The following is a 144179-nucleotide window of genomic DNA, read 5'->3' on the forward strand; positions in this document are numbered from 1 at the left end:
TGGTTCCTTCCTTCCTTCCTTCACTCATTTCTCTCTTGTGCAATTGACTTCATCAAAGTATAGGCAGAGCTTTATGGGGAGATGAAAAAACAATTACAATTTCGTAGAACAAACACTATGAAAATCATTATCCCGTGGGCCAGGGGAGATCCAGAGGAAAGCCTGACGTCCAAGTCTGCATGAAAGAAACAAGGCAGATTGCTCCCAGGACACCGCATGAGTCTCCAGGGCAAATAGGAGCTCTTGGATTTGTTGATGGGGATGGTGAGCTGGACTGGGTGAGGGGAGAGTTCTGTGTTTACTATGAAACTGAGAGTCATAGAATTTGAAGCCATAACAGATTATAAAGACGATTTGATGAGTACAATGAAATAATATTTACCTTCACTACATGTGATGCACTTTGATGTTTTCTAGTCTTTCAATACTCTTTTCTTTACTTAGGAAAAAAAATACTGGTCATGCCTAACTGAACTGGTTTCCTGCACCGCTAATGGGTCACAACTTGCAGTTTGGAAGACCTGACTTAATCCCTTTCATTTTTCCTTGAGGAAACAATAACCCAGAATATCGAAATAACTTAGCCTGGAAGAGGGAGGAAAAATATGTTCAAATTCCAGTAGGAAGGATTGGTGTCAGAAACAAAGAAAGCCTTCTGTATGGTTTTGGTTGCTGGATATTTCAGAAGGACTTGCCTTCCCTGGAAGTCCTACCCATTTTCTGGGAGGCTAAGTCACAGCCCTGTAAAGAAGGCAAGATGGTGAATTAAGAAATGAGATGTCCAGGTTCTTTCTAGCCCCACTCAAATATCCTATTATATTAATACTACTGAGCAGGAATTCTCAGTTTAGCTGGGTTTGGGAAGGGGTCATTGCCACCTGGGAGTGGGGAGAGGGCCTTATTAGAATCACCCAGGGCCTTTGTCTAATGTACATGACTCCCGGCTATTCTGATATGCACCCTGACCCTTTAAGGCCGAAATTCCAGCTGACAATATGATGCTGTATCGAGGCTCTGGTTGATGGAAGTGTATCATACTACTCCAGTGTGTTGGGAAAGGTAGGGAAAACAAAGGTGATAACCACTGATCTTCTCAGCAATGGTTCCCCACCTTTTAGGTTTCACGGGCCAATAAAAATTCAAAATGAGCCTGGGAATCAATATCAGGGTGCCAATGTTTCATTGTGTCAAATAAGGAAGTAAAAGAATCACAAATAAACAAAAAAGCAAATCCCCCAATCCCTCTACAACTATCATAAGATTAGAAAGGACATAATCTTAAACAAAAGGAAAGTTTTGTGAAATGAATATATTTAGCTTTAAGAAATTTTAAAGAAATTTTAAATTTGGTAACAGATAATTTATCATCTTAACCATTTTTAGGTGTACTGTTTGGTAGTGTTAATTATGTTCCATTGTTGTGCAACCAATCTCCAGAACTTTTCGTCCTGCAAAACTGAAACTCTGTACCCCTTAACAATTCACAATTTCCCCCTCCCCCAGCCCCTGACAACCACACTTCTACTTTCTGTCTCTATGGATTTGACCACTCTATGCACCTCATATAAGTGGAGTCAGACAGTATTTGTTTTTGCGTTTATTTTTTATTTTTTGGTGACTGACTTCTTTCACTTAGCATAATGTCCTCAAGTTTTATTCATGTTGTACCATGTGTCACAATTTCCTTCCTTTTTGCTCTCTCTCTGCTCTCTACCATGTGAGAATACAAAAAGAAGATAGTCCTTTGCAAACCAGGAGGCTCTCACCTGATATCAGATCTACTGGCACCTTGATTTTGGACTTCCCAGCTCCAGAACTGTGAGAAATTAATGTCTATTGTTTAAGTAAAAAAAAATAGTATCTGGGGCTTCCCTGGTGGCGCAGCAGTTGAGAGTCTGCCTGCCGATGCAGGGGACACGGGTTCGTGTCCCGGTCCGGGAAGATCCTACATGCCGCGGAGCGGCTGGGCCCGTGAGCCATGGCCGCTGGGCATGCGCGTCCGGAGCCTGTGCTCCACAACAGGAGAGGCCACAACAGTGAGAGGCCCGCGTACCGCATAAACAAAACAAAACAAAACAAAACAAAAATAATATCTGAATAATATTTTATTGTATGTATATACCACATTCTTTTAATCCATTCATCCACGGATAGATATAGGTTGCTTCCACCTTTTGGCTATTTCGAATAATGCTGCTATGAACAGGGTGAACAAATCTGTTTGATTCACTGCTTTCAATTCTTTGGGGTATATACCCAGAGGTGGGATTGCTGGATCATATGGTAATTGAATGCTTAATGTTTGGAGGTACCACCATACTGTTTGAAGACAGTTAGCTTTTTTTAGATAAGGAAGCAACTACTGCGTTGTCCTAATTTTTCTTAGTTCACTGGGAAAACTTCATCACAGACCTGCATTGGTCTGTAGATCAGTGCCTAGAATTACTGCTCCAACAGATATAAACCTCTTCCTGAATCTATTTACCCTTCAGATGAGGAAATCTGGATTCTTTATATTTTGCCTGACAAGAAAGATAATTATTTTTTCATCATAAAATATCCAGTAAGGGGCTTCCCTGGTGGTGCAGTAGTTGAGAGTCCGCCTGCCGATGCAGGGGACACAGGTTCGTGCCCCGGTCTGGGAAGATCCCACATGCTGCGGAGCGGCTGGGCCCGTGAGCCATGGCCGCTGAGCCTGCACGTCCGGAGCCTGTGCTCTGCAACGGGAGAGGCCACAACAGTGAGAGGCCCGCGTAGCGCAAAAAAAAAAAAAAAAAAAAAATATATATATATATATATCCAGTAAGTAGTTTGGAAAAGTATACAAAAACCATTAGTTTGATTACACTAAATTATGAAAAACAAGACCGTTTCTATTATTCACTTTATCAAGCCATCGCCATTTCAAATTTGACTATAGGCCATTATCATTCTAATATTTACACTGAAGATAACAGACACTTGTTTTCCCCTGCATAATGACTGAGTTTACAAACATCCTAGAGATGATCTTCCTTTCCAAAACTCTTGCTTCTCTGAAGTTCATATGTATCAAGTTAAGTAAATTTCCTGCATGGTGGGGCTTTAAAAAAATTTTTTTAATTGTACATATTCAATTCTTTGTGAGTTCCAGAAGAAACTCTTCTGCTACTAAAAGTATTAGTTATTATCAAATAACTATAATTCAGTAGAAAAAAATCCTGCTGTTTTAAAATGAAATCTTAATTGTAGCTACCATTCTCCTCATTAATATTGGCCTTGACAGTATTTTTCATGTCACCCAATCATTGGAGGGGGGCAGGCATGAAGAAACAGAGCAAAATTTATAAGTAGCATGACATTTGTGAAAAGACATACTAGAGAAATCGGATAGATGTACGGCTGAACGTTTAATTGAAATGTTGCGTTTTACTGAAGAAATTCCAGATCTCTCCTAATTCCTCCCTGGAATTTCAATGAATCACAATTTCAATGTATTACAAATTCTAAAAAGTAACAAATTGTCATTTCCAAACGTATGAATCTGCTGTTTGCAAAAGTCATGTCTGAAGTTCCTTCCTATTCAAATATCTTTTCCTTTTTTTGCTTGCCTCACCAAAGGAGCTCAATTATGGAAATGTTTTTACCTCTCTCTTACTTCTGACACTCAACACTGGATCAGAGATGCCTCATGGAGTGTTCCGTGTGTGTGTGTTTTCTTTTTGCCCTTTCTCTGCTAAATCTGTGTGCTTTTAGTGAAGCACATTTCCCATCTGCATGATTTGCTTGAAGCTTGGTATTTATATGTCATAAAAGAAAATGTTCTAAATGTATGAAGAGAAATACATTTCGTTGTAAAATCTGATTAAGTTATTCCATACTGTTTAAGTCTGTTTGTTTCAATGAGACAGTTGTAAGAGCGTGTTGGCATTAATCTTTTAGAGTTTAATATTGGTTCACAATTTGCCCATGCTATGAAAATGAATCTGCATCCAATCATTTCGTTAGACCTGTAGACTCTTTTTCCATTCCCACTGTTACTGATGTGGGTCAGCCTCTCATTTTTTTTTTTTTTTCTGGTGGTAAAATATACATAACATTAAATTTACCATTTAAAGCATTTAAAATTTTTTATTTTATTGAAGCATAGTTGATTTACAATGTTGTGTGAATTTCTGCTGTACAGCAAAGTGATTCAGTTATACATACATATATTCTCTTTCATATTCTTTTCCATTATGATTTATTACAGGATATTGAATATAGTTCCCTGTGCTATACAGTAGGACCTTGCTGTTTGTCCAAAGCATTTTTAAGTGTACAGTTCAGTGGCGTTAAGTACATTCACATGGTTGTGCAACCCCATCATCGTTTTGTACCTGTACAGCCTTCAGAATCCAGTCTTGCTTCTAATTTTGCCCCCTTTAAGGAAAGAAATAGAAATTGAATATCTGTGTTGACTTATTTTCACCATGCATCAGAGAAAAATGGAAGAAATGGAAGGGGCTTTCTTTGCCATTTCTTCTGTGCTTTAGGCTACACAGCTGATGAACATCAAATGCAGATAAAGTTCCAGGGGCAAAGAAGGGCATGTATCTGCTGCACTTGCGCATCCCTGAGGCAGATTATTTCTTGCTCTGGACATCACAGTCTAAGGGATTGTTTTGTGAACCTGGAAAACATAAATGCTCTTAAACTCATTTGGCACTAAAGTGTCTGGCCACCAGAAGCACAAAAAGGCTTTTAGAAGTATAATCTGTAGCTTTATAATGTGCAGAAATGATAATTTCTAAAAAGTAAGATGCAAAACTCTTAGATGGCTGACTTTGTACCGGTGAACACAGCATAAAGGAGTCTGACCAGTCTCGGCTCTGCCCACGGCCGCTGACGTCACCTGGTCCGTCTTCGGGTCTGCGCTGCTTCTTGAACCCTCTTGGGGGGTAAGTGCATAGAAAATGAGGAGCCCGTTGACACAAATGGTTTCAGGTTTGGAGCCTTTGGCAGTGCAGTTTTGTTATCACTAGATGTCAGTGTGGACTTTTCTGACCGCCACCCTCTCTCTGCAGGAGATGTACCAGACAGCACCCTGAGTCCTTCCCCAAGTCCTGGCAAACACAGGGCTATTTTCAGAACTGTAATTTCACCAAATATATTATATACTTACACATTTTAACTTTTCAGAGTTCTTTTAAAACACAGAAACCCTGAACCAAAGGCTGTACTGTTTTAATGCTGTAATCTTCTAATCTCTGTGCTTGCATTTGGAAGGCAGCCTACCAGGCTGTTCTGAGGCTGGTAATGGGAAGTCCCAGCTATGTTCCACTTAGTGTCTTTTTTTTTTTTTTGCGGTACGCGGGCCTCTCACTGTTGTGGCCTCTCCCGTTGTGGAGCACAGGCTCCGGACGCGCAGGCTCAGCGGCCATGACTCACAGGCCCAGCCGCTCCGCGGCATGTGGGATCTTCCCAGACCAGGGCACGAACCCGTGTCCCCTGCATCGGCAGGCGGACTCTCAACCACTGCGCCACCAGGGAAGCCCTACTTAGGGTCTTTTAAAAGCACATGCGACCTCAGATACCTGTAGTGCCCAGCTTCAGGAAACCAAACATCTTATGCTACCATGGCTCAAGAGTAGGGCAGGAAGCCAAGAAAAAATATTTATGATTAGCTGCATAAGGATTTTATTGACCACGTTTACTGGAATATTTATTTATTTATTTATTTGAGGCAGCTTGTAATCAGGGAGCTTCTGAAGTCTTAAAGAACAGTCATTATATTAGTTTCCTATGGCTGCTGTAAAAAATGACCACAAACTTGGTTGCTTAAAATGACACAAATTTATTACCTTGCAGTTTTAGAGGTCAGAAATCCTAAATGGGTCACACTGGGTTAAAATCAAGATGTTGGCCAGGCAGTGTTCCTCTTGGAGGATCTGGGGAGGATCCATTTCCTTGCCTTTTCCAGCTTCTAGAAGCTATCAACATTCCTTGGCTCGTTGTCTTCAAAGCCAACAATGGCACATTGAGTCCTTCTTGCACTGCATCACTCTGCCTCTGCCTCTCCTCCTCCCTCTTTCATTTATAAGGAACCTTATCATTAAATTGGGCCCACTCAGATAATACAATCTCCCTATCTTAAGACCCTTCATTTATTTACACCTGCAAAGTCCATATTCACAGGTTCCATGCATAAAGGCATAGACATCTTTAGTGGGCATTTTTCTGCCTATCACAGTCATCATTTTAAATAAAAATACTATAAGATGCAATTTTTGAGGTGATAAACTTTTTAATAGCCTAATTCCATGTGATAGAAAACTGCTGTTTGTAGTAAACTGTGTGGGAAAATAATAAGCCTAAATTTCCTTCAGTCATGGAATGTTAACAAGGAAGAGAAATAAATTTGCCACACCCAGCATTATTGGTGGCCCTCCAACCTGACTGTGCACAGCACTACCTCTGCTACCCCCTGTGACTCCCCATTTTCAGGATGTCGATCCTAGGAATAGCCCTGAGTTGGTTCAGGGTGAAGACACAGGGAGAGCAGGAGACATGGTTCCTGCACTGAGAAACATTGTGCAAAATGAAATCCAGGGCTCTGAGAAAGCTGTTTATAGCCCCGTGCAAATTCAGTGTAGGATTGGATGCCTAAAGCCAACAGAACTTAACCCCATGCCTTGCTACAACCTAAAGGCTGGTTTTGTTCTGCCTTGTAAAGCTGAATTCATCTCTCACTTCTCAAATTGATCTTTCCTACCTAGTGCTCCCAGGGACCCAAAAGCTTACCTGTCATCCTTGAGTGTCCCTTCTCAGTCATGCACAGCATCCAGTTGGTCTCCAAGACCTATGGTGGCTATTCTCTTAATACCTTTTGAATCTGCCCTACATCAGTCTCCTAACTAGTCTTCCACTTCACTGTGCTTTCCTCCATCCTATCAAGAAATTCTCCAGAATACTGCTTGAGTTACCCTTCTAAACTGTATATACACTCATGCTACTTCCCTGTTTATGAAAGGGGTTCCTTTTTGTCTCCTGGATTGATTCTGACCTCTTAACCCAGCACACCAAGCCAGTTAGACTCTGCCTCAACCTGCTTTTCCAGCCTATTCGCGCACCTCATCGCCTCCCTACTCTTCGTTCCAGCTGTAATGAACTGCATGCCGTTCTTCAGATGCTCAGAGCTCTCACTTGCTTCATGCTCCCTCCCTTCATGCTCCCTCAGGCTGGAATGCCTGTGGCTGCTTAAGCCAGCTCTCTCTCTCTCAAGATTCAGCTCAGTATCACTTCTGGGAATTCATCTTTGTCCTTCACCCAATCCCCATCCCTGCACTCTGCCCCAGCATGTATTTACCACACTGTACTCTAATCATCTCGTTATTTATATCTATGTCCTCTGACTCTATGCTGTAAGGTTTTTGAAGGCAGGGACCCTGTCTGGCTTAGCTTTGCATTCCCAGTGATAAGCACAGGGCCTGGCAATGACAAATGCGCAGTCGCTTTAGGGATGAAGACATCTCCAGTGCAGGTCCCAAGGTATTCTGCTGTTTCCATGCACCAGGGATGACCTGGTTCAGGGCTATGTTCCAAAACCTACACGGTTTAGACCTGTATCCCTAGAGTGCAGCCAGAGCCCAGCTAGTTTCTGGGAAATAGAGGGTGGGGCAAGTTGAACAGTAGCTCTTTTTTTTTTTTTTTTTTTTTTTGCGGTACGCGGGCCTCTGTGTACCTCTCTGTAGCTGCTGTGGCCTCTCCCATTGCGGAGCACAGGCTCCGGACGCGCAGGCTCAGCGGCCATGGCTCACGGGCCCAGCCGCTCCGCGGCATGTGGGATCCTCCCAGACCGGGGCACGAACCCGTGTCCCCTGCATCGGCAGGCGGACTGTCAACCACTGCGCCACCAGGGAAGCCCTGAACAGTAGCTCTTATTGCTCTGTTTTCTTTCTGGTTGCCAGGGAAAGATCATCCTGAAGTTATGAGTTTACCACTTCCAACCTGGCCAAACCTGGGGGCATACGTCAATCAATAGCAACTCAAAGGGAATTGGCCACCTAAGGTATGGACTGCCCTGGATGAAAAGTGTAGAAGATGGCAAATGGGACACATGCAAACTTAATGCGGTAATGACAGCCTGCTAAGTCAGTAGTGATTCAGGACAGGTATTGTCACTGCTGTCTCTCATGATCCACAGCAGTTACTGATGTCTCCTGTGTGCAGACTGTCTCAGAAGCAGGCACTGTAGGGAGTTAAAAATAAAACAGAAACAGAGTTCTGTATTTGGGAGGCTTATGCAATCTAGGTCTAAAATAAGGGGCTTGCTTTTATTGGGGCTTTTGGCTACCTTTCCGGGTAAGGGAGGAAGTGGTAAGGGAAAATGTCTTATAATACTATTTAATCATTCATGTATAACCATAGTGATTTCCGCAAGTGACAGGAAGCAGGGAGGTGGTGCATATGCACTGGAGGAGGCACCACATGCATTATGTAGCAGAGAGCTATTTTTTCTCCAAGCTGTTCTTCATTTCTGTAGGCAGGGAAATGCCCCTCGGTACTGACCTCATGACACACCAGTCCACTAAATGTTGTGTTTTTACAACAGTATGCCCCTCATAAAGAGCAGGGATTCCTTTTAAAACATTCTGTATGGAATCTGAGAGTTTTCTTCATAATGGAGGAAAATCATCATGGGTTGTGGTCGTTTTGTATTAAGGGTTTTAAAACAAGGGCTTTTAAAGATTTTTTTAAAAATGCTTTTTGCAATCCAAAGTGGATTAATTGAGAAGAGAGCATAATATAAATATTTAAGCTCTTATTAATACTCCATATCATTTTGATAAGCAAGAATTAAGTTATTTTTATTAGTAGTTGCTTACATTGTATCTCGCGCTATTTTTGGAGAGGAAGATGATCCCAGAATCCATGTTTGACATAGCTTAGGGATCTGGCCACTGATTAATTAACATGAAATGCTTTCACAACACAATTAGTCCTGTTCAGGACTCCGAATACTCCTTAGTGAAAGTGTAATTTAATTATCCTATAGAATCAAGAGGTTTTTGTTTGTTTGTTTTCGAGGTATGCGGGCCTCTCACTGTTGTGGCCTCTCCCGTTGCGGTGCACAGGCTCCGGACGCGCAGGCTCAGCGGCCATGGCTCACGGGCCCAGCCGCTCCGCGGCATGTGGGATCTTCCCGGACTGGGGCACGAACCCGTGGTCCCCTGTATCGGCAGGCGGACTCTCAACCACTGCACCACCAGGGAAGCCCAAGAGGTTTTTTTTTTAAAGCTTTAGATATATTTCAAATAGCTAGTCCCTGGTCTCTTAATGACAATTTCTTTTCACATTTCATACATATATGTGCATGCATACACATTCATCCATCCAATGATAGAAAGATGTAGGTTTGTCATCATGACATGTCATATTGTCATCAAAATTAGAGTAGTGATATACACTTATTAGTAAATTACTACTAAACAATTATTACCAATAAATTCTCAAGTGCCAATATATATTAAAATTATAGGGGACTTCCCTCAGGGGGCAGTGGTAAGGAATCCGCCTGCCAATGCAGGGGACATGGGTTCGAGCCCTGATCTGGGAAGATCCCACATGCCGTGGAGCAGCTAAGCCCATGTGCCACAACTACTGAGCCTGCGCTCTAGAGCTCAGGAGCCACAGCTCCTGAAGCCCGCACGACTAGAGCCCACGCTCCGCAACAAGAGAAAAGCCACCGCAATGAGAAGCCCGCGCACCGCAACAGAGTAGACTCTGCTCGCCACAACTAGAGAAAGCCTGCGCGCAGCAATGAATACCCAGTGCAGCCAAAAATAAATAAATTAATTAATTTAAAAAAATTATACAAATTGGTAAAATCAGTCCCAGTCAGTGTCAGTATATATTAAACTGCACAATATCACAACCTGCTAGAGGTAGTATGTAAATTATTACAACCTGCTAGGGATAATAACATTGAGATTAAAATGTGTGTATCTATTAACAAATTCCAAAGTAAAGAGAGACTGAATCTTTTGAGACTCACAACTACTCTGTGAGACTGGTATTATGATTATCTGCATTTTACAGAGAAAACAGGTTTAACCAGTTTAAGTGGCTTGTCCTAAACCCCACAGCAGTGCTAGGCAGAGCCAGGGGCGAACGCTGGCCTGAGCTTACCTACTTCATGGTGTGTGCTTATAATCCTGTCATGATGGCTCCATCCTTTGGAAGACAGGTATGATGGATTAAAGAATCAATGAGAGTAAAGGGAAGGATGTATTTGGCTTACTCATGACAGAAAAATAAAAGTGTGTTAAAGATATTATCCAAATTTTTGATGTTCTTTGGAAAATTACCCAACAGTGCGATTCCTAAATATTCCTCTAAACTGACTTCAGTTTTATTAAGATCTAAATTTCTAATCACCACTAAAATCTTTTGTAGGGTGGATTAAGATAAATTTTAATGTTTAGATGCCTCATTTATTTCTTTAAAAATGAAATATAAGAATAGGAAAAAAGCCTACTTAAAGATAGGTAATTATACATACAGTCCTATAGTTTGGTAAGGAGACTAGGTAGTACATAATACCCCTCCCCCCCCAAAAAAGAAGGCAAAACCACGGCCATCTTTTAAATACTATAATGAGAGGAAAGTGGGATGGCAGAGACTTTAGCAGACAGTGTAGGGCTGGTGCTGACTGCATGACAGCATGGTTGGGAGGCTATGGGCCTAACTGAGCAGATTAAGGGGTGTGACAGGTCTTCTGCCCGGTGCAGATCTGCTGTCCTACATGTCAAAGGCCTGATCCATCACAGCTTTAAAAGAGTGGGCAACAGAGGAAAGATAAGCACAAAAAAGAGTAAGTGCCAAAGGGAAGAGACTCACTCCAATTGCAATTCAACTAGATAACAGTGAAATGACTGGTCAGGTATTTTTATTGAGGATCCCACAACTAGCTTATCTGTTCCAGTGTGGGTTTCAGGTCACCAAATTTGTCAACATGAAGTGCTTTAACAATACAAACTAATTGTGAACCCCAAAAGTCTGTGGTCAAATATCATCATTTAACCCTGTCAGGAGGAAGAAAAACAAAGCATAAAAAAGCTTCAAATACTAGAAATTTTAAAGAGCTGGGGCTCTGGTCTCTGAGACATTAAAACAACAGTTCTGATTATGTACAGGAGAGTGTCATTTAGACCAGTACTTCTCCAAAGACGGTCAGACGTCTTGTGGCATCAGCATCACTGGGCTGCTTGTTAGAATGCACGTTCTCAAGGTCCAATCCTGACCTAAGGAAGGAGGATCATTGAGGGTAGGGCCCAGCAGTCTGTTTTAACAAGGTCTCCAGTCGATTCTTTCATGCACTAAAGTTTGCAAAGCACTGATTTAGACCATCGTCTGTCAAACTGCAGATTACAACCCATTAGTGGCTTATGAAGTCAGTTCAGCAGGCAGTAACCAGCATTTTACAAAAGTGAACTGGAATAGACTAGAAACTGGAGTGCATCCCACATAGCATGCGTATGACCTCATACAACTTTCTTCAGTTCTATACATGTATACTGATTTGGATGAAGCAGCACTTTTAATTTTTGAAGAACTGGTAGAGTAGAATAAAGAAGTTACAAATTTTAAATGAAGTCAGAACTGTTTGGCTGACAAGAAAACACAGTGACAGTTTAATGTGGATTCCTGTTTGGAGAGAGACAGAGGAGAGAGGAAAGAGGGCCAAGGAGAGAACATAGCAGGCCAGTTTCATAACTCCAGAATCCTTGAGGTGAAAGAAACAAAAAGTCCCACCCAGAGAGGAAACAGAAGGGGCATCTGCCACACGGGAAATGTCAAGGAAGATTAGGTCATGTGCAACCTTCAGGAAACAATCACTGAAGCTGGAATATTCATTCACTCCTTTATTCATTCATTCATTCATTCACAGATCACTTATTGTACCATCATAGGTCCCAGGCACTGTGTTAGATGCTGGGGGTACAGATGTGAGGCCTATCATGGACAGTGTTGTTTAATGACAGCCAGAAGATCAATAATAATAATACAATCGTGCTGTGAAGATCAGTGCCGTGAAGGGATTATGAACACAGCACTGAGTGGGAATACAGAAGTTAGCCTGTGACGATGGCGTTAAGAGTGGGGTGACAGGGGAGATCCATATGGAGAGGGAATTTAATCAAGATGATGACCACTTTTTTTTTAATCTTTCTGAATTAGTGTTTTTATTTTCTTTGGATAACCACATTTTAACATGATGTTCTGTTTTGAAACTAATCAGTTGTGCTAGATGGTGTTTCTAGATACACAGTTTAAAGCAGAAGGACACAGACACAAAAAATTTTTCTTTATGACATTTTGATGGCTTAATAACAGGAACTGACACTTGAATTTTTTCATGTAACTTTGTTTATTGTAAAATGTTTTACTAAGATTTCATATTTAGCTTAGATATTTGATAGCCAGACAATTGTTCGTGTGTGTGGCAAAGACATGCTTGCCAAAATTTTTTCCTTCTCTTCCTGGACACAGACACAAAACCACATTTTCTGACCCCTTTGCAGGTAGGTTTGCCTATGTGACCGATTTCTGCCAACATGGATAGTGGGCAGAGGGATGCAAACCCTTCCAGGCTTGGCCAAAACTTCTTCCAGTATCTGCCCCTTTTCTTTGGCCAGCCAGGTGCACAGGATCTAGTGACGGACTCTGTAAGGGGCCCAGGGGCCTGCTTAGCACTACATAAGAGCCTGGGTCCCTGAGTCACCGCTTGGAGAAGAGACACCCAGGATTGCCACTTAAGTGGGGAACTGTTCGGAGGGAGATGAGAGGGTGTACCAAGTGAACTTGTAACGTGCTTTCATTCCATCAAGACCCTGAGGCTGAGGGGCTTGTTTCCACTGCGTGGCTTAGCCTGCCTTGACTAAGATGCCGTCCCCGGCACTGAGGAACACAAAGCACATATCTATGAGCTGAATGAATGATCATTACAACTCCAATTTTTATCCTCTGTATCCAATGTTCAGCCTGTAAATGGCCTTCTCACTACTCATTTATTCAACAAATACTTACCTAGAGGTTACTGCGTGCCAAGCACTGCAACGGTGAGCCAAAAAACCACACTTTCCATGCCCTCATGGAACTTACAGTCTTGTGAGGAGCGGATATCAATAATCAAACAAATGTAAAATTCCAACTGTTGTGAGTGGTGTGAATGCTGGAAACCTGGCACTATAAGGGGATTTTTTTCCTAGGTAGGAATAAATGAATAAATGTTGAGTGTTTTTCAGGTGTAATTAATGTCTGGGTAAAAATCACTTAAAAATATAGGTTTGGATGTGATGAAGCAAAGTATAACTAAATCTGGATATGAGTAAGAGTCACAGAGTTAAATCTTTCCATTGAATAGTTTTAACTAATAAATGGGGTTTATTCCATATTATAGTTATCTAAACTTTTAAAATGCATAATGTATAAATGATGTATAAAATTTTATACATGATAGAGTATATAATGATGAGTATGAAACTCTTTATCAGTTGTTAGCTCCTCAGAGACTTGCAAAAGTCTTTTACTCCTTTTTAAAAAATCATAGTTTATTACTTTTCTCTGTTAACAGTAAGTTCTTGCCATACTGGTGACAAATTCCTGCTGAACGACAGTTCTGCACCCAAGGCCTCATTCAATAAAAGTTAAATCGGATCAAATCACTAGATGCCTTCTTAAACGAGAGCTTGTCATTCTAGTAACACTTTGGCGTTTCAAACTTTTCTTTGCTTACCAAGTAAACGTTGGTTTCAGTAAGCTCATACCCAAGATGAAAGAATGTTAGATTTGAATTGAGTAGCTTTGTGTGTGTGTGTGTATACATATACACACACACACACAATACATCAATATCTATACATATATCCTTCACTTCTGTTTATAAAAACTTGATTCTCATACCTCAAAGTGATAAAAATCATTACAAAGCTTGATACAAATGATTACATAAATGACTCATTACAAATATGGAAAAACGACAAAGTATTTACATCTGCATTTTGTACAAAAAACACCCGTTGCAATTATTTTCATATAGAGGACACTTTTAGGCATTTTAAAAACGGGAGGGTCAGAGCAGGCTGTCCACTGGGTATCCAGACCATGCTTTGCTACCAAGACACCACATTACAGTTACGAATGGAGTGAGAATTTTATTAATTGCCATTTTAGAGAAATTACCGGATTTTAAAACAGCAGGTACCCTCGAGATTTGATACCAAGATCCCAGGTAAGGAAACTAAAGTTCAAAAAGGTAAAATAATTTGCTTATTACACGTAACTTAGTTTTGGTCCCAGACCTAGACCCCAGGTCTCCTGAATCGGGTGCTTTCTCTGCGCCACAGTTTTTGCCCTACAACTGAAGATCAGGCTGGATTATCCTTAGTTCTATCAACTCCGTGCTTTCTCCACACTCAGAGTGTTTAAATGGGATAGATCTAATTCAGATCAAGTTGGCTTATGCCTCCTCGGTTCTTTCTTTTGTTTTCAGTCTTTTGTCATCAGCATTGGTAAGCTTCTGTTTTATTTAAACGACACACTCGGAGTAACACCAAGGAGGAAGTTGACACGCACCCAAACTAAATGACTCGGGACACAAGACCGCGCCATTCCCAGCCCCGGCTGGAAAAAGCTGAAGTAGACCCACGGTCAGGTCCGGCGTCCGAGGGCCACGTGCGGCAGGAGGGGCCGCCTTCTGGTTGGCGCTCCGAGGGGCTCGGTCCCTCCAATCGGCGTAGGCCCTGCGCTGGAGCGGGGGCGCGCGCCCTGCATGAGAGGGCGGGGCCAGCGACCTGTCCATCACCGATTCCGCGGGTGGCAGCACCTACCACACCAAGGCACCTAGGCGAGACAAGGCCGAAGCGGGAAGGCCGCGGCTGGGGGAGGCGGGGCCAGGCTGGCGGGAGCCAATCCGCTGGGCGGCGCCAGGGGGCGGGGTCACCGCGCGCGACCCAAACACTCGGGCCCTGGCGCATCCCGGAGCAGCGCAGCTTCTCCGCCTTCCGGTGAGAGGGCCGCTGAACCTCCTCCCCTCCTGGGCACCCCTACCTTCGTGTCCCACCTCCCCCACCACCCCCGCCCCTCCTTCACCGGGGGAGCGCGGTGACGGTTGCCGGGAAGCACGCGCCGCTCCTCCCTCCCCTCCGGCGTCCTCCACTCACGCGCCACCCGTTTTTTCTCCTTCTCTGTTAATAACAGCTGGGTGGCTGGGGGAGGAGGGAAGGTGGCCTTGGCTGAGTCTGGGCGGGCGCCTCCCACTCACCCGCGAGCCGCCGTGGGAGCAGGAGGATGGCGGCGGTAGCGGCGGCCGCCCGGGAGGAGGCGGTGCCGAGGCTCTCGGCGCAGAGCGCGGCGGCTGCAGAGAGCGGCAGCGGCCCGTCGCGGCGCACTAGAACCGAAAGCAGCGGCAGCCGCGCAGCCACCTGAGCCGCCCCTCCCGCCGGAGCCAGGGAGCAGCGCCCACGGGAGCCGGGACCTCCTTCCTCTCCGTCTCTCCTCGTCTCCCGCGCCCCGTGTCTGGCAGCAGGTCTCGCCCGCCAACCCCGAGAAGAGCGCGCCGGGCGCAGACCGCCCCTCGGGGCGCCGGGCTGCGGCCCTGGACGTGCGGGCTTCTGTCTGCGCCGGCCTCTGCGCCTCGACCCTGCCCTCTCGCTCACGCGCTCGCTCCCCCCCTCCCGGCGCTCCGGGCGCTGCGCGCGGGCCCGGCCCGGGACAGGGCGGACATGGGCGCCAAGCAGAGCGGCCCGGCCGCTGCTAACGGCCGCACCCGCGCGTACTCGGGCTCGGATTTACCTTCCGGCAGCAGCGGAGGGGCCAACGGGACCGCGGGCGGCGGGGCGCGAGCCGCGGCCGCCGGGAGGTTTCCGGCTCAGGTGCCCGGCGCGCACCAGCCCAGCGCCTCCGGTGGCGCCGCGGCGGCCTCGGCGGCCCCACGCAGCCGCTCCCTAGGCGGGGCCGTGGGGACCGTGGCGGCGGGGGCCCGCGCGGCGCAGTCCACCTTCAGCATCCCCAACAGCAGCAGCGGCCCGTACGGCTCCCAGGACTCGGTTCACAGCAGCCCCGAGGACGGCGGCGGCGGCGGCGGCAGGGACCGGCCGGCGGGTGGGGGTCCCGGCGGCCCACGCCTGGTGATCGGCTCCTTACCAGCTCACCTCTCGCCGCACATGTTTGGAGGTATGGCCCCTTCCCTCCTTGGCTCCCGCGGGCGGCACGTGGGCCGCGGCTGCGCTTATTTTTACCCTTCTCCTTCAGCTTCGGCGCCGGGGGTTCGCCGCGCTGCCGGGCCGGGTCACCCCTCTTGAGGGGGGGAGAGGGGGGGGAGAGAGAGAGAGAGAGAGAGAGAGAGAGAGAGAGATCGCCTCTTAACCCCTGCAGCGCCGCTGCCGCGCGACCCTTGTGTTTGGTTTTTTTTTTTTTTTTTTTTTAACACAAAGTGCACCCTCACCTCTTCGCTGCTCCTTAGTCCAGAAGGACCTTGTTTGCCCCCCGGAGGTGAAGGGAGCAAATAGTGTTTTAAAAACAAGCCGACGCAACAGCCCTGGTGCTTGTGGGTTTTAGTAGCAGGAAGTCAGGAGAAGACCCGTTGCTAAATGTAGTTCTATCTGGTGACTCGAGTGGTGAGCAGTTCTTAAAGGCCAAAAGTCAGAGTCTGAAATGAACAGATGAGTATTTGAAGAAGGGAGTTATCGTCTTTGGAGTAACTGTTAATATATAAAACTGTAATTATATCTGTGTAAATAGTCCCACCTGTTGCGTACACTTTAATTGGATGAATGTGTTAATGAAAAGTATATTTTTAAACCCCAGTAAACTGCTACTTTAGATAATGGTTAATATGAGTCCTGCTTAATTTGGACAGAGCATTAAAAAATTGAAAACAGTTTCTTAAGGAGATAAACTAATTATCATAACTCTGCCTGCAAGATGCAGTAAAAGCCCTAGGTGCTTTTGAAAAGCCATGTTCACTAGAGTTCAGGGAAAGACACTGAAAAATGGAAATTTTAGTAGTTAAACGATATGTGTTTATGTAGAAACAGAGGGGTAAGGGTGCCCCTGATCTGAGGAAAACAAATTCTACCTCTTCAGTTATGTTTTATGCTTATGAACTTTTTGTCAAAACGGTTAATGATAAATGAATTAAGACACCCTCGCTTCCCAGTTCATGAAAAGAGGTAGAAGTTAACTCTGGCTAGAGATGCAGACTATAGAAGATAAACGTTTCCATATCATTGCGTTACGCATCGTATTATCTGCATTCACAGTTGAGCACAGATGAATAGTGAAAACACCATCATTTCCATTTCTGCACCCCTTTTACTCATGTGCTTATAAATGTGAGAAATTTGAGTAGGTGGTTGGTAAAGTGGAATATTCAATAATGTAATTTATCTGCTCTGTTCTGTACTATCAGCATTCCCCTTAGCATAAATTAAAAATGGGAATGACATGTCTAGTTTTTTCCATCTTCTTAATACTGGTTTGTATATTCAAAATGTAGAACAACTCTCTAGTCACCTTACTTTGTTATTAAAGTGATTTCTGCCATGTAACTAAAAATATTGACTTTTCCTAAGATTAGCCCTTAAAAAAAAATTTTGTTTTTGAGAAAAAGAATTAGTGCTGACCATACTGTGATTTGTGATTCATAATTAACACAGCTGAAGGTACTGTAGTCACCACATTGAAGAATAACAAAAGATAGTTTCTTGAGAATGGAAGATTAGTGCAAAAATAAAGGCTAATAAGCTGGTTTTTAAAAAATGATTATCTTTTTAAGATTAAAATTTGCATTTAGCAGTTATGTATATTTAGAAGTTTGCTAAAGAAGGGGGAATAGGAAAGGGTTTGTTAAATTAGTAGTTTTTCTTTGGTATACTGATGGAGCGTCTTAATTCAGTTTTTTTATAGGGCTGATAATTTCTTTTAACAAAGAGTATATTTGTATGGGTTTATTTTCTTAAGTGTTTCATTCACAGCAGGGGTAAATAGTTGACACCTGTGCTATTAATTCATAGTAAAAGAGCAAATGAAGAAGACCTAGTTGCTGAAAGTTGGAGTAGTAAAGCGTTTATCTTTTTTCTTATCTAAATTCCTAGATTTGTGCACTTAGTCCTTTTAGTATTTTGGGGGTTAGGATGACTGGGGCCTGGTGGAAGCACAGTGACACTGAGAACTGTGGCAGCCTTTCTTAACCAAGTCTCTAGAGAATGGAGCTCTAATGTCTTAAGGCATCTATTGTATGCAATTAATTAATTTTTTTCTCCTGTGCATTTAGAATGTTTCTAGTTATATATCTTTCTTAGGAAATTTAAGAAAACAGTCATTCACATAATCTTGTGTTTGGTAATTGAGATGAGGAACCCCAGTTGAGGAAGTTTGGAAGAGGATCACAAATTACTTTTTCTTATTAAATGATGGGAACAGATCAAAGTGCCAGTACCTTAAATCCTAGTTAAGACCGGAAGATGGAATAAGGTGAAAAAGCATCTTTCCAGCAGCATTTGCTTTAATGAGATTTTTACCTGTATTTCAGTGGATGGGCTCATTAGGGAAACTTAATAGAAGCATGTTTGTCATCATCCTGAGATTTAGGGAACCAGGTGATGAATCTTATTATTTTAAAACCTAGGCTTTATTATACTCCGTGTTGAGTTAATTTTTTAGTATCTATTATAGTGTTAATGTGTTTATTCAGTTACAAGTTTTACAGATGTTTGGGCATTATAAAGTAACTCCATCTGAAAATTGAGAAAAGGGATATTTCTAAATTAGTGGGAAGTTATTTCTGTAAGTTTATAAAACTTATTTTAATTGATGTTTGTATCGTTACTGTCTCCTAATAGGGAAATATGGTGCTAATAAGATTCCAAATTATCTTTCCTTTAGAGGGTGTCATGTAATTTATAGAAAAGGAAAACCTAAACAATACCACTTTGTGAAAAAAAATTTAGAAGTCTGACAAGTTGAATTGTTACTAGTTCCGTCATAATGAATTACCAAATTAAATGAGGTTTTCTGTGTTGGTTTATGTTTTTCTCTCTTTGGGACATGTATTTTGGCTATATTCGCTCTTATTTAGTTCCCTCTAGAGAACCGGAAGAAAGGTGCTTAATTCACATATTTCAGTTTACAGAGATTTCCTAGAACTTCTTAGAACTGAATTATTGTATATCAGAATATGATTATAAAACATGTAGGAGTTTTTAGGTCAAGTAGGTTTTTCTTCTTTTTGTTATTCTTTTCAGAGTGCTGAGTTTAATACTATTACAGTGAACAAAAAGCCTTTTCTTTATCACGTTTGTTCTAAAACAGGTCTTTAAGGGAATAGTCTAATATTTAAAAGACTTGGTGGTATCTTAGAGAGGATTTTTTTGGCTCTATTGTGTCTCTACATTTTTTCCACTATCAAGTTGGCTAAATGTTCATAAAATCAATTATATGTGTGGTAAAATAGTGTTTAATGATCCAGCAAGGATGGCAGAGGTAAATTGGACTATAAAATTATACCAGTCAATGGAGTTCATTTCTAGAGAAACCATGTGGGCTTCTCTTACGTCCATGAGTTTGGAAGTAAAAAGGTAAAATGAATTAATCTAGACAATTTACTGATGGTACTGGGTTGCTTTTGGCCCCCTCCTAATTGATTGGCTTGAGTTTCTTTGGGCGTGTTGTGCCTATGAGTATTTCAGTCGTCTGATTGTAATTCAGGTGCCTCCTGTTACTTAGGAAACATGCTTCCTTTTATTGAAGGAGTTTAGGTTATCACTTAAAACAATATGTTAAATAAAATTTATACTTTTGGCAGACTTATTTCTCTTAATTTTCAAGATGGATGTGGGTTTTCAGGTGTTAGATTATCTCCATTAATTAACTGTATTGAATTGTACTCAGTCACTACTTCTTACCAGTATCTAGTGCTAAAATGTTTGAACTGGGGATATTGTGATTAATCTACTTTCTATTCCTGAATGTTCTTTTATTCAATTGAAGGCTTTTATGGGGTGGTAGAAGAGAAATGTCTGCTTCTTCTGAAGAAAAATGACTCTTCTAACCACTATCCCGTCACCCCCCCCCCCCCCCCACACACACAAAAAAGCAGCCCACAAGAACTCTGATGGTTAATGTTTCTCACTTGTAGTCTCACATAATCTTTAAACACTCTAGGGAGATCCCTTGTGTTGTATGCTTTGTTATGCTAAGGTGTGGACTCTGCCATGGAAGTCTTTGCTTTGGGAGTATTTTGAGTTTTCTTGACTGCAAGGTGGAAGGTGTGCCAGAGGGAGGAGTGGTTTGTGTTGCACTGGGCATTATCTGATATGAGAGCTGCCTGACCTAAGTACTTTTGATGCCTTGCTGTCCACGTAGCCAGAAAGAGCTCTGTTGTTTTACTCACAGGTAGTGTCTACAGCAAGTCCTTCGTCTGCCTCCAATTTGATTGCTTTGCCTGGTAACAAGTAAGTAGGTTATTTATTTTCTGGTTGCCAATACCACTAATTAGATACCAGTTTTTTTCAGTTTATTATTTATCTTGTTTTTGTAAGAATTGCCTTAATGTTATACTTACTGTTTATACTGGGTATATGTACAACCGGATATTTTAGCAAATGAGTTAAAAAAGAAGTATAAGAACTGCTTTTTGTAGCACAGTACCTCCTAAATGTTTTAATTTTGCATGTATGTACTTGACTGATGTTATTAATGAATTAAATTTGTTCTACGTTTATTTAAGTGTTTAGAAATAGGGGCAAACATGCCCTTTGTATGAAAAAAAAAGTGTTCAGAAATACCTTAGGTTTGATAGTATTCAGTTGCGGATAGTTTTCTATGCTGCTTATTAAATTACTACAAATTTAGCTGCCTAAAGTAACACATCTTTATGATCTCACAGTTTCTATGGGTTAGGAGTCTGGGTGCAGCTTAGTTTGGGTCCTCAGCAAGACTGCAATCAAGGTATTGGCCAGGACTGGGTTGTTTATTTAGAGTCTGGGCCGGGGAAGGGTCTGCTTTCAAGCTCCCTCCCTCAGGTTGCTGGCAGAATTCATTTCATCATGGTTGTTAAGCTCTTGCCAACTTGCTTCTTCAAAGCCAGCAAAGGAGAGACTAGCAAGATGGGCTGGTGCTACACTCTTATGTAAATATGTACATGTAATCACACAGAGCCCATTGCCTTTGCTGCATTCTATTGGTTATAAACAAGTCACAGGTCCTGCTCATACTCAAGGGGGAGGGAATGACAGAAAGGTGTAAATATCAGGAGGCAGGGATCACCTGTGGCCACACTGATTATAGACTTAGGTTGACCAGCTAAACATACAATTGTTCTAACCATATTTTTGAACTCATTATTTATTTACTTTGAAGAAGTTGTAATATTGTAGGTGTTAAGGGTTGTTTAAGTAAACATGAATTGAGCCCCTCCTAGGGGCTGGGCATTGTAGTTGTCAGGGGTACAAACATGGGGCTTCTTGCTGTTCTTGCTCAGCTCTCAGTTGAATTTGAGATGATTATACACTTGTAACAGGTGCTATGATAAGTAGGACTGTTAACAAAATACTTTGTTGAGGTATCAATACTAGAGCAGTCTAAGAATACCTCACGGAGGAAGATAACATTTGAACTGTGTTTTGAAGGATTTAGAAGTTTTCTGCAGGGAGGACAGTACAGACTAAAGAAGAATCCACAAAAGCCTTGGCTTTGATACAGAATCTTGAAAAGTTGTGTGTCTGGATTGTAGGGTCCAAAGAGGAATGATGGATGAGAACATGAAGCTAGAAGAATAACCTTGAACCAGTTGCTGAAGGATTTTACAGTGCTACAAGTTTGTTTTACTTAACCAAGTTTTAAAGCAGGGTGGTATCATGATCAGGCCAGGGGCACCATTACAATCATAGTTTATACGATGGCAGCCTTCAAAGCTGTATACAATTGCCCTGATGATGATTAAATTGCTTGTTAGGAGTGGCAGAGTGGTAGCGGGAAGCTATGCTAGGACTCTATTAGAATATAATTGGTGGAAGATGCCTAAATTGAAATCATGGCATAGGTGAGGAAGAGGATTCGATTGAGATTTCTAATATACAACTGATAGAATTGAGAACGGGGGTGTGTAGTGTTGTCATTAACCAATATTAAAAATAAAGAAGAAAAGAACAAGTTTTAGGAAATGATAATGAGTCCTTTTAGGCTTGTTAAATTTTGAAGATTTCCATCTAGAAGCATCTTTTAAACAATTGGAACTGTAAGTCTCTAATTTAGGACATTACAAAAAATTGAGAAGTGGTCAGTTTGCAGATCATAAGTGAAGCTGAACAGTGGGTAAGATACTGAGGGATGGATGTAAGTTGAGGAGCAAGCATGGAACCCCGGGGAGCAAGAATTTTAAGATACAGGCAGAGTAGGAGGCCAGCGATTACAATTAAAGCACAAGGAAAAGAAGTTGTTTAAAATGTTTTTTATTAAAATAATATGTGTTCATTAGACAAAACTAAAATGTGGAAAATACAGAAAGGTACATATAAGCAATTGCAAATCATTTGTAATATTACCACGAGAAATAACCAGAATAAAATGCTGATGTCTGTTTTTTCCACATATATGTCTTAGATAGAAAATTTGAAAGTCATTCTTGTATATTCTTTTGATTTTAAACCTTACTGATGTTCTAATAAAAGATTTTAAAGCTACAGATTTCCCTCCAAGAATTGGCTTTAGCTGAATGCCACAAATTTTGAAGCGTTTTGTTAACATTCAGTTAAAAATATTTTCTAATTTCCCTTGTGATTTCTTCTTTGATCCATGGGTTACATATTCCTTGATAAAATGCTCTTTCTACTTCATCAGTTTCTTCTATCATTTTTTTTTTTACAGCATTATTTTTAATGACTGCCTGCTACTCCAGAATTCATTCAATAAATATTTAATGAAGACCTACTTTGCCTTGCACTGTCCTGAGGATATAGAAGTGAAGAAAGCTCTGTGCTTTCATGGGCCTTATATTCTACTTGGGGGAGACAGTAAACAAACAAGTAAGATATATAGTGTGTCAGAGGGCGTAGAATGTAATGGAGAAAATGGAGTGGAAAGGTAGATGGAGATTGTGGGGTGGAGATTTGTCCCTATTTTAAATAGGGTTTTAGGGATAACCTCTCTGATAAGGTGACATTCAAGCAGAGACTTAGGGGAGTAAGCCATGAAGGTTCTCTAGGGGAGAAGCAAACCCAGGCAGAAGAACAGTAACTAGAAAGGTGCAAAGGTGTGATTGTAATGAATGTACCTGATGTGTTCTGGGGACAGCTATGAAACCAGTGTAGTTGGAGTGCAGAGGGTGGTAGAAGATGAGAGGAGTGGGGTGGGGCAGTCTCATGAAATGCCTCATAACCATTGACCTGGTTTTTAGAGTTTTGTTTTAGAGATGGGGAAGCATTAGAGAGTTTTTTTGAGATGATTGACGTAACCTGACTTAGGCTCTTAAAGGATTGCTCTGGCCGCTGTGTGGGAGTAGACCCTAGAGACCAAGAGTCGAGCAAAGATGCAAAAACTCTTGGCAAGAGATAACAATGGCTTGGACAGGGTGGCGGCACTGGCGTTGGTGAAGGCTTGCCAGACTCTAGATATCCGGTTCTTTGAAGATGGAGCCAACTGGATTAGATGCAGAGGAGTGAAGGATTAGCCAGCCCTTGAACAACGTGTGGGTTAAGGGTGCTGGTGCTCTGGGCAGTCCATTTTCATTTGTACGCCCCTCTGAAATCGCCATTCCTCCACATCCACGGTTAGGCGTGGGGGGGTCAACCAACTGCAGATGGTGTACTGCAGTATTTACTATATTGAGGAAAGTCCATGGATAATTTGACTCCCACAGTTCAAACTTGTGTTGTTCAGTGGTCAACTGCAGCTAGTTTGCAGTTTGGTGGTACTATTAAACATACTATTGCTGTCAAAATCCTGGCATGCAAATTGTTATATTTCTCCAGTTCTTAGAAATTTATCAGAGGCAAGGAATCGTTAGAACCAAAGATATGCATTTGTTCAAGGCATTTGATCTTTATTGCTGAAATTGCCCTTTAGAAGGGGCAACTTCTTCAAGCAAGGTATAATTTTTAGGACTATCCATATCATTTTTTTTTTTCTTCCCATGAAAACTCAAATGAGGTTTTTGGTACTTAACAAGTGCATATTGGTAGGTGCATTTCGAGTAATAGCTGTCAGAACCATTATTTTATTCAGTGTGTGTGTGTGCTCCCTCTCTCTCTTTTTTTATTTTTACAATAAAGAAATTCAGTATATCAAAAAAAAGAGTAAGTACATTGCATCATTTGAATTTAATAAATTCTGACCATTAGGAATTTAATAAATTCCTAATTTTTGCTTGAATTGTGATTAGTCCGTGATAGTTCATTAATTTATCCTATTTGTATACATGTGAGCTGAGAAAAAGAAAGAAACCATATATATGTGTGTGTGTGTGTATATATATATATATATATATATAGTGGGTTTTACATGTAATTTGTTTGAAAGAGCCAGGTCTTGGTTTGAACAATAAATGTTACTATTTTTATTATTGATTTTTATTTCATTAGTTGTTTTATCTTTTAGTTTCTTTCTCATTTTGTAGGTAATTTTATTTTCTCTTAGCTTCTTAGTTCATTTATTTTTCTTTTTTTTAAATAATAAAAGCATTTAAGGCTATGATTACTCTTCAATACATACAGTTACTTCCCACAGCTTTAGACATTTAGTATTTTCGTTGTCATTAAGTATACTTTTTTCATTTTAAGTCAGCTCTGTTGAGGAATAATTATATTAACTACATTTAGATTTTTTTCTTTAACCTGGGAGTTATTTTAAAGTGTAGCTGTGGTAAATTTTTAGGTGGTAAATTTACTGTTGTTCTTGCTACCCTTTTGTTATTTCTAGTGTCAACTAGGAAGGCAGCTGTGCACACCACTATATCACCAATGCTGCACAGCTCTAGTATTAACTAGGAATATTACATTGTAGTCAGAGAATCTGAAGACTTTTTCAACTGCACATGATAGATATACAATGCAAAATAGCATTAAATGGAAAAACAGTATATTGTCTCAAATTATTATAAAGGATCCTAAAATAGCCCACAGAATCAAAGGAACAAGTTCGGGAACCAGGGTCCGTGGAGCTGAAATTGAGCAATTCTGTGTGTGTGCGTGCACATCCACACCCTGGTTTCCTTTTGCTTGTTACCTAGTTTTATCCTCTTGTATTGATTATTAGGCCTTCTTTAAGCTGATGGCCTGAAGGCTCACCCTTACTTCCATCCACATGTTATCTGAGTGGCCTGAAGGGTATATTTCCCTCCAGCTCCAGCAGAAGGACTCTGATTTGAGTTCTGTGCCTATCCATAAATCAGTCACCGAAGTGTAGGAGATGGAATGCTCTCTCTGTATGTGCAGGCGGTATTCTGTTATTATGGGGAAGAGTTTGGGTTTTCAAGTCAGGCTGCCTGGATTAAGTCCATCCATACTGTGTGACCTTAAGCAAGTTATTTAATCCCTCCTTACCTTAGTTTTTTCATCTCTAGAATCAGGATAAAAATCTTGTTTTGTGGTATCGTGAGGCTTAAAGTAATCTGTATAAGGTATATCATTATTTTAAACTAACATTTGAACCTCCATCAAAAATGAAAACATTCAAGACTCATATCCCTCTTCTCATTCTCACCCTCTTCAGGAAGACCATGTCCTTTACTCTTCTCAACTTCTCAGATTTTGTAAAAAAAAAAAAAAAATCCAAAATTTTAGTTTTAGTTTTTCTATATGTCTCTGTTTCCACGAATCTCCCCTGAATGGTTGAATTAAGTTTTACAGTGCGTTTACTGTGTTAGTCAGATGGTAAAAACTTTGTAAATATTCAGTGTTCTTCAGATACATTTTGTATTTGATAACAAGGCTAATGATCACCAAAATTATTGTTTATTTACATCATATATAAAAACTTATTTTTTCAGAGAGAAGTGTTATGTTTTTATTTGTGTAAAGTAGGTATATGTAAACTGAATTTTTGAGCCAAAGAAAATAGGTATAATGTGGACTATACAAGTGGGGACAATCATAAAGTCTTAGAAATAAAGTTATGCTGTGCTTAATAATAGCTCTTTTTTCATAACCATTTGACTGTGCTACAAAACATTCTTAATCAGTCTGAATATGTTTTGTGGGTGGTTGGAGATGGTTGGGGGAGATGGTTGGTGAGAAGTTAAGGCAGGTCGGTCCTTTTGTTAAGTGTATGCTACTTCTCCAGGGAAGTATCTGAGAAACTTAGCATTTTTATATTGTATGATTTACTGCATCTCAGGCAACCTGGTTGACATGGCATTTGATAAAGGAATATACTACTTTGCTGGTGTTTTGACATGCTCTGGTCTGAGATCTCTAAGGTCTTGATTTGGAATTTTTCAGATTTCCTGTCTATTATAGCATGTCTTCAAAAAGTACATCTGGTCACCTTGAAATCTCAGTTCCTTAGTAACTCCCATGTTTCACTCTTTCCACCATCTTGCCACTTAAAGAGTTCTTCAGAGGAATGTCATTAGTTTCCTTAAGAAAAAAACGTAAATGAAGAATATTTAATATTATAGACCACTTTTAGTGTCTTTTTAAACATAGAACTAATACTATTACTTTTATGTATTAATTTATGGATTTGGAAAGTGATTTCACAAGCACTAACTCATTTGTGTCTCATAAGAAGTGTGTAGGGTAGATAATTTCCTTAGTTATTTGCAGATGTGAATCAGAAGTTAGATGAAGTACCTGCATTTGTTGTATTTTAAATGTTACTTATTCTGTATCTTAGTAATTAACTTCTAATTCAGCATCCTGTTCACAGTTGGCTGCTTTTCTTTTCCTGTACAATTTAAAAAAATTTTTGTTTAGTTTTGCATGTAGTCGCCAAACCCTCCCCCAGTTGTATATTTACATTTGTTCATAAGCTATGTATTCTGTGAATTTCATGTTCTTGTTAAATCTCTTCTGGGGCCTTCTGACCAACCCCATTCTGAATTAGTTATTGGGGGAGGTCTCTGTTCATTATCATTCTGGGAGTTTCATTTTTCTCTCAGGTTAAATCTCCTAGTTCCTTGGTCTCATGTCTTTTCTTTCTTCATGTATTACACTGTTTTTAGTAGAACGCACTCTTCTATGTCTTACTGAGAAAGAATGTGTGTAAAGTAAAAGACATTAAGACTTCAGTGTCTGAAAGAAAATATTTTATTTCTGCCCTCACTCTTGATTGACAGTTTGACTTGATATAGAATTCTAGGTTGGAAATTATTTTTCCTCAGAATTGTAATTTTTAAAATTTGCTCTGTTGTTTTCTGGCTTCTGGTGTTGCTGTTGAGCACACCCATGTCATTCTGGTTTTTGATCCTTTGTGTGAAACATCTCCCCCTACCCCCCACCCCAAGCATTTCGGATCTTCTTTAGCCCTAGGGTTATAAAATTTCATTATTGTATACCTTAAGATACGTCTGTGTTCATCCATTGCACTGCATACTGGCAGGCCCTTTCAATCTGCTAACTCTTTCATTTTGGGTAGTTTTTAGAAAATTATTTCTGTGATGATGTCTTCTTCCAATTTCCTTTCTCATTATTTCAGTGTTGGACACTTAGAGTGATCTTTCTTTTAAAAAAAAATATATTTATTTATTTATTTGTGGCTGAGTTGGGTCTTCGTTGCGGTGCACGGACTTCTCATTGCGGTGGCTTCTCTTGTTGCAGAGCATGGGCTCTAGGCACGTGGGCTCAGTTGTTGTGCCTCACAGGCTCTAGAGCACAGGCTCAGTAGTTGTGGTGCACAGGCTTAGTTGCTCAGTGGCATGTGGGATCTTCCTGGACCAAGGATCAAACCCGTGTCCCCTGAATTGGCAGGCGGATTCTCAACCACTGTGCCACCAGGGAAGCCCTAGAGTGATCTTTTGCTTTATCTTTGCTCTCTCTCTTTTTTAAAAAAAATATCTCTTTCAATCTCTTTTTGGGGGGATTTTTTTCCCCAACTTTATTTCTAACCTTTTAGTGAATTTTTGTTCCTGTAATCTTTTTTACTTACCAAAAGCTTTCTTTTTATAATGAATTTTTTCATGCATTCCATTTTTGTTTTGTGGGTACAGTATCTTTTTCTAAGAATATTAAAATGTGTTTTTGTGTACGTGTGTATGCATATGCTTTTTTTTTTTTCCTTCTTGATCAGTTTCTTCCCAGTTGCATTTTCCCTTTGTTTAGCTTCAGTCATTCATTAGGTTCTTTCTTCGAAAGTTTGATCATCTTTGGCTGGTTACTCATTCTTTAAGGCACTGAAAAGCTGATTGGAAGCTCTCTCTGCAGGTAAGGTCATCTATCTGGGCCATTTTCTGAGGAATAGTAAATTACTGTCTTTTCTCTTGGATGGTCATATTTTCCAGAATGGCTTTTCTCTTTTCTTACCTGGAGGACATTTTTTTTTTTTTTTTTTTTTTTTTTTTTTTCCTGGGGGACTTTTTTTTTTTTTTTTTTTTTTTTTTTTTGCGCTACGCGGGCCTCTCACTTCTGTGGCCTTTCCCGTCGCGGAGCGCAGGCTCAGTGGCCATGGCCCACGGGCCCATCCCGCTCCGCAGCATGCGGGACCCTCCCGGACCGGGGCACAAACCCACGTCCCCTGCATTGGCAGGCGGACTCTCAACCACTGCGCCACCAGGGAAGCCCGACATTCTTTTTTATACCAGTGTTCTAGGAGCAGATTGAGAAGAAAGTTGGGAGACTTAATGCTCAATATGGTACTTTCATTTAATCTTCATATTCAGTATCAGTAGGTATCTCTGCCTTTAGCTATTCCTGTTGTCCCCAAGTCCAGAAACTTGCCTCTTCAAACCTGTAGTGCTAGGGTTGAGAAGGAACAGTTGCCTCGTTGTTTGAAGTCAGGGAGGACAACTGGGGGGCTCTCACTGCTTCTTACATGGACTTGCAGTGAATCTTACTCTTTTTTGTCCTCTTCTGCCTGCCTGCAAATTCTCGTGCTTGGTGTAGATCAGGTTGCTACTCTGCTTTCCTGGTTCTGTGGTGAAAGTTACCACTCATTTATTTTCTTTCTATAGTCTAATGGATGGCATTGCTTTTTTTAAAAAAATTTATTTACTCCATCCTTTTACAGGCATATTCCCTTAAAAAATACATTTATAATGATTTTAGTTAGGATGTTTGGACTGAACAGAGGCTGGTAAACATGTTCAGGCAGTCATCCTTTTTTAAAAACAATATTTATTTGGCTGCGCTGGGTCTTAATTGCAGCACGTGGCATCTTTTTAGTTGCGACATGTGGGTTCTTTAGTTGCTGCATGCAAACTCTTAGTGTGGCATGCGAACTCTTAGTTGCAGCAGGCGGGATCTAGTTCCCTGACCAGGGATCGAACCCGGGCCCCCTGTGTTGGGAGTGCAGAGTCTTAGCCATTAACTGCAAGTTCTCTTTTTTAATTGCAGAAGAAATATGAATCCATGTCTATGAAATTTAGACAGTTCAGATGAAATGTAAGTTTCTTTCAGTCCTCCTCTGAGATCACCATCTCATTCTCCCCCCAAATGTCACTGTTATCATTTTTTGTATGTATACTTCCTAACTTTTTTGACAAATTCACTTATAAGTACAGAGAAAACCAGTTTTTTATGTGATTTTGCAAGGGAGGCTGTTGTTGTTAAGAATAACAATATGTGGTCATACTATATTCTTGTAAACCCTGCTTTTTTCTCTTTAATGTGTTTAAGAGGTTTTTATGTGGGAGGACATGGAAATGGAACTTTTTTTTTTAACTGCTACCTACTTACTGTTCCGTAATATGCATGAACCTGTAGCTTATTTAACCATTCTTCTATTGGTAAGCATTTAGGATGTTTATACTTTTCCAGTGTTGGGATAAACATCTTTATGAATATGTACAGATTTTTCTCAGGTGGATACTACAGTGACACCAACCATCTGGAGTTAGTGTCAGACTCAACAGGTTTAAGGGCACTGACCTGAGAAGACTGCCCTCACTTCAGATGTCAGGCACTCTTTGGGGGTCCCTAGGCCACCTGCATTTCTCCTCTGCAGAGATTGACCTGGCTCAAAGCCCCCATCCCTTTTCTCTAGTGGTTGGTCTTTCTGATGATTAACTCCATTCTGAATAATCTCATTAGCATAAAGTCAGGTGCCATCCAAGGGGCTAATGAATAATGAAAACACTCTTATCACTGGGAAAATTCCAAGGTTTTAGAAGCTCTGTGTCAGGAACCCAGGAACCAAGACCGGACAGGTTCTTTATTATACAACAGATTCCCAGAAGTAGAATTTTCTGGTTGAAAATTATTAATAGATATTGAAACTCCCCTCAAAGGCATTAGTAATATATTCTGCACCAGTGTATGACAGTACTGAATTTTCTATAGCTCTGCTGGTGTTAGATGTTATTATTTTTTCTTCCATTTCACTTGAAAAATTTTGATTTGCATTTCCTGATTGCTGGTGAAAATGAGCATTTTTCCATGTGTTTATTACTAGCCATGTATATTTTTTTGACTTGCCTTCTCAGTGCCCATTTTTCTGTTGGGTTGTTCATCTATTTTATATTGATTTGTAGTTTACTATATATTCTACAGATTAGTCTTTGGCTGTTTATATGTTTTAAATATTTCCTCCCAGGCTGTTGACTTCTAAGATTAAATTTTTATGAATTAGATTTATTGTGTCAATTCTAATGGTGCAGGGTTATGAATTTAAATTATTAAAATGGTACTTAAAAGTCTACTGCTTCCTATAAATGAAGAAAGGGTCTTTATTAATGGCAAGATTTTTTGGTGATTTTTAAATATCTTAGATATATTGGGTCTAATTTAATAGAGATTTAAATTATATGGGCCCTTGGCTGCCTCTTTCCCATTTTTTGGAACACTTGAACTCCTTTAAAGAGTAATTAAGAGTAAGAAGAAGAGAATGTTGTGGCAGTATGATGGGAGAAGTCCGAAAGTAATCACTAATTCTTAAAAATTCTGTGGATGGTATTTATCCACATCATCCCTCTTCTGTTTTATTAAAGATGATTTAGAAATGTCCATAACTCCAAGTGACATAATTCTATAAATATTAATTTCTCTATTATTTATTATATGTATAACATCTTTATAAATTGCTATGTGGTATGTTCTTTATGGAATATAGAAGTATGTAGTAGAAGACTTAGTTCTTCCTATTTAAAACTTTACCACTGAAAAGATATTTTAGAAGTTTAAATGCTGATTTTTTTTGGCACAAAACTTTGAAAAACACATATTATAAATAGCCCCAATAAATATTAATCAAGCTTTGTTTCTAGAACTCTTAGTTGTGTATGTATTGAATATATTTTAATATGATAACATGAATGTTATCATGTTCATATTGATCTTGTGTAATTTTGCTGTCATATCTGTAGATATTTTATAGTTTATAAAAGCATATTTACATACTCTATATCTTTGAGTAACACTTTGCAAGAGTCAGAGAATATAATTTCCTCCGTTTATAAATGAGAAGACTGAAGCTCTGAGATGTTAAGAAATTTGGCTTTTAAGTGGTATGATGACTTAAAAGTTATTAGTTCATAATGACTCTGAATCAGTTCAGTGCTTTTTTTCATTTCACCATGTGTGTTATTTTCCTATGGATGCTGTAACAAGTTACCGTAAGCATGGTGACTTAATATTTATTTATTTGGCTGCGTTGGGTCTTAGTTGCAGCGTGTGGGATCTTTAGTTGCTGTATGTGGGATTTAGCTCCCTGACCAGGATCGAACCCAGGCCCCTTGCATTGGGAGCGTGGAGTCTTAGCCACTGGACCACCAGGGACTGCATGGTGACTTAAAACCACACATTTATTATCTTATAGTTACGGAGGTCAGAGGTACACAATAGGTCTCACGGGGCTCAAAGCAAAGTGTTAGCAGGTTGATTCTGGAGGTTCTAAGGGAGAACCTGTTACTTGCCTTTTCTGGCTTCTAGAGACCACCTTCATTTTTTGGCTTATGACCCCTTCCTCCACCTTCAAAGTGAGCAACATTGGGCCAAGTCTTTCTCGTACTGCTAGCTCCCTGGTTTTGACTCTTCTGCGTCACTTTTCCACATTTTAAGGACCCTTGTGATTAAGTTAGGCCTAGCTAGATAATCTAGAATAATCTCCCTATTTTAAGAACATGATTAGCAACCTTTATTCCATCTGCAACCTTAATTCTACTTTGCCATGTAACCTAGCACGGTTCCAGAGATAAGGCTGTAGACATCTTTGGAGGGCCATTATTCTGCCTACCACACTATGATAAGTCTTGAATATCCTTATTGTTTAAGGAAAATGCAGTATTTTTAGTTATATAATATGTTACCAATAGGAGAGAAAGAAAAATGATTGAGTTAGAACTGTAAAGAAAGTACTTTGAGATAGCTATTGTACCTAAAAGAAAGTTATAAAGAATTCTTTATCTAAAAGATGGTTAAATGAGTATTTTTGAAATCTTCTGTGAAACAATGAAAATGAGCTGGTAAAATTTTAAAAACCTACGAACAAAAGAAAAAAATGCAGTGATCATCTGTTGTAGTCTATTGAACAATTTTTATTCATATTAAATTAAATATTGAAATTGTCTAGTTATAGAAATTCTTTGCTTACAGTCAGTAGGTCCCAGAGTATTTCATGGATAAACTTCAGATGGCCCATAAAGCTTTTGAAATTACATACAAAATTTTGTGGTTTATGTTCATTTTTCAGTAGGAATAATCCATAGATTTCATCAGATTCTCAAAGGAGTCTGTCATCCTAAATTGATTTAAGAACCATTGGTCTGTGAATTTTTTTCATCTCTGATTAAATTCTTGACTTCTTTTGTAAAGCTCTCTGATGTTTTTATATAGTTCTATTATTATACTTGAAATTTTATGTGTAAAACAAATTATTGAGCTTCTGTTATATACTCGGTGCTGATAGTAGTAATTGTAACATGGACCCTGTTTTCATCAAGCTGGGTAATTGTCATGTTCTTTTCTGTCTTTTTTCTCTTTTTTTTTTTTTTCCCTGAGCCTTCTCTAATTTTATTATTGTTGGGAACTGACCTCTTTGTGGAAAGGAAGCAACTACTTTTCCCCCTTTTTTTAAATTTAGGATTATTTTGCATATGTTGGAATGCACAGATCCTAAGTGTACATTTGAAGAGTTTTGACAAATATTTTGACAATACACTGTGTAACCAACACACAATCAGAGTAGGGAACACTCTCTTCATCCCCAAAAGTTCTCTTATGCGCCTTCTCAGTCATTTCCACACCACTTCCAAGAGGCTGATTAGGACTACCTATTTCTATCCTCATAGATTAGTTTTGCCTGTACTTTAACTTCATATAAATGGAGTCATATAACACGTACTTTTTCATGTTGAGGGTTTGGGGTAATTGTAAAGTAAGTTAAAAATGGGAGACATTGTAAAGGTTAATAAAATTCTGTCTTGCCACTCACATTTTCTCTATCCCTTTCACGCTACTCCCTCCCTAATCAGATACTGTACAGTAACACTGTAATGTGTGGACACTAAGCCTAAGAATACCCAAAGTGTTTAACTAATGATAGATTTATAATAGAACACTTAAGTGTATAAATATCTCAAAGAGAAACAATTTTAAAATTAATGCTTAAATTTATTTATCCTTATACTTTGTCCATTGGCAAAGTTTTTGAATGATACTAAATGTTTTAGATGGTATACACTATATCAAAGTGGGATATAGTGGTTAATTTATTTGCAAATTGTCAATTCTCAGGAAAAGGACAAAGTTCAGGAAACTTTGTTTTTTTAGGGTCAGTATTTCTAAGCATGGGAGAAATTTAACTTGTCCAAGGAATGTAGGGAAGTGGTTGAACAAAGATGCAGGAGTTGGGAATTTATTATGTTTTTGGTTTAGTCTAAATCTTTTAAAAATTAAGTAGACAGTGGCTAGACACATACTTTTCTTTCTGTGTATGTATTTCATTTTCATATATGAGTCCAGGAAGTATAAATGAGTCAAAGATCATATTAAGTTTTGTGTGCAACTTAACTGTAATCTAAAATAACAGCTAGATTGTAGAAATTCCAGTCTTATGCAAGAAGAACCAGAAGAAGGAGTTCTTATGGCTGTCGTGACAATGAGACAGATGTACCAAGTCTTGAATATGGATTCTGTATTCACCAAGGATGAGAACAGGAGGATCTGCTCATTTTTTATATGATGCATGTATTAAGCTACATGGATTGAGAAAGGTGATTAGGATGGCAGAACCTCAGCCTAGGGATTCCTTTAGTACCTATGGAGAAGAGTATTCTTAAAAAGCTAGTAAAAGGGCCTGACTAAAATTCCTAAAAGCAATCTGGGGCATGGTTAGCTGCATTCACTTTTTATATATTAAATATTTTTGGAAGGGTCATTGGTTATGGTGAGAAAAGTTCTACTTTGAGGTCAATAAAACTTGTTTTATGACCTTCATCTTTCATTCTCTTGGGCTTCAATTTCCAGGATAGACTAAAGAATAATGAGGCTTATAAAAACAACTACAACTATGTCCATGTCTTGGATTTGAATATACTAGTGCAGACAGTTCCCATTATTACAAACTCCAAAAAGGTAATTAAATTTGCTGTATGAGAACAAATGATTAGGACAACAGCCTAGAGGAGTATCCTCTTGTAGGTTAGTTCACTAAAGAGAGTCCTAATGATAGAAAGGGGCATGTTGTTGCTTGTTCAGAGAAGGAGGTGGTTTCACTTTTTTCAGAGGGGGTGGTGATCTAGTTCTGTCAGCATTATTCCTTGGTGTTCTGAAAGCAATCTTCCTCTGTCGGAGAGTCAAGAGCTCTGGAGGAATTTGAGAAATCTGACAAGCTTCCGCCACAGAAAGTTGAGGTCCGTTGGGGACCAAATTGTCTATCACTCCATAGACATTATTCTTGCTTTTGCTATGTATCCACGTACTTAATGTCTTAAGGGTTTTTTTTTTTTAAGAAAGTAGTTTTATAAAGTGGCAAGGACTAGGAAAAAAGTATTTCTTATACTATATATGAAAATGTGACAGTGGACTTTTATAAGCCAAAGCACAGCACTTAGATATTCTTTTGTATTTTAGCTGGCTTTAAAATTGAGTATGGAGGAAACTCAAACTGTTCTCATTATCATACACAGTCTGTGCATCTGATTTTTCTTTGTTTCTTATTCAGTCGAAAAATATTCAGTACCAGCTGCAATAGGCTTGGTAGGCTTTCTGGTACTGAGAATGCACAGGTGAAAACAACTTTAAGAAGTGAAAACTTCCTTAAGAAGTCTAGTGGACAGATTGTTTGGAAACAAAAATATAACACTGTGAAAATAAGTGTAAAGCAGTATGGGTTTTGTTTTGGTAGTTTTGTTACCAAATTCATGTATATCTGTGTCCATAAGGAAAAAAGACCAGAAGGTAATATCCATATACTAAATATTGGTTATCTGGCTGGTAGGAATACTGCTATTATATTTTCTTCTTAGGTTTTGTCATATGTTTTCTTATAGTAATACCTGTATACCTTTTATAAACAGAAAAGAACTGGTAGTAGTATTGGTAGTAGTATCATCATCATTGCTATTCTTATATTACTACTCCTGTACTACCATTACTCATACTTTCAGAGCTCATTTTCATACTTAAGTTTATCTGACTTCAGGTGTGTGCCTTTAGCCCTCAGGCCCCATGGAGCAAAATCTGCTTTGGGACAGTATCGTTGAGAGTTTAATCCTATTAAACACTGGTCCCATAAGATTCTCCTGGAAGAGAGAGTCCTGTAGCTAAGCAAGTTTTGGAGGTTTTTTTGGCTGCATTGTGTCGTCATTGCTGCGCGTTTGCTTTCTCTAGTTGCGGCGAGCAGGGGCTACTCTTTGTTGCGGTGCGCGGGCTTCTCATTGCCGTGGCTTTTCTTGTTGCGGAGCACGGGCTCTAGGCGTGCGGGCTTCAGTAGTTGTGGCACGTGCGCTCAGTAGTTGTGGCTCGTGGGCTCTAGAGCGCAGGCTCACCAGTTGTGACGCACGGGCTTAGTTGCTCCGTGGCATGTGGGATCTTCCCAGACCAGGGTTTGAACCCATGTCCCCTGCATTGGCAGGCGGATTCTTAACCACTTGGCCACCAGAGAAGCCCCCCATGTTTTATAACAAAGTTCTGCGGTTAAAAAAATCTGGTTAACTCATTTTAATTCAGTATTTCCCAAATTAGTTCAGTCATTTGACTCTTTTTTTCATTAGTCCTTTATTGATGTTCTGTGGCCCTTAAACTTTAGTGGGCATGAGACTCACCCTCACCCCCAGAGTTTTTGATTCAGTAAGTTTGCAATGGGGTCTGAGAATTTGTGTTTCTAACGAGTTTCGAGGTGCTGCTGATGCTGCTGGTCCGAGAATCACACCTAGTACTCTCGTTGTTAGGTGATTTGCAATCCCATTTTGCCTTGAGATGTAAACTTGTAGAACTTTTATGTTAGATTATGATGCTAGTGTTTTCCTGATCAAAGAAGGTATCTAAAAATCGGAAATAATTGTTTTTAGCATGGAAAGAGCCCTCAAAGGGTGTTTCATTAACTACATTATCCAAGGGGCATTATTTCCCTTCTATCATCAGTATTCCTCTGATACCGTGTGAGCTTCTTTAGCCATCTGTAGATGGAAATGATTAAACCTACCTCAGAAAGTTGTAGTAAGGATTAAATGATGTAATATTTGCAAAAGTGCCTAGTACTCACCACCTAGTGCTCACATTCCAAGTGCTCAGCACCTTGCTAATCAAAGTATGGTCTGTGGACCAATGGCATTACATTCGGGGGCTTATTAGAAATGCAGATATCGGCCCCATCCCAGACATACTGAAACAGAATCTGCATTTTAAAAATGCCCAGGTGATTTGTATGCACATTACCACATGGGAGGCACCGATGGTAGCATACACCTTGAAAAAAGCTTCCCTAGTGCAGTATGTGACTTATTCTCTGCTTTATAAACTGATCATCCATGGCTGTTTCTGTATAGATGTTACCAGTTGGAATATTACTCATTCTAGAGCTTAGAAATACTTTGTCCCAAATGATATCTACTTTAGTGTTTCCTGACTGTAAAGTAATGTATGCTATTTATAAATCTTGAATTCTATTGTTAAAATCTTGAAACAACACATAAAAGTATAACAAAGAAAATAAAAATTACCTGAAAATCCACTAAGATAAACACCACTGACACTTTGGTACACTAGTTGGTACATCTCTTTATTCATGTATATATGTGCACACCAGTTTGTTTGTTTTCTTTTTCTTTTTATCCCCCACACCTTTATCTGCCAGATAAACTAATCTGGTGCTTATCTTCTGAACCTTTGTGCTATGCATGGATATATATAGGGATTTTGTGGTTGTTTTATAAAAGTGGATTGTATTATGACTACTTGTCTGCATCTTGCTCTTTTCACTTAAAACATTTTGAAAATTCCTCAAGGAATATACTTCAGATTCTTTTTAATGACTGCAAGATATTCCATAGTAGGGATGTCGGACAAACTATTAAGCTGTTTTTATTGACGGTCAATTTTTTTTTACTACTACAAACAAATAAAAATTATTGTGCATATGTTCTTTGTATACTGATGTTATCCCTAGGATAAATTACCAGATGGAGATTGCTGGATCAAAGGATAATTTTTAAAAATAATTTTTATTATGAAATATATTTTACATATAGAAAAGTATATATACATCTTTAAAGACTAATAAAGTGAATCCTTTTGTACCATCACCCATTCTAAGAAATAGAATAGGTGTTTTTTAGAATCTCCCTCTGTGCCCTTCTATTGTATTATCCTTGCTTCTGAGAAAAACAAATATTTTCATTACCTTTTTTTTTTTTAAGGTGTTTACTTTTTCTTTTAATTAATTTATTTTTGGCTGCATCGGGTCTTCGTTGCTGCATGCAGGCTTTCTTTAGTTGTGTCGAGCGAGGGCTCCTCTTCATTGCGGTGGCTTCTCGTTGGGAGAGCACGGGCTCTAGGCTCACAGGCTCAGTAGTTGTGGTACACGGGCTTAGTTGCTGCATGGCATGTGGGATCTTCCCGGACCAAGGCTTGAATCCATGTTCCCTGTATTGGCAGTCAGATTCTTAACCACTGTGCCACCAGGGAAGTCCCCTTATCTTTCTTTATAGCTTCACCACTCAGTTATGCATCTCTAAACCATAAGCATCCTCAAATAATAGGCTTGGTTATGAATATTATAGGATTCGTTCTAAATATATGACATTATTTGTACATTTCATCCATGTTACTGTTTGTAGCTGTAGCTTATTCATCTTCATTGATACATTGTTGAATGAATATACCACAATTTATCCTTTTTTATTGTTGATGGAATTGGTGGTGTTTCTCATTTTGCATTATTATAAACAATGCTGCTGTGAACATTTTTATTCATGATTCCTGCTGCACATGTTCACAAGTACTTTGGGGCAGTGATCTTTAAACCTTTTTGCTTTTTTTTTTTTGCACTATGAGGGCCTCTCACTGTTGTGGCCTCTCCCGCTGCGGAGCACAGGCTCCAGACGCGCGGGCCCAGCAGCCATGGCTCACGGGCCCAGCCGCTCCGCGGCATGTGGGATCTTACCGGACCGGGGCACGAACCCGTATCCCCTGCATCGGCAGGCGGACTCTCAACCACTGCGCCACCAGGGAAGCCCCCTTTTTGCTTTTTTATACCCCAAATAATTTTTTTAAAATGGAAGTATAGGGGCTTCCCACGCCGCGGAGCGGCTGGGCCCGTGAGCCATGGCTGCTGAGCCCGCGCGTCTGGAGCCTATGCTCCGAAACGGGAGAGGCCACAACAGTGAGAAGCCCGCCTACTGCAAAAAAAAAAAAAAAAAAAATGAAGTATAGTTGATTTCCAATGTTGTGTTAGTTTCTCGTGTACAGCAAAGTGATTCAGTTATATATATGTATATATTCTTTTTCAGATTCTTTTCCATCATCGTTTACTACAAGATATTGGATATAGTTCCCTGTCTGTACAGTAGGAGCTTGTTGTTTATCTATTTTATATATAGTAGTTTGTATCTGCTAATCCCGAACTCCTAATTTATCCCTCCTCCCCCCTTTCCCCTTTGGTAACCAAAATTTATTTTCTGTGTCTGTGAGTCTGTTTCTGTTTTTTAAATAAGTTCATTTGTATCATATTTTAGATTCCATGTGTAAGTGATATATATTTGTCTGACTTCACTTAGTATGCTAATCTCTAGGTCCATCTATGTTGCTGCAAATGGTATTATTTCATTCATTTTTATAGCTGAGTAATATTCCCTTGTGTATATATACACCATATCTTCTTTATCCAGTCATCTGTTGATGGACATTTAGGTTGCTTCCATGACTTGGCTATTGTAAATAGTGCTGCTGTGAACATTGGGGTGCATCTGTCTTTTCAAGTAGGAGTTTTTTCTGGATATATACCCAGGAGTGGGGTAGCTGGATCCTATGGTAACTCTATTTTTAGTTTTTTAAGGACCCTTCGTACTGTTTTCCATAGTGGCTGCACCAATTTACATTCCCACCAACAGTGTAGGGAGGTTCCTTTTTCTCCACACCCTCTCCAGCATTATCTGTAGACTTTTTAATTAAGGCCATTCTGACTGGTGTGAGGTGGTACCTCATTGTATTTTTGATTTGCATTTCTTTAATAATTAGTGATGTGCATCATTTCATGTGCCTATTGACCATTTATATGTCTTCTTTGGAGAAATGTCTATTTAGGTCTTCTGCCCATTTTTTGATGCCCAAATAAAATTTTAAACTACCTCCTTTTACATTTTTAAGTTGCCATCTAATTTTTTTTATCATAATGTTTAAATAGTTGCCAGGGATGTAATTTCAGGAATATTAAAAATATTGATGTTTTAAAATATTAATATCACTCCTAAATGTATCCAATGGAATATAAATATAAATACTCTACTGTCTGGAGATTTGCTTGCATCCTTTAAAACATCCATGAACAATCTAGTCTATAATTGCTGGATATTTTACATTGTTTCTTTTTCACCTTGAAGTCATATTTGTATTTTATTTCCCCCCACAGAATTTTACCCCAGAGGAGCATACTTTTATGTTTGAATCTTCATTGATCAATTTATCATACTCCTCTTCATGTATTTATATACACATATGTGTATATTATATAGTACTTATACATAAAACTTAATATATTTTAAATATACTTTAAATTTCATTAAAAATTTTATGTTGCCATCAAGCTCTAGATATTAAACATTGCAGTTGATAATAATAGACAGTTGGTCAAAAATAACATGGAAATTACACCAATTTTATATATATATTTATCTGCTGGAGGGGGGGCAGCAGCAATCTGTTTAAATAGGCCATCTAGGTGATTCTGATGCATGTTAAAGTGTGAGAATTTCAATGTAGGGTTTTTAGACCACCCAGGAATTATGAATTCAGACAGCAAATGCAGCAAGAGTTCTATTTGTGGTTCTAAATTCTCAGTGGTGATTTTGCCATCTCCTCCCCACCCAGTGTCAAGGTTGAGTGGATTTTCCTTGAAGTTGCTTGGGAGATGGTGGTAAGGAGAGGAAGGTTATTTCTAATTTACTGTAATAGTGAAGTTGTAGCCATTTGAGGGTATCCTACTCAAGGCAAAAGCCTATCGCTGTTCACTGTACTGTTACGGGTTTTCAGCCTTCTCTCATATTCTGGCCTAGGAATTTGTATCTTTCTTGCCAGCTTGTTAATGTCTTTAAGATTTTTTTATATCCTGGATTTTGATTTTTTTGTGGGTGTTAGGGTTAGCCTAAGTACCTATTCTACTGTATTCCTGGAACAGCATTCCCTATTAAATGCAATAGATTTTGCCAGATTGCTTTCTAGGGAAATGCAAACTAAAGTAGTAATGCGATAGCACTTTATTCCTGTCAGATTGGCAGAAGGGAAAGTAGTAGCAAGACACATTGCAGGTGACAGGGGTTGTAAGTGATACTGGTGTAAATGTAAATTGTTCTGGTGTTTTTGACTTAGAAACAGCTCGTGTCAGGCAAAAACCATCATGTCGAAGGAATAGGTTGGGGGGAAGTATGTTTCCAGCAATTGCAACTGACCACTGCTTTCATTTTTCTTTGGTGAGGACTGGAAATGAATGGTTGTCTTATGTTTAGGGCCTGGGGTGGGGTTTGCTTAACCGAACAAAAAGAGTAGGTGGACTTAGGAGACATTTACATAGGCTTGGAAGAAATAATTGAAAGCACTGATGGATTAAACTGTTACGTCTTCCTTACTAATCCATCAAAGGTATAATAGGAAAGTGAGGGAAATGAATGAAGGACTGGGGTGAATTAAAAAGGGAACTGTATGCCGGTGGTGTGCTGGAACCAGCTCCTCGTGGAGTTGATAGTTAAATTCAGGATTTTGGCAGCCATCATTAAAATTATATAAACTTACAATTAGGTAAACTACATTTTGAAGAAAGATAATAAATAATCAAAACTCATCACTTCTTAGTTCTTTTATTACATTTTACTATTAATGTGTTCTTGAGGTTATTGACATCTACTGATTGTACCTGTATGGTGGAAATACTATATAACGATGTGCTACTGCTCATCTCTTCCCAATTCTGTGTTCAGTGATGACACTTCAGTGGCTTAAAATCAGACATAGAAATCATGGAAATCAGCAAATAGCAAAAGTCAGGACTTTTTTTTCCCTGTGGAAAGCAGTTGGTACACATTCACCAGGACACCATTGGGTATAACATTTTGCTGTTTGAGATACCGATTGCTTTTTATCTCTGTAAATGTACTTACTTTCTGAAGTTTTAGGCCTTCCAATATTATGTGTAAAGCTTTAACTGTTCTTAGGGAAATACTCAATTGTTTTAAAAGTATCTTAAATTTAAAGGAAGATATGCCTTTTATTTAGCTTTTACTTACATGTAGACTGTATTTTTGCAAACTTGTTCTAGTCTTTTAAAACATCGTTATTTAAAGGTATCTTGATAAATCTTTGTCTTTCTTGTAAGCCATTAGTTTCATTTATTGAGTTCCTTGTAGCAAGAATATACTTTTTTGTCCTTTTTAACATGGGTGTGAGAGAGAGAGAGGAGAGAGAGAGAGAGATTGGGAGATTTAATTCTTATAGCAGTGTTATGGATGAAGTTGGCCAGTTAACACTAAGAAACTTTATTTCTCTAGTATTTTTATTTATGACTAGAATTTGATTTTTTTAAAATAAGATTAAAGTAGTGTTGTTTAGTTATTTCCTACTTGTATATTTGGTATCTTTAGGTTCAGGTACTTTAGAAAATCAATGAATTAGAAAATTCTCCATAAAACTTTTGATTCATGTTACATTGATGCGTCATACATATTTTCAGCACTCACAGGAATAAGAAAATAACGTTGAAATATTGTGAAAATACTATGCTAAGTTGCTTATTATTCTGTAGCATAGTGGTTTACATTTTTGGATCTGTAGTTGGGCCTTTTTGACTTTGGCCAAATCATTTAAATACTCTAAGCCTCTTATTTCTTCAGTTAAAGTGGTGATAATAAATAGTACCTGCCTCATGTGGTGGTTTTGAAGATTAGATAAGGTAATGTAACATTCAGCAAATTGCTTGGCTTATAGTAAAGTGCTCTGCCAATGTGAGCTTATTACCAAAATAATAAATCCTATCTACGAGTTGCCTTGAATGGTGGGTATGAAAACTAGTAGTAAGTAAAAGATTATATGATATACTTTATAAAATAATAAAAGCTGTTGAAGCAAAGTTGTGAGTAAAATTCAGTCTTATGGCACGTAAGTAAGGTGATTAAGTGTTGTCACCTTTCATTTGTTCAGTGTAATGGTTAGATATGAACCATACCAGCAAATAAGAAAACCATCTATTTTATTCACTGAAATGTTAAACCACTACTTTAGTTGTATAGATACATTCTGGATAAACTTAGGTGATTTTCCAAAAATATTAGGTAGTCCAATTGCTATAGAATAGAATTTAAGGATTCTTGGTTCCCTTAGTAATTTAAGTTTCGTATTGACTTGTTGGCCTTAATGAAAATTACAGACTTTACCTTCTTTGCCCTCCCAAGTCTGCTCTTTAGTATAGTTGCTAAGGAACTGTGTCCAGATAACAAGCAAAACAGGAGTAAGAAGCAGAAGGGGTCACCAATAACCCACCTCTCAATACTTATAGAAAGTTGGCTGCTTAACCTCATATTTTCTGTTTATTTGCTATTTTATTCTAGGTGCCTAGAGTTGATACTGTGTTGCCACTTTTTATTCTTAGTATTGATTGGGTTTTCCCTCTTTTTTCTGCTCTGCTACCTCTATTCCTTCTGGAACCAGTAGGTTAATGGTAAGTATTTAAATAAGATTTACAAAGTTTTTAACCTAGTGAGGAATTTTTTACCCTCACCTATGTTGGTGAAAACTTTGTAGACTCCAGATGGTCTCTGTGGTTTCCCAGGTTTTCATTGTTGCCTTGTTTGTGTGTAGACTGATGAACTTTACTTTTGAGGTACTCCTATCCTTGCATGCTGTGTCAAATGGCGTCCATTGTTTGTGTGTTTCATAGTGATGTTTCTCTTGTTTTGTTGCGGGGGAGCAGGAGGGGGGCTTTTGGGGTGGGAAGAAGACAAATCTTTCTCACACTTGCACTTTTATTCCTCCTACAGTATTTGGAATCTTTCCAAATCTTGCCAGTTAGATATCTGTAAGATGTTTGTTCTATACAAATTAAAAACATAATTACTATTATCTTTGGGCAGAGTTATAGATTGAGTGATTCTGCTCAATATCCATTGCTCAATATCCATTGAGCAGTATCCATTAAGTGATACTGCTTTCATCTATTGACTCTTCACTGCTAAATTTGCAATCAGATTTTGTGTTGCTTTATTTCTCATTTCAAGTTTCAAGGTGTTTGAGCCTTTTAAGTATTTTTAAAAGGTAGAAATAGGTTTTTTAGGATTTATCACAGCAATGTCTATTTGTTATGCTGTTTCCCTCAAAGCTTTGTACTTTAATGATAAATTACCATTGCATTTACCACCAAGACTAATACTTATTTCTTTGAACTTAGATTATGAAATATAATTTAATTGATTAAAAGGATGAGGCTAGATTTAGAGCAGTGAGCTTCAAATAGTAAACTTTGGGAAGTCATTTTCATAAAATTCTATCAAAGAAAATATCTTAATTTTTTTGTTATACACAAGAAAGTAGAATAAAGTAGAATAATTCATATTTACAAAATGAATACCAGTGCAGCTATCACCAGCGTCCCGAAGTAGATAGAACATTGCCAGTACCCCAGAAACCCTCCCCTGTGTCTTCCTGATTATGAAACTTTTTCTTTCTCCTAGAATAATCATAATTTTTTTGATAACCATTTCCTTGCTTTTGTGTTTTATCATTTACATATGCAATCTAAAGAATATCTTTAATTTTGCTGGCTTGGTATAAGTGGAATCATATTCTTATTTTGGATCTTCTTTTCCTCAGTATTATTTTTGTAAGATTCATTTATATTGTTTGTAGTATATGGAGGGAATAATACTTTTCCCTCTACCCTTCTGAGTTTTTAGCTGAGACTCTGGTAATAAAAGACAGATTAACATGAGAAAAACAAACAAGTTTATTAACATGTATGCTTTATGTATACATGGGAGGAACCCAGGGAAAAATGAATAACTCTCCAAGATGGCTTAGAATTGAGGCTTACGTGTCATCTTAATAAGGAAAGGGGAGAGGGATTGTAGGTCTCTCAGGGGAGAGAAATGATTTTTAAGAAAAATGAATGGGCTTTTAGAAGAATGGATGGAAGATATGATAGTTTGTGACAAAGTTTGTCTGGATGTGGTGTCAACTTCTAGTCTTCTCTCCTGTGAGTCAGTCTTCTCTGGTTGATGAAATTCCTGGGGCAGGGAGGAAGGAACTCCCCAGTTGAGTTCCTTCTGGAGGATGTCTTCAGGCAGATGAAAGGAGTTCGGAGGGAGTCTCTCTATGGATTGGTTGTTTTTCAAGTGCCTACAGCTCAAAAATCAGTATACCTAAGTGGCATATTTCAGGGTGGCATACTCTGCTACCCTTCAGTAGCTGGTTAATTTCATCATTCCGTTTTATGAATATACCACAATTTATGTAACCATTCCATTGTTGGATATTTGTTTCCATTTCATTATTATGAACACTGCTGCTGTGAATATTTTGTTAACATGTATTCTGGTGCACATGTGCACAGATTTCTGTAGGACAGTATTAACACAAAGTGTGGTCCTCCAACCAGCAGCATTGGTGTTGTCACCTGTGAGCTTACTAGAAATGCAAATTCATGGGCCACACCCTCACCTACTGGTTTAGAATCTCTGGTATCCAGTGAACTGAAACAGGCCCTTCAGGTGAATCTTATGCACATTAGAGTGAGAATCACTGCCCTGAGATTTATACCTTGAAGTGGATTGCTGAATTAGAGACTATGTATACCTTCAGCTTTACTTAACAGTTTTCCAGTGTAGTTGTATCAGTTTTTACTTAGGCCTGTGGTGTTTGAGAACTCCTGTTGTTGCTCTGTAAGAATATTGTCAAAGTTTTAGGGTTTTGTTTTTTGCTTTTCTTAAAATTTCAGTATTTTCTGAGTTCACTTTTAATTGCAGTTGAATTTTGCCTTTTCAGATTTATCGAAAAAATTGACTTCTTAGATTTACTGAAGACTTTCTAAAAATATTATTAGAAAACTTTTCAAACATTCTTAGAAGTAGAAATAGTACTGTGAACTAATAATAAGCTTTATATACTCATCATCCACATTTACCAGTTAATTATGTTTTTCCATATTTGCTTTATCTATCTCTTTTCTCTGAAATATTTTAAACCAGATCCCAGATGCTGTATCATTTCACCCCATATACTCAAATGTGCATATCTGAAATACATACCATTTTCTTTACATGATGAGACTATCTTTAGAGGGCCATCTTTTTATTTTAAAAAGTTAGACAACATATTAAAAACATGTACAAATTCTAAAATAATGACAAAGCACAGTTTATAAACTGTTATTATTTGGGATATTATGAGTGAGAGATTTTGAATGAATTACAGTCTTTCAGCAATTCTCTGCACTCTTCTAATGTATTCAATTAGATAATCTTACTGAATATTGTCTCTTTCACCAATAAAGTCAGAAATTTAGCTTTCTTAAAAGTAAAACCTAGTTAATCATTTTAGGGATAAGAAAATCTTTTGAGTGCTTAGAAATGTATTACTTCTCTGATAAAAATCAACATGTGTAATGGTGTCCTAGTAGGTGACCAGAGTAGGCTGCTAAAAGAGATTTTATTAATATTTTGACTCTTTAATCTTAAAAGCAACCCTTTAAGAGCCTAGACATGCAATCTTCCACATCTGCTAATGGCTTGCTGTTGAGGTGTGCTGAGTTTATACCCTGAATCAGCATAGCCCAGTCTAAACTTACAGCAGAATTAAGAACACATGCATGGTTTTATAATGAATCAGCAGTGAGCGTTTTTTGAGTGGGTTTAGTTTGTTGGTCATTGTTGAATAAAAGTGAAAGTATAGGTGACTTTCAGGGTAGGTGGGAAGGCAAAAGTTAGATACTCTATCACTGTATGTTATTACTCAGTACAAAAAATGCTCAGTAGTATTTGCTTGATTTTTGCATTATTGTGATTCAGTTAAATACTGAATCATGCTGATCAGGAAACTACAGATTCATAGTATGTAATACAGTTTTTTTAAAAAGTGTCAGTTAATGGTTGGGAGTGAAATGAGGCTGAAAGTGGGAGAGAACAGGCTTTGTGTAATGAATAGAAAGTTTCTCTCTGTATTTTTTTTTTTTTTTTTTTTTTTTTGGCCACACCACTTGGCTTGCAGGACCTTAGTTCCTGATCAGGGATGGAACCCAGGCCCCCTGAGTGAAAGCGTGGAGTCCTAACCACTGGACCGCCAGGGAATTCCTTCTCTCTGTGTTTTAAACAGGAGAGTGACAAGATTGGGTCTGCATTATGAAGATGGGCTATAAAAACAGTTTGGGGAAGGGGAGGGCTAGAGCAGAGATGTGTATAGAGGTTACTACGGTTGTCCAGGAAATATAGTAGCTAGATACAGAGCAGTGATGTCTAAAGAAGTGGTTGAATTTGACAGATACTTGGGGGGTAAAATCTACAGGTTTGTGATGGATTGAGGATAATTAGGTTTGGCTTCAGGGAAGCAGTAATAATATTGGCCTGACTGGAATATCATCATTATTCCTCAGCTTGTTCATAGTCTAAACTTTTTCATCAAGTTCACTGGCAGCTTACAAACAGTTCTTGTCGTAACCCAAAATTTTTGAAGTGGTTTTCCTAGCTCCCTCTTTGAAACAAATATTCAGGCATTTTGAACAATTTTTAATGACTTATTCCAGGGATCAGCAAACTTTCAGTAAAGGGACAGATAATAAATATTTTAGGCTTTGCAGGCCATTTGATCTCTGTCACTTTTGTAGTGTGAAGCCAGCCATAGAAAATATATAAATGCACGCACATGGCTGTGTTCCAATAAAACTTTATTAGTGGACACTGAAATTCGAATTTCATAATTTTCATGTGTCACAAAATATTCTTCTGGTTTTTTCCTCAGGCATTTAAAAATATAAAACTGTTTTTGATTCAAGGGCTGTGTGAAAGCAGACTGCCTTTACCTCATAGGCCCATAGTTTGCCAGTTACCCCAGGTGCGGTTTCTTCACAAGAAACTTTTAAGATAAATAGCCAGTAGGCTGTAAGATGTTAATTCCTTTCATTCCTGAGGATACATAAATCCTTAAGTCTGTAATGCTATTATTTGATCCTTTCATTGTGGGTTGGGGGGATCCAAGAGACAGGGAATACACATAGCAACAAGGAAACTCCCAGCAAACTCAGTATAGCTGGGGAAATATTTAATGCAGAGTGAATTCCCTGAAGAAGTGTATCTTTAAGGAGGTAATTAACGCCATACCAATGAGAAGTAGTTTCCAGAGGTCAGCACTTATGGGAAAGAAAGTCAGTAACTTTGTCAGACTAATTGCAGATGTGTTAAGAAAGTGGAGTTGGGTTATATTGTAGTAGTAAGGAACCTGATTTGTACTTGGGAGTTGGCATTTCTTGTAGCCTTTGCTCTTCTTGGAATACCATAGACTAGTGATTTCACATCTTCTGCTAAGCTTGAAAACGCTTATAGAATCAGCCTTTAATTGTAAATCAAATTGGACATGGTAAATCATGAGAATTAATTTATGTATGCATGGTATTAGGAAATACTGGCAACATTGAGTCAGATTTTTTGAGTACAAACATAATGGGCAGAGTTTTACCTATGAAAAAGCAATACTGATTACAGTTAGGCGCCCAACTGCTATAATTAACATTTGATTTTAATTGTGATACTAAACTTTCTCTCTTTTTTTTTTTTTTTTGGTTGTGGCTTGTGGGATCTCAGTTGCCCAACCAGGGATTGAACCTGGGCCATGGCAGTGAAAGCCCAGAATCTTAACCACTGGGCAACCAGGGAACTCCCAATACTAAATTGTTAATGTATGTTAACAATTACCTCTTCATAATTACCTCCTTGTCCTGGTGGCCATAAAAAAATTAAATTATTGACAATAACAGAAAATACTTTTAGCCAAACACATGTAAGATTTTAAAGCCCCAATTGCCAAAAGAGTATTTTTAAAAATCCTGTCAAATTTGTTAGCTACATTTTGCATTCAGTTGGGTATCTAGAAACAGTTATTTGGTAAAGAAAGGGATAAATAGATTTATGTTAAATTTTCACATACTTGTGAATTACTTTATTAATATTTATGTCGATAAGAAATCTCTACACGTCAAAGCCATGTTACTTTTAACAGAAAACAATATAATATTTAAAATATTTAAAAATATCTGCTACTATTTAAATTACAATTTTTGTTTTATTATTTTTGTCTCACATTTCAAATTAGTACATTAGTACATGGGGAAAAGTAGGTTTACTCACTCAAGTGTAAGATATAACTGTGATGGCACAAATATTTAACTCTAATTCTAGAAGCTTAAAAAATGTAAATATTTTGAATACTTTGTCACTGTATATAATGTGTGCCCCAGTATTTTTTCTTTCAACATTTTTTTTTGCATTTCCAATTAAAATTTTATTTTTTCATTTTTGGACAGTATAGAGTACAGTGAGAAGAGAGGATATATTTTTATTCTTTACTCTATCTTCCTATTTTCTCACCTGTGTTCTAACAGCTCTGCTTTAGCCAGTGAACCAGGTTCTTATACTTTCTCTTGCTCTTTAAGCCTTCCCAGTTGGATCTTAACCTTTCTTCTTTTGCTTCTTTGTTTTAAGTAGCTATTCTTGGGGAATTCTTTAAGTCTCTAATTCCATGTGAGTGAATGGAATCATTAAAGATTTTAAAATTTAGTTGATCAGGATGAGTGATAAAAGATTATCTCCCTTAGAAATAAAGTGCACACTAAAAATTTTAGGATTTTATTAAAATGTGAGTCCTCTAAGGGGGCTTCCCTGGTTGCGCAGTGGTTGAGAGTCCACCTGCCGATGCAGGGGACACGGGTTTTTGCCCCGGTCCGGGAAGATCCCACATGCTGCGGAGCGGCTGGGCCCGTGAGCCATGGCCGCTGAGCCTGCGCGTCCAGAGCCTGTGCTCCACAACGGGATAGGCCACAACAGTGAGAGGCCCGCGTACCGCAAAAAAATAAATAAATTAAATAAAATAAAAAAGTAAGTCCTCTAAGAATGTAATGTGCATATCATTCCCTGATCTTTTTGGAAAAACATGTTTTTATGGTCGATGAGGGAGAATTTATACTATGATTACTTATCAGAAGAATATGTACCTCATTATGTCCGCTTCTCCTTCGTGTTTTGTGGCTGAGTGGAACATTGAACTACTTAAATGTATGTTTTACCTGAAACAGCAACAGAAAGGCACCAGATATTGTTCACCAAATAACTATTGTATAGTTATTCAGTGAACTGTTGTTCATTCTATCTTCTCCTACTTTCTAGAAAATTGTCACATATTTTGTTGTCTTTAATTTAGGTTTAATTCTGATAGTTGACAGCATGGTAAAACATGTTGTGTGTGGGTGTTCCTCTGTGTGTGAGAGAGAGGGAGAGAGGGTGGGAGGGAGGGAGAGAGAGAAGTAGAGGGAGGAGGGAGGAATGGGGGGGGTGGGAGAGAAAGAGAGAAACATAAGTGAGCCATGCTTTAAAAATGTCATCTAGCTAGCTCTTCAGAGCTGCCATTGTTAACTTGAACACTAAGGAGAGAATTGTGGAGAGAGAAAAAATTCCACACTTCATCATCAAATTTGGGCAAGAGGAAGGATACATTAGAGGGAGTACTTTGCTGTTCATTCATTCAATAAATATTTATTGAGTGTCTACTGTACTTTGGCATGGTGCTGAGAGGTACATATCTTGATATGAAACATGAAGAAGATGTATTTTAAAATCATTATTTTTTTAGTTCAGCAGAATATTTTGTATATTTTATATCTGTTTTTGAAAGTTCTAAAGACATTTGACTTTCATTAAGACTGTAATATAATTAACTGCTTGTAGTTCTTGAAAAAATTTTGTCTGATGAAGTCTGGTTACTATGCTAGTAGTAATTTTGATCTCATTTACATTTTGAAAAGACCTAAAGAGCCTCAGTAAATTCAACTGAGCCTTTAGTAGATCAGTTTTGGAATAGCTAACACATGGTAAGACAACATGTAAATATGATAGGAGCAATATGTGTGTCTTGCAGAACCTAAAATGAAACAGGTGATAAATACTCTGTTTCTAGAGCTTTTGGTCATATGATTTCTGCAACTCAAGGGAACTGGAAACATGTCTGTTTAGAAGCAAACTATTTTGGGACATTGAGCTTATTGAGAATTTTAGTTGTACAGATTTTTCATAGTATTTTGCTTTAAGCCAGCGAGTATAAAAAGTTATAACTGTGGGGGTTAGAGTTCATTGTGATAATTATTCTTAAATCTATAGTTATTTAAATTGTTTCCCTTCATTTGATTTCTTTGTTAATCTAGAGCCATGACAAAACTAACATGTGGCTTATATGTTACATATGATGCCATAGGCTAGTGGGCATTATGCAGTGGTACTGTGTCTTGGATGAGAAGCTGTGGCTCAAAGGTGCATTTCTCCATCTAGTATGTGAATTCCCAGAGCAAATGCCATTACTCTGTCCCCTGCCTCCCCTCTTCCCCTAACAGAAAAATTCCAGAGCAGAGATTATTGTCCTATTTGTAAAAATGAATAAACTCTGACTGCTGTTGAAGCTCGGTTCCAGAAGTGCCTTGCATACTGCTGGGATCTGAATATTTGGGCCCCCACCTCTGAAATTAATATGTTGAAAACCTAATGATGATAGTATTAGGAGATGGGGCCTTTGGGGTATGATTTGGTCATGGGAATGGAGGCTTCATGGAAAGGATTGGTGCCCTCGTAAAAGAGGCTCCAGAGAGCTCCCTAGCCCCTTCCACCATGAGAAGATGCGAGAAGCCTGCAATCAGGAGGAGGGTCCTTGCTCGACTATGTTGGCACCCTGGTCTCCAGAGCTGTGAGAAATAAATTTCTATTATTTATAAGCTACCTAGTCTCTGATATTTTGTTATAGCAGCCTGATTGCACTAAGACATGTATCTAGTAAAGTTTCTAAAACTGAGAATTCAGAGACTAAGCTACCCTTGGCACTGGGGCATCCTCCTATTCTGATAGTGGACTTGTTTCCATCAATGAAGGATAAAAACTAATTACCTCCCTTTGGCCTTTGTCTGTGTTTTGGTCATTCAGTGCCCTGTCTCACTGCCCTCCTCCCCCAGTGAGGATATGTGGCCATTTTGAGGTTCACTGATCAAAGATGTTCAATATATTGAATTTTACAAGACTCATTTGTACTAGTTAAACCACTGATCCCTAGGTCCTTATACTGTTATTGGCATACTACTCATACTATAAATTAAGGACACCTTGTTTATATCGCCACATGGAATTTATTTAATTTTCCACAGGAGCAGACCTGCTGCATAGTACCGTAGTTTGTTTACTTTTCTACCATTCTGAATATCGTTTGGTTCTTCTGTTCCCCTTTCCAGGTGTTTAAAAAGAGCAGACAATTGTATCCTATTTGGCATTCTTATGTAAGGTAGATTAATTTCTTAATTCAGTCATACAGGTTTAAAAGAGAAAGATTTAATTGTTAGTTTTCCCAGAGAAAACATCCATGTTGCTGAAAATCTTTATTTTTCTAATAAAGCTGTGATTTTCCATAACAGAATTATCTTTCTATGTATATTATAATATAGGGCTCACACAAATTACAGTGACAGAGAAGCGTCCTCTGTCAGTTGTGGCCCTCCATTAAGATCTTATATAGTTACTCTAATCTATCACATTTGTAGATTATATGTATTTAAAATAATCTACATAATAGAAAAGACAAAATATAGGATGAGAAATAAAGGTAATGGGATATTTTGTGGAGTGGGATGGGGGAAAGAGAAAAAAGTTGACAGAGTTGATTGATAAGCTAGAAGACAATAAAAATAATAAAATACTGAAAAATAAATAATTTTATTTTTCCCACTGTGCCCCCAGGGAAGCCCCTCCCCCGCTTTTTAAACTACAAAGAAACCTTCAGGACATATTTAAAGTACCTTTGTAGAATATTTTATGAAACATTTCAGTGTGCTCGTATTTAACATGAAAAAATAAAACTTCTTTGGATAGCCTTTCATTCAATCCAGTGTTTGAATGTCTGCTAGTGTCATAATAGGCATACTAATGGCTTTGGGACTACAAAAAATAGATCATAATTTTCACTTAAAATTGCTCCATTTCCTTTTTCCATTCTCATTGGAAATAGTCCTTTTTAAAAAGATAGTATATGGGACTTCCCTGGTGGCGCAATGGTTGAGAGTCCGCCTGCCGATGCAGGGGACACGGGTTCGTGACCCGGTCCGGGAAGATCCCACATGCCGCGGAGCGGCTGGGCCCGTGAGCCATGGCCGTTGAGCCTGCGCGTCCGGAGCCTGTGCTCCACAACGGGAGAGGCCACAACAGTGAGAGGCCCACGTACCGCAAAAAAAAAAAAAAAAAAAAAAGATAGTATATGAAAAAATAATAAAGTAACAGAATTATCACAAGTGGGTACATGGTAGAAAATAATGACTTTCCCTGATGGACTTAAAATCTGATCCTGACATAAACTAAGCTCTTCAGTAACATTCCTTATGCAAATTGATATACACTGATGTTATTTTGTAGGTTCTTAAGGATTGTTTTCGATGATTTATAGAATTAGATATTTAAACATTTACTCTGGGAAATATGCCTATTGAGCAAGGTAAAAAAATGTATTCTACTATCTTGTGGAAACATTTGCTATCCTGCCATTTTAGTTTTGTTAGAGATATTTTTGTCTTTTATTAAGTAGCTGTCATTTTTAAACAACATAGATTTTACCTAAGTGTTTCCCTTTGACTTTTTGAGCATCTTTTCTCGTGTAGCAGAAGTTTTACCAATTAGAAAATCATGATAGAGAGAAAAGAGTCTACAGCTTATCTTGGGTTTTTTTAGGTAAACTGGCTTACATTTTCTGAGGAAGTTTTTCAAATCAGATTATCCTATATTTGCCAAGCTCTGAACATGTCCTACTGGCAAATGAGATCTCGGTTTACACTCCAGACCTTTTGCTCTATGTCATATACTGTATGAAACTTTGCTTATGGAAGTTGCTTTATTTACGTTTCTTTTTATTGGCATGTTTAGAATTTTACCTTTAAACTAAATATCTAAAAAAAAGAGGTGCAGTTTATTCCTGCAGACAATGCTTAGGACTGTTAAATTGCAGTTAGAATTACCAGTAATTAGAATTTCCTAATCTGCCTTTAATTGCACCACTGTTGCCTGTGTACAACTTAGGTCAACTATGCAATTCATTCATACATGCATTTAGATATTTTTCAAGTCTTGACTATAGGTCTACCTGGATGCTGGGGCAGGGTGGTTGTATAGAATACTTAGAAGAATATACAGTTTCTGCCTCACAGGTATTATCAAACTTGGGAGATAAAATCTACACGGAAGAAATGTAGTAGCTGCTGATATATATCAAATGAGTGTTATCAGTAAATGGAATATAGTAGGACAGAGAAGGACATGGTTTTGAATTCTTTTAAAAGGTTTTATTGAGGTAGTAAGACAATCTGGGCTTGAAGGGATGGGAGTAGATTTTTAATACATAAGAGAAAAGGATATGGACTTAAGAGCAAAGGCATAGAGGTATGAATGGGTGTATTCTTTTGGAAGAAGAGGATTAAATTGCCTACACCAAGTTTGTATTAGGGTAATAGTGATTATGCAAAAAGTCTAGTGTAGGGGAAAATATGGTACGCATGTGTGTGTGTGCAGTAATGTAAAAGATCACAAGTCAGGATGCTGTGGTAGAAAGCTTGATAGCTTAGGAATCAGAAGAGCTGAGTTCTGTCACTTGATTTCTTTGCACTTAGACTGCTCTTCTCTTTAAATGAGTAGTTTAGACCAAGACAGTCTGTAGACTCCTTTAGCTTAATATTCTTCATTTCCGATATTGAAGATAGGAAATGGCAACTACTGTTTTGTATTACTTGGAGAGATTGGTGTAGCAAATTGAGGTCACCTGCTGTAAAAATCTCCAGAATACAGTCCTCTGTCATTGATTCATTCCATTGTCTGTCACTTTCAGTGCACATATACCTAAGAGAGTTATAAGCCTATAGTTTTCTTTAGAAATTATATTAGTTAAATCACCTAATTGAGATTAGAAGGAATAGAGCTTTGTTTAAGGGAAAGTGTAGATGAATAGATTTGATTTCGGGTAACGTGGAGTGCCAGCTTTGGGTAGAGAACATCGATAAGCACTGGGGGTAATAGAAGGGTGAGCACACCTGGGGAGGGGCAGAATATTTGGGTTTTTAATAAAGGTTGAAGTAGAAGAGTACTAAAATCAGGCATCTATTTTATCTCCACAGCAGCCAGCACAGTTTATCTTGCTGTTCTTTCCCCCTGAATTCTGGTAGTGGTTGAGAGGATAGCTTTTCCAGTATGACCCTTTCTGGCTGGTTTCTTTATTTTGTATTTTTATAGCTATCAACTAAGCAAGTGCATTTAGATGACTTGTTTGCAGTTGTAGAGTAACGATTTGATATTTAAATCTCATAATAGGACCTGATTCTTTCATCTTTGATCTTACCCAACAAATTCTGACTGTGGTAGCAGATTTTTCCTGCTGATTGGTGTACAGTGTCCCTTGGTGACTACAGGGGAATTGGTTCCAGGACCCCCATGGGTACCAAAATCCACCCATGCTCAAGTCCCTTATATAAAAAGTGATGTAGTATTTGCACATAACCTATGCACAGTTTAAATCATTTCTAGATGACTTGTAATACCTAATACAATACAAATGCTGTGTAAATAGTTGCCAGGGTATGGCAGATTCAGGTTTTATTTTCTGGAATATTTTTTCTTCCTCAGTATTTTTTGTTTGTTTGTTTGTTTTTGGTTTTTTTTTGTTTCTTGCAGTACACGGGCCTCTTACTGTTGTGGCCTCTCCCGTTGCGGAGCACAGGCTCCGGACGCGCAGGCTCAGCGGCCATGGCTCACGGGCCCAGCCGCTCCGCGGCATGTGGGATCTTCCCGGACCGGGGCACGAACCCATGTCCCCTGCATCAGGAGGCGGACTCTCAACCACTGCGCCACCAGGGAAGCCCCCTCCTCAGTATTTTGATCCCAGTTTGTTGGATCTGCAGCTGTGGAACCTGCTCATACAGAGGGCCTACTATATTTACCAGACTTGGGTGTAGGAGCAATCCTTTATTGCTTGTGGAAGGAGGAAATGTACAAATACTAAGTAAATGTAGGGTTGGGCCACAGGATATATAAAGAATCTTTTTGCCTTAGTCATCAAAGTGGAAAACGATAGGTATTCACAGTTACTGGTGCTACTGGTGTTTATTTTACTATATTAAGTAACTTTAATATCGCAGGTACATCTCACTGAATTGTTACAGGAAGTTTTCCTTCAGTCCAAAGAATCTGGATTTTACCATTAAAGAATGTCATTTTAGAACAGTACTGTTTTAAGAACTTAACGAAGAGTAAGTGAATTGTCTAAAAGTTGAAAAGGGACAATTTCAATAAATAATAGCCACTGTTTATTGAATACCTACTATGTGTTAGGCACTTTATATACATTATTGTAATCTTTAATCCTCATCAGATTGCCAGTGTATGTAAGTGATATTATCAATGTTTTATAGGGAAAAAATCAGACCTGGAGGACTTAAGTACTTGCCTTCCCTGGGGTCACATAGTTTGTGTGTAGTAGAAACTACATATCCACGTCTGTACCCAGGTCTTCTGGACTTCAAAGACTGTATTTTCACTAGACTATTAAAGCTAGTAAGGAAGATAGACATACAAGTAAGTAATTAGAGTGCCATGTTTTATATTGCAGTATTGGAAGTATCATCAAAGTACAGAAGAGCTACAAAGGGAGGGGATGATTAAATCAGCATTGAGGTGGAGCATTCTATATAGCCTTTACGGAAAGACTCTTGGAGAAAGGTGACTCCTGTGTGGGGTTTTGATGACAACCTAGAAGTTCTCTAGGGTAGAAGAGAGAGAATAATAACATTAGTGTTTCAGTACTTCTGTACTTAGCTTTAAAAGAACAGGGTGATCTAGCTCATTTCTACTGTTCATTCTCTTCTTGCATCTCAGTCTTTCTTGTTCCTTTTATACACAACAAGATCATGCCATTCTCATCTCAATTTTTGTTAGGTATATCATTTTTACATTGTTGACATTCCTAATATTTATATACTGTAGCAATAATTCCTACCATTCTTTATAACTATTCAATTAAATAAGTAATAATGTGTCTAGTGTAGTACCAGTGTATGTGTGTATGTACATATAAGTGTGTGTATGTGTGTGTGTGTGTGTGTGTATGTGTGTGTGTGTATATATATATATATATATATATATATATAAAACACCACAGCTTGTCCATTCCTGAATTCTTTATTTCGTTTAATCTCTTGATTGGGTCTTATTTTTTCTTTCACTTTTATGTGGAATCTTTTTTTTTTGAATTTTATTTTATTTTTTATACAGCAGGTTCTTATTAGTTATCAGTTTTATACACATCAGTGTATACATGTCAATCCCAGTCTCCCAGTTCATCCCACCACCACCTCCCCAACCCCCCACCGCTTTCCCCCCTTGGTGTCCATACATTCGTTCTCTACATCTGTGTCTCTATTTCTGCCCTGCAAACTGGTTCGTCTGTACCATTTTTCTAGGTTCCACATACATGTGTTAATATACGATATTTGCTTTTCTCTTTCTGATCTTGATTGGGTCTTGAGTCTTTGAACTTTTGAGGATATAGATTACTTGAGTCCTAATTTTTTTCCCCTTTTTAAGAGTTCTGAAGACACCCCCATCCCCTCACACAGATAAAATGTGTCCCAAGTAAAATCTGTGTATTATTCTGTGGATAATTCTGAGACCAGTATTATTTCTGCCATCCTCACTGTCAATTGTAGACATCTTACATTTTCTGTCTAGATATTCACTAGGATTCTTTCTTTTACTATCTTTGGTAATTTTGTTCTGTGCTTTGGATTCAAGTCTCTTCTTTGAGAGAACCAATTAGCCTTTTGTTTTCCATACATTTCATCTTTTTTCAAATCACTGTCATCTCTGTTTTGTTTTTCGTAAGTCTGCAGTCCATGTCAGTGATGTTATCCTTAGTTATTTCTACTTCCTTCTGATTTCTTCTGTAGTTTTTATTTGTTACCAGTATACTGTTATATTTAATTTATTTCCTGAACTATGACAGCTGTTTCTTGAGTTAATTTTCTGAGTTGTCTAATTTATCTGCCTTTTTAATGTTTTTGTTTTCCTTAAGTGGTAGATTCAATGGTTAGGTCCCATAATGAATTCTTTCTTATTATTCATCAAAGAATGGAGCCAATTCTAGTTGGGCCTGTTGTGAGTGAAGACATTGTGTGTGTGTGGGGGGGAGAGGGGGCAGAGGAAGTGATCTGGGGCAGCCTACAGCTTCAGTTGAGACATGTTCCTACAAAAACATTTTCATTTGGCTAATATGTTCTATGCTTTTCTTCCTTTAAAATAGTTTTAAAAAGTAAACTAATGTAATATATGTATATATTTTGAAAATATAAAATAGTCTTAAAATAAAAACCATCGTTCTCTTGCATCAACCTTCCCCAACTCCGAGTTTTTAATTTCTGGGGACGCCTATTTTCAACACTTGTAGGTGTTGGTTATAACATTTACTTTGGTTATAAATATTACTATTTATATTTACTGAATATTACTATTTATAAATAATGTGCCTATATTCCTGTTTTTAATTTACTTTAGATGCTAACTATTAACTGCCTATTATGGAAGATGAGGATTTACATACCTCACCTGGCTTTATTTTATCTTTCCACCTTTTGAATGTCTTTTTAAATGACAGTTTGCTTAAATTGATGCTCATTGTTTATGGCTATGGATTATATTTCCTTTTATGCGTTTGTCTCATAGTTAATAATTGCCTCATCTATTTGCTTACTTAATTTTCTAAGTTCCTATCAGTTTTTCCCAAACTTGCCCAAAGAATTATAAAACTAAGTACAGTACTGTTTTCCACATGATTAAACACATCAAGAAACCTTATCAGTTCACTCCCTACTCCTCCCCCATCCCCTCCTCCCCTGCATTTCCCTCTCCTCCCTTCCCCCCCATTCCCCTTCTCTGTCCTCCTCTCCTCTGCCTTCTCCCGCTTCTTGAGCAGTCTACTCTCCTTACAATCTGGACTAATAATAACCTTCCAGACCTGCTATACAACTATCCAAGGACTTTCCTTCACCTTTCTCCTATGAGAGATCTTGTTTCCTTGATCTTGCTGTCTTTGTCTTGTTTTCCTCTGCTCTGTTTGCTCCCTTGTTTTAGTGGATCACATGTTCTTAGAAGTTTCTCAAGAGTGCACATGGGAAGGAAAGCTTTTGATGCTTTTTTAATCAGGAAAATATGTTTTTATCAATCAAGTGTGAATATGTAATAGTTTGTATATATAGTCTAAGTGAAAGTTTTTTTAGAATTTTGAAGTTATTGCTTCACATCTTCTTTCAAGTGTTGCTGTTGAGAACACTTAACGCCATTCTGATTTTGAAAAACAATTGGACTAGACTCTCCAAAAATATTACTATCATGAAAGACAGAATATAAAAGTCTGGGAAACTGTTTTAGATACTTTACAGTGATCTTTTTTCTTTTTGAAAACTTTTAGATTTTGTTCTTTATTCCTTAATGCTCTGTTATTTCCTGGTAATGTACTTTGGTATGGCTCTTTATTTTCAGTTGTTGTATGGGTACATTCTTTCAATCTGTATGCTCATGAGCTTCAGTTTGGGAAATTGTCTTTGATAGTTTCTTCCTCTTTTTTCAATTCTGTTTCTAGCTGATTAGATGTTAGACCACCTGGATTGATCTTCTGATTTTATTATTTACTCTCCTGTTTGACTTTTGGTTTTACTTCCTGGGAGATTAAAAAAGATGAGTAATGGATTAGGCTAAGAATTAGGCTCTGGATCCAGAACGCCTATTTGAATTCTGCATTGCCAGTTTCTAACTGTGTGATCTTATATAAGTTAATTACCCTTTCTCTTTTTTATCTGTAAAATAGGGTTAATATTGAATAGCAGTGCCTAACTCAAAGGATGTGAGGATAAATAAGTTAATTCATCCAAAGTGCTTAGATAATTTCCTGGTACATAGTAAATGTTAATTGTTATTATCGTTTGGCATCATTCTTACCTCAAAGTTAATACTTTAACCATCTATTCGAATTCTTAATTTCTACCAAAAGTTTAATTTTCCAGAGCTTTTGTTTGCTTCTCTGTTCCTAGTTTTATAGCCTCCTGTTCTTATTTCATGGATGTAGTATCATCTTGAATTATTGGGACAATTGAGGAAATTTGGAAAAAACCTCCAACATATAAGGTGGACACCAAAACAAATATATAGAAACAAAATTAAATAAATAGATAGAAGCAAAAATAAATAGAAATCTTTTAATTATAAGATTTTTGGGGTGTCAGCAGTGTTGAAGTTTTTTTGTTTTCTGCATTGACTCTTTTATCATAGTTTTCCTTTTCTATTAATTTGTTTTGGTGTACATCTTATATGTTGGAGGCTTTTTCTAAATATCCTCATACTTAGGTTCAAATTATATTTGGCAGTAATATACTTAAGTATATGTTCTCAGTGTGTCATATCAGGGAGCACAGATAGTCAGCTTGCCCTTTTGTTGGTGATACTAAGTTTAGACATTTGTTTAAGGTAATGTCAGCCAGTTTCTCCATTTTAAAAGTACCTTTTAATCTTTGTTAAGTGATTTGGGGTTGATATTTCAGAATGTGTAATTATCCATTTGTACTTTCACATTCTTATTAAATTTAAAATATTTAATTTATTATGTCATCCATTTTTATGTTTAGATTGTCCAAATTTGACAGGGAGAAGCCCTTTGAAACTGGCTTCTGTGCCTTTTTGTGTGTCCATATCAGTTTTTGAGCACTTCCTTAATCTGGCACAACAAGATATTCAAGGCTCAACTTTTACTCCCTGCCCCAGACTTAGAACCAGCCATTTTTTCAAGGATCCCTGGTTCCTTTTTGTCGGGGGAATGATATTTAGAACCCAAGATCTGGGGGTAGATCCTTTTTGCTACTGAAGTATCATTGCTTCTAGGCTCTTTTAGTGGACTGAGCTAAATAAGTGTGTGTGTGTGTGTGTGTGTGTGTGTGTGTATTTTTCTTTGTATCTGTTTGATATATAGTTAAGTTCATTTGTTTCCATTTATATTTACTTTTACTAGGGACTTTCCTCATCCTTTTTTATTTTTAATTTTTGACTACATATATTATTAACATTGTTCAAAAGTCAAAAACTTTATTACTTGGCGCAGCCAAATAAATAAACAAATATTTTTTTAAAAACTTTATTAAATATTTTTAAAAAACTTTATTAAAAAATAAAGTTTTTTTCAAACTTTATTAAAAACTTTATTAAAAGGTGGACTCAGGAGTACCTTCTTTAAGTTTTTCTTTCACTACATTCTCATTTACCACCTGTAGGTAACATGTATGTAAACCTTTTTTTTATAGTTTTTTAAAAAATTTAATTTTATTATTTATTGTTTTTGGCTGCGTTGGGTCTTCATTGCTGCGCACAGGCTTTTCTCTGATTGTGGCGAGCGAGGGCTGCTCTTCACTGTGGTGCGAGGGCTTCTTGTGGTGGCTTCTCTTGTTGCAGAGCATGGGTTCTAGGCGCATGGGCTCAGTAGTTGTGGCTCGCGGGCTCTAGAGCGCAGGCTCAGGCTCAGTAGTTGTGGCACACGGGCTTAGGTGCTCTGTGGCATGTGGGATCTTCCCGAACCAGGGCTTGAACCCGTGTCCCCTGCATTGGCAGGCAGATTCCCAACCACTGCACCACCAGGGAAGCCCCTGTAAACCTTAATTAGAAATTTATCCTTCCTTGTTTTTCTCTTTGCAGGTATACACGTACACATGTATTCTTAGTTAAACTTCTTTCTTGCACAGTAGCTAGCATAACATATGCCTGCTTTTTCACATTGTTTTTTCCAGTTAATATAGTCTGGGTATCTCTTCATATCAGTTTATAGAGACCGTTCTCATTTCTTTTTTATAGTTGTGTAGTAACTCCGTTGCATAATGCATAATTGTTTATTCACCGAATCTCTTATGTGTTTCCAATATTATGCTATTTCAAAGAGTGCCACAGTAAATTACTGTGTGTGTGTGTGTTTTAATTAAAACATAAATGTATTATGTCTTGAGGTTCTGTGAGTAAGGTAGGACCAGTAGATGGGCTTCCCACTTGGGATCTCTCAGGCAGTTGCAGTTGGAAGTTGGGATTGGAGTCATCTGAAAGTCAGAGTAACTCAACATTCAAGGTAGCTCACTCAGTATGCCTGGAACTTAATGATATTGGTTGTTAGCTCAGAGTTCAGCTTGGGCTGTCAGCTGGAATGCCTACCCATGACCTCTCTGTGTGCCTGGGATTCACAGAGCGTGTCAGCTGGGTTTGAGAGGGAATGTCCCCAAAGCGAGCATCCCAAAAGGCCCAAATGGGAGCTGCAAGCCATCTTAAGATTTATCTCAGAAATCCCAGAATATCAGTCATGCATTCCATTGATCAAGCAAGTTATTAAGGCTGGCCCAGATTCAAGGGGAGGAGAATTAGACTCCTTAATGTGAGGAACAGGACGCGTGAAATTGACAGCAGCTATCTCTGGATAGCTTTTTGTGGGGGGAATGATATTTAGAACGCAAAATCTGGGGGTGGATCCTTTTTGCTACTGAAATGTCATTGCTTCTAGGCTCTTTTAGTGGACTGAGGTAAATAAGTGTGTGTGTGTGTGTGTGTGTGTGTGTGTGTGTATGTATATTTCTATATAGGTAGGTTGCTAGTGCGCTTTCTAGCAACCATAACTCACATCCCTTCCATATGTAAAGCGTACTCACTTTGTTCCTAAGACCCAGACAGTCTCATTCCATTAAGGGATCAATTTGAAGTCCAGGATCTTGTTATCTAAGTCAAGTCCAAATATGGTTGAAGCTTCTTAGGTGCAGTTCCTCCAGTACAGCACCTTGTAAACAGTTTCTCTTGACCTGAAGACCTTTACAGAGATCTTTATTTCTCCATACAGCTTTGCGTTATTATCTAGTATCCTTTCATTTCACCTTGTAGGACTCCATTGAACATATCTTGTAGGACAGGGCTAGTGGTAACAAACTCCCTCAGCTTTTATCTGGGAATTTCAAAATTTCTCCCTCACTTTTGAAGAAGTTTTGCTGGATATAAGATTCTTAGTTGACAGTCTTTTCCTTTGAGCACTTTAAATATATCTGCCAACTGCCTTCTGGAGTCCAAAGTGTATCATGAGAAATCTGCTTGTAATCTTATTGAGGATCCCTTGTACGTAATGACTCACTTCTCTCTTGCTGTTTTCAATATTATCTGTTTGTCTTTTGAAAGTTTGATTATAATGTATCCTGATGTGGCCTCATCTTACGTGGAGGTTGTTGAGCTTCTCAGATGTTTATATTCATGTCTTTCATCAAATTTGGGAAGTTTTCAGCTATTATTCAAATATTTTCTCTACTCTCTATTCTCCTTCTGAGACTCCCAAATGCATATTTTGGTTTGCTTGTTGGTGTCCCACAGGTCTCTCTTAGACTCTGTTCACTTTTTTCAAACTTTTTTCTTTCTGTTCCTCAGACATGATAACTTCTATTGTCCTATCTTAACGTTCACTGATTCTTTCTTCGCCTTGTTCAAATCTGCCTTTGAATCCCTCTAGTGAGTTTTTCATTTCAGTTATTATACTTTTCAGCTGTAGAATTTCTTCTTCGTTTCTATTTAAGTTTTCTATCTATTGATATTTTGTTCATACATCATTTTCTTGAGTTTCTCCACACCTTTCTTTAGTTCTTTGAGCATCTCTAAGACAGGCATTTTAAAGTCATTTTCTAGTATATATCTGCCATCAGTTCATTTTCATGGGCAGTTTCTGCTGTCTTCTTTTTTTTTTTTCTTTGAATGGGCCATACTTTCTTGTTCATTTGTATGCCTTATTTTTTGTTTTTTTCTGAAAACTGGACATTTAAATCTAATAATGTGGTAACTCTGGAAATCAGATTCTGCCCCTTCCCTGGGGTCTGCTGTTTTTTATTATTGTTTTTTGGGGGTGTTGTAGGCTGTCTCTGTGCTAAGGATCATCAGCCTGAGGTATAAACTTCTCAGGTCTTTTTGGACTCTTTCCTGAATCTGCATAGTCACTTTCTAATTTTCCTCATATAACCAATTGTTTTGAAATGTGCTAGTCTTTAATGTCTGGCTCTCCAAAGGGGAAAAAGAGAAAAACGAAGAGGGCCAGAGAGGCACAATCCCTTTAAATCTCCTTGAAGTCTCTTCAGCTAGAGGGGAAGGGGCTTACAACAATAGAGGGAGGTCCAACAACAGTGACTGCCTTTTTCTTTGTCTGTGCCTCCTGGATCAGAAGCAGCAATCAGCAATCAGAGCGCAGATTCCCAGTATTTGGAGCACAGGGTCCTTTTTGCCTACCCTCACTCCTGTAATCTGTGTGCAAGGTGCTCCAGGAACAGGTGCACCACTGCCTGCCATGTGGCTGGGATGGGGGGAAGGATAACTGCCTCTGTGCTAAGAGCTGAAATGAACCGCAATGTATTGTCCAAGTCTTCTTTCCTTTGGAAGTTGCAAGCCTTCAACAGATTCCAGACTTCCACAATAGTTCCTTCAAACAAATTCTGCCCATTCAATTTTTGTCTAGGTGGGGAGGTAGATTCCCTTAGTGCTTCCTACTTTGCCATCTTCCCATAATCCTCTATCTGTGCATGTGTTTTCTGGTATTGGTGGGGGCATACCTTCAAGGAGAGATCCTAAAAGTGGGATTGCAGGATCAGAAGGTAAATACACATGTAATCTAGTTAGATGTTGTGAAATTACCCTCTGTAGAGGTTGTACAATTTTGCATTCCTACTAGCAACATATGAAAGTACCTGTTTCTCCAAAGCCTCACCAACCATGTGTTGTCAAACTTTTGAGTTCTTGCCAATCTGGGAAGAGTAATGATATCTTAATGTAGAGATAGATAAAGTAAAGCCCAAGGAGAGAAAACAGTATGTACAAAGAACCACCTGGATTTTTAGTTAAAACAGAGTGAAATAAACACATGTGTTTCTTTCCTCCCTCCTTAACACACTAAAATGAGAGTAAAGAAATAAACAGAAGAACTTGAAAGTGCTTCTTTCATTATGACACTACAGTTTTTCATGTGTTTAAGCGTTAGTTACATATCTTTCTTTTTGGTGAGATGTCTGTTTAAAACTTCTGCCCATTTTTCTAACAGGTGTTTGGTTTTCCTCATTTTTTAAAGAGTTCTTTGTATATTAAGGATATTGTCCTTTTGTGATAAGAGTTGTAAATATTTTCATTAGCCTTTTGAATTTGTTTCTGCTGTGTTTTCATGTGCAAATTTCTTTCTTTTGTTGCATTATGTTTATGAGAGAAGCCCTGAAAAGCTGTTTGGAAGCTCTATATGTAAGGCTAAGACTTGTGAACAGACAAGGATCTCTTGCTGTTTCATTCTGTGGAACTTTTGATTTAAGAGAAGACTCTACCAGTGTCTTGGTAGAGATAGAGAAAAGGAGATTGTTGGGAAGGGCCCTTTTCCATACATAAATATTTATTTATTCCCTTGTTTTTTTTCCCTTCACCTTGCTGTGCCTGGTGTCCTCAAGCCAATCTATTTTGGGTCTTTTTTTTTTTTTTCCTGTAGTAGACCTTCATTCTGCTCTATTTAGGAAACTGTAGTTGCTTGGCTATATGTCATGGGTTGGAGACTTGGGGATCTTTTTTATTAAGTCTTTCAGTCAGTCTAGATTTTAACCACACGCCTCACCATTGTTTTGGGAAGTTATTGGAGGTATAGATTCCTGAGTCCTTCGAGAATTATGTAGTGAGAATTGGCTTACTTCTGCAGACACTTAGGATGTCTGTTTTCTCAGTCCTGTTAATTCCTTCATCTGTTCTCATCTGCTGCTGTCTCCTTTCAAGTTCTTTATCTTGTTATATTTATTCTCACTTTTAGTAGATTTTAGGTGTAAGGAGAAAGAAACACATCAATTCATTGTATTTAATTAGAAATGCAGTGGTTCTTTATACATACAGTTTCTCTCCTTAGGCTCTACTTTGTGGGCAGTTGGATGGCTCTCAGTGGTTCATGGTATTTCACTTTTGTTTGATAATTTAGAGTTTATGTGCCAGTACTCAGATGATTTTGATCAGCAGTTGGAAAATTGGGTACTTTTTTTTTTTTTAAGTCCTGTGTAACTTCAAGGGAAGAAAGTTTTTACAATTTTAAGCAAAAGATTATTATTGGTCCTGGAAATAGGAATGCTGCTTGAGAGTCTCTTTGTCTTCTCCCCATTTGATCCATATTTTGCAGTATTGCTATAGTCTGTGTTTGGGGATTATAGCTATTTTGTAGTTTAATTTTAGATTAATCCCCTTTGCTTTCTCTTCTTTTTCATTTTGGTGGTTTTGAAGAAGTGGGAAGTAAACATACCTTTATTCCTTTCTTTTAAAATGTATTTAATACAGTGTGAAAAACCATGCTCAAAAACATGTATTTCATTTAAGAAGTCGAATAACTGGATTAAGTACCCATGCCAAAACCTTTTCTTATTCAGTAAAGCTTTGCACGAGGTATGACTCTAGTCTGACATGTTGGGTTGCAGTGAGTTTCATGTCACGACAAAGGGAGGAGAATGTCTGTAAGAACACACATGTACTAGAAGTAGAGCTACCAGAATCTGAGGCAGCTTTAGGGACTGGTTTTTTTTTTCACCACCCATCTTATTAGTTGTTGTCTTTCACAGCACTTTGCTCCTCTCTGCACATCTGCTCTAAGATCTCCATGTGAACCATTTTCCTGTGCTTACTGATAGTTTCTGTTCTCTTATAAATTCAGACTACAGAATAGACACCCCACCCCAGTCTCTCTTACCTTTACCTACATGTGACCTTTCTGCTTCAGCTGTCTACAGCTGACCAGTGTACTCTCTTGCTGTTTCTTAAGTCATTAAGAACAAATTGGCCCAGACCATCTTTTTGTGCCACCCTGGTTTGTTGTTCCTAACCAAACCATAAATGGACTTTCTTGGATCAGTTCACTTCTCAAGCAGGTTGGGGATGTTGGAGAAGGGAGCAGTAGGTCAGCAGGGAAGCAGCAGGGAACCATGGATGGACAGTTACCCTTGGTAAGTGAGGGAGCAGGATAGAGCTGAATGCATAACATTTCCTCCTTCAGTCTACCAATTTATTTTTAATAGAGTACTTCAGGCAAATACTTAGTACAGATTGAATATTGTAGGAAACTAGCTAATATTTGTATCAAAATTGACGAGAAATCTGCTGTTTGGTGCTATTTTCTGTTTGCATTGTGACTTCAGAAGCATGGTATGGCCGTAAGACCACTATACTAGGAGTCAGGATAGATTCTAGACCTGATTTTGCTGTTCTGTGAAAGGCTTCACTTTCTTCATTAGATAAATTTTTTAAAGGTCAGTGGAGTAGAATAGTTTCTAAGGTACTACCTAGCTATAAAACCTTGCGACTCAAATTATACTATAAGCTGGGAAAGGTACTTTCCGCAAGGATGGTCAGAATAAACAGCTATTGTAATGAAATCATAAGTTCAGATTAATGTAAAAAATTAGAAACAAGAATGATTGGACCCATACATTAGAAAAGGGTGCAAGAGTTTTGTAGTGAACTACATTCTCCTCATTTAAGCTTGTTTTATTTGAAATCAGGTGCTGTTTATAAACTGATTTAAGTCAGATATTATAGTCACAAACTGTTTTCCCAACTTAAGTTGCACATAGGTAGTGTATTAGTGTAATATTGAAGTTTGAAATTCTTCTGCTTTTTTAAAAAGCATAGTTGGATATTCAAAGTAGTGAAGTAACATGGATTTCTTTTACTTTTTAGGATTTAAGTGTCCTGTATGCTCAAAATTTGTACCCTCAGATGAAATGGATTTGCATCTTGTGATGTGTTTAACAAAGCCAAGAATAACCTATAATGGTAAGTCCAGTGCTTTAAAATAATACTTTAAATTAGAATTATCTTAGATTTTATGAATTTCGTGTTTCAGGTAAAAGTTAAAAGGCCAGGAAGGACTATCTGTGAGCCCTGAGCTAACTGGTATCCTAATTAGGTCTGGTGCTTTGGCTGTGCCATTCTTACCTGACCACAATCTCCAGATACTCAAAACCATGGGAGAGATTTTCAATGTAGTCCTGGTACATTTTGAAATAGGCTTGAAAAAAAAAAAAAAGGAATAGTTCATTCGTGACTTTAGATGAATAGAATGAAATAAAGGAAAAAGGAGAGCTTTTTTCAGAATTTCATAGATAAAAAGACAAACTTCAAAATCCGTGGAGAAATTTTAGATTTTTCAAATGTAAAATTTGGTTTGAAATAGAATGAGTAAGAAGAGTACCAGTAAACAATGAAGCCAATTGAAAGATCGACTTCTTGATCAGCAAATGTTTTTTCAGTACCTGTCAGGTATGAGGTATATAGTGTTAGGAACTTGGAATATAGCAATGAATAAAACAGATGGATCCTACAGCCTAGGATCAACCAAAGGTTAATCAATGTAGTAACACTTAGTCAATAATCTGAGATTTCTCCTCAGATTACAGAAATCTTGTCGGGGTAAAATTTAACACTGAAGTGAACACGTTATTTTGAGTAGCTTTTTTGCAAAATGTTTTAGGAATCTCTGTCTTGATAAGGTAGTGCTTCAGCCACACTATTATAGTAATAATTGAGCACTTTTTCCCATTTTCCAGTGTATAAGTAAAAGTAGCTTTTAGCATTTCCTTTGAATAGTAAGTGTACCTGTTGGTTATTATATATAAACCTTTCTGCATTAGGAAATTGAATTGGCTACTTTTCATAATCTAATTGAGATTCAGTTACTTAAGAAATAAAAGACGTTTTTATTCAGGTTCAAAATTTGAGGTAAAATTGATTGGGCTTGTTTCTTATACTTACTCTATTATCTTATCATTACCCTCCATAATTATTATGTTTATTACAAGTGTTTTTAAAATAAATATCCTTAAATCTTAAGATTCTGGCCTTGAATTTTAAAAGCCAAGTGTATTTCCTTTTACCATATAATATATTTGCATATAATCTTAGTATTCTGTTTATTTACTTTTTGTGTAGTGTATTTGGATATAGTCCTTTTATGTGTTGATATTTGGCAGTTTTTAATTTCCTGATTTAACTGTGCTCAAGTCATTAAAGTTTTCTACTAGATCACTTGTGTGGTGGCTTAAAAAGCAATATGTAAACCTCTGCTTGGGGATACTGTGATCCAAGAATTCAGGTTTTAAATATTTGACAGTATTCCAATTTAGAAGTTAGTAAACTTAATGTAAAAAGTAAATAAAGTTGCAGCCATTTTTAAGAATGGCTTCCTACTTTAAGATAGTTAGACCTGAAATTTTTTAATTTGTTACCTATAGATTAACGTCTATAAACATTCACAACAAGAGGCAAAAACAGCTTCTTTATAAACATATATGATTCTTGAATGTTTTAAATGTGGACAGTGGCCAACTGTGAGTTAAAAGAAGGAGGAGCTGTGATTGACGGGTTTAGGTTAGATAGAGGTGGCAGATTGGTAATGTACTTTCCCATCACAGGCTAGGAGAATTCTAAGGTTTTGAAGGCAGAGCCCTGTAGGGGAGGAAAAAATAATCCCTTTACCTTTCTGAGTTCTTGGCTGAGACCCCTGTAATAAAAGACAGATTAACAAGAGGAAAACAAATACAAATTTATTAACAAGTATACCTCCTGGTGTACATAGGAGGTACCCAGGGGAAAAATGAGCTGATCTCCAAGGTGATTTAGAGTGTGGGCTTAAATAGCATCTTCAGCTAAAGACAAAGAAGAGAGTGAGGGTGGGGAGGCCAGTTGTGGGGGGTCACCAGGAAAATCATGAGAAACAAGACGTCTGTTACGTGGATATAGGTTAGTGCCTGCTCCTCTGAGAAGATTCTCTTGGAGTAAACTTTGTGATTTAGAGCAGCCCTCCTTCTCTTCCTGGTAGTGAGAAGGAAGACACCCTTGCAGATGGAGAGTTCTTCTGTTCAGTATTATGTAACAATCTAAATGGGAAAAAAATAGACACATGTATATGTATAACTGAATCACTTTGCTGTACACCTGAAACTGTCAACACGGTTAATCAACTATGCTCCAATATAAAATAAAGAGTTTTTTAAAAACGTATATTTCCCTTACTAAAGGGTAACTTCTACTTTCAGAGCTTCTCTTGAGTCTGCTATTTCTCAGTCATTTAAAAAATAATCCTTATGCCAAAGAAGCATATTTTAGGGTAGCATATTCTGCTACCCTTCAGTCACCAAAATCTGATCTATCAAGGATATGAGCCTGTGTGAGAACCAGCCCCTTTAACACCTAAGCAATAATCTAGGATTATTATGAAGTTTAGAACAAGGTGAGTTGGAGAATCCTGAAATGGAATCTTTTTAGTCAGCTGGACTCCTCACAGCTTCATATTTTAATTCCTAAAAGTTGATTTCGTAGAGAGAGATGCATTAGAGAGATTGGGTCTCTAAATTGTGTTAATACTCAAACAAGAATTTTATTCAGTGTAGTGCTTATTAACTAAAACCTTTTGCAGCCTTTCCTAAAGTAGCTAGATCTATAATTTTTAAATTTATTTGTTAAATGTATATTAATTGAACTGTCTACAGACATTCACAGTTAGCAAGGAGAATAGTTGGGCTTATTTTTCAGGCTGGGTATTATTTATAGTCAAACTCCTGAATAGGATGAATTCCAGAAATTTGACTATAACTTGGTGATTCGGAGTTTCAAATTCATATTCACAGAGATGATATTCTGAATGTTGGTTTGATTTACCAGGCTAGCCCACAGAAGCTTTCTTATTGTTTTTTAATCTGTAATATATTCAAATACCCAAGTCCTGGCAACTGAAGAAGAAAATTGACTCGCCAGGTGAAAGCTCTCAAGATTTAGGCAACTGGCTCAGCAGAAGTTCAGGTAGGAGGCCCAAAGCAATCATGGCAGGGAATGATTCAGAGTGATGTGAGTGGTTATGTATTTGCGGGTGGTATTCTTGGCAGAATGGAAAAAAAGTTCAGAATGACACAACGAGTGTTCGTAGATAGATAGCCCTTAAGTCAGAGACTGCCTGCTTCATATACTTTCCCCTCTTTCGTGGGCTTCATTGTTTAGTTCATGGACCTAGTAATTTGATGTATGGTCTTATGAATGTAATATAAATGTTGCAAGCATAGAGTCTCTATTTCCTTGTTCCTCATCTTCTAAAGTATTTCAGAACAAACAAATGTGAAATAAATATTGATAGCAAATTTTTACTCTTGATTTTCTTGGTCTTTAAACTTTACTGGATCATAGCATGTTTTGCATCATATAAAGTTCAGTTTTCATTTTAGACTTCTGTGATTGAACTCAGTATTTAAGAAATCTTTGTGTTGTTTTATTTGTAGTTAGTACTCTGTGTGTGCATGTGCACCCAAAGGAGGTGTAACTTGAAATAAGTTTGTCTTCTGAGAGTTAATTATAAACCTATATAGTGAATCAAAAGAGAGCTTTTCAGAATCATCAGAAAGAAGACTGACTTTATGGAGAGAGTAAGATGAATATTACTCTTTTAAAGTAATCATTTTTGAAGAAAGATTGAGTCAGTTTCTTTTTTTATAAATTTTTGGCTGCGTTGGGTCTTCATTGCTGCGCATGGCTTTCTCTAGTTGCGGCGCGCAGGCTTGCAGTGGCTTCTCGTTGTGGAGCACAGGCTCTAGGTGTGCAGGCTTCAGTAGTTGTGGCACGCGGGCTCTAGAGTGCAGGCTCAGTAGTTGTGGCGCACGGGCTTAGTTGCTCTGCTGCATGTGGGAGCCCTTAGAGCAGGGCTCAAATCCGTGTCCCCTGCATTGGCAGGCAGATTCTTAACCACTGCGCCACCAGGGAAGCCCCAATTTCTTTTTTTTTTTAATTTTTATTTTATATTGGAGTATAGTTGATTAACAATGTTGGGTTAGTTTCAGGTGTACAGCAAAGTGATTCAGTTATACATATGCATGTATCTGTTGTTCAGATTCTTTTCCCATTTAGGTTATTACAGAATATCGAGCAGAGTTGCTTGTGCTATACAGTAGGTCCTTGTTGGTTATCTACTTTAAATACAGCAGTGTGTACATGTCAGTCCCAAAGATTGAGTCAATTTCGAAGCGAACTTGTGCTATAATAAAAGTGAGGGAAAAGGATCTCATCTTCTGTGCTGTCGGTGGGAGAGTGTATCTTATCTGCTTACTTGGATGTTGAAGAAAATTTGCAGCAGACAGTCAGTGCTTGATTCCAGTGTGCACATGTAGTCTTCTAATGACCTGGCTTTCCTCCATGTAGCATGTTTGCAAGAAAGTACGTATTTTCTCCCTCTGTAATTGCTTTCTGGCTTTTCAGGCAGTTGTGGGTCTCATTTTAAGTTATAAACTTGCTTTCTGCCTTACATACTACATTTTCTTGGTTTTAAGACCTCCCCCCCACCCCCACCCACGCCGCCGGCACTCCAACACACACAATTTAATCTTTCTGAATTCAGGAGGCTTTCTGAAATTGGCATGTCTCTTATAATTAAGGTTAAAAAATATATTTGTCAGTTACGGAGCAGGATTTTAAATAAGGACGTAGTTATCATTGCCTAAGTTTGTGTGACCTTGGCCTTCTGTGGAAGATATCTACTGTCTGATCTGATGACTCTGTTCATCTGTTTGCACTAGTTTTTGTGGCTGAGTTTTCTTTACGTTTTTCTTCTTTTATAAATTATTTATTTTTTTAAATTTTTGGCTGCGTTGGGTCTTCATTGCTGCGTGCGGGCTTTTCTCTGGTTGTGGCGAGTGGGGTCTACTCTTCAGTGCGGTGTGCGGGCTTCCCATTGCGGTGGCTTCTCTTGTGGAGCACGGGCTCTAGGCACGTGGGCTTCAGTAGCTGTGGAGCGCGGGCTCAGTAGTTGTGGCCCACGGGCTGCAGAGCACAGGCTCAGTAGTTGTGGCACAGGGGCCTAGTTGCTCCGCGGCTTGTGGGATCCTCCCGGACCAGGGATCGAACCCGTGTCCCCTGCATTGGCAGGCGGATTCCCAACCACTGCGCCACCAGGGAAGCCCTGTGGTTGAGTTTTAACCACAAAATATGGATTCCTTAATAGTGGTTTTATTTATTTTTTAAAATAAATTTATTTATTTACTTATTTATGGTTGTGTTGGGTCTTCGTTGCTGCACGCGGGCCTTCTCTAGTTGTGGTGAGTGGGGTCGTTGCAGTGCGCGGACTTCTCATTGCAGTGACTTCTCTTGTTTCAGAACACGGGCTCTAGGGGCGTGGGCTTCAGTAGTTGTGGCTCGCGGGCTCAGTAGTTGTGGCTCATGGGCTCTAGAGGGCAGGCTCAGTAGTTATAGCACACGGGCTTAGTTGCTCCGTGTGGCATGTGGGATCTTCCCGGACCAGGGCTTGAACCCGTGTCCCCTGCATTGGCAGGCAGATTCCTAACTGCTGAGCCACCAGGGAAGCCCAAAATGTTTGTTTTTAAATCATTAAAAAATGAATAAGAAGTAAGTAAAAAACAAGATATATTGTGAATAAGATGAGATTTGAACTCTTTAGACATTAGTCACTGAAATTAAAATCTCAACTGATAGATTAAGCAGCAGATTAGACAGAGCTGCAAGGAGAATTAGTAAAGTATAAGATGGATCTGAGGAAATTACACAGAGTGTAATAGAGAGGTACATGGCATGGAGCCTGTAACAAAAGATCTACCATACATACAGTAATCTCTTAAAAAGAGATGGAATTGACTTCTGGTTTCCAGTTCCACATGTAAGAAGTCTGCAAGTAGCCACTCAGTCCTAAAAACAAGTAAAAAGCCAAACAGACTGAAAAATCAACAACTCTTCTTAGATCCATAAGAGATAGGAAAGGCACAGGGCAAACCACTGCCCCCGCAGATTGTGGAGATACGCAAATACAGAGAGTCACGGGTTTCAGCTTACTGCAGCAGACTCAGTGGGAACCAGTGCCAGGGTAAGGAAAACCTGGACTGTAAATGTTGAATTGCTGGGGGCTTAGCATGGACAAATCTGAGAGTTTAAAAACTCCAGGGAGATCCCCACAATATTTTAAGATTTACCACTAGGAGTTGAACCAGGTTCCCATGGTAAATGTCAGAGAAAAATACCCTTCTCCTTCTGGCAGGGGGATGGGAAAATGAACTATCTTGAAATATGCCAGAGGACTCTTAACAAGGTTTGCCTCCAGGGAAACTAGTTAACCAGAGCCTAACTGACCTGGGAGAACGGTAATACTCAACTCGGGCCCACTCTAGCCATCCTGTTCTACCTAATGCGGGAGAAGAAATCCTGAGAAACACTGTTTGTTTGTTTGGGTTTTTTGTTTTCTTAAATTTTTATTGGAGTATAGTTGATTTATAATGTTGTGTTAGTTTCAGGTGTACAGCAAAGTGAATCAGTTATACATATATCCACTCGTTTTTTTTGATTCTTTTCCCGTACACGTCATTACAGAGTACTGAGTAGAGTCCCCTGTGCTACACAGTAGGTCCTTGTTAGTTACCTGTTTTATATATAGTAGTGTGTATATGTCAGTCTCAATCTCCCGATTTATCCCCTTACTCCCTGGTAGCCATAAGTTTGTATTTTACATCTACGACTCTACTTCTGTTTTGTAAGTTCATTTGTACCCATTTTTTGGATTTCACATATAAGCGATATCATATGATATTTGTCTTTCTCTGTCTGATGTCACTAAGTATGACAGTCTCTAGGTCCATCCATGTTGCAGCAAATGGCATTATTTTGGTCTTTTTTATGGCTGAGTAATATTCCATCGTATATATGTACCACATCTCATTTATTCATTCCTCTGTTCCTGAACATTTAGGTTGCTTCCATGTCCTGGCTATTGTAAATAGTACTGCACAGAACATTGGGGTGCATGCATGTATCTTTTCGTATTATGATTTTCTCTGGGTATATACTGAAGAGTGGTATTACTGGGTCACATGGTAGTTCTGTTTCTAGTTTTTTAAGGAACCTCCATACTGTTCTCTATAGTGGCTGTACCAGTTTACATTCCCACCAACAGTGTAAGAGGGGTCCCTTTTCTCCACACCCTCTTTAGCATTTATTGTTTGTAGATTTTTTTGATGATGGCCATCTGACTGATGTGAGGTGATACCTCATTGCAGTTTTGATTTGCATTTCCCTAATAATTAGTAATGTTGAGCAGCTATTCATGTGCTTTTTGGCCATCTATATGTCTTCTTTGGAGAGATGTCTACTTACGTCTTCTGCCCATTTTTTGATTGGGTTGTTTGGTTTTTTTTAATATTGAGCTGCATGAGCTGTTTATATATTTTGGAGGTTAATCCTTTGTCCGTTGATTCATTTGCAAATATGTTCTCGCATTCTGAGGGTTGTCTTTTCGTCTTGATTATAGTTTCCTTTGCTGTGCAAAAGCTTTTAAGTTTCATTAGGTCCCATATGTTTATTTTTGTTTTTATTTCCATTACTCTAGGAGGTGGGTTAAAAAAGATCCTGCTGTGATTTATGTCAAAGAGTTTTCTTCCTGAGTTTTCCTCTAAGAGTTTTATAGTGTCTGGTCTTACATTTAGGTCTCTAATCCATTTTGAGTTTATTTTTGTGTATGGTGTTAGGGAGTGTTCTGATTTCATTCTTTTACATGTAGCTGTCCAGTTTTCCCAGCACCACTTATTGAAGAGACTGTCTTCTCCATTGTATATCCTTGCCTCCTGTGTCATAGATGAGCTGGCCATAGATGCGTGGGTTTATCTCTGGGCTTTCTATCTTGTTCCATTGATCTATGTTTCTGTTTTTGTGCCAGTACCATATTGTCTTGATTACTGTTTTGTAGTATAGTCTGAAGTCAGGGAGCTGATTCTTCCAGCTCCGTTTCTCTCCCTCAAGACTGCTTTGGCTATTCAGGGTCTTTTGTGTCTCCATACAAATTTTAAGATTTTTTGTTCTAGTTCTATAAAAATTGCCATTGGTAATTTGATAGGGATTGCATTGAATCTGTAGATTGCTTTAGGTAGTATAGGCATTCTCACAGTATTGCTTCTTCCGATCCAAGAACATGGTATATCTCTCTAACTGTTTGTGTCATCTTTGATTTCTTACATCAGTGTCTTATAGTTTTCTGAGTACAGGTCTTTTACCTCCTTAGGTAGATTTATTCGTACGTATTTTATTCTTTTTGTTGCAGTGGTGAATGAGATTGTTAATTTCTCTTTCTGATCTTTCATTGCTAGTGTATAGGAATGCAAAAGATTTGTGTGCATTAATTTTGTATCCTGCACCTTTACCAAATTCATTGATTAGCTCTAGCAGTTTTCTGGTGGCATCTTTAGGATTCTCTATGTATCGTATCATGTCATCTGCAAACAGTGACAGTTACACTTTTTCGTTTCCAATTTGTATTCCTTTTATTTCTTTTTCTTCTCTGATTGCCATGGCTAGGACTTCCAAAACTATGTTGAATAAAAGTGGTGAGAGTGGACATCCTTGTCTTGTTCCTGTTCTTAGAGGAAATGCTTTCAGTTTTTCACCATTGAGAATGATGTTTGCTGTGGTTCTGTCATATATGCCTTTATTATGTTGAGGTAGACTCCCTCTGTGCCCACTTTCTGGAGAGTTTTTGTCATAAATGGGTGTTGAATTTTGTCAAAAGCTTTTTCTGCATCTATTGAGATGATCATGTAATTTTTATTCTTCAGTTTGTTAATATGGTGTATCACATTGATTGATTTGCGTATATTGAATGCTTGCCTTCCTGGGGTAAATCCCACTTGATCATGGTGTATGATCCTTTTAATGTGTTGTTGGATTCTGTTTGCTAGTAGTTTGTTGAGAATTTTTGCATCTATGTTCATCAGTGATATTGGTCTGTAATTTTCTTTTTTTGTAGTATCTTTTCTGGTTTTTGTATCAGGGTGATGGTGGGCCTTGTAGAGTGAGTTTGGGAGTGTTTCTTCCTCTGCAATTTTTTGGAACAGTTTGAGAAGGATGGGTGTTAGCTCTTCTCTAAATGTTTCATAGAATTCACCTGTGAAGCCATCTGGTCCTTTTGTTTGTTGGAAGATTTTAATCACAGTTTCAATTTCATTACTTGTGACTGGTCTGTTCATCTTTTCTATTTCTTCCTGATTCAGTCTTGGAAGGTTATACCTTTCTAAGAATTTGTTCATTTCTTCCAGGTTGTCGATTTTATTGGTATAGAGTTGCTTGTAGTAGTCTCTTGGGGTGCTTTGTATTTCTGCAGTGTCCATTGTAACGTCTCCTTTTTCATTTCTAATTTTATTGATTTGAGTCCTCTCCTTTCTCTTGAGTCTGGCTAATGGTTTATCAATTTTGTTTATCTTCTCAAAGAACCAGCTTTTAATTTTATTGATCTTTGCTATTGTTTTCCTTGTTTCTATTTCATTTATTTCTGCTCTGATCTTTATGATTTCTTTCCTTCTACTAATTTCAGGTTTTGTTTGTTCTTCTTTGTCTAGTTCCTTTAGGTGTAAGGTTAGATTGTTTGAGATTTTTCTTGTTTCTTGAGGTAGGATTGTATTGCTATAAACTTCCCTCTTAGAACTGCTTTTGCTGCATCCTGTAGGTTTTGGATCACCGTGTTTTTGTTGTCATTTGTCTCTAGGTATTTTTTGATTTCCTCTTTGACTTCTTCAGTGATCTCTTGGTTATTTAGTAACATTTTGTTTAGCCGGTATGTGTTTTTTACATTTTTTTCCCCCAGTAATTGATTTCTAAATCTCGTAGCGTTGTGGTCAGAAAAGATGCTTGATATGATTTCAATTTTCTTAAATTTACTGAGGCTTGATTTGTGACCCAAGATGTGATCTGTCCTGGAGAATGTTCCATGAGCACTTGAGAAGAAAGTGTAATCTGCCGTTTTTGGATGGAATGTCCTATAAATATCAATTAAATCTATCTGCTCTATTGTGTCATTTAAAGCTTGTGTTTCCTTATTAATTTTCTGTCTGGATGATCTTTCCATTGGTGTAAGTGGGGTGTTAAAGTGCCCCCTCTATTATTGTGTTACTGTCCATTTCCTCTTTTATAGCTGTTAGCATTTGCCTTATGTATTGAGGTGCTCCTATGTCGGATGCATATATATTTATAATTGTTACATCTTCTTGGATTGATCCCTTGATCATTATGTAGTTTCTTTCCGTGTCTCTTGTAGCATTCTTTAAAGTCTATTCTGTTTGATATGAGTATTGCTACTACAGTTTTCTTTTGATTTCCATTTGCTTAGAATACCTTCTTCCATCCCCTCACTTTCAGTCTGTATGTATCCCTAGGTCTGAAGTGGGTGTCTTGTAGACAGCATATATATGGGCCTTGTTTTTGTATCCATTCAGTGAGCCTGTGTCTTTTGGTTGGAGCATTTAATCCATTCACATTAAGGTAATTATTGATATGTATGTTCCTATTACCATTCTCTTAATTGTTTTGGGTTTGTTTCTGTAGGTCCTTTTCTTCTCTTGTTTTTCCCAGTTAGAGAAGTTCCTTTAGCATTTGTTGTAGAGCTGGTTTGGTGGTGCTGAATTCTCTTAGCTTTTGCTTGTCTTTAAAGCTTTTGATTTCTCTGTGGAATCTGAATGAGATCCTTGCTGGGTAGAGTAATCTTGGTTGTAGGTTCTTCCCTTTCATCACTTTAAATATATCATGCCACTCCCTTCTGGCTTGTAGAGTTTCTGCTGAGAAATCAGCTGTTAACCTTGTGGGAGTTCCCTTGTTAGTTATTTGTCATTTTTTCCTTGTTGCTTTTAATAATTTTTCTTTGTCTTTAATTTTTCTCAATTTGATTACCATGTGTCCCAGCGTGTTTCTCCTTGGGTTTATCCTGCCTGGGACTCTGCGCTTCCTGGACTTAGGTGGCTATTTCCTTGCCCATGTTAGGGAAGTTTTCGACTATAATCTTCTCAGATATTTTCTCAGGTCCTTTCTCTCTCTCTTCTCCTTCTGGAACCCCTATAATGTGAATGTTGGTGCATTTAATGTTGTCCCAGAGGTCTCTTAGGCTGTCTTCATTTCTTTTCATTCTTTTTTCTTTATTCTGTTCTGTGACAGTGAATCCCACCATTCTGCCTTCCAGGTCACTTATGTGTTCTTCTGCCTCAGTTATTGTGCTATTGATTCCTTCTAGTGTATTTTTCATTTCAGTTATTGTATCGCTCATTTCTGTTTGTTTGTTCTTTAATTCTTCTAAGTCTTTGTTAAACATTTCTTGCATCTTCTTGATCTTTGCCTCCATTCTTTTTCCGAGGTGCTGGATTATCTTTACTATCATTATTCTGCATTCTTTTCTTGGAAGGTTGCCTATCTCCACTTCATTTAGTTGTTTTTCCGGGGGTTTATCTTGTTCCGTCATCTGATACATAGTCCTCTGCCTTTTCATTTCGTCTGTCTTTCTGTGAATGTGGTTTTTGTTTCACAGGCTGCAGGATTGTAGTTCCATTTCATAAATCTTTATGTCTTGCCTTTTGTTTTCTTCTTATATTACTTTCATAATTTTTTTAAATCATTCCAACATTCAAGGCAAGTTTTCCTGATCATAAGAAATCAGAAGAAACAACACAGAGACATTGAAAAGACTTTTGGAGTGTGAGAAAACCCAGTAAACCTTTAGAGCTGTCCTCAGAGAGAAATGATTTTTTCCTCTGGTCCCAGTTCTTACTTTGGTTGGGATGTGGTATTGGCAGACTCTCATCTTAAAGAAATTCTAATGCAAATTAATAAAATGCATTTCCAAGTTTATCTCATTTTTAAGTTTCTTCTATATTAGAGCAAACGTAGGACTCAGCTCAAGTCTATCAACAGTTTTGCCCCTTCGTAAAATATTTTATATGTATGTACATAGTAAAAGGTAAACTAGTCTATTTAGGTATTTATTCTAGACCTTGAAAGGATTAATAAGATTTGGAGAGAAATGCAGGGTGAGCTCAGAAATAACAACTAGGTAGGTATAGTTTAGGGGAGCAGAGCATGATGAAAGGGAATTGTAGGTGAGAAGATAAATTTAGGGCAGTTTTTAAATAAATTATTTGGAATTTGGAAGATTAATCTTGCATTCATGTGCAGAAATATTTGTAAGGAATGTAATTTCTTTAAAGACTAGTTTGGAGAGTGGTGTGGTATTTTATGTAGGAAGTGGTTAGATGATGTATTAGGAGGAGAAAGACAGGTGAAGAAAGAATGAATTGGGTTTAGTGAGTGCTGGAAATGGGGAGGGAGGCGTCACAGGTGACTTGAGGATTGGCAGTGGAGGACTCAATTTTGGGTAAAGAGATTGTAAGAGAATACCTAGCTGCTCTAAACTTTGTGCCAGGGATGTTGGTCTTTGCAAAATGTGAAAATTGTGAAATGTGATTCTTTTCAAAGGATTTTTCCAAAACGAGTAAGGGTTAGGGTTAGGGTCACTGAGTATTTTGTTGCTTTCAAGAAAGATTTTACAGAGGACTATTGAAGAAATGGCTTGTGAATATTTTTTCAATGACCATTTATTACTTGTATAACTTTTTTTTTTTTAATGGTTTTTCTCTCTCGTGTAAGTCATCTTGGCCCTGATAATTCACAGCACTGCCCTGCATTTGCCTCAGAGATGGCCTTGAGAAATATCTTCCCAGATACTGAGTGGTTTGGTTTCAGGGAAGGCAGTATTAACAGAGTGGCTTTGCCTTTTTGGTGAATTGTATTTAACTCTTAACATTTTAACAGTGTATTAAGGTAATAGAACAATAAAAATAATAAAAATATTCTAGGTAGTTTCACTCCTTTGCTATCTGAATATTTATAATATTTATGATTTGCTTGATTTCTCCCATTTTTTGCTGGACTGATTTTGGGATCTCTAGGCTTCTTGACCTCTAAATACCTCCTAGATTATTGTTACTTAGGATTTCTTTTATTTTGCTCCCTTTAAACTGTATTTCTTGGTATTCAGTTCTTAGACCTTTCCTTGTAATGCTTTTTGGTATGAGAGGCCTTTCTGTAGCTGAAAAATCTTTGACACCCAGTACCCAAATCTTGGTTTCTAAATACCATTCTCCTGTAAAAAGAAAACAGGGCTTCTTGGAGAAATGGCTGATTCGAGGGCTGGAGCAGAGAAAATAAAAGCCTGGAGATCTTGTGTTGTCTGAAAGCAAGGAAGTGCTCAAAAATCAAAAAGATGAGGGCATAGGAGCCAACCTGAATGAGCTCCCAGTGAATAATTTGAGCAAGAAAATTAATATAGCATGGTATTGAATTATAACTCAAAATATAAAATAAATATATCTGGTTCCATCAATCAGTCAGTAAAACAGAAGAGTAGAAGTTTAACTTGGAGATTAAGCCTAAGAGACATTTCTTTTTAAAAAGTTGGTTTTTTTTTAAAAAATTTAACGTTCCTATTTGTGGTGATTTAAAAGAATTTTTTAATGGGCCGTAGGTGCTCTCTGATTTTAAGTATCCCCAAGACACACTAAGACATATTGTGTATGGCACAAATATAACTTGAAATACGTAATCTCAGTTTATTATCACCCTTTCAATAATGGATAAAAGGGATTTTTAGGGGGATGAGAGCTACTGTTGTAAGCCCCAGCAACAAAAGACTTCATAATTTTCTCTTCCTCTGGTTTTAGAGGGAAAATGCGAGTTAATTTTCTCTCATTTTTATATTGTGGAATTCTCATAGTGAAGGACTCCTATTATGAAGTCTTACTTTCTAGCTTCAGACATTTTATGTTTATTATATACAGAATACAGATGAGTGAATATAAAGTATAGCCTGTTATTCATTAACATAAGACTCAACTGGACTGTACATGTTTTACACTATATTAAATCTTACAAAGAAAAGATGTTTACTGTCTTGCTCAATGCTTTTTTTTTTTTTTTTTTAAGATTTTCAGTTTATCTGTTAAGGAGCATGATTTATCTCTACATTATTTGTTTTGATTCATTGAGAACCTATATCTTTAGTGTTAAACTTGTTAAATTTTTGTCTAGTATTTTATAGTTTTGCTACTGTTATGGATGGCATTTGCTTACCGTTTGAATATCAAATTGGTTTTGCTGGTAGAAAACGAAGGCTGGTTGTAGGCGAGTCTTTGGATTTTCTAGATTTATGACTTCATCTGCAAATGAAGATAACATTTTCAAGTGTTTATGCACATGTGTTGTTTCTTTGTCTTACTGCATTAGTTTGAAGCTTACAAATGATGTTGATAATAGTGGTGCCAGTGGACATGCCCGTCTTATGTGTCTGTAGTGTTTCATTGTTTCATAGATGCTTGCTTAGAATTTTGGTATATCATCTTTATTGTATGTCATTCTTGTCTCATTCTCTTTTACTTACGGCAAGAAACAGCCTAATTTTAGTAAATGCTTTTTCCCCTTTTTATTTGTTGATAAATTAACGTTGGTAGATTTTCTGATGTTTCAGTTGAATTGTGTTGATTTCTAATGTTGCTGGATTTAACTGTTTGATCATGGATTATTAATCTTTTAAAACAATGCTACCAAGTTTGCGCTAGCTAAAGATTATGCTAGTAAAATAAGTGGGAAAGCTTTCCATCTTTTCTCTTCTCTGGAATAATTTGAAAAACCCAGGAAGGACTGTTCTTTTCATATCAGATAGAATTTGACTGTAAAACCATCTACCCCCCCCCCCCTTTTTTTTTTTTTTTGTTCGCTGTATGCGGGCCTCTCACTGTTGTGGCCTCTCCCGTTGCGGAGCACAGGGTCCGGACGCTCAGGCTCAGCGGCCATGGCTCACGGGCCCAGCCGCTCCGCGGCATGTGGGTCCCTCCCGGACCGGGGCACGAACCCGAGTCCCCTGCATCGGCAGGGGGACTCTCAACCACTGTGCCACCAGGGAAGCCCAACACCTTTTTTTTAAGGTAGATCTTTGACAGTCCTTATAACTTCTGTGATTATTAGTATATTAATGTTCTTCTACTTCTTCAGTCAATTTTGGGAATTTGTGTTTTGTTAGAAAATAATTGTTTTCTTCTAAATGTCCTAATTAATTGCCATAGCATTGCATGAACGTTTTCTTACAAATATTTTAATTTTTAAAATATTTTTGATTATATGGCCCTTTTCGTTCTAATGTTATATATTTTTGTACTTTTGAACCTTAAGCTAGTTAAAATGGCTTATGTTTAATTGATATTTTCAAAGAAGCTACTTTAGAGTTGTAAATAAAGCTATTAATTTATTAGTACTATGTACTGAATAAAGCTACTTATTTCTTTGCAGTTTTTCAATTTTTTTTTTTTCTTTGCGGTACGCGGGCCTCTCACTGCTGTGGCCTCTCCCGTTGCGGAGCACAGGCTCCGGACGCGCAGGCTCAGCGGCCATGGCTCACGGGCCCAGCCGGTCCGCGGCATGTGGGATCTTCCCGGACTGGGGCACGAACCCGTGTCCCCTGCATCAGCAGGCAGACTCTCAACTACTGCGCCACCAGGGAAGCCCCAATTTTTAAATTTTAATAAAAGTATTTTAGAAATAGAAGTATTTTCTTATAAGAGCTTTATTTGTATCTGAGCTTTTAATATGAAATATTTTTGTTAATGTCTAGATAATTTCTCATTTCAATTTTTAATTCTATTTTGATTCAGAGGTTAACTAGAAAAAAATCCTTCTTAATTTTGAAGATAAATTTTTTTATGAGGGGAGGGGTATGTATGATGGGAAGTCTTTTTGATCTTGATATTAGAGAATGCTGCCCATAATAACTATGTTTTTGAAATTCATTGTTGTTTTCTTTGTGACCACGTACTTCACTGACCTCTGTAAATCATGAATATAAGAGAAGCATATATGTTTTCTGTAGAGTAAAAAATTTACTTCTACTATTATTCTTTTTAATTCATATGTATATAAGTACTTCCAGTAAATTGAGTTTGGTTGTATTATTGAAATATTCTGTATCCTTGCTTATGTTTGGTTTACATAGTCTGACAGATTTGGAGAGAAGTTTGTTAAAGTATCTATCCCCTCTGTGGCCATGGTTTTACTAATTTTTTCTTATTATTTTTAAGTTCCTGTTGGTGATAGTGTCCTTGCAACAGTCTTTTTTCTGGCTTTATATATTTCATAGCTATGTTATTTGAAAAACTATTTTTGACTTATTTTCTATTTGGGTTGAATCTTTTTATGTTATAAAGTACACTTCTCTCTGTTCTGCTTTCTCCAAGATTTTTTTTTTTTCTTTTCTTTTTTTTTTGCCGTACGCGGGCCTCTCACTGTTGTGGCCTCTCCCGCTGCGGAGCACAGGCTCCGGACGTGCAGGCTTAGCGGCCATGGCTCACGGGCGCAGCCGCTCCGCGGCATGTGGGATCTTCCTGGACCGGGGCACGAACCTGAGTCCCCTGCATCGGCAGGGGGACTCTCAACCACTGCGCCACCAGGGAAGCCCTCTCCAAGATTATTTTGACTTAGGTTTACCAGAAACTGTGAAGGGTCTGAGAATTTTACCCTACTTGTAAGGTAACATATCAGTCTGCCACAGTTTCATGAATTTTGGCAGAAAAGAGAATCAAAGGACTTCTATTATTATTAATCATAACAGCAGCCAGAGTATCAGCATTTTTTTGTGCCACTTCCTGAAGTCCCTGTTCCCACAGGGTGATGGTGAAGAGGGCAAGGGGGTATCTGCATGCTCAGCGATTTGCATTACACAAGAGGAACCCTGAGCTTAGGGAAGTAAGCAGGTCCACCCTTGCGCTGGAGGGGACACTGAATCTTTCAAGGCTTTTTGCTCTACAAAGATCCTTGAAAAGATAGTCCAAGACTTGAACAGGAGAGACCCATAGAGAATTGTTACCCCAACAGTTTCTTTTTATTTGTACTTGCCTATCTTTGCTTATTCTTTTTTTTCTATAATTAATTTAAATTTTATTTTTGAATAGGTAATACGTTTGCCAAAGCAGAGAGGTACAAAGGATGTACCGTGAAGTCTTGCCCTCACCTCAGTCCCTCAGTCACCCTTTCCAGAGGTGGCCAGTACTATCAATTTCTTGTGATCCTTCCAGAGATATTTAATGCATATGCAAACAAATATATACATATGTTCTGTTCCCACACACTCTTTACACCATGGTATCATGCTGTAAACATTCTGAACCTTGAGATTGTTTTATATATCCTGGAAATTATTCCAAATGATCTTCATCGTTCTCTTTACTATTATTACCTTATATATATGTATATATTTTAAAAATAATTTATTTATCTTTTTAATTTTTGGCTGCGTTGAGCCTTCATTACTACGCGTGGGCTTTCTCTAGTTGCGGCAAGCAGGGACTACTCTTCGTTGCGGTGCGTGTGCTTCTCATTGCGGTGGCTTCTCTAGTTGTGGAGCATGGGCTCTAGGTGCGCGGGCTCAGTAATTGTGGCACACAGGCTCAGGAGTTGTGGCGCATGGGCTTAGTTGCTTTGTAGCATATGGGATCTTACTGGACCAGGGATCGAACCCGTGTCCCCTGCATCGGTAGGCAGATTCTTAACCACTGTGCCACCAGGGATGTTCAATTACCTTATATTTTATAGGTGGATGAACCACAGTTAATTAACCAGTCTCTTGTGGATGGGTGTTTAAGTTGTTCCTGGTATTTTGTATGTGTATGGTATGTCTATGGGATGTAGTCCTTGAAATCTTGCTTGGTCAGGGATGTATGTACATTTATATTCCTGGTAATACGTCTAGTATTTTATTTTAATGATGGAGTGTATTTGCTAATATACAGGATATTTGCAAAAATTGTTACTTTTTAAAAATTTATTCAGATATTCTGTATTTTGGGGGAATACCTTCTTTGACTCAAAAGTTGTTGAGTGTTTTTAAATTCCTAGATGTTAGGGGCTGAGGGGCTTTTTCCCTCTGGTTTTGTGATTTTCTAGTTTTACTATATTGTGATCAGTGGATGTTATCTATACTATTTCTATATTTTAGTTTATTAAGATTTTCTTTGTGTAGTTTAATATGTGGTCATTTTGGGCAAGTGTTCCATGTTTGTGTTCAGTTTAAAAGGTCTTTTATATCCATCTTTTTTCTCACTTTATTTGTCATTGGCTGAGGTAAATTAAAGTCTTCTATTGCTAATTTTTCTATTTTTATCTGTATTGCCTATACTTTTTTGCTTTATGAATGCTGATGCTATGAATAAATACGTTATTCCTAACTATTATAACTTAGGTGCCGTTGCACCTTTTAGTACTATAAACGGTCCTTCGTCTTCTTTAATGCCATCTCATTATATTCAGCCTTGTCTAATGTTAAGATTGTAATTCTTTATTTCTTTTAGTTTGTATAGTTTGTATTTGCCTGATAAATGTTTTCTCTTCATTTCAACTTTCATCTTTTTGTTTCATATATGCTTCTTGTATACAATGCAGGGTTAATTTCATTTAGGATCCAATCTAATCTTTCCTTTTTATTGTGTTGGTTTAGTCCATTTACATTTATTAATATGGCTAGTTTTAATTCTGTTGTTATGTATTGATACTTTCTGTTTTAATGGCTTTTTAAAAACGTTTCACCAAGTGGCCAGTTTTTCTGTTCCATATGCCTCCTCTTTTACTTAGGAAGAACTATTGTTGTTTATTTAGAGATTATTTTCATAAATATAACTATATAGTATCCTTAAGTTTATATTTTTAGACACTATTAATTTCTTTCTATGAACAGTGATGAAATTGAATATATTTCCTCTTTCTGCCTTTCGTACCACTCTGTCCCAATTTTAGTTATTACATTATCTTAATCTTTACTCTTATGCTATTAAATATATTTATACTTCTCTTATTTGCCTTGTCAACTTCAAATGATACTTTTTTACACCCAATTATTATAGATAATAATGAACTTTTAATTTTTTAGGTATATGTTATATATTATCTAATCATAATTCCCACATTTGTTTTAATCTTACAGTTAAGTAGATTCAGTTCTCACTGCAAATCTTTTTGCTTTAGCTATTCCAGGCATCTCTTGGTTAGCTGAGGTTTATCCTCATATAAATCCTTTGAGAAGGGCTCATGGGAAACAGTTTACTAGACTGCTTGCATGTTTAATATTGGTTGTCTGTGTTTTTTGTTTTTGTTTTTGAATAACAGTTTGGGTGTGAAATCTTTGGGTTGTGCTTCCTTTATTTGAGGATATTATAAGCTTTCTTCCAGTCTTACAGTGTAAAATGCTTCTCTGGAGATGTCTGAGACCAGCCTGATTTCACCTCCTTTTAGAATTGACAGTCTTTTTGCCAAGGTGCCCAAAGAACTCTATTTTTTTTGACCAATATCTACTAGCATATATTTTAAATAGTGTTGATATTTCATGATAAGTTTTTTCTAGGATTCAATTCAATTCTAGGATTTAAGTATATAGATCTAGATCTATTTTTGTTTCTGTGATGTAATTTTATTTTTTACCATACTGTAGGTGTGTAATAGGATCTCCTTTTCTTGTCTTCCTTAGGTAACATTTTTTTCTGTAATTATTAAAGCTTTTTTCATTTCCAGTTTACTATTCTCAGTTTTGACCCCTTGTGTTCCTAACTGTGATATCAGGTATGTCTGTTCTTTCTTGTTCTCCTTCTAGTTTCACCTTCATTTTGTAATAGGCTTTTTTCCCTCTTCTTTTTCATCTTCATTCCTGAGCTCTTATATCTTGGCATGTGTTCTGGGACAGTTGCTTCTCTAGGTTTCCCTGTTTTGTTTATTTTTTTCTTTTTAATTCATAGTAAATAAGTTGATTTGTTGAGGCTAGATAGTAGTTATATGATGTCCTGTTATACTGTTCAACACACATACATTTACATTATAGCTGGTAAATTTAGTGTTGTTCTTTCCCTTATTTGGTATTTATTGTCTATTTTACTTTGTTCTTCCCAGCCTTCTCTGGATTGATCAAGTTACTTTCCCTTTCCTCCAGATTAGTTCGGAACTTTTACTATACATCTTTCATTCCTTTGTTGGTTACCTTGCTTTAATATATATTTTTAAACATATACTTCTGTTTTATTCTATCAAAATTAGGAGTTTTCTTTGTGCTCATCCCCCTAATATATTATTCTTGCTCACTTTCCTGTCCCCTACTCCCCTCCCCCTCTATCTCCAAGTCCTGAATATTACGAAATAATTTAGACTTTACATCCTAATTACGTATTAAGTTTTGCACTGGCAGGATGTTCCTTTTGTTTCAAAAATCCTTAGTTATATTACAGTTTCAGTCACAGTATTATCTATTTAGATTTAAATTTCACTTAAACATATTTCATTGCTCACTGCTGTTTTTTGTACTCTTTAATTTTCACTTTCTGTATATTGAGGGTTTTGTTCTTAATTTTCTTTTTTGTTAAAAGCATTTTCATGAATAATTTCCTTAGAAAGCCTTTCATGGATGGTATACTTAATGAGCTGTTGGATTCCCAGGTGTTTCTTGTTCACCTTCATATATGATTACTATCTTTTGCTGAATATAGGATATTTTTATTTCTTTTTTTTTCCCTTTAAGTCTGTAAAATTGTGTATTGTCTTACTCCAAGTATTACAGATGTGAAGTCTTGCTGGGTCTCATTGTTTTTTCATCTTAACTTACCTGTTCTTTCCATAAATGGAAGCTTACAGGTTAATTTTTTTTGAAGGTTGGAAATCCTCTTTTTTTCCCAGGATGCATCTATTTAAGTGTTTTTTCACTCTACTCCCATCTTTATTAATTCTGCTTGAGACTTTATAAACCTTTTCAGTCTAGCAACTCAAATGTTTAGTCAGCTCAGGGATTATTTTCTTCTAGTATTTCTTTGATTATTATTTCTTTCTCTGTTCCTTTTCTCTTCCTGTGAGTCCTGTAATTTCAACATTAGAGCTCCTTGATGTATCCTCTGTCTTATGTTTTTGTTAATTTTTTTTTTTTAGTTACATGATATTTATTCTAGATTACTAACTTAGTTTTCTGCATTGGCCTTCCTTTTTCCCTTCTGAAATATTAAAAAATAATGGGTTTTGGTTCTAGGAATTTCTACTTGTAAAGTCATCATCACTTTCCTCCCTCCCTTTCTTCCATCCATTCATTTGTTCTGATATCATAGTAGGTGTCTATTTCAGTTTATCAGCTTGCTTCACCTTCATTCACATTGTTGTGTATACTTAGTTTATGACCTTTCTCTGTTCCATAATGTTAGCACACATGTAGATCATACTATTATTTCTTTCTCAAATAGAAGTGGATAGAATGTAGGATATTCTTCTCTTGTGAGCCTTGTGGTCATTAGCTTGGCACACACTAGCCCTTTTTGTTTAAAAGTGTGAGCAAAGAAGTTTCCCTGTTCTTGGGTGCAGAGAGAGTTCTGTCCTCAGGCCAACTTAGTAGCTTCTTTCTTTCAGTAGTGCTTTCACTGTCAGAGCAGCCTTCTTCCCTTGTTCCAGTGGGATTCACTCAGGTACTGAAGTTGCCTGGGCAACTGAAGGATTGGTAAACTTTGAGCAGAAAGAAATAAACCTGTTTCAAAATCAGTGTGTTTCCCCTCCTCTTAAAACAATTTTTTTATAAACCCATTTTACACTTGCTGTCTCTTGATTTTTCATGAGGTTTCATTATCTGAAGTTTCAGATGAATCTAGATTTAGATTCTCCAGGATCCAGCAATTAGTTAGTTATTTTAGTAATTTAGTCACAGTGTTTAGTCATTTAGTAGCAGGGTGAAGAGGGATCAAGAAAGAACTCTGAGTTGTTAATGTTACATGACTGTTGTCAGAGCTACTGGTTCTCACCTTCCTGCTTTTTCCTTCAGGTACATTTGAGTTTCACACTTTGCTTTATTATCTTAGGAGTGGACATTTAAAATCTCTCTCCTGTGCATACATAGTGCTTTTAATTCTTTACCCATACATGCTAATCAACCTATAATTATTTATTGGCAAACTCCACATATATTCAGTGCTTTCTGGTTGATTGGCTGATATGAACCACTGGATAAAGAAGAAGTCAGTACACTTAAAAAAAAAAATAGGAAAAAGAATAGGTCTGAGCTCAGCTGAGTCACCAGCCTGCAAGTGAAGTGCCCAAGTCACTGAAACACCAACCCTCTGGCTTTGGGGCCTTTTCTCTGCCATTGGTTCATTTGTTGCTTGGTGCTTTCTTTAGTCTTCGGAGATCTTTTGCTTCATTAGCTATTCAAAAAATATTTATCAAGCAGTTACTGTGTACAAAACACTATGCTACGTGCTGGAGTAAGCAGAACCTACAAGGTTCTCTGCCCTCATGGAATTTACTGCTTCTTGAATACAGAGGTTGCAAAGTATTGGCTACATTAGGCTCACAGACTTTTTTTTGTTTGCTTACACAGTATCAAAAATGTTTTTGAGTCAGTATTTTGAAAATGAAGAAATTTCATCTAAAAACCCAAATTTGCAGCTGCTTTAAATATACCTAGCCACACTGGCTCTTTATTCCCACATGGCATTCTATAGTAGGAACTGCCCCTTTAGATAGGACTGTGGGCACCAGTTTGTCACAATTACCTGTTAACCCCTAAAACTAAGGCCAAATTCAGTTGGCATTTATTGTCACAACTGTGCTGTTCTTTTTTCTTATGAAGTAGGTTAAAAGATGAGCTACTTTTTGAACGTTTTCTGGCTTATCCCCCTTTAGGCGTTTTGAGTTTTGACCCTGTACATTATCTACCAGTCAGCCTGCTAATTACCTTGTAGCCTTGGGGAAGCAGCAGGGAAACACCATCACACTTTAGCCTCAGTACGTATACATACACATTGTAATACGCCTTCTCAGATTCATTCTAACAGAATGATAGATAGAATCGTAGTTCATAAATCTGATAATAGTTCTGACATAATATGTTTTGTTGTATGCTATAATACAATACCATTGTATTGACATTTTTCAGTTTCAATATGATAGTAGAATTTTGTTTAGCTAACATTTAGAGCCTTAAGCATTTTTACATTCATTAGTTCTTTTATTTTTAATCATCAATATGAAAGACTGTGAGATGCAGGTATTATGACTTGCAATTTATTTGAAGAAAATGAGACTCAGAATTTTGTGCATTGTCCAAAGTTCAGGCCTATTCTTTTCCGTAAGACTGCATTCCATTTGCGTTATCTCATTAGATCTTCATAACACTTTTAAGAGACAAGTCTAGCAGGTTTCATCATTTCTTTAGATTGGAGAAAACAAACTCAGAGGAAGTGTCCTTTCTTGCCAGTAATCACATAGCTAGTATTCAGAACATACCTGCTCCTTGCCAGGTACAGTGGTAGGTATTTAACAGATATTATTTAATTCTTACCATTGCCCTATGAAGTAGGTATTATTACCCCATTATATTCCTAAACCCGTTGCAGAGTTGGAATTTGAACCTAGAACTGTCTATAAATAACACTTTTTTTAAATTTGCTACATTATATTACCCAGATTGTTTGACTCTTTTGTTATTGCCATTAAAGCCTACATTATAATTGAATACATTAATCTAATTCTAAAAGTATACAATCATAAATTAAGTTAGAAAATCAGCTTTTTTGGTTTTTTTAGGACTGATGTTTTTCTCTCTGCATTGATTCAAAACAAAAATGGACCTGAAACTTTTTAGTTCAAAGTATATTTTATTCTATTTTTGTATATATTCAGGAGTTTCTTTTCTTTTTTTTTTCTTTTCTATATGTGTGTGTTTTGGGGTATTTTTTTGTTTGGTTTTTGGGTCTTTTTATTTTTTTAATGTGGACAATTCATTTAGGTAAACACTTATTCAGGGTTTATCAAATCAGCGATTTGTAACAGGGAGGGAGTAAAGGAAAGTCATCTTAATTTGGTATGAAGATTGGGGAGTAAGTTGGTAATTTAAAAATTTCTTAGATGACTTGTATAACTTCTTGCAGCTTATTAGGTACCTTTTTTTAAAAAATTAATTCATTAATTTTTGGCTGCATTGGGTCTTCGTTGCTGTGCGCGGGCTTCTCATTGCAGTGGCTTCCCTTGCGGAGCACGGCTCTAAGCATGCAGGCTTCAGTAGTTGTGGTGCGTGAGCTCAGTAGTGTAGCTCGCCAGCTCTAGAACGCAGGCTCAGTAGTTGTGACGCATGGGCTTAGTTGCTCCGTGACATGTGGGATCTTCCTGGACCAGGGATCGAACCATGTTCCCTGCATTGGCAGGCGGATTCTTAACCACTGCACCACCAGGGAAGTCCCAGTATCTGGTTTTATAAAATACCTATTCCTGAGCTATTTTTTTAGGCAAGTTAGAAACAAAAAGGTCCAAGAAAGCTAAATCTGTAAGTTTTAGTTAGTGTTGTTTTTGTATATTTTACCTTTTGGAGTATGTACTTTGGGTTCCATTTTCTTTTACTTATATTTTCTTGGAGAAGGTGCCAAATGTCAATTTCCAAAATATTCCTAAGAGTAGTACACATCTTTCCTTAAAAGTCATCAGAAGAGTCACAACTTCTGTCTCCTCTTGAAGAATAGTCTTAATTTTAAAGTAAATTTCTAACAGTGCAAATGAAAAGTGGGTATGTGTTTAGCCAATTCTCAATTATATTTAACCTAAAGAAAGCATTGATGCAGTAAATGTCAGTAGCATCTAGGCAGAGGAAGCCCGCAATTTCCCATTGAACCAGAATAAGAAGTTTCCAAACAGGGTAAAATTTGACCCTGACCATGAACTTTGAGTTTTAGACAGTTTAGTAAAGGTTATCCCCATGTTTTTATTGATATATTAATCTTACAGTGAAAATGACTGTTTCCCTTTGTTAAATATCATTTCTAACTCCCCTTAATGATACTTGAGTACAGTAACATCTCACGGATCTGTAATCTAGAATATTAATGTTAACTTCTCTTAAGTCCATTAGATATAACTCTGTATCTGAAGGTATTTATTAAACCTTGTGAGCCGCAATTTTTCATTCTTAGAGTAATTGCTTCTTACTAATGTTGTGAATTTTTTTAATTCTTGACTTTTCTAGGGATTATTTCACATTTCAGCTGCTTTTGTTTTCTACTGCTATCATTGAGGGTTCAAGAACAAAAAATAAGTCTTCAGGTAAAAATGCCTGATCCATAATAGTGCTTGGCATTGTATTTTGCTGAAAAGATCATACACCTTCGGATGCTTGACCTGAAAATAAGGTTGTGATGATTATGAAATTTTCGCATGGAGTTTTGTTGGCTGCCTCTAACAAATTTGGTCTTGTTGTTTTTCTCCCCCACCACCCCAAAGGATTTTGGCTGTCTGCTTTTTTTCATGTTGTCTTGATGTGCAATAACTATATGGATATGTGCTTGTACTTGCTAAATATTTTAATTTTGCATATTTGGCTGCTTGAATTTTAAGTAATTTCTTTGGGTGATGCAAATTAAGAGCTTGAGGCTATAAGTAAAATAACAGTTTACAGAAGTTTTTAGTTTATAAATGTGTGTTCCTTATCTACTGTATTGAAATATATAAATGTCACATTTTGCAAAAATTAAATTTACAATTCAGTTCCTCAGTTGCACACATTTCAAGTGCTATTTTCAGGCCGTATGTGGCTAGTAGCTACTGTTTTGGACAACACAGTTAAAAGATTATTTCTGTCATCATAGAAAGTTCTATTGGACAGGGCTGTTTTCCTGTTCCATAGAAGGAAGTAAGCGGTAAAGTGTGAGCTCATTTCTGATACCAGTTTTTATAGCAGTTTAATAACTCCAGAAGATAAAGCATATGACCAGTCTTAAGCATACTTCCTCTAAATAGGTATCCTCTATCCTCACCTTTAATATTTCAAACCTAACGTTGCCTAAAACAGTTTGCTTCTGTATTTATACTCTTAAAGTGAAATTGTTTTGTAGCAAAATTCATGAAGTTGTAGAAGGGCCAAAGACTTACCCTAAATTTGAATCCTGACCCTAGAACTTACTAGTTTAGTAACTTCTGGTAAGTTACGTAATTTATTTGAGCCTCAGTTTCTTCATCTGTAAAATGGAGGTAACCTTAGTTGCCTCATAGGATTAATAAAAGACTTAAGTATGTCTAAAAGCATGTAACAAAGTGGACATTTATAGTACTTTTATATATAGAATGAAGCCAAAACGTTTAAAAGTTAATTAGGCAGTATCGTTTGTATGGAGTTGTTACCAGTCTGGCAATTAATAATAGGTCTCTAGAAATGGCTGGGTCAAGAGTATCCTATAGAAGTTTCTGTTGGCCATGGGATTATTTATGGCATTTTATAAAATTGCAACAACTAGAATAACCAGAATGGGGAGAAGAGGAAAGAGAAAAATGACCAACTTTGTTTTTCAAGAAGTCCATAAAGGTTTTTCTGATAATGATAAAAACTGATATTTTGTATAGTGTTTTTATAACATGAATTTTTACACAAGAGTCTTTAAAATTTCATCTCTGTAATATTTTGAATACCTTTATTAGTGCTAGTATTAAAGAAGAGTAAAAGGAAACTCAAGGGTGACCAGCATTTTGGATGTTATGTACCTAACTAATAGTGAGAATGGAAATTCATATATCGTTTGCAGCTTTAAATCTTATGCTCTTTCTACTTCAGCATGCTCTTTCCTTGATAGCAGTTGTTTTCTGAAGCAGGGTATATTTCAGAATCTCTAGGGATGGGGCCCAGGTATATGTTTTTTTGTTTTGTTTTGTTTCTCTGTTGAGCAGAATACATACCCAAGTGATTCTGGTGCCTACTTCTTGATAAAATCATTGTTCTATTCTAGGTTTAATTCTTCTTTTCCTGTATCAGTACCTCTAAATCAATGCATAGACCATGTGAATAAATCAAAGAATTAGACTGATAAGGAATACACTGATTCCAGCTGTTAGGTGGGACATCAACAACACTTTTGAAAAAGCAACACAAGTTTAGTTTCCTGTTCACAGTCTTGAGTACCTGTCCACTAATCAGTGCTTGTGGAGAGCGGGAATTCCATACTAGCCAACCATGGTAGTTAAATCTATTTGTGTTCCCTTCTCTGCTTTTCTCATATTAATTTTGGCTAGTTAGTAGTCTACCCTTAAGGTATTCTAGTCCTAAAACATTGACTCCTTATTGCCTGAGATGGTTTCTTCATGAATGTTTTCAATTGATTAGCTAAAGACTTTTAATAACCTTTTCCCAGCTGTCTTAAAGATGCTTCAGTGTCCTGGATTTAGTGGTATTTCTAGGCCCTATTTAACTCTGTATGTATCTCATTACTAAGCTGAAAATTTCCCTTTGAAAGAAAGTACAGTGTCACAATGGGGTAGGAGAGGGGCATACTCTGGAAAACCTCCAGTCAAAAGTTAATCACGTTTCATAGTAACTTTTCAAAAATAAAAACTACCTTCAAACATACAAAGACAGATTCTATTGGAAATAAGACTTTCAAATTTGAAAATTAAGCATTTGCTACTTGGGGCAGTAACTGTTGAGAACGAACTGTCTTTTAACTCAGAGTTGCTTATCAAAATGCAGTTGAGCAGTGACTATAATATGTTAATGTTAACTTTTAATTTTCTGAGCAGAGATCATTTCATTAGAAACTGTTTACATTGGATATTGGGCTGCACTGAAATTAATGTGTTTGGAATGTTCTTATATATGTATATGTATATATACACACACACACATATATATATGTGTATATATATATATCTTAACATAGAAAATACAGTTCTGCATATTTTTTATTACTTGGGCTTTAGGACCTTCTGATTAAAATGACTGACATTAATATGTCATTCTAGATGAAACTAAAAAGATTTTTTAAATTAGTACCTGCAAGGCATATCATTATATTCTTATTTTTATTTTTTTGCCGTATGCGGGCCTCTCACTGTTGTGGCCTCTCCTGTTGCGGAGCACAGGCTCCGGACGCGCAGGCTCAGCAGCCATGGCTCATGGGCCCAGCCGCTCCGCGGCATGTGGGATCTTCCCGGACTGGGGCACGAACCTGCGTCCCCTGCATTGGCAGGCGGACTCTCAACCACTGCGCCACCAGGGAAGCCCTATATTCTTAAAATATATATGCTGTTAATTATATGCAGATTGGGTTTGTCTTTGTTGTACTGTAAATAAATTTTCTTATAAACAGAATAACCAAGGCCTTTTAAGATATTAAAGTTTTCCCAACTCAAAAGATTTTTAAAACCTATTGTAATAAAGAAATGAGAGTTGGTAGTTATAGGTCAACATAAAAGCAAGTGTAAGACACTTACATTTCTGTGAACAATGAATTCAGAAGCTTTTACTTCGTGGATTTCTACCTATTTTTATTTTGTGTTGAGAATCTGTTACATAGATTTATATGGCAAAAATGTGGCAATACTTTTTATTTTTTAAAAGCTGGTCTATCTAATTTATGTTAATAGAGATTTTTTGGTTCCTTTATACTTAAATCTAGATGCATTTTTACTGTATTCCAAAAGGTAGAAAATTTGATACCCTAGCCCATCAATTCTAAGACACACTTTATAAATTTTAACAGCTCTGAAAAATGAGACATGTCTTAAAATTGATTTGTGTCGTAGTTTAATGGAAGCATTTTTTTCTTGGTGAAATATAAAACTCATGGTGTATCTTATAATTATTGATGTCTTAGGCTTGATAAAAAGTGATGGTTAATTTTTTGAAGTTAGTTGTGGGACTTAGATTTATGTTACGATGTGGTATATCTTTGTGGTGAAAAAAATCTAAGTGGTGAGAACATACCACAAAAAATTCCATATTATTTGGAATTATACCTGTACTATGATCTTTTAGTGTTTCCTTCATATCTTTTCCTCTTTTTTTCATTGCTATCATCCTAGTGTTAAATAATAAAACTAAAAAATTTGGTAACAAGTTTGATGTCCTTTATTCAAGGGAAAAACAATCCATAGATTGGGGGACTACAGTGCCTAATAAGCACCTCCCTAGGGGACTTTGGACAAGAGTGAGTTTTATGGGGCCTTAGAAGAGGCACTGTGAAAACAAGGCATGATTGGCTAGGAGGCTGGGGTTTCCTTATAAGGCTAGCAGGTTCTGTTTTCTAGGACAAAGTAGGCTAGCTAAAGCTGAGTTGGAGGATTGTGGTTGGTGTTGGGTTTCCTTGAGAGTGAGGTATTTTCTGTAGTTTAGGCTGACTTAGGTATAGGCTTGGGATGTGGTCAGAGCCACTGAGATGACTTCTATTTTGTGGGTTCCAATATACCAATTAACTTTAACACTAGTTAGGTGCTTTACATTAAACTGGTTCCCTATCTGTGGAAACCTATCCAGAACAAGAAGAGGAAAATGGAGATCAAGAGAAGGAGGAAAGACTTGGGGTTGCAGGTGGGGTCGGGGTTGTGGCTGGGACCTCCAGGGTCAAGAAAAGAAAAATGGGGAGAGGACTCTTGAGGGGAGTGTTAATAGGCATCATTTTCCATTTACCCAGTTCCACTTGCCCAAAAATCTTCTTCTGGTTAAGTCTTTGATGTGATATATTAGCTTGTGAGCTACCCAATAGTTAGCTAAAATTACTTCAACCATATTCCCTAGATTCTGAAAGCATAAGCCTTCTTGCTAAGGCCTTTCCTTTTTCTGTGGAAGTTGCCCTCTTACCCCCTCTAGCCGTATGGGTAAATCATCTGCTGCTACCTTACTTTCTGTAGACCAAATAGAGTCGTATCTCATCTTAATGTGCTATCTCAAAATGAATAACTAAAGGGGGACTACTTACAGAATGGACTTTTCTAGAAGGAACTGTTACAGATATGTGCACAATTAAATTTGTTGGTGTTTATAAGACGTATGGGACTAGCAGATAAGTACTTAATTTTAGGAAACTTTCCTACCTTGCTCTGTGTTTAAGCACTTAGGTAGAGATTAATGCAGCCTTTCCCCTTTAGCTTGTTTGGTTTTATTTCCAAAACCAGTAATTTATCTATTTGTGATATAAATTTATACTGCATGTTCCTGCTTTTGCTTTTTGTTCTCCAAACTTACTAAGAATGTGTACTCTTCAACAGTTTTAATGGCATGTTTTAGTTATTCCTCATTTAAAAAGAGTTACAGGGCTTCCCTGGTGGCGCAGTGGTTGGGGGTCCACCTGCCGATGCAGGGGAAGCGGGTTCATGCCCTGGTCCGGGAGGATCCCGCATGCCGCGGAGCGGCTGGGCCCGTGGGCCGTGGCTGCTGGGCCTGCGCGTCTGGAGCCTGTGCTCCGTGGCAGGGGGGGCCACAGCAGTGAGAGGCCCGCGTACAGAAAAAGAAAAAAAAAAAAAGTCACAAAGTATGTCTGGCTAATATACTCTATTTTAGGCAAGATCCTTGTAAAATTAAAATCTAACGTTAATAAAATGTAATTTAAATTAAAATTTCAGTATAAAACATAAATTGAGAGAACTTTTTTTTTTTCTTTCCCCCGAAAGGAATTTTTGCTTTATAAAGGGTTTCACCATAGAAATATTTTAAACAAAGTGATTAAAATACCCTGCAAGTTAGTGTAATTGCTGCCTGGAGTAGACTTGGCATTGTCATGGGAAAGGATTAAGACCTAAATATAGTACAGTTATTAAAATTGGGAAATTTAATGTTAAAAAGAAAAAAAGGATTAATGTTGAGCCTAATGCCTGAAATCCTCAAGTTTCCAAAAATCCCTTTCAGAATCTACACAAAAGCTTTGATTTACCTTTGTATTTTCTTGAATTAAGCAGATTTTTTTTAAAGTCCTGTATTAAAGATGATTTCTTTAACTTATGCAATTTTGTTATTTTAGAATTTTTAAAATTACAATAGTATTTTCATGTCTTTTCTGCCATGTTCTACTCTATACACTTTTTTGAACTAGCTTGGGCACCAGATTAATATTGATTAGTAGCATAAGGACAATAAATTCCAAATTCCAAATAACTGACTTACTGATAAAGTTTTATAGCAAAGTCATTTGCAAGTTGGAGGATTCCATACTGTTCTTAATTACTAACTGCAGTGCCTCAGTGAAATCTAAATGGAAATGAGAGACACTGTCCATAAGTAAAGGTAAACATTATTCACTGATTTGTGAATAGCATTTCAAATATAGGTGCTGAGTTTTATGTATTTCTGACAAAATATGCCAGTCACCACTCTTCATAAATTAGCATTCACATAATTCTTTCAGTTTTATTGTCCTAAACTCATTTTCTTTTTTCTCAGAGGATGTGCTGAGTAAAGATGCTGGGGAATGTGCAATATGCCTTGAAGAATTGCAGCAGGGAGATACTATAGCACGACTGCCTTGTCTATGCATATATCATAAAGGGTAAGTTTATTTTTATGTTAACCAAATTGATATTAGACTAAAAGACCTTTCTCAGGTTTCACACTTTTGTAGTTAGGGCTGAAAAGATTTCTTCTTCATTGAAACTCCCTTTCCCCATTTCTTAAAAAACAATAGCCTTACTGTTGGTGGGAATGTAAATTGATACAGCCACTATGGAGAACAGTATGGAGGTTCCTTAAAAAACTAAAAATAGAACTACCATACGACCCAGCAGACTCACTACTGGGCATATACCCTGAGAAAACCATAATTCAATAAGAGTCATGTACCACAATGTTCATTGCAGCACTATTTACAATACCAGGACGTGGAAGCAACCTAAGTGTCCATTGACAGATGAATGGATAAAGAAGATGTGGCACATATATACAATGGAATATTACCCAGCCATAAAAAGAAACGAAATTGAGTTATTTGTAGTGAGGTGGATGGACCTAGAGACTGTCATACAGAGTGAAGTAAGTCAGAAAGAGAAAAACAAATACCGTATGCTAACACAAATATGTGGAATCTAAAATAATTTACAAAAAAAGTTGTGAAGAACCTAGGGGAAGGACAGGAATAAAGACGCAGGCGTAGAGAATGGACTTGAGGACACAGGGAGGGGGAAGGGTAAGCTGGGACGAAGTGAGAGGGTGGCATGGACATATATACACTACCAAATGTAAAATAGATAGCTAGTGGGAAGCAGCCGCATAGCACAGGGAGATCAGCTTGGTGCTTTGTGTCCACCTAGAGGGGCGGGAGAGGGAGAGTGGGAGGGAGACATGAGGGAGGAGATATGGGGAGATATATATATATGTATGGCTGGTTCACTTTGTCATACAGCAGAAGCTGACACACCATTGTGAAGCAATTATACTCCAATAAAGATGTTAAAAAAAAAATGGCCTTTTTCCTGCTAGTACTAAAAGTTAAGCCCGTATCTGTTTGCATCCCAAAGGCTACCATTTGTTAAGCATTTACTGTGATCCAGGTGTTGTCCATAGCTTCTTGAATAGGTTATCGTATATAAGCCTTGTAACAATCTCATTGTACAGCTGAGGAAATAAGCTGGGGGACCATAGGCAATCTCTCCAAGGTCACATAGCTGGTAATAAATGGAAGAACTGAGATTCTAGCCATGTCTGTTTGACGCCAGAGCCCATCTGGTTTTTCATAAAGTGTTCTTGGTTTCAGGAAAAATTTGATTTAAGACGATTTAAGGTAACCTACAAAAAGAATAGAAAACTATAACTTTAAAAGCAATAAAAGAAATAATGTGGAATTTTATTTAAAAGCAGGGCATGGGGGTTGGGGAAAACATAGAGAAAATAGTAAATAGTACCAAAACAAAGAGGCAAAAATAAATCCAGTATCAGTAATTATAATAAATCCAAATAGATCAAAGTAACCAGTTGAAAACAAATCGAAAGATTGGGATATGCTGTTGATGAGCAACACACTTAAACATAAGGGATATAGAAAAATATGGATGTAAAGGGATAGTAAACTATATCCAGGAAAATATTAACTAAAGTAAAACTGACAAAGCTAAATTAATATTGGACAAAATTAACTTTATTGCAGAAAATATTAATATTTTATGATAAAAGTATATAAAATTCAATTCTTTGTGTACCAAAGAACACAGTCTCAAAATATTCGTAGGACTGTCAGAAAAAATTGACAAATCCATCATGATAATGGGAAATTTCAACACACTTCTCACTGAGTCAAGCAGACATACACAAAATTAGTTAAGACCTAGAAAAATTGAGCAATACAGTTAACAGATTTGATCTAATGGATATGTATGTGTATGTCTGCACCCAGCAATTAGTACATTTTCTTTTCAAGTACGTATGAAGTGTTGTAGAAATTGATCATGTACTAGACCATAAGACAAGTCTTAACAAACCACAAAACGATGGTACCATACAGAAAGCTGTTCTCTGAGCTCAGTTTGATGTCAGTGACAAAAGATAAATATTCTGGGATCAAAGAAGAAGTCATAAGGGAACTTAGAAAATACTCTGAACTGAATAATAGTGAAAACCAAGGCTTGTGTTAAAAGAAAGACTGAAAGGGACTCCCCTGGTGGTACAGTGGTTAAGAATCCTCCTGCCAATGCAGGGGACATGGGTTTGATCCCTGGTCCGGGAGGGTCCCACATGCCACGGAGCAGCTAAAGCCCATGCGCCACAACTACTGAGCCTACGCACCTAGAGCCCATGCTCCGCAACAAGAGAAGCCACCACAGTAAGCCCACGCACTGCAACGAACAGTAGCCCACGCTTGCTGCAACTGGAGAAAGCCCGTGTGCAGCAACAAAGACCCTATGCAGCCAAAAATAGATTAATTAATTAATTTAAAATATTTTTAAGAAGACTGAAAATCAATAATCCAAGTTCTTACTGAAATTAGAAAATTGGTAACAGAATAAACACAAAGCAAACAAAGATCAGAGAAGAAAAAGATTGAATGAAAAAATTACACACTAGAGTAGAGACTGACAAAGTCAAAAGTTGTTTCTTTGAAAAGAATAATAAAATAGATTAGCCTCTGGCAAGATTGTCTCTAGAAGGAAAAAATAAACAGTATAGGAATGAAAAGGAACACATAACTCTAGATATGGCAGAAATTAAAAACGATTGGAAAATTCTGTGAAAAATTTTATACTTTTCAAGTAAAAAATTTAAACAAAACAGGCAGTTTCCTTAAAAATATAATATTGTCCAAAATAACACAAAAATAGGAAACCTGAATAGACTAATAACTATAAGTAGTTATTAAGACTAACCCTGAAAAACCACAAATAGTTTTTAAAAATCCAAACCAAAAACCTAAAAACAGGCCCATGACGACAGTTGGACAGCAAATTTACCAGATATCCAAAGAACACCATGTTAACAGTTGTAAATTCCCCCCAAAGGTAGAAGATGATAGAAGGTTCTCCCACTTATTTTATGAGAATAGTATAAACTTGATAACCCAAATCAGACAAGGACAGGATAAGAAAGAAAATTAAAAGGAACTCTCATTTATGAATATAAATGCAAAATCCAAAAACATACTAGCAAACCAAATTCATCAATATAGATCGAAAGTAATGCCTTTCAACCCAATTGGATTTACGTTACGAATGCAAAGAAATATATGATTAGAAAATTTATGTATATAAGTTACCACATTAACAGAGGAAGAGGACCAGATTAATAAATTCTATATTATTAATTAAAATCAAAAGCAAAGAATAAATATTAGATAATATATTAAAATTAATAAGAATTTAGCTGGGTTGCCAGATATGAGCTCAACATGAAAAACAGCTGCATTCATATCCCAGTACAAAAAATATATATAACTTTTTTTTAGAATAAAAACATTAACAGCAACAGAAACTACAACAGGAATAAAGTATGTTGAGAATAAATCTTAAGATATTCAAGACTTTAAAACTTTATTGAAAGATATTATAGAAGGTTTAAAATAAATACAGGTACCTTTTTGTGGCTAGGAAAACTCAATGTCATAGAGACGTCACTTCACCCCAAACCTATGTAGTTAATGCTATTCCAGTCAAATCTCAACTAGTTTTTTCATGTAACTTGACAAGTTGATTCTTAAATATATACAGATAAAAGAACAAAGGGCCAAGAATAGTCGAGACACTCATAAAGAAGAAAGCAATGCTAGGGGCAGGGAGCTTGTCCTGTACAAATTCACTATAGGACTATTAATTAAGACAGTGTGGAAAGGGTATAGGTGGGTAAGTGGGAAAGAATAGAGTCCATAAACACTCATGCATATATGGAGAGACAGCATAACATGGAGGTTTAAGAGCATGGGCTGTTGGGAGTCAGGATTCCTAAGGTTTGAATTCCAGCCCCTCTGTTAATTCACTGTGTCATCTTGGCCAAGTTACTTAATTTTTCTCTGCCTTAATCTGTAAAATGAGGCAGTAGTACCAACTTCATAGAGTTGTTCTGAGGTTTTTAAAATTATCATCATTTATTTATTTATTTTTGGTTGCATCGGGCCTTAGTTGCGGCATGTGGGATCTTTTGTTGCGGGGCACGGGTTCTTCGTTGTGGCGTGCAGTCTTCTCTCTGGTTGTGGTGTGCAGGTTTTCTCTCTCTGGTTGTAGCATGTGGGCTCCAGAGCACGTAGGCTCTGTAGTTTGCCGCACGCAGGCTCTGTAGTGAGGCATGCAGGCTCAGTAGTTGTGGTGCGCGGACTTAGCTGCCCTGCAGCATGTGGGATCTTAATTCCCTGACCAGGGATCAAACCTGTGTCCCCTGCATTGAAAGGCAGATTCTTTTTTTTTTTTTTTTTTGCGGTACGCGGCCCTCTCACTGTTGTGGCCTCTCCCATTGCGGAGCGCAGGCTCAGCAGCCATGGCTCACGGGCCCAGCCGCTCTGCGGCATGTGGGATCTTCCCAGACCGGGACACGAACCTGTGTCCCCTGCATCGGCAGGCAGACTCTCAACCACTGCACCACCAGGGAAGCCCAAAAGGCAGATTCTTTACCACTGGACCACCAGGGAAGTCCCTCTTCTGAGGTTTTAAATAAGTTATTTTTAGAAAGTTCTGGCACATAATAGGTGCTATATAAGGTTTGTTTGACATGAATAAATGGAAAAATTGGTTTCCCAATTAGTTCATAAGAATGAACTATTCAGTGAATGGCACTGGGATCGATTGATATGTTATTGCTATGAAAAAATACTGTTATTGATATGAAAAAACAATTGAATCCTGTTTTACATTTGAAATAAGAATTCCAAATTAACTGCCCGTGGAAACTAAAATCTAAAGTGTCGGAAAGAATATTAGAGAGATGTTCTTAACCTCATGGTAAGGAATTATTTGGGGGGCTAAGATAACCTCCCCATAAAAAGAAGACAAGTTGATGAATTTGACTACGTTAAAATTTAAAACTTTTTTTGCATCATGATACTGTGAAAAAGTTAAAAACTAGACCTCAGAGTGTTTTCATAACAACGAAGTTTTGCTGTCTGAAACAGTACTCTCCTTCAGCAACTTTCTGTAATGCAGTTAGCTCATTGTAGTTGGTAAATGGTATAGAAGGGTGACAGTATAATCACATCATACTGGTTCATATATAATATTTTTCAGCACATTAATGCTTTGCTCCATCAAATAAGAGCAAATATGGAAGCAAGCCATGGAAGAATACAGTTAACTTTAAGGATGCCCATTCACCAAGTAGTCTCACACCCAATTCAGTTAGGCTCTGGGATTTATTTTGGAAGTGCCTGTTTACTTCATAGTTCTCAAATTTTGTGCTTTGGCTTTTGTCTCCGTAACTCAAACAGTATCAGTCCTTCCTTAATCCTCTTTATATCAAGCTAACCTCACCCTTTTAAAAGAAATCCTATATTTACAGAGGTATTTTATTTGTTTGGAAGGAACACAGCTTTGTTCCGATTACAGGGTTGTATTATTTGAGTGGTCTGCCTTTAACCTGTTTTTTTTCTCTCATAAACCCTGTTATTTTTAGTCAATAGTTTTGTAGAAAGCAAGGTTCATCAAAAATGTGTATATTATGTTACAGCTGAAATATCTGGATAATAACTTCTTACAAGTCTGTAAGGAAAAGACAAATCAAATTAGAAAAATAGGCAAAAGTTGTTGACAGCCAGTTCACAAAAAGGAGCCGCAAGTGTCCAGTAAGCATACAAATGAGTCTGCTGTACATATCCTACAGCTCAGTAATTCCACTCCTAGGTATATGCTCTGGAGGGACTTTTGATCCTGTGCCCCAGGACGGCGCTGCTGCTACTGCTTAGTGTGCAGGTTCAGGGTGAGATCAAGGAGCTTCTACCAGGAAATAAAGCAATACCGTGCTGTCTTCATTAAGAAAGCTGTGCAGTGCTTAAAAAAGTCAATCAGAACTGTGTTTAGAGGACTGGTAACAAATAACTCAAGGATCAGCACTGTGTGTACCACCCCTTGAGTAGTGCTGGCTAAGAGATGTATAGGAATGTTCATAGCATCACTGAAAGTGTCCATTGGTAAAAGAATGGATACATAAATTGCAGTGTGCTTATACGATGGAACATTATACACAGTGAAAATGTAAAAACTAGAGCCTTACTTATTAACAGTTGCGAACCTCAAATTGACTGAAAAAAAGCCACTAGAAGAAAGCATACCTTATAGTAGTATTCAAATAAAATTTAAAACATGGAAACAGTACTATACATTGTTTTGGAATACTCATATATATAGTTTTAGAGTAAGAAAATGCCGAAGGAAGTAAAGCACCAAAATCAGGAGAGTGATTTTCTGCTGGATTTTGGAGAGAGGAATATAATATTTTAAATAACGTGGGTTGATAGAAATTTATGTAAGAAGGACCTGGGATTTTAAATGGTTTCTTTGTCTAGATGAGCTGAAATCATGTGATTGTAAAATAAGAAGTACCCATTTTAGATCACAGAGGTGTACTATTCAGATGTATTGGGAATTGTTAACACATCTGGAGTATTTTGTTCATTTCTCAGTACTTTGTTGTGAGAGGTATTCTGGTAGACCAGAGGACGTCTAGAGCCAGGTGAGTCGAATAGAGAGCAGGCCGAATGAAAAAAGTGTCATAAGCCAAATTGGGCATGTTTATTTAGACAGCAAAAGGACAACAAAAATTGTTTTAGATATTGAAAGAATGTCATATGGTTGAGATCTTTTACCTTCTTTCCTTTTAAATTTATCCATCATTTTTACCTATCAAACCAACTGTCAGGATATGAGGTTGGATAAATATTAATTTTACCCTTCAACATATTAGCCAAGCCTTCTAGCTTGTGGCATATGCAGATTTGCAATGTGTCAACAGTGAGAATGTCGAACAGTTTAAAATCTGCTTGGGTAACTTCCTAGCTGTTGAGCAAGTTACTTAACCTCCTTAAGGCCTTGAGTTTATCATTAGAACTTTCTTCAGGGATGGAAATGTTATATATCTGTGCTGTCTAATAGAGTAGCCACTAGCCATGTGGCTGCTGAGCACTTGAAATGTGGCTAGTGTGACTGAGGCAGTGCATTTTTCTTTTATTTAATTTTAATTAATTTAAATTTAAATAGCCACATGTGGCTTGTGGCTTACTGCACTGGACAGTGCAGATCTACAATGATAATTATATATGCACCCTAATATTTAACTTCCTATAAAATCATGCAATAGTTTATAAATACAAATGGATGATGGTATATTTATTTGTATATATATATATATGTATTGCAGGAAGGAAGGGATAGAATTAAATTAAGTTTTCAATACTCACATCACATAAATATGGTCTTTTAAAATGTAATACAGTATTGTCAAGAATTAAAGCTTAAAAGCTTGATCTGTGGGATGAACTGGTTAACATTTGCATAAATGAACAACTAGTTTGAAGAGAGAAATATCTGTCCAGACTTGTCCTTTAATTTTGAATATTGGTAAAGTGGTAGTTCTTTAGGTTCTCTTTTGGGAATGGTTGTTCTGTTTAAACTTTAAAGTACTTCATAGCATAATTTTGCAAAGATTCATTTCCCTACTGCTTAGAATAATCAGAATGTAATAAACATATTCTTTTATTTCTATATGCCAAATATGGTCATTAAAAATATTGAATTTTTTTTCCACAGAGATATATTAATGTCAAGAATAAGCATTTTTATTATGACTGTTATGATATAAATAATTAAACATAAGCGTTTCAATTTTTCTGGTTTTTTTCTTTTCTAGCTGCATAGATGAATGGTTTGAAGTAAATAGATCTTGCCCTGAGCACCCTTCAGATTAAGCATCAGCTTCCTGTTTTATAGGTAATTCTCCCATTTTCTGTTTTAATTGCTTTTTAAACTGTTACCTGAGTTATACATTCTCAACCACCGTTTTTATTCACTCATTTATTAATTAAGGGGTGTGTGTGTGTATATGTGTTCCAGACATTGTATTAGGCTACTGTGTAGAAAACTCACAGTAAAAGATACATAAAAACAACTTTCTTGATTTCCTGAAGAGAGTCACATATTAAGTAAGCTCTACATTTTTGGTACTTTAAAACACTTTAGCTTATTTAATTTTAGTTTAATACTTTAAAAAACCCCATGAAGTAAATATCATCACCCCATTTTACCAATGAGAAACCTGAGGGTCAGAGTAATTAAGTTCTATGACATTAAGAAGCACGTTGCACCAACAGTCCAAGGACATGTAGTTAGCAACAGAATCAAATTCCATACTCTTAACCATAACTTCCCAGGTATGTTTTTAGGTAATGCAATATAATATAATTCTAATCGTAATAATTAGTTAGCGTTTATATTGCATTATTATGTGCCAGGGACTGGTCTAAGCATTTCACATCTATTTATGACTCATCTAATTGGTATAACAACCCTTTGAGCTCGGTACTCTTACCTACTCCCGTTATGCAGATGAGGAGGAGATTAAGCTTTAGAGAGGGTAAGAAACTTGACTTGTCAAGGTCACATAGCTACTTCCTTAGTAGAGCTGGGAATTGAATCAAAAGATTGTGTTCTTTGCTATTTTGCTATTATTAGGTAGGAACAGTTTCTTGAGAAAGTTGCATTTGTATTCATTCGTTCAATTTAATCTTTCACTTTTGTATCCTACCTATACAGTAGACAAAAAAAAAATTGAATTGAATTTTAAACCAAATACAGAATTTGTTTTCCACTATTGATGTAGCTTATTCATGATTCTGCATTTTTGAAAATGTTTAGCAAATTGAAATGAAAACCTCACTTGAGTATTGCTATTTTTCATATTCCATCATTTAGCTTTGAAAAAATAGTTAACTTAATTGCCATCTTCATGTATATGAAAAGCTTTTTATCTTTATCATTTCAAAAATGATATAAAACATTGTGTTTTGTATGAAGGCAGAATATTTTAGCCAATCTTGGAATTGTTTTGGAAGGAGTTAGAACCTCTGTGTTCAGAGACTCAAGATAGTCACAGACAACAATCTTTTCTCAATGTCTAAGACCAGAGGCAGGAAACTAGAGCAGATAATACCTGAGATCTAGTCCTGTGCTATTCCCCCATTTCCTTTTATTTCAATAACTCCTGGTCTTACATTTGAGGTGTTGAGATAATAAACACATTCAAGGAATTCTGTTCCCTCTTAATGAGGGTCATTTAATAGCAGATTAGAATATTGACAAAATATATTTGAGATAACTTCATAGCAGCTATAGCAGCTGAAATAAGAGCTGCAACATTGAGAGAGACCTCTGTCTTAATAACATTAGGGTTATGCCTGTGAAATGTGAAGGCCTGGGTAAACTGTATCAGCTTTTGAACCTTTTACTGTGAGATGATTCAGATCATACCTTGACACATTTGAGGTATGAATTGGGATTAGGTTGCTGTATAAGAGAAGTATGGTGATGGAGTGGTATTTTGAGGATACATGCATGTATGTATGTTTTTATTTTACTGTGTAAAGTGTTTTTTGAAGAGGAGGATGCTTTGGAATGTCTTCAGGGTCACCTTACATCTGGGCCAGTAAAGTAAAGCTATAGCTAAAATTTTAGAAGCTTTTTAAGTACTAAAAACCAATGCTATGGGCTTCCCTGGTGGTGCAGTGGTTGAGAGTCTGCCTGCCGATGCAGGGGACACGGATTCGTGCCCTGGTCCGGGAAGATCCCACATGCCGCAGAGTGGCTAGGCCCGTGAGCCATGGCCACTGAGCCTGCATGTCCACAGCCTGTGCTCCGCAACGGGAGAGGCCACAACAGTGAGAGGCCCGCGTACCACAATGCTAATAAAATGAAATTTTTATCTTAGTATTCCACGTATCAAAATAATATGTCTAAATCTTTCACCCATAGATAAAATCTATCTTTTTAGTCAGTAAACTTTTTTGTGTGAAAATGGAATTTTATGATATAAAATATTTTATTACATGGTCTAATCAGCTAAATTTTTCTTTTAGTGTCACAATGAGGTTATGGGATATGTGGAACATGCATCTCATCTCATGGTCAATATGCATGTCTGTTGGTTTTAAACAGTATTTCAGTTTCCTTACCCTATATATCAATGTTATCTTCTTATTCATTTTTTTTTTTTCATTGTGGAACCTGAGTTCGGTGGCAGCTGCCCTCAGAAATGTGAACCAGTGGAATCTTTCTCTATGGGTCTTGAAGAGTCATTTCTGAGAATGTGTAGACATGGAATATTTCAACTCTTTCACATTTTTGCTTTTGTTCTGACTACCCTTATTTGTCAAATGATAAATTCTTCCTATCCCTTTTGCTGTCCCAGATTAAAAGTGTATGGATTTGGGTGGGAGGGAGGCTCAAGAGGGAGGGGATATGGGGATATATGTATACATATAGCTGATTCACTTTGCTGTACAGCAGAAGCTAACACAACATTGTAAAGCAATTATCCTCCAATAAAAATGTAAAAAGAAATTGTGCAGGTTTGAAGAGGATTCAGTGTTGTTAAAACTTTTTTTTTTTTTAAGGCAACATGTAAGTAGCACTTCTGATACTCTTCAGCATACTAATTTAGTAGTCAGCCCAAAACAGAGATACATGAATATCTAAGGTCTTGATTAGTTAGGAAATTGTTCACTATTTGTAATTCGAGGTTTTTAGTTACTTGGAGAGGGCTTAGTTAATTGTGTGTGTTTGTTTTCTGTAGTTTGGTGTAGTCTTTATTGTGGCGGGGGAACGACTGTTACTTAGTGGCTATTTTTTGTAACTATTTTAAGATTTAATTGGTCCTTCTGTGTCCTTGATTTGTTCTTTTGCAGAAAACAAATTTTATCAGTTTTTAAAATACTAAGTAAGTGTATGAAAATTTACAGTCTAAAGCAGTGTTCATGGGGAAATGGATGTTGTATTTTGATTTGTATTACTATCATGGACCATTGCTTAAACTAAATGTATCCACTTTTACACAGGTTTCCTTGTCTTTTCAAGATGCTTGAAAAACTGAGAGGATACGAAGATTTATCTCTGGAAAAGCAAAAACAAAAATGCAGGCACACTCAGCCAGAAATCTAAGTTCTGTGAGACTCAGTAATGCAGAGATGGACAATCATACAGGAAAAAAAAATCTGCTGAGGAGAGGACAATTGTCACAGAACTCAGTGTACCAAACATGAATAAAGGACACACAGGGATTTTGAAAATGCTGCACATCCCTTAATAGTCATCTATATAGGTAATACTGATGAACATTTTATATTCAGACACCAAAGTTAACTGATTTAAAAGTTGATTTACTTTTTATTAAGTTCTCTAGAGCTGCGCAACTAGTTGTTTTTAATTTGTTTTGGTTTTTAGTTTGGGGTCCCTTTATTTTCCCCAATATGATGTTCCTGCATTCATCTATTCTTAAATTGAAGACCACGTAATTTACTTCTTAAAAATTAAAGTCTTGAATGTGAAACCAAGAAATGTAATCAAGCAGTAGAACATTCTCTGAATGTAGACCGTGATCTCAAGTTCTTTGATTTTTTTTTTTCCCCCAAGAGTGGAAAATAGACTTCTACGTAGGAAAGCTAAAGTATGTTAATACTTTAAATTAAAGGTTTAAAATTATCAGAATGCATTCCAAAGAGTAAAAAAATCAAGTTACATAATTACATTTTAATTAATTAAATTTGGATTATCTACAGAATTGCAGTTTATTAAATATGTTGTTTCCTTTTTAAATAAAACTGCTCAACAGTTAATCAGCAGTGAATCATTTTGCAGCTATGCAACTTTAAAAAAATACTAATTACCAATTTTAAGTGCTTCCAGCTACAGTAACTTTGTTTTAACGGGTATTTTTGTTTGTTCTTTTCATGTAATTATTTTATTGTGCTTTGCATCTCCGTGCAGTTTTCCTACATTTGGGTAAAATATTTAGTAGGTTGTAAACTTAATAACTTATGAAAAGGGTAAAATAAAATTTTGTTGAGTGGAACTTGGAATAATTTGAGGGACATTTTTATATACTTTTAAAAATCAGAATTTAATTGGGATGCCAGATTTATAGCAATTTGCATCTTTAATTTTCCAGGTAATCTGGGGTTTAGCATTTGATAAATGATTTTTTAAAGCAAACATGAAGATTTTGTTAATTTATAATTTATTAATGTGTTATTACTGTAATTGAAAATGTTACAGAGACTTTTAAATTCAGTCTTGTTTAGAAAGAAATGTATTAAGCAAAATTATGTGAATAAATATTCCCACAAAATACATCTGAATGGTTAAAAAATACTAGAGGAGAGCTATCAGGGCTGCAACAGTGAACGTCTTTTTTTTTTTTATATATATCAAAAATACCAATAAATAGATTTCATGTTTTCAACATAGGGAAAATATTATCAGTGAACAATTTAAGCAGTGCACTTTACTCAGTATAATTGAGAGTTACACAGTACTGTTTCCTTATTTTAAGCTTTCTTTAATGTATTTGTTTGCTTTTCTGTTTATTGCTGCTATTCTTCTCAATTTTTTTTCTACTCTATTGCTTCTGTTTCATATTTTTTAAAAGGGCACGTACAGGAGCAACTGCTGCTACCCAGAAAAATATGTATATTATAAACAATTAAGAGTTTTTCATTGCTTTCAGTGTGATTCTAAACCAGGTAATGTTTTCCCTAAAGTTTTACTGTGAAATGTCTTTTGTTATGCTACAGTTGATAGAAGAGTCCAAAACCTCCATTGTGACAGCTGACAGCACAGTTTCATAGGTGCTTTTTTTAACCAGTTATGGAATATATTCTTCCCTCAAAGAAAATATTCTTTCCTTAAATTTTTTCTGTTATCACGAAATCTTAATATGAATATACTTTAGTTCACATTTTCAATTTTGTAAGCTTTCTCTCCCTCTTTCTCTCTCTCTCACACACACACCAAGAAAAACCTCTTAGAATGTGAATAGTTTTTTTTCTACTGGTATATTGGTATGGTAAGAATTATTTTGTTGTCTTCCATTCTTAAAGGAAAAGATTTACTATAGCTGTGGTAGTTAACTATTGATATTCTCTTGGAAGTTGATTTTCTGATATAATTTACTCATTGACTTTTAAAGTTTATTGGCCTAAATTCCCTTTTCCTTCTTTATCCTGTACCATACTCTCACAATCGTATTCATTTAGCCTTTGTTTGTCATAAGGTTCTGTGCTGCAGCTCCTACAGTAGAAGCTCCTGTGGTTTAAGAGAAAGTTCAGTGTTTGTCAGTGTCAAGTGCTACTTGATTATTTGTCTAGAACAGTATCTACTTAAATCTGTTTATAGTGATCCCTTTTTTGTTAAAATTTACAAAAGGTAGCCTTTTTCTTTTTTTTACTTTAAATTCAGTCTCCATCAGTGACTTCCTAAAAAGAAGAATTTAGAAATTGAAATTTTTTTAAAGCCCAGATGCTCCAGTTTTTATTTAAAGTCAAAATTGCTAATCTGGAAAATATTATAAGTAATATTGTACATAATGTCACTTATAATATTTGTAAATTTATATACAGACACTGCATAGTGTAAGTAGGACATAAAATCACGTTACGTGTTTAAATGTGTAGCTGAAACTACTGACAACTGAATATTATGGAGATAAAATAAAGAATGAAACCCTAGTTATCAAATTGGTTATAGTTTTCTAGAATCTTTGTAAATACTTGTTTTCAAATAAGATCACAGTTGGGTATATAGAAAGCAATGTGTTCTGAAATTTCACTTCAGTGCCGCTCTTTTCTTCATAATGGGTTTATTGCCAATTTTGACTCATCTTACGGTGATCTGGCTTTTTTCCCCCCTAAATGTGTAAGAGAGTGTAAGAATGTATATGAGTACAATTATTGTCTTCTTTTGGCTCTTTCCCAGAGAAATAAACTAAGAATAGTCTTAATCTGTGTTTTTCAGATCTGGTTATAAATCAGATATAGATTGTGTTTTAAGAGCAGTGTCTGATTGAAATATAAGTAATGGTTTCCATAACTCATTATTTTGTGGTAGCCAAAACAACTAAAAAAGTCATGTTGTTAGCTGTTGGGTACTGGGTAGGTTTTAGTTTCTTAGTGCAAGTCTTCTGTTTTTTTTTAAATGTTATACAGTTATTTCAGTTTTCACCTATTAAACAGTCTACTAGAATGTAGCCCCAGAATGCCTGAGGAGCATACTTGCAGTATGTATTTCAAAAAGATTCCAGTTTAAATGAGTTAATGAAAATACCAGATTTTTTTTTCAAAGCTTAGTTCGCTTGCTAAATTTGGGTTTAGTGAAGTTTAAGAGCAATTGTTTAACATATTATAGCAAGTCACAGGGATATTCCTTTAAATGAAAAAAGACTGTAAATTTAATGTAAATATTACCTAATTTTATTTACTAAAAGAGAGTTAAAGAAGGGAAATTTTCTAACAAGCTACATTTGAACAAAGCATGAAACTCTTTTTTAAAGTTAAAGAATAATTGAACTTACCATCTGATTGACATCCACATTATATGTTGATATTAATATCCAATCCTTATGTTTTCAAAGAGAAAGTTTCCATATAAATCAGATTATTAGGAATTTTATAAAACTACATAGAGGTAAATATTACTTTAAATATGAGAACAGTTTGTTAGTTGCAGGAAGTTTTCTAATTCATTTGGGCCATTTTCTTGCATTTTGATTTATCCTGAGGTAAACTCGGAACATATTGACAGTGGGTGGTTAAATGTGAAGTGTCCCTTGTTCTTTCTTAGATATTTTCTAAGGTAAAAAAATTCTAGCATGCCAATCTTTTGTCTTTGGCCCATTCCCCTTTGTTTCTGAAGTATGTAGCTTCTGATCTCTTTCTTTGCTACAACATACTGTGAGGAACATTATGGTAGTTACATTATCTGTGTTATTGTCCACTTTCCTTCTCTACCCAGATCTTTTCATTCTGAAACTAAATTGTTACTTGGTTTTCTTTACAGGAAATTGCTACTTGGTATGCTCCTAGTAGTGATCCTTATTCAGGAACAGCTGGTAAAATTTTTTTGGTAATAACTTAACCCAGACAATACTTCGAATACCATATTCTGTGAATGCTGTGCTTAAGCTAAGAAACTGGATGTTCTTTTCAAATCACAGAATTCCTGTATTATATGAATGGGAAATACCTTGTCTTTTAAGTTATCTGATTCTCCGTGGAAAGTAAAAGGCATCAATGAAAACCAGATACGTTAATGTTGGGTTTTATTGAAAATGCAACATTACTATACTTAGGGGAGTTGGCATATTTTCAGATATTTAAGCCATCATTAATTTTAGACCAATAGCTAATAATAAGATAGATTGTTGGTTGCTTGTTTATAGAGAGGCAAAGAGTGGCATGGCATAAACTCACATCCCAGAAATAAATGAAATTTTAGAAAGTGATATTATAGTATCTGTTAACCAGCCTTGTGCTTCTTAACTCTGCCCTGGACTGTGAGGCACCTTTCAGGACCCCGAGTCTTAGAATCAGAAGTGATTAATTTCTTCTATTACTAAATTCTCATGGCTTCCTTTTTGATTTGGTATGCTGAGATTGATAAATACTGATGATTTATATTTATAAACTTAGAGTTCTATCAGAATCCTGTTACCAGTGAATCTGGTGCCAGCATCTTGAAAAGCTTTCATTATTAGTCAAAAGCATTTTGAGCATCTGTGTGCGTGTAATACAGTTAGCAGGCCCTAGAGAGAGATACAAAAGAGATTTTGGAACTGGATGATGATATTGATCTGTATTATAGCAGTCCATTACATTTTATTGCTTTGCAATGACTATATGAGTTTCCTTATTTGAAAATCATGATATTGATAGATATTTACCTCTACCGTTCATGGTTTCCTCAACTCTTCTGTAATACTTTATAATTTCCTCTATTAGAAAATATTTTCCTGTTAAATAAGGTATCAAAAGCATCAATCACAAGAAATATAGAAAATGTGTTAGGAACAACTTGTATTAGTATGTTCTAAACTAAAATGGAACAATTCATTATTGATATTTTAATAAATAAGACTTCAAAATGATCTTGCCAAATTATCCCATTATTTAGAAGTAGAAAATAAGAAGAATGTTTTCAAGGAAGTTTATCATATCCACCCTTATGTCTAGAAGTTGACAGTGCATTACAATAAAACAGAATTACCTGAGTGCTGAAAGGTTACCATGAATTAACTGATGTCACAGTTTATTTTTGTATGCAGAAAAAATTGATTTTTTTCAGTTTAACCCATTACCACAAAAATTGGATCTAAAAATACTAGTTGAAATTCTGCAATAGCTTAATAAACGACTGTTTGTAGTGGTAATGGACAAAGAGGCCTTTTTACCATAACCATTAGGAAAGATGTACTCTGAAATTCCTAATGTAAAACCTATTTTGTAAATTTGTAATTGAAATATTACTGGAGAGCTATTAAGTTTTGGGGAGGGATGGTCTGCCAGTGCACAATCATAACTTTTAAAATTTAGATTGTATTTTAGTAACATTCCATTATGTTTTTAAAGGGAGAGTTATTATTCTTTTGAAGCACAATTTTCATGATGGAAGAGGTATTGAATTTTGTAGCATAATGGTTAACCACATGAGTTCTGGAGCCAGACTGCCTAGTTTTGCCATCTGCTTGACATTGGACGAGATACTACTCTGTGCCTCGCTTTCGCCTATAAAAAGAGGTAATACTTCTGCCTACCTCAGGGTTGTTGTGAGGATTAAATGGGAAAGTACATGTATGCACCAGGCACAGAGTAAGCACTTAATAATGTTAGTAGCTTTTATAAACAATAAATATATTTGTGCCCATCTGTGAATAAATTTTGTTATTCTCTTCATTCATGATGTGTAGGAGTAATTCATAAACCTTAACTGATATGTTGAAGAAACCTAAGTATTCCAGAGGACAGTGCAGATTCTGATCTTGCTCTTGCTGAAATCTAGAGATTTATTATTTCAGCAATTATATATTAAGCACTGCTTGGTTCTGGGCTGTTAGGGAGCCAAGAATACAGAAATCAAGGAAAACTGACCTCTAGGAATTTAATCTTTAGTGGGTGATGCAAATAAGGAGTAATAAATGCCGTGATAGCCATTAGTACACACAAAGGCTGTTGTGGAGGTAATGAGAAGGGTCATTAAACTCAGACTAGGGAAGAGAATGACTAAGCCTTTAAGAAGAAATAATCATAGCTCTAGGGATATGGATAAAAGGTCATGTGGAGCAGGAGACTGGGAATGGGATTCCCAGGCAGAAAGCTTAGCACATACAAGCATGGCACTCTTGGAGGATGTCTAGAGAGGTAAGCAGGTGACAAATCATGAAGAGATGTATGTGCCAAACTGTGATTGAAGGATTTTAAGCAGGAAAAAGACGATCAGATTTACCCTTCAGGTTAGAGACGAACGGGACTAGAGGCAGAGAGACCTGTAGAAAATTTATAGTAATTCAGGCAAGATGATGAGAGGCAAAACTAAAGCAATGACAATAGGGAAAGCAAAGATGGAAGAACTTAACTCACCTTGGTAGTCATTTAGATGTAAGGGATGACAGATAAGACCAAAACAACTCCCAGCTGTACTTTTTCCGCATCTTGAAGGGTGGAATCTTTTTTTTTAAATTATTTTATTTATTTATTTTTTGGTGGGGGGGCTGTGTTGGGTCTTCATTGCTGCATGCGGGCTTTCTCTAGTTGCGGTGAGTAGGGGCTACTCTTAGTTGTGGTGCGCGGGCTTCTCATTGTGGTGGCTTCTCTTGTTGCGGAGCACGGGCTCCAGAGCGCAGGCTCAGTAGTTGTGGTTCACGGGCTTAGTTGCTGCTCTGTGGCATGTGGGATCTTCCCGGACCAGGGCTCGAACCCGTGTCCCCTGCATTGGCAGGCGGATTCTTAACCACTGCGCCACTAGAGGAAGTCCCTGAAGGGTGGAATGTTAAGGACAGAATGTCTCTCCCAGGGAAAAGCCAATTATGCCAGAAGTATCTGCTGGAGAGCTAGAGATAAAGAACAACAATTCTAACATGAAAGATCTTAAATGGGAGGCAGAGCTTTGAGAGAGAAGCCAGACAGGATTTGCTTGCTCTGTGTGTGTGTGTGTGTGTGTGTGTGTGTGTGTGTGTGTGTGTGTGTGTGTTAGAGTTCAAGGGGTGTCTAGACAGAAATGTGGCCAACACTGTTAGAAGTGCATGGTAAGTGGGCTACACTGAACTAGTTTAATGACATCTGGGTTGGGTGACTTGGACTCCTCCACCACTAATCTCTCCCTTAACCTCAGATACCTGTTGGAGTAGGGCCATTTCACTAAGTAGGTTTGCTTACTGAAATGCCAAGATGTACTCTGAAGCATTCTTTTTTTTTTTTTTTCTGAAGCATTCTTGAGGTTTTCTCTTTGATTCATTTGTCCCATACCCTGTGCATTGTACCAGTCTTCCACTACTCTTGGAAGCAGAGTCTTTTTAGTAATAGACAGGAAGGATGAATCCTGCTTTCCTGATGGATATTGCTGTTGGGATGAGAGGGTTAGGCTATGCAAGAGGAGGGCCAGAAGAGGTTTATTAGTTCCTGAAATACCTTGGGATATCCTTGTATTAGATTAGGTCAAGGAGTCAAGCCCCGCCCCCCCCATTCACTAATCTAATACAGCGTATCCATGGGAACTTTCACAGAATCTCCAAATTATTTCAAAGGTTCTCCTGAAGATAACTTGGAACTTCCTAGACCAGGAGTTTCTACAAGGAAAGCCTGTGAGAATAATAGAAACTTAACACCTGAAAGGGAATTGTTCTAAAATGTCAGAAATGCTTATATTCATAAATATTGCCACATGATTTAAAATTTGGTTTCCCACATAGAGTGAAAACAGTTTTTCTGCAGTAAGTACCTTAATGACAGAGTTGTTATACCATACAGTGCCTTATTCCTGTGGTTCTTTCCTGTAAACTTATGAATTCCGTGTTCACTATTTTATGAGATTTCTAAAAGTACCTGACCAAAAAATATCTTTCCAACAAAATCAGTTTGAGATTTAAATGCTTTTGGATTGTCTTGATCATTTAGTAGCTGGATAACTGAAAGCAAACTGTACAGTATTAGCAATGTAAATTTGTATTTTGGGAAAATATCAAGTTACTGTATGTCATGAGCCTTTCAGAGTAACTCATTAATATTTGAAATGTTATTAAATCTGTAAATGTTAAGGATATTCATGTCCAGGTATTCAGAGGACAGCCGTCAAGGAAGTCGAACGGTATATGGTTCAACCATTGCTGGAACTCAGACATTGCAAAGGCTATAAAGGCCTTCCTGAGGTATTTCAGTATCCAAACTATTATCATTTTAGTATATAATCAGTTTAAAAACTATCAATGAAATATTTTACATTCTTTTTGTTTTTCAGTCTTTGAAATCTGGTATATATTTTATATTTATAGCACATCTGTATTCAGAACTAGCCATATTTTAAGTGCTCGAGAGCCATATGAGACCAGTGGCTACCGTGTTGGACGCACAGGTCTAGATGACTGGGAGGTTGTTTTTCGACTCTGTCCTTAACCTGAATATTTTTGAAAGCCTTGTAATTCCAACTTTGTGAAGACCTGAGCTTCTCAAAGTTAATGTAGCTACTACGCATGAGCAGAGCTGGTCCTATGTTACTAAATTGAGGTAGAGTTGCCAGATTTTTTTCAGTGAAGAGGGCTGGAGATATCTTGAAAAGGTTGATGGTCTGATGAATCCTCTTTGTGTGCTCTCATAGACGTCACTGGCTTTTGTCATCATCAGTTTTCTTGGTGAGCACACACAGGCTCTGAATAACTGGTCAGTTTGGTAGTTAGGAATTAGCGTGTGAAGTTTTAGCCAGATGACCAGTAGGAATTGTGAGCAGTGCTGATGATAGCCCTAGTCTAAGTTGTCCCCGGTGTTGAGCTCTGTGGGGGCAGTTTCATGGGTTTCAGGCCTTCTAGCCAGTAGTTGACTTTTTTACCACATCCATGCTTAAACTTCTAAACTTGTTCACCTGACCCTCATTCACAAAACTGAGACTCTTCAAAATCCAGCTTGAGAGTCACCAATAGTCAATTCTAAGCTCTCTTCAGTAAGATGTTCTCTAGTTTGTGTGGGATTCTGTGCTCAAGTGTGCTGTTGAAAGGAGTCAGGGGGTGGGATTGCCAGGGAGTTTGTCTGCAAGAATGGACTACACTGAGGGAAGACAGATATTATACTCTTCTGCTTTGGGATCCTCATAAGCCAGTGATTCTCAGCACTTGGCTAAACATTAGATCAACTCAGAAGGTAGGAAGGGAAGGCAGAGGCAGCTTTTTAAAGATATTAAAGATCCCACCCCAGAGATTCTTGAGTTGATGGTTCTGGTGTGATCCTGTTGTGTAGCCAGTGTACAGCCCTTATCTAGGGCTTCCTCACACCCCCAAAATAGGGTGTCAGCCATTGAGGAGGAGAGTGCCAGACATGTTTCAGACCTCTGCAACTAGCTTCATCCCCTCCAATTCTCTTTCCTGCTTGATGGAACTCTTGGATCTTTTTGAATGAGAAAACTGCTCCTGTATTGTTATGCATTCTTCCCAGCTCTGTGGTTCGTAGAATAAACTACTTTATCCAGCCAGGCTTACATCCTTGATTTGCACAGCAAAGTTTATAGATTCTTAAAATCCCTTTCTGCCTCCAGAACACGGCTCTGATAAATCAAAAGCCCTTTGGCTTTCAGGCTCCCGTCTCTTCCTTTGGCTTTCAGAAACTCAGCTTTGACACTTGAAATTGAAATTGTCTTTGTTTTAATCCATATTGTCTCTCCCTACTGAAGCAGCAGCTGCCAATGAGTCACTGAGTAAGCTGCCATAGCAACCAGGAATGCAAGGAATGAAAAATGTAGCAGTTAATAATTCAAAGATAGTGTTTTATTACACTCACATCAATCACTAGAAAGCACTGTGGTAACTGTGTGGGCATGTGAGTAGCTATGGTCTCGTATAGTTTTCATTCTTAATGTTGGTAATCTTCAGAAGTCTTTCTCACCATGAAGAATGTGTGGGAGTTACTTGAACTAGAATGCAGGGTAAACTGAAGTGGTTCATTCATTTAGCACATATTGATTGAACATTTGAGAGATGGAAGATACTGTGTGAGACACTGTGAACACTGATAAGGAAAAAAGATAGATCCTGCCTTTACGGAGCTTATGGTTCAGTATTCCTATAGCAGAAGTTGGTAATCAGCTATGGCACAGCAGATACATAAGTAACATGGATGCATGAAATCTAGCTCTTTTTCTTTCTTTCCAGTTTTATCAAGCACGTGTAAGTTTAAGGTGTACAGCGTAATGATTTGACTTACATACATCATGAAATGATTACCGCAGTAAGCTTATTAAACATATATCATCTCATGTAGATACAGAATGAAAGAAAAAGAAAAAAATTTTGTGCTGAAAACTCTTAGGATTTACTGACTTAACATTCATATATAATACATCAGTATTAATTATATTTATCATGTTGAATATTACATCCCTAATAATTATTTATCTTACAACTGAAAGTTTGTGCCTTTTGACCACCTTCTAGCCTGGTTCTTGAATAAGCATTTGTGTCAGATCTTTCAAGGCCTAAGATTATTAAAGTCATCAGAAAATATTTGTGCATCTGGTAACAGTTGTGTACCCTGTGCCAGACCTGGGTATGTGTCAGTACTGCTAAAACAAAGGTGAAAACAGATGAAAGTGCTCCAAACACTAGGATTACAGTAAAGACAAGCAGACAGATTTGTTAACTCCTTTCCATTTTTAGAGGCCTGTTTCCTCAATGAGAACGGTGTTATATTTCTAATCAAATTTTTTTTCTTCTCAGCATATTAAAAGCAACTAATACTTTATAATTTACATAGGGCAATAACATCCATTATAAGTATACAATCTGATGAGTTTGGACACACACATACACTTGTGAAACTGTCACTACAACCAAGATGAGTACATTTCCATCCCCCCTCAAAAGTTACCTCAAGCCCCTTTACAGTCAGTTTCCACCCATCCACCCTCAGGCCTGGACAGCCGTTGATCTGCTTTGTGCCACTATAGATTAGACGAAAACATTCAGTGTGTACTTTGTGTCCGGCTTGTTTGGCTCAGCATATTTGTGAGAGGCAGCAGTGTTGTTGCTTGAATCAGTTCTCTTTTATTGCTGAGCAGTAGTATATGAATGTGAATGTCATATAGTATGTTATCCATTCTCCTGTTGGTGGACACCTGAGCTATTTCTAGTTTGGGGCTATTATGAATAAAGTGGCTATGAACATTTATATATAAATCTTTGTGTGAACATGTGATTTAATTTCTCTTTAATAAATACCTATGAGTGGAATGACTGAATTGTATGGTAAATATTTGTTTAACTTTATAAGATACCACCAGACTGTTTCCAGAGTTGGCTGTACCATTTTACATTTCCACCAGCAATGCATGAGGATTTTGCCACATCACTGTCTTTTCAATTTTGACCATTCTAGTGGGTATGTTGTGGTATCTTCTGGTTCAGTTTGAATTGACCTAACCACTAATAACGTTAAGCATCTTTTTATGTGCTCATTTGCCACTCATATTTTTTTAGTGAAAGGTCTGTTCAAATATTTATCCTATTACTTTTAACAGTTTTGTTGAGGTATAATTTACATAACCATAAAATCCAACCATTTAAAGTGCACAATTCCATGGCTTTTAGTATATTTACAAAGTTGTGCAATCCTCAACTTGTCTAATTCTATAATATTTTTATCACCATAAAGAAACTTTATACCCATTAACAATCACTCCTCATTTCCCCCTTCTGAGCACTTAGGCAACCACTAGTCTATATTCTGTCTCCATAATTTCCCTTTTCTGGATATTTCATATAAAGAGAATAATACAAAATATGGTCTTTTGCATCTAGCTTTTTTCACCTAACGTGTTTCTGAGGTTCACACATGTTTAGCATGTATTAATAATTCTTTACCTAGTTTTGCTGAATAGTATTCTGTTGTACGTATTGATATATACCACATTTGTTCATTTACTGATTGATAAAATTTGGATTGTTCCTACTCTTTTTTGTTATGAATAATGCTGTTAGAAACATTCGCCTTCAAGTCTTTGTGTGGATATATATTTTTCATTTGTCTTAGGTAAGTACCTAGAAGTAGAATTGTTGGGCTATATGCATGCAGTCGTCATCCCATCCCAGCCTGAGGATATGTTGGAGGCTCACTGTTATCTCATTCGCGTATCACCATGTTAAGTTTCTGCTGTTCTGTTCACCCGTTGCTTGGCACAAGTAGTGTCTCATCCTCAGGCTAGCTGTAATGTTTGGCTTTCTCTGGTTGCCCCCAAGATGATACTTTTCCCAACAATACCCCTGAGCATGAGTTTTCTTACATTTTGCTCCAAATCAGTCTAACCCCTCCAGCAGGAAGGCTGCAGATACAGCCTGCCCACTCTGGTCGAATTACAGTGCCATCAACTTGGGAGATTCTCTGGGGAGAGGTGGAGCTGCTCCAGGCTGAAGTGCTGGGCTCCCACTGATTTTGCCAAGATTCAGTAGGTTTTCTTAAGTAAATGTTGCATGCCTTTGGTCAGTTTCCAGTTTTGAAATGATAGTATTGTCAAATTTTATCATTATTTTGTGGGGATGAGATTTGCCATACTTCTTACCCAGTTATTCCTAAAGTCTCACAGGGCTGCTTATTTTTAAGTTGGGTTGTGCGTCATTTCATTATTGAGTTGCAAGAGTTCTTTATATGTTCTGCACACAAATCTGTAATCAGATATATGATGTGCAAATACTTTCAGTCTGTGGCTTGCCTTTTCATTTTCTTAACAGTGTCTTTGAAAGAGCAAGTTTTCAATTTTGATGAAGTTCAGTTTCCTTATTTTTTTCCTGTTTATGCTTTTTGTGTCCTAAGAAATCCTTGCTTAATACAGAGATCTTTCTCCATAGCTCTTACATTGAGATCTGTGATACAATTCGAGATAATTGTTGTATATGGTGTGAAGGTAAGTATTGAGGTTTATGTTTATCCATATGACTCTCTAGCTTATTTAGATCATTTGTTGAAATGATTCTCTTTTCCCTGTTGAATTAATTTGGCATTTTGTTGAAATTAACTTGGCATTTTGTTGAAAATCAGATGATATGTGTGGATCTGTTTCTGGGATCTGTTTTGTTCCATTGAACTATATGTCTTATGCCAATGTTACATTGTCTTGATTATTGTAGATTTATAGTCTTAAATCCTTGCTTTCAGTTTTTGTTTTTTGTTTTGTTTTGCGGTACGCGGGCCTCTCACTGCCGTGGCCTCCCCCGCCGCAGAGCACAGGCTCCGGACGCGCAGGCCCAGCGGCCATGGCCCACGAGCCCAGCCGCTCCGCGGCATGCGGGATCCCCCCGGGCCGGGGCACAAACCCGCGTCCCCTGCATCGGCAGGCGGACCCCCAACCACTGTACCACCAGGGAAGCCCTACCTTCAGTTTTGAAAAGAAATTTTGCTGGGCATAGAATTCTACATTGTAATTTTTTTTTCCTTCTGTACTTTAAAGATACTGCTTCATCATCTTCTCTCTTACATAGCTTCAGGCAAGAAGTTTGCCATCGTTCTTTTTTTTTTAATTTTTAATTGAGACGTAATTTGTATACCATAAAATTCACCATTTTGAAGTGTACTATTCAGTGTTTTTGGTATATTCACAAGGTTGTGCAGCCACCACGACTGTCTAATTCCAGAACCTTTACACTACTCCAGAAGGAAACCCCATGCCCATTCGTAGTCCCACCCCATTTTCCCCTTCCCCCTTGCCCCTGGTAACTGCTAAACTACTTTCTCTCTCTATGCATCTACCTATTCTGGACATTTCATCAAATGGAATCATAGAATATGTGTTCTTTGGTATTTGGTTTCTTTCACTTAGCCTGATGTTCTCAAGGTTTATCCATGCTGTAACACATAGTAGCACTTCATTTCTTTTTATGGTTGAATAATAGTCCATTGTATGGATATACCACATTTTTTGATGGACATTGGGTTGTTTCCATTTTTTACTATCTTAAATAGTGTTACTGCGATCATTTGTGTACAAGTCTTTTTGTAAAAGTATGTTTTCAATTACCTTTGGTATGTACCTAGTAGTAGAATTGCTGGGTCATATATATGTGCAACTCTGTGATTAACTTTCTGTAAACTACCAAACTTTCTCCAAAATGGCTGCATCAATTTACATTCCCACCAGCAATGCATAAAGGTTCCGATTTCTCCACATCCTCACCAACACATGTTGTTCATCTTTTTTAATATAGCCATCCTAGTGACTTCGTGAGGTGGTATTTCATTGTGGCTTTGATTTGCATTTCCATGACTATGTTCAGCATCTCTTCATGTGCTTATTGGCCATTTGTATATCTTTGGAGAAATGTCTTCAGATCCTTTCCCCGTCTTTAAATTATTTGTCTTTTTATTGTTGAGTTTCAAGAATTCTTTTTAATATGTTCTGGATTCTTAGACCCTTATCAGATATATGATTTGCAAATATTTAAAAATTTTCTGGGTTGTCTTCTCACATTTTTGATAAAGTGACTTTTGTAACACAAAAGATTTTAATTTTGATGAAGTACAGTTTTATCTGTTTTTTTCCTTGGCTTCTTGTGTTTAGGTGTCATCTGTGAAACCATTGCCTAATCCAAAGTTAGAAAGATTTACACCTATGTTTTCTTCGAAGAATTTTATAATTTAAGCCCTTACATTTAGGTAAGGTCTTTGATCCATTTGGAGTTAATTTTTATGTATAGTATGAGGTATTGGGGTCCAAGTTCATTCTTTTGCGTGTAAGTATCCAGTTCCAGCACTATTTATTGAAAAGACTATTCTTTCCCCCATATTCCTTTTTTGAAAGTCAGTTGACTATAAATGTATGGATTAATTTCTCAACTCAGTTTTATTCCATTGATCTATGTCTGTCCTTTTGCCAGTATCACACAGTCCTGATCACTATATGTTTGTAATATGTTTTGAAGCTGGGAAGTGTACTTGGCTTAGAAATGTAGGAAGTTTCCCATGGCAGTTGATCTAAAGATAAGGTGATACCAGTTTGTAAGTATTAGCATAGCTTTACATTTTTGTACACAGTAAATGATGATGTAATCCAAATGGTAGGAAGATCCTTGATTGGGCACTCTTCCACTATTAGAGTTGATGAATTTTTGCTTGATAGTATTTTCATAAATACTATACTGTACTTTACCTTGTCTAGCAAGGTGAGACCTCAAACCATGTTGATGGTTGCTGGTATTTGATTTGTTAGCTGACAGTCAAGTCAGGACAGCTTTTTAAAAAATCTTCCTTTGAAGATATCCCACGGTCTTGAATTAGAAGACTTAATATTTTTAAAATGGCCCTACTACCCAAAGCATTCTGCAGATTTAATGTGATCCCTATCAAATTACCCATGTCATTTTTCACAGAACTAGAACAAGTAATCCTGAAATTTATGCAGAGCCATAAAAGACCCAGAATTGCCAAAGGAATCCTGAGGAAAAAGAACAAAGGTGGAGGCATAACCCTCCAGACTTAAGCTGAATACTACACAGCTGAAGTAATCAAAACAGCATGGTATTGGCACAAAAACAGACATATGGATCAATGGAACAGAATAGAGAGCCTCAAACCCACACACCTAAGGTCAATTAATTTTCGACAGAGGAGGCAAGAATATACAATGGAGAAAAGACAGTCTCTTCAAGTGGTGTTGGGAAAGCTGGACAGCCGCATGTAAATCAATGAAGTTAGATGTCTCCCTCATACCCTACACAAAAATAAACTCAAAATGGCTTAAAGACTTGAAGACATAACGCCATAACACTCCTAGAAGAGAACATAGGCAAAACATTCTCTGACATAAATTGTAGCAGTGTTTTAAGTCAGTCTCCCAAGGCAATAGAAATAAAAGCAAAAATGAACAAATGGGACCTAATCAAACTTACAGGCTTCCTTTGCACAGCAAAAGAAACCATAAAACGAAAAGGCACCCTACAGACTGGGAGAAAATATTTGCAAATGATGCAACTGACAAGGGCTTAATTCCCCAAATATAAAAACAGCTCATACAGTTCAATAACCAAACAAAAAACCAACACAGTCCCATCAAGAAATGGGCAGAAGACCTAAATAGACATTCCTCCAAAGAAGACACACAAATGGCCAATAGGCACATGAAAAGATGTTCAACTTCCCTAATTAGGACAGAAATGCAAATCCAAACTACAGTGAGGTATCACCTCACACCAGTCAGAATAGCCATCATTAAAAAGTCTATAAATAACAAATGCTGGAGAGGGTGTGGAGGAAAGGCGACCCTCCTACACTGTTGGGGGGAATGTAAATTCGTACAGCTACTATGGAAGACAGTTTTATATATTTACATAAACTGAATCACATTGCTCTACACCAGAAACTAACACAATATCGTAAATTAACTATACTTCAATCTAAGAATACCTGCTGGAATAAAAAAATAAAATCTATCTTTGAGACAGTTGCAAAAGTAAATATATAAGTACTTAAGTAATACTACCTCAGATCTTACAGTATAAACCACTGTTAATATTTGGTGAATATATCGCTTATCAACCTGTGCAAACATAATTTTACATAAATAGTGTCATACCATACGTGTTGTCTTTCAGTCTGCACATTCAACAAGTATATCATAGATACCTTTGTCGTTAAATACAGATGTATTTCATAGTTTTGATGATAGCATTATACCACTGTTGAAGTAACTATAATTTCATTAATACTCTTATTGTTGAAATTTCAAGCTTTATCCAGCTTAACACTCCCACCAACCGGACATGTAAGTGCAAGTTTTACTTTGGGCAAAACTGAGTTTTGTCACTATTTTTCTATCTTTGCTATATCTACCATTGTTCTATATCCTCTCCCCTGTTTAATTTTCTTCTGTTAAGATGTTGTGTGAAAGAAGTTTACTTATCCACCAATATCTCTTGAAATTATAAATTAAAAAGAGGGCAACTGAAGAATATAATTGAGTATAAAATGAAACTGTGGAGTCATGTAATGCCAGGGGCATAGGTTAACCACACATGATGATAAAAATAAAACAAGCTTTTCACATCAGCCCTTTGATAGTTCTTTTTATTAGGGTTTTGTGTAATGAGCTTATGCTAGTAAAAGTGGTATCTCGTATTTTGGAACACTCACTGTGTGCCAGCAGTCATGCTAAGCACAGGTATCTCATTTAATGCTTACAACAGCCTTGTCAGAAAGGGATTTTCATCCTTATCTTCATAGATGAGGAAGCTTGAGGTTAAGTGATTTGACCAAGAGAAAACCATGGGTAGGTGACTGAACCAAAATTGTGATTATGAATATTAGGGTTCCTGGCTCCAGAAATTTGATAGTGTACCACCAGAAGATTATAGAGAGGTTATAAAAGCAAAGGTTGATAAGATATTAGTCTAGGATTTCCTAGTATCAGAAATAGCAAACCCTTTTATCTTGATGGAGCTGATCAGTGAAGCTATCTTATAGTAAGTAGGTTGCTTGATTAGTCATGGGATGCCTCAATAGAGGTTAAACAGAGAGAACAGATGTGTCAAGGACCTTGAGGATCCTCTATCTCCAAAGGCAGATTGACTGGAAACCTCAAAGCCCAATGAGGGGGAGTAGGACCTAAGTTGAAGGTCAGTTTGGAGAAGTTGTAGGGGCTACACGGTTACAGATTTAGTTAGGCACTTAATTTGTACCTGAGGAGAATAAGGCCCTTAGTAAACCTCACCTGAGTGTGCCTAGGAGCTTTTAACGCCTCAGATTTGAAATACAGTACTTTAATACTGTAACCAAACTCTGTCTTTTCAACCACATACACTATTGTTTTCCATGTACCCTAAGCCCCAGTTAAACAAAATCATTTGCTATATCTTCAAAAGACCTTTGTAGCAATCCAAGGGAATGGATGTCTAGATTATCTTTCCCTCATATGTTTGCTTATGAACATTCTGCCATTCTATAAGACCTTTCAGAATGTCCTTTCTTAGAGAAAGCTGCTTCTGATTGTGCTAAAACCTATTATGAACCACACCCCATAATTAATAATTTATAAATACTTCCTTCATCACACTTAGCCTAATGCCCTTCATTAGTTAGTTATTTTCTTGTCTGATTCCATCTAATAACCTTTAAGCCAGAGGGTGAACTAGTTTTAAGTCATGTCCACAAATTCTTTGGTGTTTCCCCAATCAAGAGGTAGAATATCAACTTCATTTCTCTCGAGTGTGGACTGGCCCTCCTAATTTCTAACGAATGCAGCGGAAGTGATACTGTAGGACTTCTGAGGCTTGGTTTTAAAAAGGCAGTATGCTTCTGTCTGGCTCTCTCAGGAAGTTTTCCCATGGGGCCAAGTTTTCATGCTCTGGGGAAGCCCAGGCCATGTCAGCTGCCAGATATTTGAGTGAGGAAGGCTTCTAGATGACACCAACCCCAGCTGCTATCAGATTACATACAACCATGCAAGAGACCCTGGGTGAGAACTACCTAGCTGAGTCCATTCAACCCCCAGAATTGTGAGAGATGATGATACATGATATTTCTGTTTTATGCTACTAAATTTGGGGTGGTTTGTTACACAGCAGTCACTAGAACAGAGACCTCTGCTAGAAACACTGGAGAACATCCACTGGGATGGTCCACCATCTTCATGTTTGGCTACTTCTCAAGCAGTGCCCATGGCATGTGTTTTTTCTAAGTCCTCTGTTGACCAGGGCTCTTACAAAAGCTTCTCTTTGTCTCAGCATCCTGATGCTCTTGGAATCCTTGCAGTTACAAGAAATGTACAGACAACTTTCCAAAAATGGGCAAGCAAAGTTAAATCAATAAAGATACTACTAAATTCAAGCAAGAAGGAAAGTAGTACAAGTTAAAACAGTTGTTGAGGACAGTTAACCTTATTCTCTTTAAGCCCTTCCTGAATGTCAGTGGCTCATTCTAGATATTTGTTAGCCACATACATGCTGCTTAGTTAATATTCATTTTTGCTTATTGTCCTAGGAGCTGAAATGGGCTGTGTATAATTGTTTGGAGCTTAAGGTAAAGCAAAGAAAAAGGTTATTTTAGTTGATGGTTCTAATAATTAATCCTTTAGATATGTTAAAATAAAAAATTTTCAGCAAAATACTGGATATTTGTTGTAGAAATTTTCAAAAATACGAGTAAAGCACAAAGGAGAAAACATCATGTTTTCCTTTCCCCATTTCCCTTAATTTTTTTTTCCCCTTAATTTGTTGGTATATATCATTCCAGACTCTTACTCTATGCTTATATGTTCACGGGATGCTGTTATGTAATATCAGATCATGTTACTCCTCTGCTGAAAATCCTCCATGGATCCCATCTTACTCAAAGCCACAACTGAAGTCTTTACCATGACCTAAAAGACCCTATAACATCTGGAGTGTGTGCATGCATACACAGATGTATGCGTTCCAGTGGCTCTTGCTCTTTAAGTCATTTCCCCCGCTCTTCCTCGTGTTCCCTTGTGGCCATATTGATCATTTAATGTTCGTAAAATACAGAAGGCAAGCCCCTGCACCAGAGCCTTTGCACTTGCTCTTCTCTCTGCCTGTGACCTTCCTTCAGGTCTCACAAGCATCCTCTTCCACTTTTTTTTGTTGCTTTGGTTCAGCTGTTGCCTTATCAGAGAGACTTTCCTTAACCATACAGTACAAAACAGGAATACCTTACTAGCCCATTGAGCCCCCCTCACCCTCACATCTCCTGTTTTCCTTACCCTGCCTTACTCTTTTTCTGTATCACATATTTGACGAATTTGGCCCATGAGCCTTAGTTTGCTGACTCGTGTTCTAGAAGATTTAGGTGTTATATTTAGTCTGTGATCCATTTCCAATTTTTTTTTTTTTTTTTTTTTTTTACTGTGGTACAAAGTATGGGTTGAGGCACTTTTTTTTTTTTGTATATGAACAATTATTCTAGCACCACTTGTTTAAAAGGCTCTTCTTTGATTATATTGTGTCAAAAATCAATTATCTGTACATGTGTGGGTTTGTTTCTGGATTCTCTGTTCTGCCTGTTTCTGCCCTTCCCCTGTACTACACTATCTTGATTGCTGTAGCTTTGTGCTTTGTAGTAAGTTTTGAAATGAGGTGGTGTGAGTCTTCCAACTTTATTCTTTTTTTTTTCACCAAATATTTTAGTTTTTCTAGTTCCTCCCTCCCTCCTTCCCCTCCTCTCTCCGTTCCTTACTTCCCTTTTATTACATTGGCTAGGATCTCCAGTGTGATGTGAATGAAAATGCTGAAAGCTGAGAACCTCGCTTGTTCTGGAACTTAAAGGGAAAGCCTTCAGTCTCACTACTAAGTTTATGTTAGCTTAGGTGTTTTGTAGATGCCATTTATAAAATTGAGGAAGTTGCCTTTTGTTCCTATTTCCTAAGACAATTTATCATGAATGGATATTGAATTTTGTCAAGTGCTTTTTCTCTCGTCTATTGAGATGATTATAAGGTTTTTCTTCTTTGATCTGCTAATATGATGAATTTCACTGATTTTTGAATGTTGAACCAATCTTTTATATATTTCTCAATTCAATTTGCTAATATTAGTTAAGAATTTTTGTTTGTTTTTGTTTTTTTTTTTTTTTCTATGGCCAGGAAGGATGTTGGTCTATAGTTTTCTTGCAGTATCTTTGCAGGGTAATGGAGGTCTCATTAAAAGATGTTGAGACGTGTTCCTTCCTCTTTTATTTTCTGAAAGAGTTTGTATAGAATGGTGTAAAATGTCCTTTGTGCTCTGCTTTAGCTGTATCCCACAAACTGTGATATGCTGGTTGAAAACAAGGTTGGTTGAAAACAAGGATGGGGGCAGACTATATTGGTAGTATAAATAACATTTATCACATTAGACTTGAGCCCACTGCTTGTCCCTTGAGGCAGACAGATTCCCTGAGTGAAGACAAAGAATTCTTCCAAAGCAGGCTGAAGAGTCTCTGAAGAGAACAGACTGACCATTGCCACCAGCATAGCGCCAGTATCTGTTCCCGCTCCTAATGAGCTTATAATGTTTGTACAGTAATGATTTCAGCAGAAGTATTTTGTTGACTTGAGGTTAGGTTCCAATTTTTATAAGACTGGAGGGTTGGGGTTAATAAATGTGAGGAAAATTCAAATATCATAAAAGACCTGCCATCCGATGCATATAAAGTAACAGCTGTCACTTTAAATTCTTGTCAATGAGGTCAGGTTGGGGATGAAAATAATCTAGCAGTCAATCAGATGTAGAGCAGTAACTGGACTGAGAAGAACACACGAGGGGTTTTGCCTTTTCTTATACCACAGAGACAGTGGGAGAATGAAAATACAGCAGTGAGAATTGTGAAAGCATTCTGTGAAAACATTAGGTGATGGCTAGGGGGCACCAAAGTACGGTAACAAATAAGATTAGCAGTAAAGAAGAAAATCTGAGATATCAGGAAATTAATCTTATTCCACCATGTGGGGTGGAGGCTGTCTACTTTGTCGTCATCTCTTTGATCTGAGGACCTTGGGTTGGCAGTCTTCATCTGAAGATCATCTGCTCCTAGAGGATTGTTAAGACCCGAGCTTAAGATCTCCTGGAAAGGTCTGTTTCATCAGGACTCAAAGGTATTGATAATTTTTCTCATATTAAAACACTTTTAAAATTTCTCTTATGATTTGTACGTTTTTGTTCTTTTAGCCCTAGTTTTGAAAATTAAAGAGAGCTCTCAAAATACTTTTAAGTTAGTTAAAATTCAAATTACCAAACAAATTATTTCTACTTTTCTTCCTTTTATAATGTGAAGAAGCAAATCACAAGTTACCTTGTAATCATTACAGGATACCCAAAAAACACTGAGTTGTAAAAGACACATTGGAAGTTTTAGTATTCTCAAATTGGGAAAGGCAAAAATAAAGAAGATTGACAAGGAGACAAGATAGAAACATAGTAAGAAGTATCTAACTGCAGTTTTTACAAGTTGACAGTGTAAAAACAGCAGCAATAAGCGATGATTATAGGAAACTTTAACACAGAGTTTCTTCTTTTTGAAAAAATTATTTAAGAGTATGCCAAAAACACATCGATTTCACAGTATTTTTATCTTTAAGAAGAAGCTACTATCTGGGCACAAAATAAGTTGGGTCATTTTACAGAAAGAAAACCCTAATTTTAATTTGATTCTTGTGTTATATCACCCAAATAATGATTCACAGTGAAGGCTCTGTCTGCCTTTCATTAATGCAACTTTCTAAAGCCTTCCTAAATATTTGTTAAGATATATGTAAACATGTAATTTAAAGTGTTAGTTCTGCTTTAAAATAGGATTACCTATTACATTGAATTTACCATCTTAGTAAAATGAACAGTTTCAATGATAAATGGTTAAACCATATTCATTATCTGATGTGTATGAGATGTATTATTTTGTTACTATACTATAATATAGTCTCAACCATTTTATTAGTTACTGCCTTAACCAAAATAACTCATTTTATTTTCCTCCAAACAACTAGAATACATAAAACCAAAAAGTGTTTAAATTTTTTTCTCCATGCATGGCTGCACATTTTGTATCTTTTACAGATTTTAAGATTTTGCAAAAATAAATATTTTCCAATGCATCTGCACTTACTCTTTAGTCATTCTATAATTTTAAAAATAGGAAACAAGCATAAATTAAAACCATATTACATGACCAGCATTTTGTATCTTTTTCTTAGAAATTGTCAACGTATCCAAAGATTGTTTATTAATTTAGCTCAATTTAATATTATCCTAAGTTATTAACAAAGTTAACTATGGATTGGGAAGCTGCAATTTAAGTGTACACATTAAGTCTTTATGGTTTGTAGCATAATAAGAATTGCACATGACTAAATCAACTTGACCTAAAATGCAAGCGATTTAGAAAAGTTCAAATCATAAAAACGTTAAATCCAAGTCTTATACAAACCAGTACATTGCACTAAGATGATTTTTATGTGATGGTACATCAGTGAGAAGACCGAGAGCTGTTTTTAAACTGAAGTCATTCCAATTTGTCCAGAGGGATATGATCAGGAATATTACGTGAACTCTTTTCTAGTATAACTCTTTATTTCTGATATACGATGAACCTCTGCATCCATAAACCAAAAATTTATATTATGTCAAAAGTTTTAACTTTCTGGCTTTTTGAATCTGATAGCCCAGCATCTAATGCCATTACTCAAACTAACAATTAACTTTTTTCTCCTGTATTAGTTTTAGCAAGAAAAAATTGAAAAGGCAATATGTGTAAAGCTTGAGACTTTAAAAAATTTTACTCGAATTTTATCTGGACTAGATGAATATGTGAGTAACAACAGATAACTTTTTGATTAATTTTTTAAAAATAATTCCTAGGGAAAAGAGGTGGGGGAGGAGGGAGCCAGCTATAGGCAGATGAGATGGGAAAAGGTAACCTACTCTCTGGTAATTATATAATTCTGAAAAGTATAATTTTATATTTATAGAAAGAGTTGTAGGATTTATAGTACAACCTGTGTCCATTTGAAAGGTTTGTTTCTATCCTTCTGTCAGAGATAATCATCTTGTTGGGCCAAGAGAATCATTGGGATTTGGATGCTACAGTTTCCCTTGGGCCCCCTTTATGATCGCCTAGAGGCTTCTAGTTCTTCCTCTTTTTGGCTAGAATGGGAGAATTTTCCAGTGGTTTACAGTGTCAAGTTCTTGCATCTCCTGGACCCATCGATGGAAAGAAGTGCTTGAATGAGGTCAAGAAAGTTTGGCGTATATGGGCCAGGACAGGACTTGGGAAGTCCTTAATGATGGCACAATGATCTGAATATAACCAGGATTAGAAATTGACATATTAGGGACTTCTTCATATAAGGGTTGCAATTTTAAGGGACTCTGAATTATTATGGATCATTCCAAAGATGGAAAAGGAGAGAAGAGAAAGGCAAGATAACAAACTGGAAAGTGCAGAACAGGGTTTAGGTGAATCCACAAGTGAGGCAGATTTTTAATTTTTTACATTTTATTGGTCTAGGGAAAGAGTCTTTTAGGGAAATTTTAGAATCTGGACTGTATTTAGAAGCCTCTCCTACCAATTTTAGCTATATTTTAAAGTTAACTTTATACTCACAAAGAATTGCAAAAAATAGGACTGAGAATTCCTGTGTATCTTCACCCAGAATTCCCCAGATGGCCCAGTGGTAAGACCTTATATAACCATAGTTCCTTATCAAAAACAAGAAGTTGACAGTGGTACAGTGCTTTTAACTAACTACAGACTTATTCAATTTTTACCAAGTTTTACACGCATTCTTTTTTTTTAAATGTATAGTTCTATGACATTTTGTCACATATATTGATTCCTATACCTACCACAACAATCAGGATACACAACTTTCCCATTGCCACAAAGAAATTCTCTCATGCTGACGTTTTTATAATCATACCTTCTCTATAGTTGTAACCACTGGCAACCACTGATCTGTTCTTTCTCACTATAATTTTGTCATTTCAAAATGGAAATTTATAATTTCTATAAATGGAATCATAGAGTGTATAACCTTTTGAAATTGGCTTTTTTTTTACTCAGGATAATAGCCTTGAGATCCTTTCAATGTATTGCAGGTATCAGTAGTTCCTTCCTTTTTATTGATGAGTAGTACTCCATTGTATGGATGTACCAAAGTTGATCCATTCACTTTTTGTAGGACATTTTTGATTGTTTTCAGAGTTCAGATTATGAATAAAGCTGCTATAAACATTCATGTACAGATTTTTGTGTGGACAGATTTTTGTGTTTTCCTTTCTCTAGGATAAATACCCAGGAGTATGATTGCTGATTCTTATGGTAAGTCTATGTTTAACTTAATAAGAAACTGCCAAACATTTTTCCAAAGTAGATGTATCATTTCGTATTCCCACCAGCAATGTATGAGAGATCCAGTTGCTCTGTATCCTCACCAGCAGTTGGTATTGTGGATTTTTTCATGCCATTCTAGTAGGTTTCTAATTGAATTTTTTGTTTTCTACTCTTGTATTTAGAGAATTCCTTATATATTATGAAAATAGGTCTCACATGAGAACTGTGAATTGCAAATGTATCTCCTAGTTCATATCTTATATTTTCATCCTCTTAACAGGGTCTTTCTCATAGCAAAAGGATTTGGTATTGATAAAATTCAATTTGTTGGTATTTTTCTTTTATGATCACAATTTTGGTGTCATGGCTAAGAACTGTACCTAACCCATAAGATTCTTTCCTATGTTGTCTTTTAAAAGATTCATGATTTCACTTTTCACATTTATATCTATGATCCATCTTGAGTTAATTTTTGTGTCAGATGTGAGGTTTATGTTGAAGCCTAAAAATGTACAGTTATTCTAACACCATTTATTGAAAAGCCATTTTTTCTCCTTTGACTTGCTTTTGCCCTTCTGTCAAAATCTGTACTTGGTGGGTTATTTCTCGCACTCTTTTCTGTCCTGTCCCTCTACCAATACTACATTGTCTTTTTTTATATATATATAAATTTTTAAAATAGTTAGTTAGTTGCACCGGGTCTTAGTTGCAGCACATGGGCTCCTTAGTTGTGGCATGTGAACTCTTAGTTGTGGCATGCATGTGGGATCTAGTTCCCTGGCCAGGGATTGAACCCGGGCCCCCTGCATTGGGAGCGTGGAGTCTTAACCACTGCACCCCCAGGAAAGTCCCCTTCTTTCTGAAATTTTTTGTTTTGTTTTCATATTTCCATATAAATTTAGAAAGCTTCTCTATGTCTACAAAATAGCCTTCTGAGATTTTGATAAAAATTGCATTAAGCCTGTAGATCAATTGGGGGAGACTTGACATCTTTAATGTGTTAAGTCATTTTTCAATCCATAAACACAGTAGATTTCTCTCTTTATTTAGGTCTTTAAAAATATATTCATCAGAGTCTTGTAATTTTCTTCATACTAATCCTGTGCATCTTTTGTTGGATTTAGACTGTAGCATTTCTCATTTTTTTGTGGAGCAATTGTAAGTGGTTTTGTGTTTTTAATTTCATTTTTGATATGTTTGTTGCTAGTATATAGAAATTCAATTGATTTTTGTGTGTGAATCTTGTATCTTGCAAACCTGTAAAGCTCAATTTTAAGTGCTTTCCTCTCTTCTGTTTCCTGGAAGAAATGGTGTAAAATTGCTGTTATTTATTCTTTCAGTGTTTGATACAATTAAGCAATGAAACCATCTGGCCCAGAGATTTCTTTATCAAAAGGTTTTATACTGTGGATTCAATTTTTTTAGTATTTACAAAACTATTCAGGTTATCTATTTCATTTGGGGTGAGTTTGGAGAGCTGTAGCTTTTGAGGAATTTGTTAATTTTATCCAAGTTGTCGAATTTATGGGCATAGAGTTGTTTTCCCTTATTATCTTTTTAATGTCTGCTGAGTCTGTAGTGATATTTCTTCTTTCATTCATGATGTTGGTAATTTGTCTCATCTCTTTCTTGTAGATAGAAAAATACTTTTTTATCTATTGGGTCAATTTCCTTTAAGTTGTGTATAGACTACTTACATTTAATGTAATTTTGGTATGTTAGGATTTAAGTCTGCTAGTTTGTATTCTCTTTGTTCTTTCTGTTTTTCATTGATCTTTCCTACCTTCTTATGAGTTACTTGAACATTTTTTTAGTATTCCATTTAAATTGATTTACAGTGTTAATGTGTATCTCTTTGTATAATTTTTAGGTGGTTATTGTACATTTGCATAAATAAGTTATATGTAGCAGTCTACCAGTATCCGCATTATGCCACTTCAAATGGAATGTAGAAACAGACCATTGGATAGTTGGGATTTTGTTTCCTCTTTGTGCTAAAGTGCCTGTCAGATGAACAACATTGCTTATGTCAGATTTCTCCAAAGTGACCATTGCAATACCTAATTGTCCTTGATGAAATTATGCAACTTGGAAAGATGTGTACATGATTTAGCAATGTAACAGGTATCATGAAGGAAAAGGTATTTGGCCTGAAGGGAATGCAAATTTAGACTAAAAAGTTCTCACGCGGATTATTGCATTGATTATGTGCTTGTGCAACTGCATGTCTCCAGAATCTGGTCATGGACCAGATTGCCAACTGAGGGCTGGTTTTAAAACAAGAAAAAGAAAAAAGCAGATCTAGGAAGACACAACTATAGAAAGTAAGTCTTAAAATATCTTGAAAGGTGACTGTTGTGGGTTGAATTGTCTGCCAAAAAGTTACGTTGAAGTCTAAATCCCAAGGTACCTGTGAATGTGAGATTATTTGGAAATAGGGTGAAGTTAAGATGGGGTCTTACTGGGTTAGGATGGGCCCAAAATCCAATGGCTGGTGTCTTTATAAGGAGAGGGAGATTTGGAGACACACGAAGAGGAAAGTAGGCCATGTAATGACAGAGGCTGAGATTGGAGGGCTGCAGCTATAAGCTAAGGAAGACCAAAGATTGCAGCAACCACCAAAAGCTAAGAAGGATTCAAGTAATACAGTGACCCAAGGCAGAGTTCTAAGGATGCAGGGCTGATGAGATGAAATGTTCTGAACTTAGCAGCCATCAGAACCAGCCTCACTGACAATTTATCTGGTATGTGTCCCTCACTATAGGCTTTTCTCTTATAGAGGAGTAATTGTCAAGAAAGTGGGGACACAGTTTTTGAGGCACTAGCCTGCTGTGTTCCCCCCTTTGCCTGGCAAAGAATAAAGCCACCCTTTCTTTATCCTCCAAAAAAAAAAAAAAAGTGGACAACTGGGCAGGTAATAGGAATGCTGAGTTAAATGCTTAGCAGCCACATTTTACCAAGGAGCAGTACAAGATCAGAATTCAAAAGTCCCAAGAACCAAATATAAGGCTAACATTGAAGGGCTCAACAAATTATTTGGAGCTCACATTCAGCTGCAGTTGTCTTGGCAAGGATGGCCTTGAGACTGGAGATTCAAGGAGTTTGAGATTTCCACACTATTTCTAAGTCAAGCATGGTTTGTGTCAGGGAAGGGTCTAAGCCAGATCTCAGGAAGATCCACTGTTGTCAAAGCTCACCAGCCAGAGTCCACCATGAACAGAACTGAGGTCAAAGTGAGGTTTCTTTAGCTAGGTGAGGACCTGAGGGGCATCCTTGTAAGAGGTTTTGGACTTGTGATTCAAAGAAGGGTTAACAAAAGTGGAGGCTGGTAGTGATTTGGGTGCTGTCAGGAGCTTGGGGCTATTCAGTGATTGTGTACCTTGGTAATTTTATCTAGGAGGCAGTACACTTAAAGCAGAGCTAGAGTTACTGTTGGCAAAAAAAAAAAAGTCATGTCAGAAGCAGGAGGTATATAATTACTTTTGTGGCTTTGTCTGTCTCTTGTTTGAGACATGCTCACTGAGTGGCTGTGCTCTGTCTCAGTCCACTGTGTTCACAGAGCTGCCTTTTCTGATCATTGTTGACATATTGTGACCATTATTTATATTTAGATGGGACTGTTCAGCCTTTCTATTAGTAGCCAAGGCTCTTTTTCCTTTTCTAGGGGCCTGGCCTGGAGACAGCATTTATCACTTCTGCCTACATTCCATTGGTTAGGACACAGTCATGTGGCTACACCTAAGAGGCTGGGAAGTAGATTTTTAGCTGTGTGACAAAAGGAAATGCGAATTAAGTTTAATAATTACATAACACTCTCTTTTTGTTGTTGTTCTTTTAAAACAATATTTTCTCTCTTTATCCCCATTCCCACTCCCATAAGACATACACCTTATTATTTAATATGTGTCCTTCAGATCTACCTTCTATATATTTAGATTCTATAGATTTTTATGAATCTTTGAAAGATGCATAGGATTGCTTTGAGTGCATTCTTAAAATGTAAATAAATGTTCATTGTATATCGTTCAATGATTATTATTGAAAATTAATGATTATTAACTTTTTACTGTGTTTTTGAGATCTATGCTGCTACATAAAAATCTAATTTATATCTCCTGATTGCTTCAGAATATTACATTTTATTCATATTCATTTGACATTTTCTTATCATTTCACCAAGTACAAAAAGTCAAAAGCTTTACTAACTTAATTTGTCATATTTATTCTTCCAGTTATAAAGCACCCCTTAGTGGCTTAAGATAATGACAGTCATTTTACTCACAGATCTGCAGTTTAGACTAGGATTGTCAGAGACAGCTCATCTCTGCTCCATGCAGTATTAGCTAGTGCTGGCAGCTTCTCAGCTGCTTGGGGCTGGAGTCAGCTGAATGCTTAGTCACATCTGGTGGTTGATGTTGGCTGTTTGCTGGGGCTGTTTGCCGGAGCACCTACTCGTAGCATGTCCATGTAGCTGCTTGGCTTCCTCACAGTGTGGTGGCTTGGTTCCAAGGGCAGTTGTCCCAAGAGAGCAAGGCAGAAAGAAGTGCATGAGTTTCTTGTGACCTTGTCTCAAGGTCACGTAGAGTCACTTCCACTGTACATTCTCGGTCGAGGAGGACACAGAGGTCTTCCTAGGTTCACAGGTAGAAGATACAGACCCCACCACCCAATAGAAGAAACATCAATGTTACACAGTCCAAAAAAAAAACACGTGGAATGGGATATATTGTAGTATCCATCTTTGGGAAAGACAATCTGCCACATTTGTGAAAATTAAGAATCTGATTTGGATATAAAACATGATTTTGAGACTAATTAGCAAAGATTTTAACTGTAAAAATACAACTTTTTAATAGTCCAAATACACTCTTTCCTTTTGGACCAAGTACTAGACTGTGGCCAACAAACTCTTGCTCCTTGTATCCCTAGACTTTTTCTCTAAAGTTATCAATATCTTTCCCCCCGGTCCTTATTTTTTATGTGATCAGTGTAACAGATGAGATCAACCACTTCCTAGAACATGATTACAAAACCTATGCACACCTTGGGTGTCATAAAGAGAAAGTGATTTTTTTTTTCCTTCAGAAAATACATCTTATGAGAAAGAAATAGTAACTAGTTCTCAGGCTTTCTCCTTTTGTTTTGTGCTGCTGACCAGAGGATCTTTTATGTACTGGATATTCTGATTCGATTCGATGCCCTCAATACACAATGTGACTATTCTGAAAGCTTATTGTTTACATCACTAGAAAGTAGGTCCATAATTTTTGTGGTTCTCATGCTTTTTTCTCCAACCTGTTCTCTCCTGAGACTCCATTAAACATGATGGTGCTTGGTGAAAGCACTGCCAAAATAGCTGTCTGCTTTTCTTTTTTTAAATTTTGTTTTGGTTTTGTATTTTTGTTTGTTTGTTTTGTTTTTTGTGGTACGCGGGCCTCTCACTGTTGTGGCCTCTCCCGTTGCGGAGCACAGGCTCCGGACGCGCAGGCTCAGCGGCCATGGCTCACGGTCCCAGCCACTCCTCAGCATGTGGGATCTTCCCGGCCCGGGGCACGAGCCCGTGTCCCCTGCATCGGCAGGCGGACCCTCAACCACTGCGCCACCAGGGAGGCCCTGTCTGTTTTTCTTAAGATGATAGGATGTGAGGAGAATGGGGAAGTGTTCTAGCAATCAGTAGGTCTAGGAGAGGTTGTAGTTGAGTTCACCTAGGCCTATCAAGTCTTGATTTCTATACATCATTTTAGCCATATCCCTCAAAATCCAGAAAGACTGTAGCCAGGTAGATGATAATGCATAGCATAGCAGTGTTTCCCTTTTAGATAAAGTTTTCACCAAAGCAGAAAATCACAGGTAAAACAGTAAGGTGGGCCAATCAAGTCCATCCCTCTTCCTTCTTGAATCTCTAGGCCAAGATGAGATCGGTCTTGGGCTTTTGTTTTCCCTCATTTGTTTGTTTAGTGGAAATTTTCAAATGTATGCAAAAGTAATGAGAATACAATAGTGAACTCCCATGTACCCATCCCCTAACTTCAGCAATTATCAGCCCAAGGCCAATTCTGCAATGTATGTTCTCCACCTTCCTTCCCCAAATGTATTTTAAATGCATTATTTTAAAGCGAAACCTTGATACAGTTTCATCTGTAAGTACTCAATATGTATGTGTAAAAGATAGAGACTCTTTATAACCACAATAACATTATCACACATTTAAAAATAAGCAATTCTGGAGGCTGTTGAAACATGCAAAAGGTGTATTTGTAATCGAGGAGCATGAAGCAAAGTTACATAACATGAAAAAGGAAGTTTTAGTCTCCAAAGTCCTGGAAGAGGTTCTAGTTCAACAGGTCTGTCTGATGTTGAGAGCTACACCCTGTCTTTCTGTCCTTCTAATAAATCCCCTCCTTTTGTGATAAGACTGATTTGTTAGACTTTCATGATTTACACTTGGAACTGTCGCGACAGTCCTCCTGCTATGTAGATACCTTAATGTTGCTCTTTATTTCTCTCCATACTCTTTGATTTCTCACACTACTCAATTTAGTTATAATAATAATGCCATCAGCTCCCATTTATTGAATGCCTATCACGTGCCAGACACTCTACCAAATACTTGACATTTAAACCTCACAACAACCCACTGAGGACGGTAATTTCCCTATTTTGTAGAGGAAGAAATAAGAATGTACATGGATTAGGTCATTTGCTCAGGTTATACAGTTAATAGGAACCAAAATCCTACCCAGCTCTTTCTAATCCTCAGTCTGTTTTCCCACTCTGCCATGCTGGACTTGACAGGCATGAGTTTTGTTTCCTAAAAATCCAATATAGTTCTATAGCATCAAGCTGGGAGTTGTTCATCAGACCGTTTTCTCCTATTGCTAGGCACGTGACTAGACCCCTTCACTGCAGTTAGGCTTGGCCACATGGTTGAGTTCTACCTATAAAAGGTGAACAGAAGGGTTATGCCCTATTTCTTGGCCAGGCCCAATAAAATTTCCCATTTGCTGTCGTCTATGCTCTGCTTCTGCTATTTAGTTTATGGTGCCTAAAGTGACCTTGGAAGCCACATGTTGACTATGGCAAAAAACGACAGCCTGGGTCCCTTACAGAGGCCCCTGCCACCAATCTCAGATCTCCTTGAACTATTTATATGAGCAGGAGATAAACTTCTGTTGTATTTAAACCATTATGTATTTAGGGGTCTATTTATTACAGTAGTTAGCCTTCCTTAATTTTTACATACTATTTCAATTATGCTTTCCTGGGTAACAAACCACCTCAAAATTTTAGTGGCTTAAAACCACAGTCTTAACTCACGATTCTGTGAATCAGAAACTTAGGCTGTTGCCTACACTTGTTCGTGCAGCTACAATCAGCAGGTGGGTCAGCTGGGGGCTGACTGGTCTAGCATTGCCTGCCTCACATGCCTGGAGATAAGAATGGCTGCTGGCTGGACCACGTGTCTCCAGCAGGTTTGCCTGGGGTTATTCACGTGGTAGTGGAAGTGTTCCCTGCAGCAAGAGCGGGCAAGCCCCGATCTGCAAGTACTCTTCAGGCTTCTGCTTGCGTGTGTTTGCCAGTGGACCATTATCCAATGCAAGTCACAGAGGTAGAGGGAAATGTAATTTATTAGGGAGCATTTACTGCAGCACTCTCCCATATGTACTAACAGTACTAATGCACAAATTAGGCAGATCGTTCACATATGTACAACAGCTCAGACGCATATTTGACAATAGAGTGCAGCTTTTTTTTGTTTTTTTTTCTATTTATTTTTGGCTGTGTTGGGTCTTCGTTGCTGTGCGCGGGCTTTCTCTAGTTGCGACGAGTGGGGGCTACTCTGAGTTGCGGTGCAAGGGCTTCTCCTTGCTGTGGCTTCTCTTGTTGAGGAGCACGGGCTCTAGGCACACGGGCTTCAGTAGTTGTGGCACGTGGGCTCAGTAGTTGTGGCTTGCGGGCTCTAGAGCTCAGGCTCAGTAGTTGTGGCGCACAGGCTTAGCTGCTCCGCGGCATGTGAGATCTCCCCGGGCCAGGGCTCAAACCCGTGTCCCCTGCATTGGCAGGCGGATTCTTAACCACTGTGCCACCAGGGAAGCCCTAGAGTGCAGCTTTAAGGCTGTTTTCATAACCCTTGAATCAAGTTGTAATATCGGGGTTGGTTTTAATAAAAATTATATTGATTTTGTTTTAAAATTACATTTCAGGCTTCTATATAAGAAGTGAAATATTTACCAATACATGATAAGTTCATAGCATTGGCACTATAACAGAGATGTTGTAGCTTATGGCCTAAATTTACCTGAGGTTTAATGAATCCAATTTATCAAGATCCTATGGATTTGTAGCCAAATCCATACTTTAAAACAATCTTTAAAGGGCTAAACTTAGATTCACCCTTATTTAGAGTAACTTGTAAGAAAATGATTAAGTTCTAAGTTCAGTACTTCTTCACTTTCCTTAACTTTTCCTTTATTAGGCCACGTTTAACCACCTGTAAGGGCAGAATGCTTTCCTCCACTGCTCAGGGCAAAGTACTCTGCAGTGCCTTACCTCCACAATGCTATTGATATGGTGGTTAAAGGCCCGAGTTCTGGAGCCAGAATGCCCAGGTTCACATCCTGTCATTTCTGCTTGTTGTGTGACCCTGGGCAAGTTAACTACTCGGTGCCTCAGTTTCTTCACCTATAAAATGGGAATAATTACCACAACCTAACTCATAAGGCTGTTATGAGGATTAAATGAGATAAAGTATCTAAAAAAGCCCTTAGTTCAGAGCCTAACCCAGGTTATAAGAGGTCATACTGATTTTCTTTTTAAATTTCAGCTTTCTTGAGGTATAATTGACAATTTTATTTTTAACTACTCTTCAGACCTATATATGAGAATGAAATATTTACAAATACATTATAAACTTAGGTTTGTAGGAGATTGCCTATTTTCTTAGG

The 144179-nt window shown here is 37.3% G+C and overlaps 1 protein-coding gene across 1 annotated transcript; it reads left to right on the plus strand.

The window, feature by feature from the left end:
- The first annotated feature begins 14690 nt into the window (after nt 1-14690).
- ZNRF2 (zinc and ring finger 2) lies at nt 14691-111919 on the plus strand. The gene is made up of 5 exons (XM_029233317.1): nt 14691-16197; nt 67844-67939; nt 99186-99291; nt 107049-107128; nt 110248-111919. Exons 1-4 carry the CDS (start codon nt 15747-15749, stop codon nt 107104-107106), a joined length of 711 nt encoding a protein of 236 aa, XP_029089150.1. The 5' UTR covers nt 14691-15746; the 3' UTR covers nt 107107-107128; nt 110248-111919.
- The last annotated feature ends 32260 nt before the right edge of the window (nt 111920-144179 follow it).

This window comes from Monodon monoceros, unplaced genomic scaffold (assembly GCF_005190385.1).
Source record: "Monodon monoceros isolate NGI ecotype Baffin Bay Population unplaced genomic scaffold, NGI_Narwhal_1 Super_Scaffold_2, whole genome shotgun sequence".
Lineage (NCBI taxonomy): Eukaryota > Metazoa > Chordata > Mammalia > Artiodactyla > Monodontidae > Monodon > Monodon monoceros.

What these genes read in the sequence shown, in the direction of transcription:
- ZNRF2 (XM_029233317.1), top strand. Translation starts at nt 15,747, where the DNA reads ATGGGCGCCAAGCAGAGCGGCCCGGCCGCTGCTAACGGCCGCACCCGC. An exon ending in CTCGCCGCACATGTTTGGAG is followed by an intron (nt 16,198 to 67,843) that starts GTATGGCCCCTT and finishes TTTACTTTTTAG; the next exon opens with GATTTAAGTGTCCTGTATGC. An exon ending in GCCAAGAATAACCTATAATG is followed by an intron (nt 67,940 to 99,185) that starts GTAAGTCCAGTG and finishes CTTTTTTCTCAG; the next exon opens with AGGATGTGCTGAGTAAAGAT.